The following is a 112,565-nucleotide window of genomic DNA, read 5'->3' on the forward strand; positions in this document are numbered from 1 at the left end:
GAGGACCATATGGGATGCTGGGAATTGAACCCGGGTCGGCCATGTGCAAGGCAGATGCCCTCCCCGCTGTGCCATCACTCCAGCCCCATGTCCCGTACCATTTTTATAGCGCCTGTCTCTTCCCCACGCGCTGTGGCCATTGTGGACTCCTGGGGCTTCCTTGTCTAGCCTGGCCTGAAGCCAAAGGGACCACCTTAGTCCTTTCGAGACGTTTCAGCATGTAGGGCCACAGGGCAGCAGCGCATACTTTGCATTTAGGAGTCCCAGGGTATTTCGGTTTTGTGCCACCACCCCCCCCAGTGATGCTCAGGGGTTACTCCTGGCTCTGTGCTCAGGAATTCTTTGTGGCAGGGCTTGATGGACTATATGGGTGTAGTGCCTGCAAGGCAGGCACCTGAACTGCTGAGGCCTTTGCTCTGGCCTCAGGAGCCCCAGGTTTGATCCCCAGAACTGCATGGACTCCTGAGCACCACCTTGAGTGACCCCCCAGGCATTGCAGGGGTATAAGGCAAGTAAGTATCCTGGCTGCTGATCTTTCCAGCCCTCCTGGCATGACCTGAGCATGGAACCATGAGTAGCCTCAGCACCCCTGCAGGGGCTAAAATCCAAAAACACAAACAAACAAATAAATCCCTATGAGGAGCAGAGAACGGGTGCAAAAGTCAAGGCGGGGGTAGGGCTCAGTCCTGGCTGGCGCAGGGTGCCAGGGAGTGGGGAAGAGCTTGCTTGGCTGTCAGGGGTGGGCATAGATGGAAGCAGCAGAGCCTGTCTCTCAGGGAGGATGGAGCTCATTTCACAGCTTTGGTTGTTCTAGTGCCTTTGAGTCAGGTCCCCCCCAGGGCTACGGCTCCCTGCCGCCCCCCACCCCCACCCCTGCACTGTGGAGGGAGGGACATCTTTCCTACCCTCAGACTCTGGCCGGGGTGCTGTGGGGAGGCATCTGGTGAGGCTGCTGAGTCACCTCGGAGTCACTCCCTTGGGGCCCGGGGGGGTGGGTCTGTGTTTGCCCTGTGGTCACCCAGTCCATGCCATAGCTTTTCCCATCCGCTCACTGATGTGACAAAGAGCTTAAAGACTCGTCAAGCCAGCATGGTGCCCAGACACAGAATGACCTGAGTTCCCGGGTCCCCAAATAGCAGAGGAGGAAGGAGAGGAGGAGGCTGGGGACAGACAGGGAAGAGAGGAGTGAGTGGCCAGACTCCTGGGGAACTGACCTGCCCCTCGGGCCCCTCTCAGAGAACTGTCCATTCTCTGCATGGGTGACCTGGAGACAGAGCAGCTTGCCTGCTGGCCAGAGATAAGGAGGGAGGAGAGGGGGTAGAGGAAACCATCTTTGGGGCGAGAGCGATAGTGCAGTGGGGAGGGCACTTGCCTAGCATGCAAACCCAGGTTTGACCCCCAGGGCCCCATCTGGTCTCCAAGCACTGCCAGGAGTGACCTCTGAGCATCACCAGGTGTGGCCCAAAACAAAAACTTTTTTTTTTTTTTGCTTTTTGGGTCACACCCAGCAATGCACAGGGGTCACTCCTGGCTCATGCACTCAGGAATCACCCCTGGCGGTGCTCAGGGGACCATATGGGATGCTGGGATTTGAACCCGGGTTGGCCGCGTGCAAGGCAAACGCCCTACCCACTGTGCTATCACTCCAGCCCCCCAAAACAAAAACTTTTAAAAGAAGGAAAAAGCATCTTTACTGCTGGTGGACTTGACGTCAAGCCTGAGGCCTCAGGTCAGGACTTGGCCTCCCTCCTGGCTTCCTGTGTGTCTGTCCTCCCTCTTGTTCCTCTTCCTCAAGGCCCCGGGGCTGGTGGAGGTGAAGGGTGATAAGATGTGGATACCGCCACCCACAGCCACACAGGGACTGCTCGCAGAGGACACCCTCTGCCCGGCTCTGCACTGAGAGTTCCCGCAGTGACTCACCCCGGCCCCCCGCAGCTCTGACGCCAGTGCTCCGTTGACTGCTGCTTTGCTGATGAAGACAACAATAATGGGCATTTCTTGTCCAAGGCCACAGGAACTAACCGTGGAACAGAGTCCCCCGCCAGGCGAGGATGGCCTCGTAAGCAAACTGGACCATCGCGGAATTCTCCAGGGTCCTCCACTTCGCTCTCCCAGCAGCTAAGGTGGGGGGTGCAGCAGGGACGCCGAGAGAGTCACAGGGCTCTCGGCGGGGGGGGGGGGGGGGGTCAGTGCCACTCAGAAGGGCTGCGGCTAAAGGGAAACAGAACTTACCTGTTGGGCTGTCGCCAGCCTTCCGCCGTGGGCTGCCCTCTGCTCTGACTCCAGAGCCTGAGAGACTTAAGTGAGGAAGTCCGAGATGTCGAGGAAGGTACTGCGGACCTGCCTACGCAGCTATGGGCTCTTGCCAACCTATGGTGGGGGGAGGGGCAGATGCCAAGTGTCACCGTGGTTTTCTCCCTCCTTCCTCTCCTTCAGTTTCAAGGATTTCAAAAGTCTCATCAAGGTGACTGTGGCTAGATTGGGAGACTGGTGAATGGCACCTACTTGACTAGGCAGCCAGGGAAGGCTTCCTGGAGGAGACGTGACGTGGGCTGGGCTGCAGAAAGTATTTATATGTCTGTGGGGAAATGGTGCATTCTCTGGATGATAGAAGACAGCCCTCAGACTCCAGTCATCTTCCAATCTATAGAGGCTGGCAGACAGACACGACAGTAACGCTAAACTGAGCCCAGAGCCTGGTGCACGGGGAACCTATACTCCTCCCAGAGCCACCTTCCCAGGCCCGAGAAACAGCCCGCCGGTGGGTCTGCACACTCGGAGCTATATGTTCCCATCACGATTCCCAAGGACGCGTGTCTGCTGCCCACCAGACGCTGAGAGGGTGTGCCTTGTCCCCTGGCCGAGGAGGGAAGGCACCGGCTGGTCTGGAGGCTGGCGGAGACTCCGCCACAGGGGGCATGTGTGTGATGGCTGCAGGCCTCTCTGTGGTGTCCTGGGCTCCTGCGAGTGTGGCTCAGGCCCCCGGACCAGGCAGCTGGGGGGGGGGGCGGTGTGGCTGAAGAAACCACGATCCACGCCTGGGCCTGGCCAGCCGGTGCCACTGGGCATGGCACACTTCTTGTCGCTGTGTGTGTGGCTGCAGGACCGGGGTGCCAGCCCATCTACCCCTGCTGCGGGCTCCAGGGGCCTGGCTCTGAGACCGGAGCGGCACTGAGCAGCCTGCAGGGGCCACTCTGCTTGCTCTGCACACAAACATAGGCAGATCTCGCTGAAAACGGGGTAATCAGGGACACAGGCACTCTTGGGTGTGAGATGGGGAGATTCCATCTCTGCTTTTGAGAATTGCCAATCCTAGGCACAAGACTGGCAATCCTAGGCCCTGGGTCCAATCCTAACCAATTAGCTAACAAATTTCCTGAAATGCTCCAAAAAAAAGGGGAAAGGAAACTAGATTCTCTGTCTAGGGATGTTCTGCAGTGTCCACAGCTCCACCAGCTCTGCCGAGTGGCCGGCCTCGACTGTAGTAGGGTCCGCAGCAGGGCAGGCTCTTCATTTCTCCTTCCTTACACACACCAGGGTGGCAGTGTCAGCCATGGGCGGTCAGGAGCTCAGGCCCTGTGCTGGGTGACCAGGACCTGCTCTTCTCCCACAAATCTCCCTGCCGGGCAGAGGGCAGGGACAGGAGGGGTGCCCTGGGGCTGAGGTCCGAGAGGGCATCCTGGGGACAGAGGCAGACACAAAGGCACCAGTGTGGTGAGGGGAGTGGAACCAGCCAGCACATGGCAGTGGAGGCTGGAGGGGTGCCAGGGAAAGCAGGGGTGGGGGTGGGGAGGCAATGGATGTACTGCCCACTGCCTGGGCCTGGGGCTCAGGGAGCCCTTCCCTCGGCCCCTCCTGCAGGAGAAGCGAGCAGCTTCTTCCCAGAGCAAGGCACCCAGCTGAAACCCCTGAGCTCTCTAAGCTCCGCTTCCTTGTTTGATTTGCATAACAATCTGCCCAGACCAGCTTTCCACCCTGTGCACCCGGGGCTGTGCCCCAGTTCTGTCCTCTGGCCCCAAAGCTGCCAACCAACCAGTCAGCTAACCCACCCGTCAACAAACCAGGTAACCAACCAACTAGATAATCAGTCAGCCAGCCAACCTACCACCCCGACTAACCAACCAACCTAACAGCCACTTACCTGCCACCCAGCCAAGTAACCAGCCAACTGTCCATGTCACCAAGCACCCGCCAGCTGGCCAACCTTCCAGCCACCCCAAGGGAGCTCCTGTAAGAAGCCCACTAGTGGCTCTTGCAGGCTGTGGTGTGAGCTTGTCCTGGGGCGGGGCTGCCTTGAATCTGCTCCCACAGAGCGGCACCTGGATGCACAGGCTGCTCTGGGAAGAGGCAGGCATCACCTTCATGCCCTGCGGAGGACTGGGGACTCCGTACCACCAGATGCCGGAAGCCTTTTAAAGTGTGAGGTTCAGGGGCTGGAGCAATAGCACAGCGGGTAGGGCGTTTGCCTTGCACGCGGCCGACCCGGGTTCAAATCCCAGCATTCCATATGGTCCCCTGAGCACTGCCAGGGGTGATTCCTGAGTGCAGAGCCAGGAGTAACCTCTGTGCATCGCCGGGTGTGACCCAAAAAGCAAAATAATAATAATAATAATAATAATAAATAAAAATTCTTTAAAAAAAATAAAGTGTGAGGTTCAGGATGGAGAGGCAGCACAGCAGGGAGGGCGTTGCCTACATGGCTGCCGACTTTGATACTTGGTACCATATATGGTCCCTCAAGTACTGTCAGAAGTAGACAAGCCTCCTCCAACCCCCCCAGGAAAGAGTAGGGTTCCCTGGGGTATGCATGGGTGGGAGGAGCCATGCTGATGTAGCACCCCCCTGCACCCCTGGCAGGCAGGCCTGTGGGGCTTTGGGTTCTACCTGCAAAGTGGGGAGCTGAGAGCCCGTCTGCAGACCCATGTCAGTAACAGCGAATGTGGCTGGTTTTGCCCAGAGGGGCAGTGGGGTGCAGACCAGAGGCAGGGCTGGGGTCAGGCGGTGTCAGGGGAGCTGAAGGCCCCGACAGCAGGTCTGAGGGGAGGAGTGCACACAGCTTTTCCTGACTGGGGAGGTGCATCAAGGCACCATGGCAGCGACAGGCCTGGCTGCACCCCCGTCTGCCCTGGGATTCACCCATCCTGCCGGGGGTGGGCGTGACCCCGATTCACCCAGAGGTTGCCTGAAGCCGCCCTGTCAGGGAGTGCTGAGTGAAGAGTCTGACATGGGGCTTGTGTGGCGCCGGGGGATGGGTGTGGGGGCTGCTTCCCGAGGCTGCATGGGGTCCCCACTGAACCCAGAAGCCCCACCTGGCTGGCGGCATTCTCAGGGTGGAGACCCCACAGCTTCTGAGACCCTCGGCTCACACTGGAGGACCCTTACTTTCTGCACCTTTCTTGTCAACTAATTTGATTTCCATCTCCTCCTTCCCGCTCTCCATCATCCTTCAGGCCAAGCTGAGTCAAGAGGCACCGTACTGTGTCCCCTCCTTCCTCCCGAGGCCCCCGCTGAGGACCGCTTCACTCGGTGTCTGATGCTCAGATGTAGGAATGGGCACTAAAGACATGGGCCCAGCGCCCAGCCTTGCCTAGAGCCTTCCCACCCCAGAAACCAGCCTGGCTAAGCTCGGTCGGGGCTTTCTAAAAGGGCTTGGGAGACACAGGCCGGGGGGCAAGGAGACCCTCCTGCTCTCTGCATCCGAGGCGTGCTGGGAGGAGTATTCGCATCAGGGACCCAGGGCAGAGACAGAAGCTCTGGCACGAGGGCTCGGGAAACCACTGTTCTTTATTCATTTTTTGGCTTTTGGGACACATGGCAATGTTTAGGGCTTACTCCTGCCTCTGTGCTCAGTGATCATTCCTAGAGGGGTTCGGGAAACCATATGGAGTGCAGGGAAAGTGCCTGACCCCTGTACTATCTTTCCAGCCCCTGATACAATGATTCTCCCAGCCAAGCAGGGCCAAGGAACCAAGGGTCTTAGGGCCCAGCTCCCCCTTTAGCTCTTTCCAGGGTTCAGCTTCTGGGCTGGGGCCAGCAGAGCCCCATGGCGCTCCACACTGACTTTTTGAAAGCCTAAAGTGTCAGTGACTCACTCTGCTTAAAATGGCTTGATTCTCCCCTTAGGCTGTCCTAAAGATCATCTGAGAGAGAGGGAGAGAGGGAGAGAGGTTGTGTGTGTGTGTGTGTGTGTGTGTGTGTGTGTGTGTGTGTGTTAGGCTGTCCTAAAGATCATCTGAGAGAGAGGGAGAGAGAGAGAGAGGGGACTAGCACTCACCATTAGCAGGCCAGCGCCCAGGGGCAGGGCTTTCCGCTGCTCAAACCCAGGGCCCAGCACCGGCTACCTTCTGGAGGCACCGCAAATACAGGGTCAACATTGGGCAAATGTCTTACACAGAGAGAGATCTCTGGAGAAAGATGGCACAGGGAAAAAGGTGAATAGGGCCACCGTCTCTGTCACTGTCATCCCATTGTTCATCGATTTATTCGAGCGGGCACCGGTAACGTCTCCATCTGTCCTAGCCCTGAGATTTTAGCAGCCTCTCCTTACTCATTTTTCCCATTGATTGGAGGCTCCTTTCGGGGTCAGGGAATGAGACCTGCTATTGTTACTGTATTTGGCATATCGAATACGCCATGGGGAGCTTTCCAGGCTTTTCCGTGCAGGTGGGATACTCTCGGTAGCTCTCTGGACTCTCTGAGAAGCATTTAATAGAATATGGGATTGGACATACTTGCCATATGTGTGTATATAATAACTATATTATATATAATAACTATTTTTGGTTGTTTTGGGGCCATACCCAGTGATGCTCAGGGGTAACTCCTGGCTCTGCTCCACACTCAGGAATCATTCTTGGTGGATTCGGGGGACAATATGGGATGCTGGGGATCGAACTTGGGTTGGGTATACTGCAAAACAAATATCTAGCCCTACCTGCTATACTATTTCTTGTTCCACCCCACCTCGTGGCACCTCTCTGCTGGCTAGACGGGATACTGCCCAATTCACAAATCTTTGAACACACTCAATTAGATTTCAAACTTTATTTCAATGAATTTTGTGGAGCTTGTTTGCCTTTGTTTTTGACTACATCTGATGATGGATGCTCAGGGGTTTCTTCTGGCTCTGAACTCAGGAATCACTGCTGGTGGTGCTTGGGAGGCCAAATAGGACCAAATGGGGATCAAACCCAGGCCGGCCATGTCTAAGACAAGAGCCCTTCCCGCTGTACTATAGCTCGGTCCACACTTGCTGTATTTTATTTTTAATTTTTTTTCTTTTTGGGTCACACCCAATGATGCACAGGGGTCACTCCTGGCTCTGCACTCAGGAATTACCCCCGGCGGTGCTCAGGGGACCATATGGGATGCTGGGGATCGAACCCTGGTCGGCCACGTGCAAGGCAAACGCCCTACCCGCTGTGCTATCGCTCCAGCCCCATGCTATCGCTCCAGCCCCCACACTTGCTGTATTTTAAACTAATTAAAATTTTATTTATTTATTTATTTTTATTTTTTTGCTTTTTGGGTCACACCCAGTGATGCTCAGGGCTTACTCCTGGCTTTGCACTCAGGAATTACTCCTGGCGATGCTTGGGGGACCATATGGGATGCCGGGGATCGAACCCGGGTCGGCCGCGTGCAAGGCAAACGCCCTACCCGCTGTGCTATCGCTACTGCCCCACTAATTAAAATTTTAAACTAATTAATTTTAGGACTGGGAATGCCTTCCCGGAGGCCCTATAGCTCTGGTCCCTTATATGTTTGTTTTACTTTTTTTTTTTTTTTTTTTTTTGCTTTTTAGGTCAGACCCAGCAATGCACAGGGGTCACTCCTGGCTCATGCACTCAGGAATCACCCCTGGCGGTGCTCAGGGGACCATATGGGATGCTGGGATTTGAACCCGGGTCAGCCGCGTGCAAGGCAAACGCCCTACCCGCTGTGCTATCGCTCCAGCCCATTTGTTTTACTTTTCAGTGCTCAGGGGTTGCTCCTGGGTCTGCACTCAGGAATCACTCCTAGCAGTGTTCAGGGGATCAGATGGGATGCCAGGGATCGAACCTGGGTCTGTCTTGTGCAAGGCAAGTGCCCTCCCCACTGTCCTATTGCTTGGGACTTGCCCCCGCCCCCCTCGACCACCATGAGTTTTTGTTCTTCTGACTCAAACCCTCCTTAACTATCTCTGGGATGCGCGTCAGTGTCTAGGACGTGCCTGAGATCTCGTGCCCTCATGTGATTTCCTTCCCTTTCCTGGAGTCGGGGCAGGAGTGTCAGCAGGGTCCTTTCATCTTGCTCATGAGACATGACGGGCATGATGTCTCTGTTTCTTCTGACACGGCGGTTTGGTTCAGTTTTCTTCTGTGGTGCTGGGGGTTGAACCCAGCGTGCCGGACAGGCCCTCAGCCATGGAGCACACACCCAACCTGTTCCCAGCCCTCTGTGTGTGTGTGTGTGTGTGTGTGTGTGTGTGTGTGTGTGTGTGTGTGTGTGTGTGTGTTTAGGGGGCAGGTGGGCACACCCGGCAGTACGCAGGGCTGACTCCTGGCTCTGTACTCAGGAATCACTCTAGGTGGGCTTGGAGAACCATATGGGGTGTCAGGGGTTAAACCCAGGTCAGCTGCATGCAAGGCAAACATTGCTGTGCTATCTCTGTGGGCTTTTAGGGCAGGGATGGGACCCCCAGCAGCCTTCTTCTGCCCCCGAGGTATGGAGGCAGGAGAAGCACCCAAATCCTCATTTTGCTTGGTCCCTATACTCGGGTGTGGGGAAGACCAGGCCAGGTAAGACACACAGGAAGTCGGGGCTCTCCAACCAGGAGCCACTGAGCCTTTCCATGGGGCTGGAGAGACGGGCAGAGGGTAGGGCCCTTGCTCTGCATGTAGGTGACCTGGGTGTGATTCCTGGCACCCCAAATGGTCCCCTGAGCAGCGTTAGGTATGAGCCCTGAGCTCAGGGCCAGGAGTAACCCCTGAGCATCGCCAGGTACGGCCCCCAAACAAACAGACAAAAACCCAGAGCCACTCATAAGGGCAGGAGAAATGCATGTGAGGACCCAGAGACAGGAAGGGGCCCAGTTCGACCCCTCGCAGCAGCCTCTGAGGGCTGTTGGGAGCAAGCCCCGAGCAGAGCCAGGCCCACTCCCTGGGTGCTGCTGGGTGTCGGGACCTAGACTCTCGTGGCTCACCTAAGAGCTGCCATTTCACTTCTCTCTGGATGAGTCTGATGCTCCCCACTAGGTTCCCCCTTCTTCTTTCCCTGCACCTGGTCCTGTCTGCACAGCAGGGCTGGCAGGGCCCCCCTCTGTGTCCTGGAAGTGTGTGAAGCATGACGCCCGTCACAGCCGGCCATGCCCCCGCTAGACAGTCCAGAGCAGGGGCAGCGGAGCGTCCAGGAGGACGTGCCAAGTGCTGACTGGAGCGCAGGCCCGCCCAACGCTTCTGAACATCCCCCACATTCCTGGGCTTCTTGGCCTTCCCAGCAACCCTGGACCGAAGACAGAAGGAGGAGACAGTGAGGCTGAGCGAAGTTGCAGGGCCTACACTCGGCCACCGGCCAGGCTACACTGGGACCTGAGCCCCCAGAGTCTGGGGGATGGGTTTCTTCCCCTGACCCCGCAGCACTGAGGCAAATCAACGCACACCTTGCCCGGGACTGCATCCTCACCTCTCTCAGCAGGAGCCTGACCCTCCTGGAAGGACACACAGAGCTGAGTGTCTTGGGGGCCCTGGTTTCCTGGGGCCCCAAGAGTTTGGCTGCTGAGCCAGCCTTTAGCACTTGCAGGTGGGCTCTGGGCTCTCTTGCCCTTTGAGCAGTTCGGCCTCTGCAGACAGCAACCTGAAAAAAATAGTTCCCAGATAGTTTAGACTTAAGATTTAAGAGTTTCCCAACTTTGAGATACCACCTCACACCACAGAGACTAGCACACATCCAAAAGAACAAAAGCAACCGCTGTTGGAGAGGATGTGGGGAGAAAGGGACCCTTCTTCACTGCTGGTGGGAATGCCGACTGGTTCAGCCTTTCTGGAAAACAATTTGGACGACTCTCAAAAAATTAGATATTGAATTCCCATTTGACCCAGCAATACCACTGCTGGGAATATATCCCAGAGAGGCAAAAAAGTACAATCGAAACAACATCTGCACATGTATGTTCATCGCAGCACTGTTTACAATAGCCAGAATCTGGAAAAAACCCGAATGCCCCAGAACGGATGACTGGTTGAGGAAACTTTGGTACATCTATACAATGGAATACTATGCAGCTGTTAGAAAAAAGGAGGTCAAGAATTTTGTAGTCAAGTGGATGGGCATGAAAAGTTTCATGCTGAGTGAAATGAGTCAGAAAGAGAGAGACAGACATAGAAAAATTGCACTCATCTATGGTATATAGAATAACAGAGTGGGAGACTAACACCCAAGAACTGTAGAAATAAGTACCAGGAGGTTGACTCCATGGCTTCGAGGCTGGCCTCACGTTCCGGGGAAAGGGCAACTCAGAGAAGCGATCACCAACTACATTGTAGTCGAAGGCCATGTGGGGGAAGGGAGTTGCGGGCTGAATGAGGGCTAGAGACTGAGCACAGCGGCCACTCAACACCTTTATTGCAAACCACAACAGCTAATTAGAGAGAGAAAACAGAAGGGAATGCCTTGCCACAGTGGCAGGGTGGGGTGGGGGGGAGATGGGATTGGGGAGGGTGGGAGGGACACTGGGTTTACGGGTGGTGGAGAATGGGCACTGGTGAAGGGATGGGTTCCCAAACTTTGTATGAGGGAAGTATAAGCACAAAAGTGTATAAATCTGTAACTGTACCCTCACGGTGATTCTCTAATTAAAAATAAATAAATTAAAAAAAAAAAAGATTTAAGAGTTTCCATCCCTGCATCTCCCAGGGGTTCCGAGTCTGCCCTGAGACCTCCTGAAACTCCAGAACCCTGAAATATTGATATTTCTAATGGCTGGACTGCTGGGAATGGCAGAGCCTGAAGGAGGCTTTTTTTGGGGGGGGTTGGAGGAACATCTGGCAGTGCTCAGGCTCGACTCCTATCTCTGTGCTCAGAGATCATTTCTGGCAGGCCTCTGAGGACAACCTGGGATGCCTGGCATTGAACCCAGGTCGGTCATATGCAAGGCAAACACCCTACACGCTGTCCTATCATGGTATCCTTCAGCCCCTGATGGAGGCGCTTTGTTTTGTCTTAGAAAGTGAATGTTGGGGAGCTGGAGCGACAGCACAGCGGGGAGGGCGTTTGCAGGCGGCCAACTCGGGTTCAATTCCCAGCATCCCATATGGTCCCCTGAGCACTGCCAGGGGTAATTCCTGAGTGCAGAGCCAGGAGTAAGCCCTGAGCATCACTGGGTGTGACCAAAAAAGCAAAAAAAAAAAAAAAAAAACCAAAAAAAAAACCACACACACACACACACACACAAAACAAAAAAAAAAAAACCCACAAATAACTGAGTGTTAGAAAGGGTTTGCCTGGAAAAGGCTGAGGCCCTGAGAACTGCACCCCCACAAGCTGGGTCTGTGTGATAAGGATGACAGCCCCATGAGCACTCAATCCCAGGGGGACATGCTCTGTGTCCATGGCCCGAAGACGCTGAATAACTTACAGTCACATGAAAGCTGACCAAAGTGACTAAGTGATCTAAGTGACCTGTCTCCAGAACCTCCTTCCTGGGAATGGAGAAACTCCCAGCCTGCCCCTGAGGCGGCTGTCCTGTCCTCTTCTGGACGGTTCCCAGCATGGCCATTGCTTCCTCTTGGGTCAAGGCAGCGCCAGGCTGGAAGGCAGCAACAGGGAAACGGTGTTTTGCTGGAAAGATTTGGGTTGCCCCAGGCCTCCGTTTGAGGAGTCCCCGGAAGATCAGATGGCGAAGTGGCATGTGGCTGGCCTGGAAGGGGGACGGAATGCTGCTCCCAGGCATATCTGGGTGGAAATGTGACCTGTGTGACCCGCTCGGCTGGCAGGGCCTGGGAAATGTCAGCTCACACTCCTTTCCAGTTGTAAAGGAGGTTTCCTTTGCCTCCCGTGCGCTCTGCCAAATGCTTGCTAGGAGAGTGTTTCTGCTTCTTTCTGCCAAGTCTTGGGATGCCTGTCGCTGCTGGGAAATGCTTTAAGGCCCCTATTCATTTGTTTTTGCGGAGCTGGGGGTCAAACCTCAGGCCTCACACATGCAAGGCAAGTGCTCAGCTACTGAGCTCCGGCCCCGCCGTGGGAGAAGCTTCAGAACTTCTTCCTCTCTCCTGACACCAGGCCCTTCCTGCCACGTTGGGCCTTTCATTTCCACATTCCTCTGCCTCTCTACTGGCTCTGCCTGGCCGACAGGCTTGTTGAACGTGGTGGCAGAATGTAGCCCCATCACTGTGGCCACCGTGGTGTCTAACCCCCTCATTTTCATCTATGGGAGAGCAATGATGACAGAGGGGAGAAGGTCCTGCGCATGCCTGGAGCCAGAATTCCCAGCAGCTTAGATGGAATTTGTTCTTCCCGAGTGCTTGCCCGGGTGCCCTTTTTCCGAGGCACTGCCGAAGGGTTCTCAGTGAGAAGCCTGGACAGGATGGTGGTACCAGCATTATGAGAGAGCTTGAGGGGCACAGACCGTGAACCCCACCCCTTCGCCCTGGGTCAGAGAATGTCTATATCAGCCCTACTGCAATGCCCCTGGGGACGGAACTCAGGGCCTCAAATGTGCAAGTCACGTGCTCTACTCCTGAACTGCATCATCAGCCCCACAAATGGTGGGTCATACCTGGCAGTTGGGGCTACTCCTAGCTCAGTGCTCAGGGACCAAAAGGTGCTTGGGATTGAGGCTGGAGCTTCTATACACAAAGCATGTGCTCTAGCACGTTGAGCTGTGGCCCTGGCCCCTGAAACTGTGTTAATTTAACCAGCCTCGCAGGGAGGGGGAGCCCCTTGGCCTTATGCCTATGCCTTTGCGGTTAGATTTGAAGCTCTGCGAAGTAGGACTGACTCTGGTTTCTATTCCAATCTTGTGTGCCTCTCTGCGCCCCCACCTACATTCCCAGCCTTCTGCACAGGTGAGCGGATCTGAGCAGAAAACAGACATTAGGGATTCTACAAATTTGTGTACACAGTACAAGAAGCCTTTACGAATCAGTAAATGGGATAACCGAGTACTCCCCTGAGCACAAACAGGACACTAATGATCAAACAGTAATATGCACATTCACAGTCCATCTAAATGAATACCAATACCCATCAACCAGAGGGTAACTTTTCACCTGCCTTAGCCAAATCAGAGGTGGCGAGGGAGGGGCACCCTCAGGAACCACCCCCCATAGGTCTCCATAGGTCTGCAAGGACAAGTGGGCTTCAAGATGATCCAGTGATCACCAACACCTCATTTCATCTTATTATGCTCTCCTGGGGAGACCAGTCTAGACAAATGTCAAATATATATTTCATCATCATCATCATCCCATTGTTCATCGATTTGCTTGCGCGGTCTCAGTAACATCTCCATTCGTCCTAGCCCTGAGATTTTAGAAGCCTCTCTGTACTTGTCCTTCCTAACGGTGCTGCATTGGAGGCTCTTTCAGGGTCAGGGGAATGAGACCCATCATTGTTACTGGTTTTGGCATATGAATACGCCACAGGGAGATTGCCAGACTCTCCCATGCAGGCAGGAAACTCTCAGTAGCTTGCCATATATATGTGTGTGTGTGTGTTTTATATATATATATATGTGTGTGTGTGTGTATATAAATATGCGTGTGTTTATATATATGTATATATGTGTGTGTACTGGAGCAATAGCATAGTGGGTAGGGTGTTTACCTTGCATGTTAGCCTTGCACACGATCGACCTGGTTCGATTCCTCTGTCCCTCTCAGAGAGCCTGGCAAGCTACCGAGAGTATCTCACCCGCACGGCAGAGCCTGCCAAACTACCGTGGCATATTTGATATGCCAAAAACAGTAACAACAAGTCTCACAATGGAGACGTTACTGGTGCCTCCTTGAGCAAATCGATGAACAATGGGACGGAAGTGCTACAAAGTGCTCACTATCTATCTATCTATCTATCTATCTATCTATCTATCTATCTATCTATCTATCTATCATCTATCTATCGATCTTTTTGTGGGGAGGGCACACCTAACAGTACTCAGGACTTATTCGTGGCTCTGTAAGGGATTACTCCTGGTAGGGCTTAGGGGACCTAGATCTACTGCACGCAAGGCAACTGCCTGCCCTGTACTCTCTGGTTCCCCTGCTCTGCACTGGACGCCCCCGATCTGCCTAGGCTCTCCCGACTCCTACACATCATGCCTCTCTCCTGCTTCAGTTTTCCCCAGGGAGGCACCTGCATTTTTGACAGGTATGGCTTGTCCTTTACTCCCGAGTGCTCCCTGAGTCCAGGGAGGTCCTCAGAGGCCAGGTTCCATCTCAGTGCCACCTGCTTGCCCACGTCTCCGCATTTCCAATCCTCCTCCCATTCCTTCCTCAAGGCTGCAACTTCTCCTGCCCTGACTAAACCAGGGCTTACCTGAGGCTCCCACTGCATACCGGCTCCTGTTGTCCAGCCTCTCCTCAAGGGTTTAAGTGCTTCCTTTCCCTCCTTCACTGCCAACAGGCTGTGCTACGCCAGAAGGGGTTGTGGAAAATTCCACTAAAAGGGTGTCCACGGCAGTCAGTTTAGTTTATCATGCGGACAAGAAACTGAGGCTCAGCAAAGCCAAGGACCTCACCAAGGCTGTGTCTCCGTGGTAGGGAGGGAGCAGAGTGGTGCCCGCGGTAGACTCTGGCACCAACTGTGAAACCACAGTGGACACTGACAAAAAGCTCCAGTACTCGTCAGAGAGGAAAGCCAGTATACAGCAGGTCCTGGGGGTCCTCCAGACCCTTCCCCCTGCAAGAGTCTTTCCTGGGGGAAGCAGGTACTCTATAGTCAGCTGGACAAAGGGTCAGAGTCTGGCCATTATGGGGGTATCCAGATCCCTGGCAGGCCAGGCTGGCGGCTGCCACTTGTATGACCTCTGGGCAAACTCCTGCATCCTGGGCAGGCCAGGGGGCCATCTCATCACCGAACCCTCTGTGGGATGGTGGCAGCATGGAGCTGAACTTGACAGTTCCCAAACCTCGTCTTTTACAGCCATGGCCCCAGGAACCTCCGTGTCCTGCTCTCTCTCCTCCCCCGCTCACAACAGGGAGCAGGTGCAGCTGGGAAAGGTCATTGTGGGGGGAGAGGGGGACGGTGGTAGTGGTGGTGGGAAGCACAGGAGAGCGTTCAGGAGATGCAGGAGCTTTCTAGTGGCTGAGGCTTCCTGGCCCGGCGGTGCCGACAGGAAAGGGACCTTTCTCCCAGCATGGGCAGCTGGGCCCAGGCAGGGCCCTCTAGGCACATCCTACCAGTGGACTCCATGACTGCTGACCCTGGCTGGGGCATCATCCTGATCTTCACAAGGTGTCCACAGGATGGATCCATGGTGCTGCGTGCCTTCTCAGGGCGCCCAGAGTAGCTTCATCAGCCTCTGAAGAGCAGGGGCTGGGCAGTGTCCACTTCTCCATCTGGAGAGTCCTATACAGTGGGTAATGTGGCCTCATCATCTCAGCTTTTCCCCTGGAGCCACGCTGGGGAGAGCAGGTGGGATTGTGGGGGTCAGTGCAGACCTGGTTTCCTTATCAACTATCATTCAAACTGGAACATTTTGAGAATGAAAGGCAGTCACCTTTTCTGGAAGGGGTGTGGCGGGGACTCACTTGAGGGGGTGGTTGGTGGTGGTGGCCACTCCTGTGGTGCTTGGTGACCACGAGGTGCCAGGGGATCAAAGCCTGCTGAGCTCTGGCCAGGGAGGACTTATTACGCCAGGGCAACAGATGTAAACTGGGCCTCTTTGGGACAAGCCCAGATGTTTGTTACCCTACTTATTACAACACTTTCGAGCCATGTGGACTGGGTCTATTTCGTAACCTCTCTGAATTCTGGTTTCTGCATAAAAGAGATTCATGTCATGGGTTTGGCTCTGAGGGCTGTTGGAGAAGCTCAAGGAGTGAATTAAACAATGTGAAAGTTCCTGGAAAAGTGTGGCACTGTGCAGGCTCTCCATGTTTGCTGTTCCGCAGGTAAGCAAGAAAAATCCAGTGATTCTCACGGGAGTCTACATCCCGACCCCGCCAGACCTTATCTCCGGGAAGAGAAGGGTGGGCCACTGATGGGACAGGGCTGGCACTCCTGGCATTATCTTTTCCTTGAGACTGAAGATAGGTTTGATGCTCTTAGAAAGTCCGGTCTGAATTGGCTTTGCTGTCACCATTTGTCCTTGGTGGCAGAGGTCCTGACTTTGTGAAGTCTGGCCCTTCCGAGATTGTCCCTTGTCAAAAGAGTGGCCTTTGGTGGGAGTTAAGACTGGTGGCTGATCTGGATGCAGCTGCTGGCATTTTCTGTGCCTGCTGGTGGTGCCCAGTCTATCAGGCCGTCTGCTCTGGTCCAGCCTTTGCTTCTCAGAGCTGGACTGTCTTGGTTCTGCCAGCCTGAGAATCTCAGGGGCTCAGATTCTTGGTGGGCAGTCGGTAGATTAAACCTGAGCAGCCTTGGCCACGGGTGACTGTCCTGTTTACTCTCCTCACTTACTTCAAAAGACTCTTCCGGTCACAAGTCCAGCCTTGCTCAGCTCTGCAGCCCAAGGCTGTCTCCTGTCTGGCGAGTCTGTCAGATTTGGAAGGCAGAGAGCCCTAGTGGCAGATAGGCCGACATGGGTGTGCACCACGCCTCAGGGTAGGTGCTAAGCCCCCCTGACAAGGTTACCTGCAGCTGGGGGCCATTTTTAAAAAATGAGGCATGGGAGCTCCAAAAAGGTGTGAAGATTTCATCCCAAGGGCGAGAGCCAACTTAGTGGGCTGACACATGCAGCATCCAGGGTCTAGCAAGAGGAGGCCTCCCTTGACACCAAAGGGTTCTGTCTACTTCCCTTCATTTGGGCCCCCCTGCCCCCCCCCTGCACATGATGATGCTTGGGTACCCAATAGGTGCCAGGGATTAATACCAAGACTCTTGCATGCAAAGCATGTGCGCTAACCCTCCACGGTACCTTCTGAACTCTTCTCTTTTAAACATAAGGGCCGGCTGGGGAACTTACCTTGCACACAGCTGACCTGGATTCAATCCTGAGCACTGCTGGTTGTGCCCCTTCCAATGGCTGGTCCTGGTAAAGCGAAGAGTTATAGTACTTGGGGGCCAGCAAGGCTACACGTCACAGTGCTTGGGTGGGGTGGTGGCATGCAGAGCCGGGAATGAAACTCAGGGTCTGACTCAAGCCGGGCATATGCTGTGCTTAAACCTTCTCCACAGCTTCGGTATCATTTATCATTTACATATTCTCACATTGACCCTAGAATTGATTTTGTTTTTGTTTTTTTTGGGTCACACCCGGCGATGCACAGGGGTTACTCTTGGCTCGTGCACTCAGGAATTACTCCTGGTGGTGCTGGGGAGACCTTATGGGATGCCAGGGATTGAACCCAGGTCGGCTGCGTGCAAGGCAAACGCCCAACCCGCTGTGCTATCGCTCCAGCCCTCGACCCTAGAATTGAGGCATTTTCAAATGTCAAACATTTATTTGATGGTCACAGAATGGCATCGCATTGCTTTTATTTATGTTTCCAACCAGGGAGATAGAACATTTTCACTTATTATGGGCCATTTGTATTTTTAATTTTGAGAAGAGCTGATTCACATTTATTGTTCACTTCTGCTGATTTTTCCCCTTCCTCAATGATTTAAAGGGTCTCCTCTAAATTACGAATGTCAATCCTTTGTCATACATATTTTTCAACTTCTTTGTCACTTGCCTTAATTTTATTTCCACGGTTTTCTACAAAGTATTTTACTTTTTGTGTCCTAGCACACCTTCTTCGGCTTCTGTTTCACATTGTACTGAGAATTTCACCGAGATGATTCAGCTGCTGCCTCAGACATTCTGAGAAAAAAACGGCCACAAGGTTTGCAGTGGCAGCAAATCATGCTTATTCAAAAGAAAACATTTATTTTAAAAATAAGAACTGTCACCCTAAGCATTTATTTAAATATTAATAGATACGGGTAAAAATTACAAATCGCAAAACAAAACGAACAGCTTTATGTTCACAGATGGTCAGATGCTGACAAACAAGAAATAACATCCGTGTACATCAAGATCTGGTTGTTATGAAAATGCATACGAAGGTTTAAGAAATGGTCTATTTATGGGCTTTGGTGGAGCCATAATCCCCAATTTTCTATTGGCTCCCGATGCCGCCTGAAAAGCTGAAGGGGATCCAGAACTGTTGGTGGATCTAGTTCTTGAAGATGTCTTTTTGCATGTGGTAGAACTCCTGAAACGTGACAAAGGAAAAAAAGTGTCAAATGAAATAAAAAATCAGTCATCTTTTTTTCTCATAAACTGAAGAGAGTTACAGTCTGCTGTGTTCTGTGTGGTTTTGTGTACTTCCTACCTAGAATTCTTTTTCAGTCAGCAAAACTTCCTTTATAATTCAAGAAACACAAGATTGCGATCTTTTTCTGGACGAAGGAGGGTGTCATACTTGACAGTGCTCAGAGCTCACAGTCCTGGTGGTACTCAGGGTGACATAATTTGTGCTGGGGATGAAACCCCAGTGGGCGGTGTGGAAGGCCAGTACCTGAGCCCCAGGACTGCTACCTTTCACAAAAATCTGTGCTAAATTTGTCTCCCTAAAATATCAAAGATTGTTTCTTAATTTTGACCTTTGAGATTAGCCAAGTCCTCTAGACCAGTATTTCTCAACTGGGTGCCAAATTGAGGGCCTCCAGGATATTTCAAGGGGGCTGCAGCAAATGCCGAGAGAGCCAACCAGCCACAGTGTGTGTGTGTGTGTGTGTGTGTGTGTATGTGTGGGCAGCATAGGAAGAACACAAGGTTGGAAGGTGGTCATAGGTGCAAAAAAGATTGAAAAACACTGGTCTATACAATGTCTATATTCCTGTCTGTCCTGACCGAATCAAGGAAGTGAGAATGACCCTGTGTTGAGGCCTAAATTCCTACACCAGACGCCAAGAATTATTGTTCTTGCATCAGAGAAAGGCGGCTTCGTGGGTGAGCGGGGCTGGGGCTGAGTGGAGCAGGGCAGAGCAGGGCCTCATCCTGGCTTCTTGCCTCCCTTGAAAACCAGCAGGTGGGGGCGAGCAGGGTGTGAGCTACTGTGGTGGCTCAGTGCTCACCCAGGAACGAAACCCTGGCACCACACGGCCCCCTGAGCACCAACAGGCTCACCAACACTGTACTCTTGGGACCCAGCACTTAACTGCTGGAAATGGACACTAGGTCCCCTGAGCACCGTCTGAGTGGGTTCCTCTCACCCCCCGCCCCATAAAACCAAACCAGGGATAAAGGGTCAGAGATGTGGTTCAATGAGATGATGCATGCTTTGCATGCAGAAGGTCCAGTTTCATTTTCTGGCCTTGCATGTTCCCATGACACTGCTTCCCCAACTGGGTGTGACTCCAAACAAAAACCAAAGCAAAAACAAACAAAACTTCCACAAAGAACCTTCTACTTCACTTTCCTCAACCCCCGTCCCCCACCAACAATAAGAACAAGACAGGTAAAGGAAACCAGGCGGCTCTGGGTGAGGCAGGCAGAGCTCCCCACTCCCTGCACTTGATCAGGCTGGACTCATCTCTGGGTTAGGGTGCAGGGGGCCAGTCCCCGCCACAACATTCTGGGGAGCTACAGCTAAGAGTGGTTCTCCCATATTTTGACACACTTGCTTGAGGGCAATTATACTGCAGAACAGGCAAAGATCTGCCAGAGCAAAGAGAAGCCACCTCTAGTTTCCCTGGTGCTGGGTTTCCTGCGGATAAACTAAGCCGCGAGCAAAACCCTGCAGTTTCTGTTGATTTACAGAAAGAATCTGCCAGCGGCAGCCTCCATTTCACCTGGCCATTCACTTCACTCCCACTCTCGGAGCTGAACACAACCAGTTCATTGTGTGATTGTGCAGATGTAAAATATAGGTAGGTGTGGGGAGTAAGGCCTCTGGCAAAGAACCAAAGGTACTGTCACTGCACAGGCCTCGATCAGGTGAGCAGGCTGGGGACCGTGGGAAGGATTTTTCCGAGTGCTTCTGGGAGAAACTGAATGAAGAGCAGATACAGAAAAGCCGCAACAAGGAAAAAAACACAATCACAACATACTGGTTTTAGTAGCCTATAGGGATTAGAAAAATATCCTATCATAAATACTTGGTTAATTAAGAAGCATCAGGGGACAGAGGGACAGACGGGATAGGGGGAAGCGTTGCCTTGCAAGCAGCTGATCCAGTTTCAATACCTGAACACCTAGCACCGTGGCTGTAGCCCCAACCTCCACCCACCCCCTACCAAAAAAGAAAGCATCCTCCTAACACAGAGGGCTAATGTATGCTTTGCACATGAGAGGCCCAGATTTAATCTCTGGCCTGGTTTCTTGAGCATCATCAGCAATGACCTCTGAGAACAGTCAGGATGCATTACTGGATGACAGGGAGAGGGAGAGGGACAGGGACAGGGAGAGAGGAGGGAGAGAGAGGAAAGTGGGGGCGGGGGGAGAGGGAGAGGGTGAGGGTGAGGGAGAGGGAGAGAGAGAGAGAGAGAGAGAGAGAGAGAGAGAGAGAGAGAGAGAGAGAGAGAGAGAGAGCGAACAAATTAGCATTGGCTTAGTAGTTTAAATGTGAGCTTTACTACTTATTAGATTAGATCAGCAGCGACAGAACAGTCAATCTTATAAATAAAAGTTGTGAAAAGAGTAAAAGAGCCAATGGTAATAGGCACTAAAATATGGTTTACTTTGTTCTAACAAGTATAAATGTGGAGACAATAATTAAGCAATTTCCACAGACATGCGCAGGAATGGAAGAAGTCTTGGATGCTGAGGGTGGCCCAGGGCCCAGCTCCACCTGTGGGCCTGGGCCGGGCCAGGCCACAGTGTATTCATAAGCCAAGGGGGTCGACCAGATGCCTTTTAAGGTCGATCTCTGCTTTGAGCAGCTAAGGAAATGAGTATTTCTCAAAGCAGAGGAATGAGGAGAACATAAGAAAATGTCCCCACAGAAGAACATCTGCTGGTCACTTGCGCACTAAAAACCACAAAATTAAACTAACATTTACTAATGGCTTTAATTCCTGTACCCTGGCAGAAGGACTGATTAGCACATGCAAGATGTTTGTTTATGGACTTAACAAGAAAATGACAATTTAGTAACATTTGCCTTTGCTTTCTCTTCCCCCACTCAATTTTTGTTTTTATTACCCAGGGGAGAAGAGGTAGAAAGCTACAAAAAAACAAAGCCACCTGCAGAAGCTCACTGAGGACCCGTTTCCATTCTATTCTCCATTCTATTCCTGTGACAACCTGTACTATTTGGGGCCATGCTTTTTCAGACAATGGGGTGGTCACGATCCTGACAGTCTGTCCTACTAGGTATAGGCTGCAGCTGTCCACATGGCAGGGGAAAGAGGTGTCCAGGCACAGGGTACGTCTGAGGGAACAAGAAGGCTGCCCAATTCAGCACCAGACCTGGCAGAACCTGGGCTCCCCTTGGTGTGGCAGAGCCCGCACGGGTAAAGGCATGTTTTACAGCGACCTTTCACTTTTTTTTTTTTTTTTTTTTTTTTTTGCTTTTTGGGTCACACCCGGCGATGCACAGGGGTTACTCCTGGTTCTACACTCAGGAATTACTCCTGACGATGCTCAGGGGACCATATGGGATGCTGGGATTCGAACCTGGGTTGGCCGCGTGCAAGGCAAACGCCCTACCCGCTATGCTATCGCTCCAGCCCCCGACCTTTCACTTTTGATCGCTTTGCTGCTGCCTGCACAGCGGAGAAGGCTGGGGTTTGGGCTCTCCCTGGGCAGCAGAGAGGCAGAGAGGATGGAGAGCCCAAAGGTGGAGTTGGCGAATTCTGCAGCTACGAAAGCAGGGTGGTAAGTAGTAAAAGAATCATAAAGGTGATGGACAAACAGAGCCCTCTGTTTATTAAGCTAGTATCTAACTGGCAGAATTTCAATTCTTTTTTAAAAAAATTTTATTAGTGAATCACAGTGAGGTACAGTTACAAACTTATGAACTTTCATGTTTGGATTTGGTTTACATCCCTTCACTGGTGCCCATTCTCCTCCACCAATGTTCCAAGCATCCCTCCCACCACCCCCACCCCACCCTGCCTCTTTGTTTTGTTCCCTTTTGTTCTCTCTCCTGTTGGGTGTTGTAGTTTGCAATAGAGGTTTTGAGTGGCCATCACACTCGGTCTATAGTCTACTTTTGGTACGCAGTTTTCAACCCGAGTGGGTCCTCCCAACATTTTCTACTAGGTGTTCCCTTCTCTATCTCAGCTAACTGGCAGAATTTTTGGAGGCAAAACCTGGTAAGAAGACCTGGTATAAAGATTCCCCCACACACACCAAAAAAAAAAAAAAAAAGTCGGAAACGATTTTGCAAACTAGGAAACTTTAGTGATATCAACTTAGGAGTAGAATTTAAAAGTTAGAAACAGGGCCCAGAGAGCTACTTCAACGGGAGGAGGCCCAGGTTTGATCCCTGACACTAAATGGCTCCCCAAGCACTACCAGGAGCAACCCTGGAGAACGAGTGGGAGTAGCTTCTAAGCACACTGGATGTGGCCCCCAAACAAAATGGACACAGGGGATTAGTTCTGGATCAAACCTTGAATGCCACTCCTTTGATGGGAGAGGCAAAATTTAATTGTGCTTCTTTTTAGTAAGAATGATGGGACTGGAGCGATAGCACAGCGGGTAAGGCGTTTGCCTTGCATGCGGCTGACCTGGGTTCGATTACCTGCATCCCAGATGGTCACCTGAGCACCAGCAGGAGTAATTCCTGAGTGCATCGCCGGGTGTGACCCAAAACCCAAGCCCCCCCAAAAAAAGAGAATGAAAACCAGACAGTGTGCAACTGCTTTGCCCCCGGACCCCAGAATATACTATACCCTTTTGCTCTGGAGCCACTGAAACCACTTCTCCTCCTCTTAGACCTCTGGAAGGCTGGCATCCTTTTCCTTTTTCTTTCATTTTTGCCTCTATTTGCAAAGTAGTGAGAGGATATGGGTGCTTCCTCATCAGACTCTTCAGGGCAATTCTGTCCAGGGCCCCTGCTGTAGGAAGGGTTCGTCTCTGCAGAAGTGTCCTCAGCTACAAAGGACAATGCAGACATAAGGAGGTGAGGCCATGCTGTTAAGTGCAGTGACAAGTCTAGAAAGGACATGTAATACGTACCTGGAGGTCTTCCTACTCCTTATGATATGGACTCAGTGGATGTAAAACACATCTCCATTTCATCAAGCCCCCACAGTGCTCAGTAGCAATTTATTTTCAAAGAAAGGAGGTCAGAATTCATTATGATATGCTAACTTAACTAGAGACGTCAGGGTTAACTCATACTCCGTATGACCTTCGAAGTTCCTGTTATTGTTAGGGTAATTAATTTGAGTTGGAAAGCATAACATGCCGCATGAAACATTTACCAATTTACACACACCAAATATGAGCCCAATATAAAAAACTATAACTATCCTGTTCTGTACTTCCGCTCAGAGCAATTATTGGAATATTCGAGACCAGTGTTTCCAACCAGGGGAGATACTGACCCCGGTAGACCCCCAGGATATTCCAAGAGGAACCTAGGTGAAAACCTCGTGAGTGGCTATCATGTGAGAGCAGGGGGCCAACTAGTCAGACAGGGTGCAGAGGAAGCCAAGTGTTGGAAGATCACAGGCAGAAAGCTGAGAAACACTATTGCAGACCATATGTTTTACCTCTTTTAAGATACAACTCACTGCTCTGCATACTATTTGTGAACATTCCTCATGCTATACAAGAAATGGGTCTGTATAAAAGCAAATGCTTGCAGAGAAGATGGTAATTTTCACAGCTATTTGTATCCCAAGACACCCCCAAAAGCAGGACACCTCTCTATAGGTCGGCAGTGGTCCCAACTCCAATTTCTGAAAAAAATCTTTCCCTGAGGTCTGGTGCTCTTCATGCAATCTGCTGCCTGATAAGCCGAAGGTGCCCTGCTCACTCCTTAACCACCCAGCACTGTACTGTCCGTAGGCAATGGCTTCAGGGCCTGACCCCTTTTGAGGGGAGACTCCAGAGACGTGAAAAGCTCTCACCCATTTTCACCCAGCAGTGGGTGTTGTGAGCCTCAAATTAGACCACACAGGCAAAAGCAGAGTTTGTCCCTCACTGTGCCAAGGCTGTTTCCCTAGTGGCTGGTCCTCAGTGGGCAAAATCCTCTTTTGACAAGTTATATACAAAGTAAGTGTTCAGTTCTTACCAAGAGATTGTCATTGTATTCAAAACAAGGTTTTAGATGGAATCAAGACAAACTGAGGGATTTATTAAAATCCTACTTTTCAGCATTTTGTTAATGGATGGAAAATGACTAGAGAGTGAGCGCCTAAAACGTGTGCTCACTCATTTCTCATCCTGCTCTTTCCATTTGCCTGTACAAGATACCCCCGCCCAGGCTGGCAGGAAACGGCTAGCTCTCGGCACGGCCACGGGATTGCCTGCTGCATGGCAGCGCTGGAGGGCAGGAGACCTTCCCACGTGGCCTGTCTCCTCCAGCAGTCTTTCCTTGTTTGCCGCTTCCTGTAGTCGGAGCTTCGGCCAGCTCAGTGGTGAGGCACCTAATTAGGTGCGAGGTGACAGGCCTAATGCCGCCCCTGGGAACGTCTGCTAATGATGCACTAACTCCGGGCAGATTCTGCCGACAGCCAATAACAATAAGACTATCTAGCATTCCGATTACATGTTCATTTTTCCAAAACATTTCAACTCCACTCTTTAAATTTTATCTTTAGACATGCTTGTTAGATAGCATGTTCACTCCTCAGATAAGGAAACTGAAGCACACAGAAGTCATGTGGCCTGCCAAGGATCACACCAAGAGCTGGTGACTGACGTGGGCCCCACCCGGGGTGCCTGAATCCTTCAATGCTCCACACAGAGCAGCTTCAGGGAACGGCAACCCCTGGGGGTCTGAGAGGGGCCTGCTCTGATCACTTGGACATTGGTGAAACAAGGCTAGAGACGCTGACAAAACTGAAAACCCCGCACACTTCCCAGCAGGGGAGACACATCACTTAACACTGGAACAGGAGCATCTGGGTGTATACTGAACCTGGCAATGCCTGCTCCGAGTATTTCTGTAACACTGCAATCACTTCAGCGCCGTATTTTTCCAGTTTGTCTTCAGTAACACCGTCAATTTGAAGCAAAACCTCAGGATCTGAAGATAAAGATTCTGTGCATGGACATAAAATTAGGAATTTAAATTACCACCCGTAGAAAAACCGCTGAACTCAAGTTCATCCAGTCCTCAGCACATGCTTGTTAACTGCAGGCCACCAGGCACAGGGGCCAATTTTCCACAGGGCAGGCAGTGACCACAGAGGCGAGGAGAGGCCCGGGGCAGAGTCTACCGCCTAATCCCAACAAAGGTGTAGAAGTCAGGGCCAGGTGGGAGAGGGCAAAGAACACCAAGGTGCTGGCAGGGTTTGCGTAAGGTGGCCAGGAGATCGACCAGATCTTGCTTGCTCTCCTGATGCAACTTGTTGAGCTGTGAGACTGCCAGGAAGCACCCCCACCCCTTTCAGCTGACTTCTCCCTCATAATCAGTCCCCTATGCAGTGAATGCCTTAACACCCCAAATCTGTTCGTCACCTCTTTCTGCACATGGGGTGAAGCAAATGTTTTGGTTTTGACTAGGAGCCTGAGTCTACACACAAGTTGTCTCTGTGAAGAGACAACTGACTACAAAACACTTTGAGGTTAGGGCTGGAGTGATAGCACAGCGGGTAGGGCGTTTGCCTTGCACGCGGCCGACCCGGGTTCGATTCCCAGCATCCCATATGGTCTCCTGAGCACCGCCAAGGGTGATTCCTGAGTGTAAAGCCAGGAGTAACCCCTGTGCATCGCCGGGTGTGACCCAAAAAGGAAAAAAAAAAAAAAAAGAAAACACTTTGAGGAAAGTGTGGGGACATAACCTTGGAGACATTGTAAGAGCAAGCAGGGAGGCGGTGAGCTGGAAGAGGTGCTCTTCAGAGAGATTTATCCTGGTTAACTTCGGAGGCTGGGTAATGCACTGGCTGTTAGAAAGTGGCACAGTGATAATGCCTGTGTTTTTTGTTTTTGTTTTTTTTCTTTTTGGGTCATACCCAGCGATGCTCAGGGGTTACTTCTGGCTTTGCACTCAGGAATTACTCCTGGCAGTGCTCGGGGGACCATATGGGATGCTGGGGATCGAACCCGGGTCGGCCTCGGGCAAGGCAAACGCCTTACCCGCTGTGCTATCGCTCCGGCCCAATGCCTGTGTTTTTGATGGGAATCTGGCTCAATGTAAAACAATGTTTTACACTGGAGACCCTCATTTTGATCCCGGGCACCATCTGGCCCACTGGCACTCAGGTGAGGCCCTGATATCCTTCGAGTAATGTAAAGTGTGGTCTCCACAATAAAAAAAAGAGAAAACACCCACATGGTTTCCACATTACTTCTGTATTTAGAGAAAAAGAACTGACCTGTGGGACAGACCGGCAGGTTTATGGAGGGGGTTAGTGGAAGATAAATTGGGAGAGGCGAGCAGAAATGCAGACACAGATAGAATTTCTTCTTTTATCTGGAGTGCTATTGTAGTTTTGAGCAAACTTCTTTTAAAAAAATTTAGAATCTGGAGCCGGGAAATATAGTACAGAGGTTAAAGTATCTGACTATACCTGGCAGTGCTCAGAGACCATATGTGGTGCCAGGAATTCAAAATGGGGTTGGTGAGATACCAAGCAAGTGCCAAAACTCTGCACTATCTTTCTAGTCCCAAATGTAAATTTTATGAGTGCCTATTATCAACTTACATTGACTTTAAACATTTCTCATATATGCACTTATGATATAAATCTGTATCCAAATAAGTAAAAAACAATTTTATCAGTAGAAGCACTGTGTCATAGTTTAACAAGAACTTTTTTCTTTCATAATAGTTCACAAAATGATAATGTTTTGGGATCAGGGCAAGCTCAAGGGGATAGAGCACATTCCTGGCATGCACATGACTCCCTGAGGACCACTGGGCAACAGCACCACCTGAGATATTCCCTGCACAAACAACTAGTTCCTTAGGGGCTGGAGCGATAGTACAGTGAGAGGGCGTTGGCCTTGCATGTGGGCAATCCAGGCATCCCATATGGTTCCCTGAGCAACGCTCTGAGAGATTCCTAAGTGCAGAGCCTGGAAAAAACCCTGAGCATTGTTGGGTGTGGCTCCCCCAAACCAAAATAGTGTCCTAAAATAGACGGCACCTTAGAGCTGATGAGAACTGTAGAGGAGTAGGACTGAAAGAGAAAGTGGTGGCTCTAAGATTTTATGGATATGTGAAAGTGATGCACATTGGTCAATCAATCATGAGAACAACCTTACAACTCCAGACTGAGGTATCTAAGCCATGGAAATAACTTAGGTCAGCAAATGCTAACTAAAGACACAGCAGTACATTAAATCCAGATCCAGGAAAGCATGAAACAATTCCTTTTTGTAAGAACTTTACAAAGGGCATTTTGTACTTTTTGTGTATTTTGTTCTCACTGCAAAGATGTACATAATATAGCCAAACAGTATAAGGCAATAAGTAACGGACACAAAGTGACATCTGATGTTAAGAGATAACAATTAGCCACATTCTAATACCCAGCATTGGAACTATAAAATTAAAACTAGAGACAGATAATAGAGCAGGTAAGGTGCTTGCTTTGCATGTGGCAACTTGTCTTCTATTCTCGGCAACACATATGGTACTTGAGCCCTCTAGAAATGATCCCTGAATGTAGAACCAGGAGTAGGCTCTAAGCACAGCCACTATGCTTAGGTCCCACAACAAGCACGAATGACAGGGCTAGTGAGATAGTTCAATGGTCTGGAAAGCATGTTTGGCACACAGAAGGCTTGGGTTTGAGCCTAGCACTACATATGGCCCTTTGAGCAGCGCCAGAACAGCCCCTGGACACCAGACCAGGAGTAGTACCTAAAAGGTCAGGTCATGGTCCCCTCCAAAATTAAACCAGATGTTCAAATTAAGTATTATATGTACCCAAGAGAAGATATTTTATCAGGCTGGGGAGACGGCACCAAGGTTGGAGAGCATGCTTTCCATGCAGAAGTCTGTGGCTCAATCCTTGGCACTTCACGGGCCCCTGCTCACCACCCCACTCACTACCCTCAAATATTTATCTCAAGTATGTTCAAACTGTTTCCAAAGCTTTCAATTCAGAGGTTAAATAAAAGTAATAGTGACTGAGAATATATTTATATACTTACAAAATTTCTTAAGCAAGAATAATTTTTGGCTTATTAAGTTATGCCACGTTAATGAAAGATCACACACACACACCTTACCTGCAAGCTTCTTCAGAGTGGCAGTATTAAAAATGTTAAAATAGTGGACTCCAAAGACTTTCCCCAGAGATTTGCAGACTTCTGTCAGTTCTCCAAGACATTTCTTAACCATCTCTTCCCTCTGAGACACCTTTGCCACTAAAGCTTTTTGTTTCTTCACACTGCTGGAATTTTCTGTTTCCATAAAGTCTACCTTTGTAAGAGAAAAAGAAATCAGAGGCATGGGTGCATGCACACACGAATCCAGTTATCTAATCGTTAACTACATCTAATTTTTTTTTGTATTTCTATTATATGACAAATAGAGAGAGAATGTTTCTTGGGAACAGGGGACACACAGTTAGTCTCCACTTCTTGACCCTCTGACACAGAATAGCATCTTCTGGGGGGGGGCGGGGGAGTCTGGACCATATCTTCTGGGGGGGGCGGGGGAGTCTGGACCATATCTTCTGGGGGGGGCGGGGGAGTCTGGACCATATCCAGCAGTGCTCAGAAGATCATATCTGGCACTGGGGATGAAAATGGTACTGGCCCCATGCAAGGCAAGCACTTTTAACTTCTGACCTAGTTCTTCAGCCCCAGAGCAGCTTAATAAATACTTATATAATGAATGTATGATAATTTACTGACAGGTATCTTTTAATGTTTTCAGAGTCAAAGAGTATGCCTTGCATACTCTGGTTTTCACACCCAGAACTGCATGGCTTGCTGGGCACTGCCAGGTTGAGGTATTCAGGCGTGTTCAGGTCCCCACAACAATAGGAATGAAAAATAAGAAAAAAAAAAAAAGAAGAAGAAAAAAGAAAAAAAAAAAGAAAAAATCATTTTTACTCACGCACCACAGGTGGGTTCAACTTTATGATTTTTTTCAAACTATAAGGAACAGAGTAGGACAGTACGTATATTGTCCTATATACATATATATGTATATATATCACTGTATATATATATATATATATATCACTGTATCACTGTCATCCCGTTGCTCATCAATTGCTCGAGCAGACGCCAGTAATGTCCCCATTCGTCTCTGTCACGTGCTAGTGTAGCCCAATGCTCATCATAAAATACTCCTTACCCATTTTCCATACCTCTCAGAGAGCCTGGCAAGCTACTGAGGATATCTCACCTGCATGGCAGAGTGTGGCAAGCTATCTGTGACATATTTGATATGCCAAAAACAGTAACAATAACGTGCTCTTCATGTATATGTATGTATGTATGTATATATGTATGTATGTATACTTAAAAACTTTGGAAAATGACATTTTGATTAGAGGTACTACATGTTTATTTATTTACTAGGACAATAATTTAAAAACCCATACCTTTAGGGGCTGGAGAGATAGGACAGTGGGTAGGGCGCTCACCTTGCATACAGATAATCTGGGTCCAATCCCTGGCATTGCACCCCCAAGCTCAGTCCCTGAGCTCTCCCAAGAGGGATCTTGAGTGCACAGCTAGGAATAAGCCCTGAGCACAGAGCTGGGTGTGATCCCCCAAACCAAAAACTAACCAACCCACCCACCCAAACCCCCATACCTTTAGATGCCCATTTAGTACAGCTTCAGCTTTATGTCCAGGCATCACATAGGCAATCGCTTGATCATTAGCATTGATATATAAATCTTCATCCAAAATCTTATCAAGCACTAGTTTTTTAAAAAGTCTTTCAGCATTGTGTCGTGAATAAGTAGATCCCTTTCCAAATATTCCAGACTGGATTTTTGCACTCTTACTTCCTAATAAGAAGAAACAATAAATCAGATTAGTGAATGCAGACACATCAAAACTCTCAAGAGACTAAATTAGGGTGGTCATTTCGCACAAAAAATATGAATATCAAATCATTGTGCTGTATACCTGAAACTAACAATGTTATATGTCATGTTTTATGTACTGTAGCACTGTCGTCTTGTTGTTCATCGATTTGCTCGAGCAAGCACCAGTAACGTCTCCATTGTGAGATTTGTTGTTACTATTTTTGGCATATGAAATACGCCACTGGTAGCCTGTCAGGCTCTGCCATGCGGGAGGGATACTCTCGGTAGCTTGCCGGGCTCTCCGAGAGGGATGGAGGAATCGAACCCAGGTCGGCCGCATGCAAGGCAAATGCCCTACTGCTGTGTCATTGCTCCAGCCCAGTGTTAATACAATATGGAAAAAAGAAAAATACATTGGATTTGACTAGGAAGTTAATCTTCAGTTCTAATGCATGTGATCCATGTCATGTTCCACAATGAGGAACACTGGAAAAAAAAAAAGAGCATGTGTACATGTGTACAGTATATTTCTCTGAGAAAAGACAATTAGTCAGAGGTTGTCAAAAATTTTATTTATTTTTATTGGTTTCTGGGTCACACCCAATGGTGCTTAGGGTAACTGCTGGCTCTGTACTCAGGAATCAGTCCTGGTGGGGCTCTGGGAATCATATAGGATGCTGAGGATTGAACCCAGGTCAGCCGCATGCAAAGCAAGTGCCCTACTATCTCTCCTAGCTTGAGTTATTTTTAAAAGATATCAGGGGTGGAGTGGAGTGACAGTACAGAGGCTGGAGCACTTGCCTTGCATTCGGCTGAATTATGTTCGATCCCTGGCACCCCGAATTCCACCAGGAATCATCCCTGAGCACAAAGCCTGGAGTAAGCCCTGAGTACCACTGGGTATGGCCCCAAAACAAACTAACAAAAAGTCTTTTTTTTTTCTTTTTGGGTCACACCCGGTGATGCACAGGGGTTACTCCTGGCGGTGCTTGGGGGACCATATGGGATGCTAGGAATTGAACCCGGGTTGGCTGCGTACAAGGCAAACGCAAACGCCCTACCTGTTGTGCTATTGCTCCAGCCCCAACAAAAAGTCTTAATACAGGATACTGTGCATGTGTGTTTCAAAAGAGAAGGGAATAGAAGGGTTGAAAAACAGAAAGCAGTATTGGGGATACAGGATGTGTCTCTGGGGTACAGTGTCTCCCTTGCAGCTGTAAAACTGTCTTGAATTCCTGACACATTACCCAGTACGATCCTGGTGCCACAACAAAGTGAGTAATTCACAAGTGAGCAACGCCAGGCAAGCACAGCAACTAAGTACATGAACACCACGGCTGAGGTGACCCAAACACAGTAACAAGGGCAATAAAGGCAAGGGAAAGGGGGAGAAAGTGTGAGCCAGGAGACTTAGCCCCAACCCCCAACAAACTGGTAGATATTAAAATGCTGGGAGTGGAAAAACAGCACAAGGGCTAAGGCAATTGTCTTGCCTGTGGCCGACCCCAGTTTGATCCCTGGCACTGCCGGGTATGGTCCACTTCCTATTCCCCCAAATTAAAATGCTGACTTCGTTTTGTGGTACGTACAGCCAAAGTGGGCCTGCACACTCCATTTGCAGAGCCTTCCACTCAGCTAACTGGAGAGGCATAGGAAAAGTAGTCTGCTGGAGTTCTAGAAGAGGAAGTCTCACTCTCACTGTGCAAGTTATAACTTTCAAACTTAAGTTGCTGCTGTGTCTACTGGGCTGAGAAAAGCAGTCAATGGGGCAGGCTTCAGACAAATCTTTCTAAGACTTGCTCCCTCAGCTGGAACAAATATATATTATCTAGTGGTTGAGTATTAAAGAAATCATAACTATTGAAACATTATGCATTATGTTTTACAAAGTCTGTTAACCTCATGATTCATTCTCTCTCTCCTCCCCCGCCCCTTCTCTGTGCTGCTAAGAGTTTGATCTATCTTTTACTTCCTCTCAATCATCATCACCATTTTCAGTGCAGGAAACACCAACTATATCTGGCAGTACTTCCACTCAAACTCGGTCTTTTTTTTCTGGGGGTGGAGACTGATGTTAGGTGATTGAACTCAGAATCTTCTACATGTTTGACATATCCTTGGCCACTTGAGTTATCTCCTTGGCCCTTCCGAAGTCCTTTTGGGGTTGTGTGAGCTTCTCTGGCAGTACCTGGGGACCTATGGGCAACCCAGGAGACACACAGCGGGCACTCGAACAGATCATTTAAATCTCGGGCTCCCTGGTGCTGGTGGCAGTGGCACGTGTGCACATGTGAAGCACTCTTGTGGTATTCCAGGGAACAAACTTGGGGCCCACCCTTTAAGCGATTTCCCAGCCACCTTTACTTAATTTTATTTAATTTTAATAGGCCTCAAGGAGGGAAAGAGGGTAAGGAATGAAGTGGGGTGAGAAGGAAGGAGGGAGAAAGTGACAGACACACTTAAGTTTTAGGCCCAGACTGCCATTTTGAACCAGAAGTTAGTTAATGGGTAAATTTCCAAGGAAGCCAGAGCCCACTCAGAAAAAATCATATCCACTTCAATTTTTTGTTTGTTTTGGCAGTGCTCAGAAGTTTGCTCCTGGCTCCGTGCCTTCTGGCAGACTTGGGGGACCATGAGATGCTGGGGATCAACCCAGGTGGGCTGTGTGCAAAGCAGGTGCATTCCCCACTATACTATCACTCTGGTCCTGCTTCATTCTTTTTTAAATGTGGAAATTCATCTTAGTGATTTAAAGAAGATTTCTTTCAAAAACTGCTAGCACTTTTTAAAAACGCTTTTTGCAGGGAAAGTGCTAGATTGAACCTAGTCTCATACAAGTGAAAAAGGCACCTTTATTATTGAGATATTCCTGAATTCTCTAATAAAAAAGTCCAAAGAAAAATTTTTTCCCAATGTAATGATATATTTTTTGGTTTTGAGGCCATAACTTGTAGTGGGTGGAGGCTACTCCTAGCTTTTGTTCTCAGGGGTCCAAATGGTTCAAGGGACTGAAGGCAGGGTTCCCGCATGTAAACCATCAACTATAGCCCTTGTGTCATTTCTTCCACTTTCTATGTACATCTTATGAGTTTTTTAAATAGTCAATTTTTAACTTATATAATTAAAACAAATAACTTACCCAAGAAAATGTCAACCAGCATATTCATGGTAAATCTCCCAGAAGGACCCATATATTTTGTATTTCTCCCTTCTTGTGATGAACTATGTTCTTGCACAAATCTTACAATATTTTTCACGTCATCAGTCACATCTCTTGTCTTAAAGTCCTATGAATAAAGAGATTATAGGTTGCTATAATTAAGATCACGAGGACTAGAGCCAGGAGTAAGCCCTGAACACTGCTGGGTGTGGCCACCCTCCCCCACCCAAAGAAAAGGATAACAATACCTAGATCACTCAGAAAAAATCATTTCTAGACTAAAACTAAAAGCCAGCAATCCTCATGTTCAGATGTTCTCTTAATTCGGCCAATCCCACAGGCCATCATAAAGTACCTTAGACACCCCTTTAGATCACGATGTCACACTACTTGACAAAGCATATTCAAGCCTGTTTCCGCCTTCCACACTCAGCCCGTGTAGCTGAATTTGGCTGGAGAAACATGCACATTATACTGGTGGTTTTCAATTCAGTCCATGGCCAGAAGCTGCCAAGGAATCATCATATCCTCTATCTTCTTTCCCCATTCTCCTAGCACTCAGCAAAACTGCGCTGTACACCTGCTTAAATTTCACTATGAATTTTACTTACAGTTTACTGGAACAAAGTCATGGAAAAATCTATGTATTTACTGTTTATGTTTGCCTTTGGGCTAAAATAGCACAGTTGAGTGGCTGTGACTGAGACAGCAGTTCTGTATTTTACTCTACTTTTTTATGGTACAGGGAACTGAACCCAGACCTGATGCATGCAAGGCATGTACTTTACTGCTGAGCCACATCCTTGGCAAGGGAGCAATTCTATAGGCTCACAAAGTCTAAAATATTTACTTTATGGACCTTTAAGATAATGATCCATTGGGGAGACAGCTCGGTGGGCTTGAATACATTTTTTTGCATGAACAAGGCCCTAAGTTCTGTGGTATCCATTATGACTCACCCAGCACTGCTAGGAGTGGCCCCTGAGCAATGCAGAGGGTAGCCCTGAGCACCACTGGGTATAGCCCTTACCTCCTCCACAAAAATGTAATAATAATGACTCCTTCCTAGGATCACCATTCATATTTGCTTCCTTGCCTTGCCATCTATCACTTCTCATATCTATCAGTCGATGAGGCTACTTTTTGTTTGTTTGGTTTTTTTTTTGCTTTTTGGGTCACACCCAGCGATGCACAGGGGTTTCTCCTGGTTTTCACTCAGGAATTACTCCTGGCGGTGCTTGGTGGACCATATAGGATGCCGGGGATCGAACCCGGGTCGGCCGCGGGCAAGGCAAACGCTCTACCTGCTGTGCTATCACTCCGGCCCCGATGAGGATACTTTTGACGTCACTGAAAAAAACTGAGCAATCAGAAGAGCTTCATGACCTTCCTTCACTGTATTTATTTTCCACTGTGTCTCACTCACACCACATCCTTTTTTGCTCGTTTGTTTTTGGGCTACACCTGGGGGTGCTGAGGGCTTACTCCTGGCTTTAAACTCATGGATGACTCTTGGAGGCACAGGGCACTATATGGGATACCAGGTATCAAATCCAGATCAGCCTCATACAAGGCAAGCACCCTCCCCACTGTATTATCGCGCCAGCCCCTTACACTACATATCTTATTTCCCCTCTTGACACTACAGTAGCTGCCCCAAAGCTCTTAAAGTAAACCTCCCTAATTAAGAACTAGACCCCAACAGCTCTTGCCTACTTGGGGAAACAGCTTTGACCTTTTCCGCCTTCCTCCACACACATCAATTTTCCTTTAGAGGTACATTTCTTTAACACACTGACAATGGCACTTACCACTGATGGCTTACACTTGGATGTGGTTTTTTTCCCTTTTCCCCCCCTTTTCCACCTTTTGGTTTTGGGGCCACATGTGGCAGTATTCTGGGCTTATCTCTAGAAGTCCCCAGGATTGAACCTTGGTTGGCCGTGTACTAAAGAAGTGCCTCACCTGCTGTACTATCTCTCCAGCCTGAATGTGTTTTAACACAAATTGCAGTGCTAGCGTCAACATGTTAAGAAATGAATGTGGGACTGAGAAAGTACAGCAGGTAGGGAGCTTGCCTTGCATGCAGCAGATCTGGGTTCGATCTCCAGCATCCCATATGGTACCCCGAGTACCACCAGTAGTGATCCCTGAGTGCAGAGCCAGGAATAACCCCTGATAACTGCTGGGTAGGACCCCCCCAAGAGGGCTATTTGCTTGACTCCATTTCCCCTAGCAGCTACTGTTTCTTTCCTGAAGAAAAACACAGTGCTGTATTCAACGCCTCCAATTTCACCCTATTTACTGAAATTAATTGACGCTAGTCACCATGATTTCCATGGTGCTGAATCCACTCAGTCCTGAGAGCAGGTGGGCCTCTGCCCTGGTGGTACTCCCTCTCCTCCTTTCAACACTTCCAGCACTTTGTTTCCTCTGGTCTTATTAATTTTTTCTTTTTCCCTTTCTCTAGTTCTTCTTTAACAGTTTCCTCCCTTTCATCTAAACTTACAAGCCTGAAGTCTTTATATGTTCTCCAGGCTTTATTTTTATTATTATTTTTTTTTGCTTTTTGGGTCACACATGGCGATGCACAGGGATTACTCCTGGTTCTACACTCAGGAATTACTCCTGGCGGTGCTCAGGGGACCATATGGGATGCTGGGATTCGAACCTGGGTCGGCCGCATGCAAGGCAAACGCCCTACCCGTTGTGCTATCGCTCCAGCCCCCTCCAGGCTTTATTTTTAAATATTTATTTATTGGGCTGGGGTGTTAGTACAGCAGGTAGGGTGTTTGCCTTGCACTGGGCCGACCTGAGTTCGATTCCCAGCATCCCATAGGGTCCCCCAATTACCGCCAGGAGAACATTGCTGGGTATGACCCAAAAATAAATTATTTATTTTGCTTTTTGGGTCACACCCGGCAATGTTCAGGGTTACTCCTGGCTCTATACTCAGAAATTACTCCTGGTAGTGCTTAGGGGACCTATGGGGTGCCAGGGATGGAACCCAGGTTGGCCACGTGCAGGGCAAATGCCCTACTATCACTCCAGCCCCTGTTCTTCAGGCTTTAAATACCAGCATATGCCAAATACTCCAAATTTATATATGCTACCAGCTTCTTTTCAGAGTTTCTGAATCTTACAGATCATCTAACTTGGTACACGTCAAACCAAACTCTTTTTTTTTTTGGGGGGGGGGTCACACCCGGCGATGCACAGGGGTTACTCCTGGCTCTTCACTCAGGAATTACTCCTGGCGGTGCTCAGGGGACCATATGGGATGCTGGGATTAGAACCCGGGTCGGCCGCATGCAAGGCAAACGCCCTACCCGCTGTGCTATCGCTCCAGCCCCCAAACCAAACTCTTGATCTTCCCCACCAAACAGCATTTCCCAAACATCTTAGCGAAGGATCATTTCTTTCTCCAGTTATTTAGCCTTCAGATCTTTGCCCCTCATGGACATTCAGCGTCTGCTTAGCTATATAAACTTCCCGGTTACTTCTCAATTACACCAGGCCTGCCCCTGCCCCACTGAGACCTTCATCCTTTGCTTTGGCCATGAACGCTCAGACCCAGAGGGTTGCTCCCATCTCACTCCAACCTGTGCTCAGTCACCTGATAGATATGCACCTTGAAACCCACCCTTACCTCCGACTCCATTAATGCAACTGGGCCTTGTCTTCCCTATTTTCTCTGCTAACTGTTTGTACCCAGGCCTCCCTCTGCTGGAATGTATGCCTTACAAGGACAGGGATCTTTCTCTGTCTTGTTCCAGGTCACTTCCATGACCCAGCAGACACAACAAACACTCATTGGATGAGAGAATTGATTGGCAATGTGTACAGGGTGGGGCATGGTCAGTGGAGAGGGCCCAGGGCCTGCAGCTCCCACACCAAAAATGTCTATGACCCTTCGCTCTGGCTAATGCCCCAGTTCTCTGCAACTGCTCTGTTACAAGCATGGAGCTGCAATGCTGAGAATAAATGCTGAGGGCTGGCACAAGCCCAGCATATCCAAGACTGTGAGTTCAATTCCCGGTACCATGTCCCTCTGCCCACCTGCTCCTACCGCTACCCTCCCCAGTACTGCCTGGCTCTTGTGGCCTCTGAGCATCCCTGCCCATGCTAGGTGGAGTTCTACTGCTAGGAGTGACTTTGGGTCCCCAAGCTGAGTCAGTGTTGGCTTCTAATTAAAAAAAAAAATTAAAAAAATCTTTTTTTTTCCATTTTGGGTCACACCTTGCGATGCTCAGGGGTTACTCCTGGCTCTGCACTCAGGAATAACCTCTGGTGGTACTCAGGGGACCATATGGGATGCTGGGAATCGAACCCGGGTTGGCCGCGTGCAAGGCAAATGCCCTACCCACTGTGCTATTGCTCCAGCCCCTAAAATTTTTTTTTTTTAAAAGAGCCAGAGATATAGCACAGCGGTTAAAGCACATGCCTCACACCTGTCACATAGGTTCAAATCCCCAGCTCTACTAGAACTGATCCCTGGCAGTTCTGAGGACATCCGTGAGCACTCCTGGGTGCAGCCCCAAAAAGAATAAGACAAAGACAAAGAAGAACATATGTCTGTCTCCCCTCCACACCAAGTCCACTTGTGAATCTTCAGGATAGGCATTTTTAACTTTGACTGTGAAAACACTCTACAGAGTACAATAAACTTTACAACATAGAATTAAAATGATAGGTACTACACGGATCTAATTAATAGTTTCCCAAGGTTACTTTTATTTATTTATTTTTTTCCTTTTTGGGTCACACCAGCGATGCACAGGGGTTACTTCTGGCTCTGCACTCAGGAATTACCCCTGGCCGTGCTCAGGGGACCATATGGGATGCTGGGATTTGAACCTGGGTCGGCCGCGTGCAAGGCAAACGCCCTACCTGCTGTGCTATCACTCCAGCCCCTCTCAAGGTTACTTTCAGAACAGATGATGAAAAACTCACCCAGAAGTTATTCCCATTATTCTTTATAGTTAAAAAAAAATTTATTAGGTAATCTAATTGATCTGATTACACAGTATACAAGTTATTCTTATTATAATGAAGATGAGATCTCCAGAGATGAATTTAAAATATCCTACCTCTCTTTACTGGATCATTTTGAATATTTACAGGTTAATGGTTTTTTAAAAATATTATATTCAGGCTTTTTTTCCCCTTTGGAGAAACCTGCTTTCTTTTACTTTTTTTTTTAAGCAAGGTAGTTTTTATTAAACTAAACTACTTAGAAAGAAAGGCTGGGGCTGGAGCAATAGTATAGCAGGAGTATATTTGCCTTGCCATGGCCTACTCAGGTTCAATCCCCAGTGTCCCATATGGTCCTCAGAGCACTGCCAGGAGTGATTCCTGAGTATAGAGTCAGGAGTTATCCCAGAGCATTGCTGGGTGTGGCCCCAAAACAAACCAAAAAAGAAATATGTGAGAGGAGAGAAAAAAGGGAAATGTGTTCAAGAGAGAACACAGGCTTCTCCAGAGTGGGAAAAACAATCAAAGGAACGAAGAGACAAGTAAGCAAGATACGTGTTCGAAGGAGTTCTGGGTTGAAGAGCCAGCTGCATGTTCTCTCTTGAATCTCTCTCTCTCTTTCCTTTCACATCTCTCCTAAGTTTCTTTCGATAAAAACTTTTAGTTCATTAAAAAATAAAATAAATATACTTTTTCAGAGTACAATTACATTTTTTCAAACCTAAGTTACCTAGATGTCATTTTCTCCGTTTTGGCCCCTTGAAGTTAACACTGTAATCTACCTTCACCTACCTTTTCTAAATTGAGAAGAAAAATAACATCATTTCGTATAATCTTATCAAGTCTTTTTGGCATTTGCTACTGAAGGGGCAAAATTTAAGCTTTTTTCTTTTCTGTTTCCTTTTCCTAGGGATCAGACTAGGATGCTGGGTCCATGTAGTAGCAGGGATAACTTAGGGTGCCATTTTCAAGATCAGCCTGCTGAATTATATCTTCTCAGGCCCCTTCATCATTGTCATCACATCTGTTATGGACCATATGGGATAATATATAAAATTTTTTTTTTTTGCTTTTTGGGTCACACCTGGCAATGCACAGGGGTTACTCCTGGCTCATGCACTCTGGAATTACTCCTGGCAGTGCTAGGGGACCATATGGGATGCTGGGAATCGAACCCGGATCAGCCGTGTGCAAGGCAAATGCCCTACCCGCTGTGCTATCGCTCCAGCCCCCAACATATGGAAATTTTATATTAGGATTTTATGTTTATATAAATACAGAGTGTGGCCTGTATAATTATAATTTAATCAAATAAAAATAAAGCATTCTTAGAAAAAAAAACTTGTTAACTTCTTCAAAGAATTAAAAGCTTTCTTACTTACCTTTGTTTTACAGCAATTATCACAAGAAACATCTGGGTACTTCTTACAAAAATCAGGATTAAATCCAATTTCACCAAAATAAGCCAAAAGTTGTATTCTCCTGCATTCTGTTATATTTTCACAGTAATGTACCATACTATATAAATTATTGAAGTGCGTTTCTTTTGTATGGCGGTTTCCATCTTTTTCCACTAAAAGAGATGAAGGATGTAGTGAAATCATACTAGCAAAGTAGGAAAAAAAATGCAGAAATTTCAAACAACATATAGAAGCCAGCTCGAGTGGGCACCAGTAACGTCTCCATTGTGAGACTTGTTGCTAGTATTTTTGGCATATCGAATGTACCATGGTAGCTTGCCAGGCTCTGCCGTGTGGACGGGATACTCTCGGTAGCTTGCCAGGATCTCCAAGAGAGATGGAGGAATCGAAGCTGGGTTGGCCCCTATGCAAGGCAAACGCCCAACCCGAGTCTCACAATGGAGACATTACTGGTGCCCGCTCAGGCAAATCGATGAGCAACGGGATGACAGTGACAGTGATACAGTGATATAGGGGCCAGAAAGTATGGGGGTAAGGTGCTTGCCTTGCATGCGGCAGCCATGGCTTACAGGCACCATGATGATTCTCCAGAGCACTGCCAGGGGTGGCCCAACAGAACCCTTCATACCCCACCCCAACAAACAACATATAATCCCATTTACACTCACTATAAAACAAAGGCATCTGGGAAAGGTAAATACTACAAGATATTGCTACTTCTAACAAGAGAGTAGAGGGACAAGACTGGAAGACTGGAGTTTTATTATTTCTTAATCTGGGTGGTAGTATATGAAAAGTCATTCTTTTCTCCTCTGCCTTCCTGAGTGAGGTCAGGAAAAATACAAAGGAAACCAATAACTGGAGTTCGTTTGTTCGTTCGTTCCTCCCTCCCTTCCTCCTTCCCTCTTTCCCTCCCTCCCTCCCTTCCATTTTTTTGGGTCACACCTGGTGATGCACAGGGGTTACTCCTGGCTCTGCACTCAGGAATTACTCCTGGCGGCGCTTGGGGGACCATATGGGATGCTGGGAATCAAACCTGGGTCGGCCGCACGCAAGGCAAATGCACCTGCTGTGCTATCACTCCAGCCCCTAACTGGAGTTATTTCTTGCAGAAAAGTATACAAGACATGATTTGAAAATTTTCTGCTTCATATATATTTATATAACAATTGAGTTTTATGTAAGATGAATTCTATGATAAAAATTAAGGAGAACAAAACTTTCATTTTGTTCCTTTTGTGTGTGTGTATGGGGGAGAGGGCACACCTGGTGGTGCTCAGAACTGGCTCTGGGCTCTGTGGGATGCCAGGGATTCAAACCTGGTCAGTCATGTAGAAGGCAAGCAAGCACCCTATCTACTGGATTGCTCCAGCCCTAGTGAAATTTTCATTTCTATACCCTTTATTTTCTTTTGAGTATGGAAAAGTGGATTGAAATCAAAGTACCACAAGCAGGAGTAGACCGTTATCACAAGACTAGAAGTGTCTCTTACTCAATATGAGTCTCTTCAGTCTGGTCACATCGTGATAGGTGTAGAAAAGCAGGCAGTCAGATATTTCCCCGTCTCTCCCAGCTCTCCCAGATTCTTGGTAGTACCCCTCCACAGATTTAGGGAGCGACGCATGGATCACAAACCTCACATCAGGCTTGTCAATTCCCATTCCAAATGCAACTGTTGCACAGATAACCTGATGGGAAAGTAAATAAATTTCTGTTAGACTTGTAATCCGCTTAAAGAACATTTTAATAATGGATGCTTCTAAAACTTTATCCCCTATCTTATTTAAAATATATTCTAGCTGGACAAGAACTGAGTGTTAAAAGTAAAGGGATATTCTTGATAACCTTTCAGTGTCAATATTGCAAACCACATGCCCAAAAGGGGAGAGAGGGGGAAAAAGGGGAAGAGAGGGTGAGGGAGGGAAGAGAGGGAGGGAGAGAGAGTAGGAGAGGGAGAGGGAGAGGGAGAGAAGAAAAGCACCTGCCAGAGGCAGGCTGGGGAGTGCGGGGTGATGGGATGGAACCTGGGGACACTGGTGCTGGGAAATGTACACTGGTGGAGGGATGGGTGTTGGAACACTGTGTGACTGAAACCTAATCATGAACAGCTTTGGAAGGGTCTATCTCAGAGTGATTCAATGAAAAAATTATATATATTCTAGGGACTGGAGAGATAGCTCAACAGGTTGGAGTACATGCAGGAGGCTTGGGTTTGATTTCTGGTACCACATACCAACCTCCCAATACCACCAGAAATGACTTACAAATACCAGTTGTGCCTCCTAAGAAGTGTTCTATATAATAGACTACTATTTAAATTTGACCCACATTTTTTCTGGGCCCTACCTGGCTATGCTCAGTGCTTATTCCCAGTTTTATACTCAGGGATCACTCAAGCAGGGGTTCAGTGGAGTCTGTGAGGTGATAGGGATGAACCCAGGCTGGCTGCATACAAGGCAAGCGCCTTACCTGTTGTATTATCTCTCCAGCCCTGATCCACAAATTAACATGCCCAGTGAGAGGTTTTCATAGACAGGACTTGAGATTTAATTAGCTCCAAGAAGGCAAAAGGTAAGAGAAGTTTGGTGTGGCAGGCACTTGTTTAAACGGCTGGTGTTATCAGTCAAAATAATGAAATGAACTGCAATTGCCCCTTGATGTGCTGCCACCCCCATGTTCTTTTTTTGGTCACACCCAGCACTTCTGGGACTTAACCTGGGGTTCCCAAATGCCAAACAAGTGCTCCGGTCCTTTAAGGTAACTCATTTTTTAAAAATCAATTTTGAAAGGCCAAACCTGGTGTTGCTCTGGGGACCCTATGTGCTGGAGATCAAACAGGGGTTGACTGCTGCAAGGCGAGCGCTGTATACTCCCTATGCGATCTCTCGGGCTCACACAGTTGCGATCTCCGGGTTGTGGTCAAAACCGCATTGCTCTGAACCGTGGGGAATTTACAAGGTTTAGCTTCTCTGATGAGCTTCTCTGCAGCTTTCTGCCCTGCTCCACTTATCAGTGTCCGGATTGGCAGAAGTATGCCTATCCATTTTTGAATTGATTGTCAATGAATTTCAAAGGAAAAACCCTGAATCTGTCGTGGTGACTGAAGACGGTATACACATGGCTGCTGCACTCTCCTGTACAACTGAAACCTAATCATCAACAGCTTTGTAAGGGTGTACCTCATAGTGATTCAATTAAAAAAAAATAAGTTAAAAAAACAAAAAACTTCCCTCCAGGGCCCAAAGGAACTGCACAGGGGCTTATGAATACTAGCCTTGCAAGCTCAAGGTCACAATTTCAAATCCCTGGTGTACCACGTGTGCTAAGTCTGATTTGGGTAGCTCTGAGGCCTGAGATTACTGGCACGGCAACTGTAACTCAGAAGATGTGACCTCTGGTGAGCACCACAACCAAGACTTGTGTGAGCATGTACAGGCCTGACATGGAACAAGTGCAAATCTCGGGGAGCATCACAGCCCTGTGTGAGTACAACAACCTCATTAATACCCCAGTGAGCACCACAGTTACAAATGTGAGAGGAAGGGGCTGGAGCGATAGGACAGAGGGGAGAGCGATAGGACAGAGGGGAGGGCCTTGCATGTGGCCAACCAGGGTTCAATTCCCGGTACCTCAAATGGTCCCCCAGCCCTGCCAGGAGTGATCCTTGAGTACAGAGCCAGGGGTAAGCTCTGAGCAATACTCAAAACAAAAAAAGTGTGGCTCAGAAACAAAAAGAGAACTAACAGAAAAATGAATTGTTACAGTAACCATATTTTAAGAGCAACTGAACTATCTGGCAACCAGACTGGACTAATGACAGGATTTCAGATTTCGGTGAGTGCAAGCAGCGGGGCAGGGGACAGCAGTGCCTACACTTATCAACCATGGGAAGGGCAGTGCTGCTCTGGAGATGAGTCATCCGTCTGACACCGGCACTCTGACCCAAGGCACAGCATCCTCGAAGGGGAAGCCACGAGTGAGCCATGTCAGCCACAGGCCTGAAGAGCGCAGTGGGCAGGGGTCCCAGAAGCTCAGATGTGTCTTGCAAGGCTGGGAGAGCCCATAAGGGGAGGCAGTCTGTCAGCACTGATGTGAGCCCTCCTGGGGGAAAAAAAAATCCTTTGTTTCCTGAAACTGGGAAAACCTGCTTTGTTATTTCCTTTTGTGCCGGCTGTAAAACTTTAGGTTACAATAATTTCTTTGTGAAGAAAAACAACCATGTTTTATTCCACCTCACAAATCTAAGCTGATCAAAGCTGTCTGGCTGGTTATATTATATGTTGACTGTAAGGATTAGCTAGTCTTAGGGAAAAAACAATTAGGTTAAAAAAAAAAATCAGTTTCTTTGAACCATACTTGTGTTCCAAGTCTTTCAATGGTTATGTAAATACGTTCATATGTATACTCGTTATAGAATATTTTTATTATAAAGATTTTGAAGAACTATAAAAAATTGGCTTTATTATTTTCTTAGTGGCAATTCCTAATTGCACACGGCCTAGTGTGGGTGAGTGCTGTCACCAGCAATGCTGGGCTGGGGGCTGCTGTCCTTTTTCGGGTCTATTTTTCTATTTCATTCTCTTTTCCATGGTAGAAATTATACACGTTTGAATTGTCTTAATCTACCCCTCTCCCTCACTAGCATACGAATACTATAACATTACGGCAGGTAGGGTGCTTGCCTTGCACACAGCAGACCTGGGTTCGATCCCTGGTACTGTATATGGTCCCCCGAGCACAGTCAGGAGTGATTCCTGAGTGCAGAGCCAGGGATTAGCCCCAAGCACATTTGGGCATGGCCCCCAAACAGAAAAATAAAATAAAAAAAGCCTTTTCAAGAAATCATTCTATTTTTACAGGATGGGGAGGGGTAGAGGTTGGGTCACACCTGTGCTCAGGGATCATTCCTGGCAGGCTCAGGGACCATTTCAGCGTCAAGGATCAAACCAGTTGTACACAAGGCAAGTGCCCTACCCACTGTACTTTCTCTCCAGCCCTGTATTTCCCTACCCCCTTGTTTTTTGGGTCATACCCAGTGGTGCTCCTGGCTCTGTGCTCAAGGATCACTCTGGGTGGTGCTCAGGGTGCCAGGGATCGAAGTCAGGTTGGCCAAGTGCAGGGGAAATGCCCTCCCACTGTACTATTGTTCTGGCCCCACTGGGCTATATATATATATATATATATATATATATATATATATATATATATATATATATATTGCTTTTTGGGTCACACCCGGCGATGCACAGGGGTTACTCCTGGCTCTTCACTCAGGAATTACTACTGGCAGTGCTTAGGGGACCATATGGGATGCTGGGATTCGAACCCAGGTCCACCTCGTGCAAAGCAAACGCCCTACCCGCTGTGCTATTGCTCCAGCCGCAGCCACTGGGCTATTTTTTTTTTTTTTGGCTTTTTGGGTCACACCTGGCGATGCAAAGGGGTTACTCCTGGCTCTGCACTCAGGAATTACCCCTGGCTGTGCTCAGGGGACCATATGGGATGCTGGGATTTGAACCCGGGTCGGCCGCGTGCAAGGCAAACGCCCTACCCGCTGTGCTATCTCTCCAGCCCCAACCACTGGGCTATTTTTAAGCTGAGATTCTTCTCCATTCACAGTTCATAATTTAAAAGTACCAAACTTTTATGTACCTATTATTTATTTTATTGAGGATAAAAAAAGGACTCTACTAAGTAACCAATACCACTCATTAGATCTTCCTTGTTAGTTTCTACTTTTTAAATTTCATTAAAATATTTTTGTTGTTTTTAGGCCACACATTATAAAGTTCAGAGATTACTACTGGCTCAACTCTTGGAAGATCAACCAGAGTCTGGGATAAAACCCAGGCCTCGCACATACAAGTTCTCCAGTCCACTGAGCTCTCTCTTATGGTCCCCACCCCCTATTCATCTTTAAAACCTTCTTTATGACACATTTTTTTTACATGTTTTCTGTTCTATTTCTAGATTTGATGCATTGATCTGTTTATAACATATTGCAAAGCCAGTGTTTGCCATTATTTTCTTGTCAAATTCTTTTTGTTATTTTCACTGGAGTATTTCTCCAGGGAAACTTTAGAAAAAGTTCATCAAAGAAAAAGAATGTTGGAACTTTTTGAAGGTTGATAGACATCTGTTAATTATTTCAGTGAATAAATCAGTGATATATTTTCTAAGTGTCCACAAAACTGAAAGTCACTTTACTGCTATTCTCAACATAAACGACAACAAGCTGGGTGTGCAAGTCTTCAGACCCGGTGCTCTTGCTTCTGATTCTAACTTTCACGAATGTCATTTAACTTCATAAATCAAAGTGCTAAACTATGTTCTATATATATATATATGTATATATATATATATGTATATATATATATATATATATATATAGGCTGGAGCGATAGCGGTTGGGTGTTCGCCTTTCACTCGGCGGACCCGAGTTCGATTCCTCCGCCCCTCTCGGAGAGCCTGGCAAGCTACCGAGAGTATTGAGCCTGTGCACCAGAGCCTGGATGTGCCAAAAACAGTAACAATAAGTCTCTCAATGAGAGACATTACTGGTGCCTGCTGAAACAAATCGATGAGCAACGGGATGACAGTGATAGTGATATATATATATATGTACATATATATATATATATATATATATATCCAGTGATTCGGGGACAATTTTTTTTTTTTTGCTTTTTTGGGTCACACCCAGCGATGCTCAGGGGTTACTCCTGGCTTTGCACTCAGGAATTACTCCTGGCGGTGCTTGGGGGACCATATGGGATGCCGGGGATCGAACCCGGGTCGGCCGCGTGCAAGGCAAACGCCCTACCCGCTGTGCTATCGCTCCGGCCCCCTCGGGGACAATTTTTTTCTTTTTTCTTTTGCTTTTTGGGTCACACCCGGCGATGCACAGGGATTACTCCTGGCTGGGCACTCAGGAACCACCCCTGGCGGTGCTCAGGGGACCATATGGGATGTTGGGATTCGAACCCGGGTCAGCCGAATGCAAGGCAAACGCCCTACTCGCTGTGCTATCACTCCAGCCCTCGGGGACAATTTTTACACACACACACACACACACACACACACACACACACACACACACACGTATATAAATATTTTTTTCTTTCTTTTTTTTAAAAAGCCATACATGGGACCGGAGTGATAGTACAGTGGATAGGACATGTGACTTGCACATGGTCCACCCAGGTTCAATCTCCAGCATCCCATATGGTCCCAGGCAGTGCCAGGAATAATTCCTGAGTGCAGAGCCAGGAGTAACTCCTGAGCATGGCCAGGTGTGACCCAAAAATGCCCTCCCCCTCCTGCCCAAGCCATGCCTCTCTGTGCTCAGGGGTCACTCTCACTCCTTGAGGGCTCACAGGACAATATGGGGTGCCGGGGATTGCGTCTAGGTTGTCCACATGCAAGACAAGTCCCTACCTGCTGTACCTGCTGTACAATCTCTTTGGCTTCCAAGATGCGTATTTGTTAAATACTTATAATAAATCTAACTAACCTGACTTCCTCCTTGGCATTACTATAATTTATAGGTTGAACCCCATATATATGCCCTATCACCAACACATGATTGACTTCATTCGCTTTAATTTTCATCTTCTTTCTATTGTATTCTCCGGTCACTTGTTGTATCACTGATTCAAAAGTTGGGCCTTGAGAGGATCATTAGTCTAGATATGCGATTTTATTTGTTTCATTTTTTGCATTTTCTTGTTTGGATGAACTGCCTTTTCATTTCTTTTTCATTTCATCCTGTACTTTTCATATGGCAAATGGTTTCCAGATCACATAAGTTTCCTTACACCTTTCTGGGCTGTATCTCTTATTTTAAGACCTTCTGTTTTCCATTCAAAAAATAATTTTGAGAAATATTTTTGTGCTCATCTTTAGGGCGATGATTTCTTCTTTTGTTAGTGAGCATTCACAGGCTAATAATATTTTCCTCAAACCCATCCTTTATTTAGGGGGATCTATTCAAGGATGGTACCATCAAAGTGTGGGCTGACTAGTGTTCTCAGCTTCTGTTTGATCGACTTGTGTGACAAATTTTCCAGTTTAGAAACAGATGTTCAACATCATTAATTATTAGAAAAAAATAAGTCAAAATCTTAGTGAGATTCCATTTTCTTGTGAATGCCACATTTATGAGGATGAACATAAGGGAAAAATAAAATAGTAACAGATATTACAGCTGATCTTAGCCAAAAGGCCGAGAAGTGATAGGGAAAATATAAATGCTGTCAAAGAGGCCTCAGAGAAACCAAACAGCTGGTAGGGCACTAGCCTTGCTCATGCCAAACCTGGTTCAATCCCTGGCACCCCATACGGTCTCCAGAGTCCTGTGAGGAATGATCCCCGAGGGCAGAGCCAAGGGTATGCTTTGGGTACGGCTGGGTGTGGTAGAAAAACAAAAAAAACCAAGAAACAAAAATGCTATCAAGACACGAAGACACCAGAATTTCAAGGCATCATTGATGGGGAAGTAGAACTTTACAGATGTTTTCAAAGACAGTTTGGCAGTTTTTAAAAAGCTAAACAACAGGCTTGGGAGATAACCCAGTGGTTTGGGTTCAACCCACGTTCCAGATTCAGTCTCTCCACCCCCAAAACATTGCTGGTGGTCCCCGACACCACTGGGCCATGTAACGCCACATTCTTGGGTGCTAGCACCGAGCCATCATGGCTGAAGATTGCTGCAAATGATCTCCAGTTCCCAGAGCACTTGAGAGAGACCCTCCCTGAAAAGCAGTTAGAGTTATCATATTACTCAGTAGTTAAGGTCCTAGGTGTATACCCAAGAAATTGAAAACATATGTGCATAGAAAAACTTGTACACAACCATTCACAGAAAAATTATTCACAAAAGAAAAAAAGTAGATACAGGGGTAGGAGAGATAGTACAGTAGGCCCTGTATGTACAACACTTGCCCTATGTGGCCGATCGGGTTTGGTCCCTGGCACCTCATATAATCCCTGGAACCCTGCCAACAGTGATCCCTGAGTGCAGAGCCAGGAGGAAGCCCTGAGCACAGCCAGGTGTGGCCCCAAAACAAAAAAGCAAACAAACAAAAAAAACGTGAATAGCTCCGACTGTGAATTAGCTCCAACTGTACCAAATGATGATGAGATGAATGAGTAGTGATACACCTATATACGAAAGTATTATTTAGTCATAATAATAAATTTCCCAAAAGTCATATATATACTATAGCTTACTTCTTAAAAGCATTCTGCAAAGTTACTTGAAATGTCTAAAATGAAAAATCAACAAAAGCATTAGGAGTGGTTAACAAGATTAACAAGTGGTTAACAAGACAGAAAGACTAGGGAAACGAAGTCACAAGAAGTGAGTGCTCATGCGTACTGTATTTGGGGTACTGTATACGTATTTGTGGTACTGGGTACTGAATTTTGGGAAGACAAAATGTTCTGGAGTTAACAGTAATAGCTGCACAATCTTGTAAAATATACTAAAAACCACTGACCTGTAAACTTTGAAAATATAAAATTTATTGAACGTGATTTATATTTAAGGAAATTTATATTTTTATTTTGTGAAAAAACAAATTTAGAAGTGTCAAGAAAATATGCTTTTAGTGCAGGAGTGATAGGACAGCAGGTAGGGCACTTGCCTTGTAAGGAGCAAGTCCAGATTCATCCCTGTCACCACATATGGTCCCCTGAGCACTGCCAGAATCCTGTAGGGCTGGGGACCAAACTGAGGATTGGGCACAAGCAAGGCATGTGCCCAAACCCTTATTCTTTTTTTTTTCTCTCCATTTTGGGTCACACCTGGTGATACTCAAGGTTACTCCTGGCTCTGCACTCAGGAATTACTCCTAGTTGGTGCTTGGTGGACCATATGGGATGCTGGGAATAGAACCCAGGTCGGCCACATGCAAACGCCCTATTCGCTGTGCTATCGCTCCAGTCCCTAAAACCCTATTCTATCTCCCTAGTCCCTGCATACTGCCTTTATTTGTTGGTTTTAAGGCCATACTGGCAGTGCTGGGAGTTGGTCCCAAATCACTGCTTGAGTGTCACTATTGGCAGAACTAAAGGAACTATGAGTTACTGAGGTCTGAACCAGGGCCTCTAGCATACGAAACATGTGCTCCAACCCTTTGAGCTATCTCTCCCACCCTGTTTTACCTTTAAGGTAAAAACAGCCTGCATACATTTGCTTTATATTTTTTAATTTTTTTTGGCTTTTTGGGTCACACCCGGCAATGCTCAGGGGTTACTCTTGGCTCTGCACTCAGGAATTACTGCTTGGGGTGTTTGGGGGACCGTATGGGATGCCAGAGATAGAACCCTGGTCAGCCATGTGCAAGGCCAACATCCTACCCCTGGACTATCTCTCCAACTCCTACTCTATATTATTTTTTAAAATTTACCTGGCAACCATCCTGATTAACCCACTTGTGCTGTACTTCATCTCGGGCAGAATCGCTGAGGCCAGCGTGGTAAGCAAGAGCAGCAAGACCATCTCTCTGTAGGGTGTCAGCCACTGTGTCACATTCTCTCCTGGAGAGGCAGTAAATTATCCCTGAGTTATCTGCCAAGAGATCAAAACAGTGCTGAAGAATAAGGACTGTTAACATGACAAAGAACACAATTTACAGTGCTCCTAGAAATACATGAACCATGAATAGTTTCAGTGCTCTTACAGTACAAAGATCACACAGGCAGAATAATCCAAGGGCTCTCTGTGCACTGAAAATAAGCAAACGTCCCTTTGAGTGACTCCTTCGGCAGATCTGGGTGGGCACTACGGCTCTTCTTTCTCACGGATTATGAACTCGGAAGTCACTCTAACAAGGGACTTAGGCAAAAGTTTTTTGTTCATAATTTTAAAACTTAGAAAAATTGGAGCCAAAGCACAAGTACAGTGGGTGTTTGCTTTGTACATGGCTGACCCAGGTTTGATCTCCAGCATCCCACAGGGTCCCGAGCCCACCAAGAGTCACGCGAGTGCAGAGTCAGGAGTAAGAGATGAGCACTGCTGGGTATGGTGCTGAAACTAAATATGAAGTTTAAAATAATTTTTCAACATTATAGAAATATCTAGACAACAAATTAAATACAAAACATTCTTAAACACTGTTTTTGGGGGGCCTAAATCCAGCAGGACCCAGGGCTTACTCCCGGATCTGAGCTTAGGGATCACTCATGGTGGAGCTCAGTGTCTACTGTATGCAAAGTAAGTGCCTTAACTGTACTCACTCTTTCTCTGGCCTCAACATTATTATTATTATTACTTTGCTTTTTTGGGTCACACCCGGCAATGCACAGGAGTTATTACTGGCTCATACACTCAGGAATTACTCCTGGCCATGCTCAGGGGACCATATGGGATGCTGGGAATCGAACTCAGGTCGGCCGCGTGCAAGGTAAATGCCCTACCCGCTGTGCTATCACTCCAGCCCCCTTAACACTATTTTTATTTTTATTTTTTATTTTTTTTGCTTTTTGGGTCACACCCGGCGATGCACAGGGGTTACTCCTGGCTCATGCACTCAGGAATCACCCCTGGCGGTGTTCAGGGAACCATATGGGATGCTGGGATTTGAACCCGGGTCGGCTGCATGCAAGGCAAACGCCCTACCCGCTGTGCTATCACTCCAGCCCCCCTTAACACTATTTTTAAAACCAGAAAGTAAAAGATTTAAAATCTAGATGTTTAACAACAACAACAAAAAATTCTCCACGAAAAAGTAGAAAACAAGTTCTACATGAAGAACTGGCAGGAAAAAAAAAAACTGGCAGGAATTTTAGAAACTAAGTTCAGTTATTATGCCTAGAGCAGACAGACCCAGAGAAGACACTAGGACAAAGGGCTGATAATTAATGTATTCATAGAAGCCAGAGAAAGATAGTGAAACCAAGAATTACAATACAGGTATGTAGGAGGGACTATTTAACAATAATTTTTTATGAGGGTTTATTATTATCAAACCAAATTAGACTTTATAATTTTCAGAACTGAGAGAATTGCAATATCTACTCTATAAATAGCAAATTAGTGTTATAATGAAAAGAAGTATTTAATATGCAATTTTACATATTCTAATCTAAGATGGTATTAGAAAGACATTTATACTTTCTGGGCATAATTTATCACACGGCTATACTCACATGGATGATGTTTTCTGATCCAGTCTAAGCAATCAAATGCTATCTTTTTAGGCTTTTTTGGCAGTACGTAGTATTTCAGATTATGTCTATTAAAGCTCATACTAAACCTAAAATAAATTACAAACAAAATTTTGTGATGAGAAACTAGTTTTAGTCATCTTCAGAAGTTACTAATGTGTGAGGCTATACCTCAGGATTGATTCCTGCTCCTCCTACCAAATTAAATACTTATGTTCCACAATGCAACCTAATTACTGAGTTATCTTAAACTGATTATCATCACAGGCAGTTTACATAATACAAACTTGGTACCCCACTGCCTCCCTCCCACTTTCTTTGGGAGTGCTTCTTTTCTACTAGACATCTAGCCCTTCTTGTATCTCAGTATCCTCTATGAATTTCCTGCTTCTTTCTCAGTATGTTTGAGGGTCACCAGTCTTAGAAATAACAAGTTTTCCTTGTAGCGAGCATCTTACTTCTCTTTCCCTCCAATGCTAATTTTCTCAGAAGATACTTAAGTCCCCAATCAACCATAACTTCAATTCTCATCACTTTTGGCTTTGGTTATCACCATTCCACCACAACTGTTTTTTTTTTTTTGGTTTTGTTTTTTGGGGTTATTTTTTTTTGCCATGCCCAGAGATGCTCTGGGAGACCATAAGGGATGAAACCCAGGTTAACCGTATGCAAGACAAGTCCCCTTACCCTCTGTGCTATCTCTCTGCATCTCTAGCACAACTATTTTTTCAGAGCGTATGAAACTAAAGACTGGGGCCTGGGAGATAGAACAGTGGGTAGTGTTTACCTTGCATAAGGTCAACCTGAGTTTGCTCCCCAGCATTCCATACGGTTCCCCGAGTACTGCCAGGAGTGACCGAGTACTGCCAGGAGTGATCGCTGAATACAGAGCTAGGAATAACCCCTGAGGATTGCCAGGTGTGGCCCCCAAACAAACAAACAAACGAAATCAAAACGAGAGGAGGAAGGTGGTAGAATATCTGCCTTGCTAGCGTAAGGTTATGAGTTCAATCCCTGTTTACTGAGTGAAGTCCCAAGAAATTTGCTTTGTGCCTGGTAATAGTGTTGTCTGCAGGCATTTCTGACAACACTGTAGCCAGACACGTGCAAGCACTGCAACTACAATGGGCTGTGACTCCTGGAGAGCACAACTATATAAGACATGCAGATGCCATGACCAGGAAGCTTGGACCTCCAGCAAGCAATGTCATCAGAATAGAGCCATACTGTATTCTACCAGGAGTGCAAGCGTGGGTGACAGCATAACTCCATTCCTGGGACTCAACAGAGGAAAGAGGAGAATTAAAAAAGAAAGGTGTGAGCGGCTGGAGTGATAGCACAGCGGGTAGGACGTTTGCCTTGCACACGGCCGACCCAGGTTCGATTCCCAGCATCCCATATGGTCCCCTGAGCACGGCCAGGAGTAATTCCTGAGTGCATAAGCCAGGAATAACCCCTGTACATCACCAGGTATGACCCCAAAACAAAACAAACAAACAAAAAAAGAAAGGTGTGGGGGGCTGGAGTGATAGCACAGCGGGTAGGGCGTTTGCCTTGCACGCGGCCGACCCGGGTTCAAATCCCAGCATCCCATATGGTCCCCTGAGAACGGCCAGGGGTAATTCCTGAGTGCAGAGCCAGGAGTAACCCCTGTGCATCGCCAGGTGTGACCCAAAAAGCAAAAAAAAAAAAAAAAAAACAAAAAAAACAAATCCCAGCATCCCATATGGTCCCCTGAGCACCGCCAGGGGTGATTCCTGAGTGCATGAGCCAGGAGTGACCCCTGTGCATTGCTGGGTGTGACCCAAAAAGCAAAAAAAAAAAAAAAAAAAAAGAAAGGTGTGGGGGCCAGAGTAATAGTACAGTGGTTAGGGCGTCTGCCTTGCATGTGATCGACCCAGGTTTAATCCCTGGCATCCCATATTGTCCCCCAAGCACCTTAAGCACAGAGCCAGGAGTAACCCCCAGCATTGCTGGGTGTGACCTAAAAAAGGAAAAAAGAAAAAAGAAAGAAAGGTGCGGGCCAGAGTGGTAGTACAATGGGTAGGGCGTTTCCTCGAAAGCTGTCAACCTAGGTTCATCAATCTGGCATCCCATACAGCCCCCCAAACACCACCAGGAGGAATTCCTGAGTGCAGAGCCAGGAGTAACCCCTGGCCATCTCTGGGTATGACCCAAAATGCAAGATAAATAAATAAACATTAAAAAAAAAAAAAGAAAGAAAGGTGCAGATCTGGAGAGGCAGCACCAAGGGCTGGAGAACATGCTGTGCAGAGAGGCCAAGGCCCATTTGTGGTACTTGCAAAGTCCCACAAGCACCTCTACGAGTGCACGGAGCCAGGAGTAGCTCCGAACACAATCATGTTCCCAAAACCAAACCAAACCCCACAAACAACAAAGGTAGGTTAGGCAATTCTTAGAGTTCTTGGCCCATAAGGGTCCTCCAGGTCCCTATGAAGAAGCAACCCATTGCAAATGTCTCAGGGCCATGTTGATGGGAAGACTCACAGAGGTCATAAATGCAGCAAACATTTATATCTCCCTAAAGTAGGGAAGTTGCCAGTATTCGGCGCAGGACAGGGAGAATGAAGCTACTTTTTGTCCTTGTATCTAAATCCAAGCTAGATGGGTCCATTTTTTTTTTTTTGGCTTTTTGGGTCAAACCCGGCGATGTCAAGATTTATTCCTGGCTCTGCACTCAGGAGTTACTCCAGGTGGTGCTCAGGGGACCATATGGGAGGCCAGGGATCAAATCTGGGTCGACTGTGTGCAAGGCAACCACCTTACCCGCTGTACTACTGCTCCGGGTTCTAGAGGGGTCCATTATTTGCTGCGACATGCAGGACAGCCTGGTTCAGCTTGAGGACTTGAGAATGCCTGTGAAAATGCATGTGATGTGGAGGGCAGTCATGTCTCACTGCAGATAAGATCTTGCGACAGGCAGTAAGTCAATCTCTCAGGTGTAATGCGCTGGGGCCTTTTTCCTGGCCTCTTTTTTCAGATCTCATTCTCTCTAGCCACCAGCACCACTCCACATACTGGCTGGCCTTACTGAAATCCTCTCTGAGCGCCTAAATTGCAATCCAAGGGTCCCCCTTTCACCGCTCTGATTACTTTGTCTCCTTTGCTTACTCCAGAAATGAGAACACTCATTTCCCTTCCCAAATGAATGGCTCTTCTATTCTCATCCTACATTCTCTTCTCCAGGGACTCATTGTTACTGCTTTTAACAGCACCCAAAACATGCTTCCCCTGAGTCTTAACTTTGGCTCCCAGTTTAGATCTCTTCACAAGCTTCTAACCCACGGTCCATCTCTATTTTAGATCAGTGCACTAAAACTGGAATAGACACATCCCTAAAGGGTTACAACGTGCTTGTGTAAGCAAACATGTATTGAAAGGAATCCAATTCCAAATCCTTCATCTTTTTGTTTTGTCTTGCAGTCACACTCAGTGGTGCTCGAGGTACCATATGGGGTGCTAGGGATCAAACCCAGGTTGTACTATCGTGGCTGTACTATCACTCAGGCCCCCCAGACCCTCCATCTTCATGTACTTTTCCTTAAGACTGATCTAAGAATGTACTTTGCATTCAGATTTCCAGTTACTGTTTCCAGGTTTCATTTCATATGCCCTCTCACTTTCTAAACACAAGCAAACAAACCCTATTTCTCTCTTACTCTGAATCATTTTATTAGTGTGTATTGTTCTAGGACACCAAATAAAACAAATAGAAACTTTCTTTTGGGGGGTGGGGGCGGGGGGGTTGTGCAGAGGGGTGCACCTGACTGTGCTCAGGGATCCAATCTTGCTGACTAGGTGCAAGGCAAACCCTGCAGCTGCTGGGAATCACTTTTGGGCCACATCTGCAGTGTTCAGGCTTACTCCTGGCAGTGCTGGGAGCATAAGTGGTATCAGAATTGAACCAGTTGTATGCAGGCAAGTACTATCTCTCTGGCCCAAGACTTTCTTTTCAAAAAAGGCTTTGGGGGGCTGGAGCAATAGTACGGTGAGTAGGGCATTTGCCTTGCACGCAGCCAACTCGGGTTCGATTCCTAGCATCCCATATGTCCCCCGAGCACTGCCAGGAGTAAGTCCTGAGTACATGAGCCAGGAATAACCCCTGTGCATCGCCAAGTGTGTCCCAAAAAGAAAAAAAAAAGGCTTTGGACTCCATTGTATCTTTACTAAGGGAGCAGTGATGCTGCTATTAAATGGTAAATATAATATTAGGTCCAGGGCATCAAATTCGTGTCACTTTTAATGATGTTTCAACAGTGGAATGAATTTGTGTTCTGCTTTTGTTGTTTTTGGAATTAAGACAGTTGTCAGGGGAATGTGTACAAGATAGTTTATACAAAATAAAAAATGAAGTCAGAATTTTTTTTTATAAAAAATAAATAATTTGACCAGATGCATTGGCAATGAAAACTACTTTGCCAATTAGGTTATTTGGTATTCATTTCCTATAATTGAAAGAGTGAATCTGTAGCCACAAAGTTTTGACAAAACTACTATTTAGAAGCATAGCCACAGTAAAAATACATGACAAAATAAATTGTGAAAGGTGAACTAAAACACTATTTTGATTTTCCCAACTCATCCAAATATGTTGGATACAAGGTTAATGAAAGAATAACCTGCGACTTTACTGTATAGGTCAATTGTTTCTAAGAGTTTCTTACTAGAGCTTTTAGGTTTCTCTAGGTATAGTATCATATCGTCTTCGAATAGTGAGAGCTTGATTTCTTCCTTTCCGATCTGAATCCCCTTAATATCTTTTTCTTGCCTGATGGCTATTGCTAATACTTCCAGTACTATATTAAAGAGAAGTGGTGAGAGTGGGCATCCTTGTCTTGTCCCCGATCTTAGAGGAAAAGCCCTTAGTTTTTCTCCATTGATGATAATGCCTGCCATAGGTTTGTGGTAGATGGCTTTGACTATCTTGAGAAAAGTTCCAGGAGGTGGTCTCCATGGCTTGGAGGCTGGTCTCTCATTCTGGGCAACTCAGAGAAGGGAACACCAAGTAAAATATGGTTGGAGGTCATGTGGGGGAAGGATGATGCGGGCCGAATATAGACTAGAGACTGAACACAATGGCCACTCAACACCTTTATTGCAAACCACAACACCTAATCAGAGAGAGGGAGAACAAAAGGGAATACCCTGCCATAGTGGCAGTGTGGGGTGGGGGGAGACGGGACTGGGGAGGGTGGGAGGGATGTTGGGTTTACGGGTGGTGGAGAATGGGCACTGGTGAAGGGATGGGTTCTCGAACTTTGTATGGGGGAAACATGAGCACAAAAATGTATAAATCTGTAACTGTACCCCACGTTGACTCACTAATTAAAAATAAACTATTAATAAAAAAATAAAAAAATAAAAATAAAAAAAAGAAAGAATAACAAGGATATTTAATAGCCATTAGACTTAGAAGTATTGGTAAAACTTTATATAAGACATGTTTCCCAGAAAAAGCGAAGTAGATAATGAATGATCTGACCTATTTTGCCAATCAGATAGTTTCTCTTTGCTCTCTACAAAATTTGAGTTGTCAGCTGACAGATCATTAAAAATAATTTTTGATGACAGATCATGATGTAATTTTGGCATATATGTCAGAAGGAATTCAAATAATTGAGTGTTACTGCTACAATAAATGCTTCCCATTCCTATCTACAAGTTTATGTGACAACATTTCTCAGTGTCACTTCTATAAAAAATGTGAACTGACTCAATTCATCCACAGATCTATAAATTAGGGGAAAAGTCTTTGCCAGGGTTGTAGCATACACCTCTTACATTCATCTGTGAAGGAGGCCACGGGTCAGACCTCAGAATTGCAAAACAAAACAATTATTTTGTTTTTTTAATTTAGTTTTAGTTTTTGAGGGCCACACCCGATGGTGCTCACTCCTGACTCTCTGGGCTGACTCCTGGCTCTGCACTCAGGGATCACTTCTGGTGGAAGTGATCAGACCAGAGGGGTTGCTGGGACTTGAACTCAGTTTGGTGATGTGCAAGGCAAGTACCCTGCCTGCTTACTATCGCTCCAGGCCACAAAACAATGATCTTAAAATCTATGCATTTATAATCTTGATTCCTCCACTCTGTTTTACTGAGAATTATTCTTTCTTCTATGCGTTAATGACATCAACCAGGAAGATGAATTTCATTTGGTACTAAAGTTTTTCTCTACAAACATAAAAACTAAAATGTACGCATCTAAATAATTTAGAATATTAGAAATTCATACTTCTAATTATAATATTTCAAAATTATAAAACAAAATCCAGAGAACTTTAGTATAAGAAATTAAAAAACAAGTCAAGGGCCAGAGATATAATACAGGGGTTAAGGTACTTGCCTTGCACACAGCTGACCCTGAATTAATCCCCATAACACATATGGCTCCACAAGGACCACTTGGAATGATATTTGAGCACAGACCCAGAAGTAAGCCTTAAGCAGTACTGGATGTGGCCCAGAGACAATACTACCACCCTTCATATACATTTTTATATAAAAAAATACAGTATTTTAGGGCCGAAACGATGGTACAGTGAGTAGGGCAATTGACTTGCATGCGGCCAACCTGGATTCAATCCCTGTAATTCCCATATGGTCCCCCAAGCACTGCAAGGAGGGTTTCCTGAGTGCAGAGCCAGGAGTAATCCCTGAGCATTAATGGGTGTGACTAAAAATAAACGCAAAAAAATATAATACTTTAAGATAAAATTTGTGGGGAAAATTAAAGAAATTATGCATTCAAATAGAAAAAAAATGTAAAATATCTGAGTTAAAATTAAGATGGGGGATGGGGCTCACACCCAGTGGTGCTCAAGGATCACTCTTCTCTATGCTCAAGGTACCATGCAGTGCTAGAGACGGCTTCTGTTTTATTTGGAGGTGGGGCACACCCAATGTCTAGGGACCTCATATGGCAGTGCTCAGGGGACCATATGTAGTGTTGGGATTTGAACTATTCTTGTGGCCACTTGACCTTTGTACTATTTCTCTAGCCCCAGTGCTGGGGATTGAACACAGATCTCCTTATATGCAAAACCTGTGCTTAATTTGTTTTTGGGCTACACCTGGCAGTGCGCAAGAGTGGACTCCTGGCTCTGTGCTCAGAGATCACTCCTGGTAGGCTCAGGAGATATCAGATGCCGGGGATTGAACCTGCAATCAAGGCAAGTGCCTTACCTGCTGTCCTATCACTCTGGCATCTGTGATTAAATTTTTAATGTGTCTTATTAAGTGGATGACAATAGGGACAGAATTGCTATTACATTTATGGTAACAATTTTGTTTCAAAATGTTAATGTTGGGGGCTGGAGCCATAGCACAGCAGGTAGGGCGTTTGCCTTGCACGCGGCTGACCTGGGTTCGATTCCCAGCATCCCATAGGGTCCCCTGAGCACCGCCAGGAATAATTCCTGAGTGCAGAGCCAGGAGTAACCCCTGTGCATCGCCAGGTGTGACCCAAAAAGCAAAAAAAAAAAAAAAAAAAGTTAATGTTTACCACCAGCTACCTATTTTTTTTATTTCAATTCATACAGAAAACTTTTAGGTGTCAAGCTATACAAGAAAAGGGTTGGTAGAAGGCTGAAAGTGATAAACCACAGACCTTGCAGATGTGAGGCCCTGAGTCCCAACCTTGGTGTTTAGATGCCATGCTAAGAACCGCCAGGTGAAACCCCAAATCACTGGCTGTGGTCCTGGTAGAACATTTCTCATACTCAGCCCTCAAATAAAAAAACAAATATAGGGGCTGGAGCGATAGCACAGCGGGGAGGGCGTTTGCCTTGCACACGGCCAACCCGGGTTGATTCCCAGCATCCCATATGGTCCCCTGAGCACTGCCAGGGGTAATTCCTGAGTGCAGAGCCCTGAGCATTGCTGGGTGTGACCCAAAAAAGCAAAACAAACAAAAAGTTAATAAAATTGTGAATGAGATGGCTCAGGAAGAGCCTATTTAAAAAAAATATATATATATATATATAGTACAAGTGGTAGTTTTCCAAGTTCCTTTTGCGAAGGACATGTGATCAAAGAAAGTATGAAGGTTACTGTCATGGCCACCTCCACTCATCCCTTAACCATCCCACAGACCTAAGTCACTCCCATTACTCATGCACACACCCCTCTCACCCCACATTTCCAGTCAGGGTCGGTAATACTGGTTACCCGAATCAGAAACACTCCAACAAAACAAACAAACTTGCACTGCATCCACTGGTCTGAACCCACTGGCTGGAGAACTGCTGTTTCAACACTTCTCTCTAGACTCAGGGCCCTCTTCTACGGCTGCCACACTCATGCTCAGCCTCAGGCGGGCACGGGCTTACGTGTATGACTCTCATCTTAGGTCCCCCTCCCTCTTCCACTCCACTGCCAGGATTATCACCACACGCTCCAGATCAAGCCATTTCGCAGGTCAAAATGTCTACAGAGTGAAGTTCAACCTCTTTCTTATTCAGATACACAAGATTCTCCAGGATCTGACCCCCCCCTTCTCCTATTTGTCACCTTAACCTCGATTACTCACCATTCCTTAGGCCTGACCTGTACTTACTTTTTTGGGGGTGAAATGGGGTAGTTTGGGCCACACCTTATGGTGCTTGGGTTTACACCTGGCTCTGTGCTCAGTGGTCTCTCATACAGGGCTCAGGGAATCATACGTGGTGCCGAGGATTGAACCCATATTGGCTGCTGTACTATCACTCTGGCCTATGACCTGTACTTTTATGCCAGAAAACCCAGTCCTGAACTCTCACATTTTGCCTGCTGAAATGCCATTTTTCTAGCACTTTCTACTTAAAAAAAGACCTATGGAATGGCTTGGTGATTTGGTGATGTGGCTCAGTGGTGGAGTGCCTGCCTTAGAGGCAAAACTCCAGCTCACCTCCAGATATCCCTTCATTGCTGAGTGTAATCCCAGTAGCACTGCGTTGGTGATCCCTGGTAGCACAAGGTTATGTGACCCCTGGCAAGCACTGCAATGGAAATGTACAGCTCCTGGAGATCACAACAAAAAATCAGGGCGGAGAAAAAAGAAGTAAATGAAATAAAACAAAGTAACCCTAAAACTGCAACCCTGATGCAGTGTGGAAGATAAAGTGAAATGGTGCAGCAGCTTGGAAAACAATCTGGTAGTTCTTTAAAAGGTTAAACATAGTTATTATATGACCCCAAAATTCCACTCCTTAAGTATATAGCCAAGAGAAGTGAAAACATATGTTCACAAGACAATCTGAACACAAAATGCTCATGGCACATTATTCCTAAGAGCCCAAAAATGGAACCAACTCAAATATCTACCATATGGATGAAAATATAGAGGTTCCAATGGAATATTATTTGGCAATAAAAAAAAGAATGAAGTATTCTCATATGTGACATCATGAAGAACCTCAATGGATGACCTTACATATGTGAACTGTAGAGAAGAAGCTAAATTCTATAGAGACAAAATAAATTAATGGTTACCCAAAGAAGACTGGAGAAGAGAGGGGACTGCTAATGAGCACTGGGCTTGTTCGGAGACAAAAATGTGAGATAATGGTGACTGCAAAACCCGTGAATAAACAAACACAACTCCCATAAAATGGGATGCCCTAAAAAGGTGAATTTTATAGCATACAAATTATATCTCAATGCCTCTATTTAAAGTGTTTAAAAGCTCACTCATCCTCCAAAACCTGCTTCCTTTATAAAAACCTGTCTGACCCCTCCTCATTAAGGCAGTTGTCACTTTAAGCCACAGTTCCTGAGTCCTGCAAATCATGTCACATCTTTAATCACCACTCACCTCATCCTGCAATTGGTGTAGTATTTATAGATTTAAAAGCAGATTGTTTGGGCTCAAGATCTCATTTCAATATTTCCTATAAGATCTTGTCAAAGTTATTGAATTTCTCTGTGCCTCAGCTTCTTCATCCATAAATGGAGGAAAATAAGAGCACCTATATCTTGGTTTTGGTTTTTGGACCACATATAGCAATACTCAGGGGGTTATTCTTGGCTTTGAGCTCAGGGATCACTACTGGTAGACTCAGAGGACCATATAGGATGCCAGGGATCAAACCTGGGTTGGCCAAGTACAAGGCAAATGCCCTACCCACTGTATTATTGCTCTGGTCCCCTATGTGGATACATCTTAAGACCTGTGTGGAGAAATGAGTTTATATAAAAAGCAAAAATTAATGCCTGGCACACCGTTACTACTGTACAATAAACTACATGTCTGAATCTTTTCTCTTTCTCTGTATTTTAAGGCTATTAAGTGATCCCACTGCCATTTTCCACCCGAAGAATGTTCTCACAGCAGGCAGAAGAGGACCATGCAGGGCAGGGCTGTAGCCCTCATGAGGCTGTCTTTACCAGGACTGTGGCATAACTGGAAGTTGAGCAAATCCAATCCAAACATGGGGACAACTGTTAGAAAAGACCAGGAAATAATGTTCCGGAAGAGTTTACTAAAATCTTTTATTATTATTATTATTATTATTATTATTATTATTATTATTTGCTTTTTGGGTCACACCCAGCAATGCACAGGGATTACTCCTGGCTCATGCACTCAGGAATTATGCCTGGCGGTGCTCAGGGGACCATATGGGATGCTGGGAATCGAACCCAGGTCAGCCATGTGCAAGGCAAACACCCTACTTGGGGTCAGACAGCGGCTCACCAGGCAGAACGGCATGTGTTGCATAGAGGAGGTCCAGGTTTGTGAGCATCAGCACCACATGGCTCTCAAGAGAGCTGGGAGCATCCCCTAGGGCCAATGGTGTGCTCCAAGCACAACACAGAAATCTTTTCCTTTGACTAGGGCATTCACACCCTTCCAAATAAAGAAGTGCAAAATATTTTAAGAATTCTGTCCAGGGGACCAAGAGACAGTACAGTGAAGAGGGCACTTGCCTATATGTAGGGTTTGATTCACGGCACCCCATAAAGTCCCCAAAGCACTGCCAGGAGTGATCCCTGAGCTCAGAGCCAGAAATAAGACTTGAACACAGCTGGGTGTGGCTCCAAAACAAAAAACAAAGCAAACAACAAGAAAGTATTTTGCTCAAGTCTTTATACTTTACCTGCATTTATTAAATTCCTCAACATCTAATTTCTTAGTGCCAATTATAAACAAGTTACATGTATTAAATTCAGAAAATGCATAATCTATTGCTCTTCTGGGATGATCTCCACAAACTAGCAAAGGGGTAAAAGGCATCTGTATCTACAAATAATTATTTCCAACGCTTATGCAAATAAAAGCTAAAATTAGTTTTATTTTGGGGTTGGGGTACTCATCTAGTAGTGCTTGGGGAGTGTTCCCAGAGTGCTTTGGGGGCCCACATAGTACCAAGGACTAAATCAGAGGCTCCCACATGCAAAACACATGATCTGGACCTTTGGATTATCTCACTGACCCACCAGCTGAATAATTTCTCAGGAGATGGAAAGTGCGTGTCTGAGGCCACAAGCTCAATCTTGGCACTGCCTGACTGCCTGCATGGCCAGTTGTGCTTCCGTGAAAAGAATCTTATTAAAAGAAAGTGAATCAATTGGTGTTTGAATATTAAATATAATGAAATACTGTCAACTACTTTATAAAATAAAATTATATCTATGTTAAAAAAAAGATGAAATGCAACAACAACAAAAAGAAAGTGAATCAGGGCCAGAGTGATAGTACAGTGGCTGGGGCATTTGTTTTGCATTCGGCTGACCAGGGTTAGATCCCTGGTGTCCCATATGGTCCCCTGAGCACTGTCAGGAGTGATTCCTGAACACAGAGCCAGGAGTAACCCCCAAGCATTGGCAGGTGTGGTCCCAAAACCAAAAGTAAAGAAATTAAATCTATAAAATTTATATTTAAAAATGCAATGGCTATCAATAATGAAAGCAAAGTATTTTTACTCTCAAATTTTACACAAAAACCTTTTTGCTCTGAGATTAAAATATTCTTAGCGACCAGAGCAAAGTAGAGCGAGGAGGCGCTTGTCTTGGGTGTGGCCAACCCAGGTTTGATTCCTGGCATCTGATATTGTTCCTTCAGCCCACCAGGCGTGATCCCTGAGTGCTGAGCCAGGAATAACCCCTGAGCACAAAAACAAAACCAAATTAAAGATAAAAAAATTAAAATGCCTGGCCCCAAAACAAACTCAAATTAAAAAAATTTTAAGTAAAATATTTCTGGGCTTGGATGTAGCTCAAAAGGCTAATCAGTACGTATCTCAAGGCAGAAGCCCAGTACTGATGCCCAGTACTGCATGATCCCTTAAGTAAGAGCAAAACCACCAAGAGCAAACCTCTAAGGACCAAGTTGGGAGCAGCTGCTGCACACTGCTGGGTGTGACACCTGCTCCCCCAGCCCCGCCCAAACCAAAGACAAAATATCAACAACAAGAAGCAGAACAAAATCGTCCATACTGATCATACACACGACATATTGACAACGCTGAGTGCCAGCTCTCTTCAGTCACAGCCCCTCACGCTGCACTGCACTGCAACATGCAGCTGTCACAGTCCCTGACATGCTCTCTCACTGCTCTGCATATTCCAAAGCACGCTGCTGATTTCACTCTAGGCAAACTGTTGCTTAAAATGTCCTAACTGCTCCAGATACTCTTCAAACTCAACACATGGACTAATAGACTAGAAGAAAAATAACATCTACATCTATATATATTTTGGCCTGAGAGCCATACCTGGCTATTCTCAGAGCTCACTTCTGGCTCTGTGCTCAGGGATTTCTATCAGGACTTGGGGGAACAGATGGGGCGCCAGGGATAGAACCCAAGTTGGCAGCGGGCAAGGCAAGTGTCTTACCTGCTATACTCTCTCCAGTCTGAAAAATATTCTGGAAAATGTATTTTAACCCTGCTACCCAGTGATGTTAAACAAATACTTGCTGAGTGTAAGTAATGAATCCATCAAAGACTGCACTTGTCTCTACAAACCTAGAGGAGATACAGTCAACCAATGCCACAGAAAATGGGGGCATTTCATGTGTGGGAAGCAAAGCAATTTTATTAAAAAAGAAAACTCACTCAAGAGAAAGCATGCTTCACCAGAAAGAGGGGAAGTAAAAGAAACTCTACGGTCCATCTTGGGATGCAGACAAGGAATGCCACTGGGGATTTCTGCAACGGTGTTTTGCTAGTGAACAATTTTGAATCTGGCAGCAACAAGAAGCATTTTGTTGCTGAGATGATCACCAAGTAAAAAAGCCGCAATACATCATTTCTGAACTGCTTTCAACACTGTGAAAATAATTGGTACTTCAGGGGAAAAAATGATAGAGCAAGGTCACCTGTTCATTTCATGAAGTATACTCTATGATAAGGAAGCCAGACAGAGGTGAATCAAAGCTAATTTATTACTAGGACAATATTAGGATCAACAGGCTCATCATGAAACCTACTCCTTCTAAAACAGATGTTGGCATCGCAGGAAGCAAAAAAGTGCTGTGGGCACAAAGTTTGCTTGCCCACTGAAATTACTTGAAGTTCTTTACATACACTGGCTTCTGGCCCCCCAGATCCCACTCAAATTGGTCTAGGTACAACACGCTCGAAATGGGACTTTTAAATCACTATAGGATTACAATATGCAGGAGGAACTCTGGGAATCACTGCTTTAGGGTTTTAAAACTCATGGCTTGTAGAGGTGGATAAGGGTACTCAATGGACTGAATCGCACACTTTGTGTGCCAGAAACTTGCCTGGGTTCAATCTCTGGCACTGCATGGTATCCCAAGCACCGTGGGTGAGGCCCAAGAACAACGACAACAAAACATCCCAAAACCAAAATGATGTCTTGATAACTTACACCTGAGGGGTGAGAATCTTTAGCTGTGTGAGGATGTCCTTCTGTACTCTGGGATTAGCTGTGGCAGTAAGAGCCATAACTGGAACTGAGGGAAACTTCTGGCGAAGCATATTCATTCTCTTATAATCCTGGCGAAAATCATGCCCCCACTAGTTTGGAAAAAAAAAAAGACAGCTTTTCAGGACCCAGAGAAAGCAGGCATGAGGAAGTAAGTCTGATTCAGGCATGCCCCACACGCTGACTGCAATCTGGCAACACTGTGGTTTGTAATCTCAGGTGCCACAACAGAAGTGTTTATCAGTTCGTGTGTGACTCTCATTGAATACCACAACCAATTGTGTGAGACCCCAATCATCACAACAAAAATAACAAAAAGAGGCAAAAGTAGAGGAAAAAAAGAATGCCATGCAGACTTTACGGGGCTCCCAGTTTTTTTTTGTTTTGTTTCTGGGCCACACACAGTGATGCTCAGGGGTTCCTCCTGGCTCTGTGGTGCTCCAAGGACCATATGGGATGCTGGGGATGGAATTCAGGTCAGCCACGTGCAGGGCAAACACCCTACCCACTGAACTATCTCTCCAGCTCCATGGAGTTTCCCTATATTAGGAAGTAATCCTTACATTAAAAGCAAACTGTCCAACAGTTGAGAACCACCTACTCTACAATGAGAGAGTAGAATATCATGCTATTTTCTCTTCATTTCTGAAAGAGAAATGAGGTATTTACTGATAGGCCAAAAATATTTGGTAAATTCCACTTTGTAATCACCCACATCCCAACATGAGAGTGTGTGTAATTTCTTTTATTTCATGGGCTTTCCTTTTCTCTCTCAAGTTTTCTAATACAACTATTTTGTTTCATTAGAGCAACAAAACACAAAATATTTACCTGACTGACACAATGTGCTTCATCAATTACAAAACGTGCCAATAGCTTCCTCTCATATAGATTCTCCAGAGTAGAAATCAGTCGATTACTTGCACACACCTAGGCCAGAAATATATTAACTTTTTTTCACTCCAGGAATTAAACACAAGGATTCAAACATTGGAACACTGGAAGCATGCACCCCGCTGCTGTGCAACACCCCTGGCCCTAACACTAAAACATTTAAACATCACATCACTTAAAGAGTTTTCACTTTATGCATTAAAAATATATCTTAGTGGCCATTAATGTCATATTTTAAAATAATAAATATACAAACCTTCTCAGGAGTAACATATAGAAGTTTTATAATTGGGTCTTTTTTTGATAATTGGAGATAAATACTTGTAGCTTCTGAGTCAGTCTTGTCACCTGTCAGATATGTAGCTGGAATCTAAGTATAAAGCAGTAAATAATGTAAATTTTATATTATAAATATGACTTGAGTTTATGTTTATCCTGTTTTTAAGTTATGTATTAAACCTGCCCTCCCCATAATCTCAACAAAAATATCAGCACATTTTTAAAAAACCATTATGCCAGTGATAGCAAATACTCAGTACAGTTTAGTTTGAAATAAATACATAACCATTAAAAAGTAAGCAAAAACAGGGTCAAAGGCATAGTACAAAGAGTATGATGCTTGCCTTGTACACAGTCAACCCAGGTTTGATCCCCATGTTCCCTGAGCACCACCGGAAGTGATCCCTGATCACAGAGTAAGGAGTAGACCATGAGCACTGCTGCTGAATGTGGGCCAAAACAAAACAAACAACCCCCGAAATATTCTCCCCTTATGCATAACGCATATATTCTTACCACTATTTACTTCTCTTTTATTATTTATAAGTAAAGAAATCAGCATCCAAGAGATTCCAATCCAAGTGTATGGCTACATTCATTTTTAGATAACTCTATCTTCAGGATTTTGACACAGAGTGACAGTGGAAGGGGTTGTATGACTCTGAATGAACAAAGGCCACTAATATTGGACTCAGTTAGTTTTTGGAAGAAAACTAAAATGAGTGGTCCTGTTGAGAGGTGGTGACTAGCACAATCCATAAGACTAGCAGAATGCATCATATACTTCCTTAACATCAGCCAGGAAAAACAGGACATGTGCAGGTACATTTTAAGAGATAAAAGAGTTTTAACTATGTTTATCTGTTAGCAGTAAATAAGTAAATAAATAAATTCATCTAACGTGAAAACAATAAACTTCAATCATCAAAGTATGGGTTAAATGTTCTTATGAGGGGCCAGAGTGACAGTACAGTGGGTAGGGTGTTTGCCTTGCAAGTGGCAGACCTGGGTTTGATCCCCGGATCCCATATGGTCCCAAGTACTGCCAGGAGTAATTCCTGAGTGCAGAACATCACCAAGTGTGACCCAAAAAGGAAAAAAAGAAAACCCCAAAAATGTTCTTATGAAAACAGTTTTTTCTAAAATAAAATCAGACTTAATTAAGAAAGATAATAATCAGAATTTTCAGACTTTTGCTCAAATATAAAACTTAATGTAGGGCCAGAGAGTACAGGAGATAAGGGTAAGGTGCTCACTATGTGCGTGACCAACCTCGGTTCAATTCCCAGCGCTGCATATGATTCTTGCCCAGAACTACCAGGAGGGCCCCTGAACAAGGAGTCAATAAGATTAAGTCTGAGCACAGCTGGTATGACCCCTACACTGCCCCCCCCCAAACAGGACAACCTAATGGAACTGTGCTTATTCACAATACTGAAGTATACTGTTTGTAAATCACGATTTTATTTTTTAATGTATTTTCACTTACATCCATGGAAGTCAGCTTTTGGACTTGATCTATTATAAGTGACCTCAAGGGAGAAATGACAATAGTGACCCCAGGAGAAACACAGGCAGGAAGTTGGTAACACAGACTTTTGCCACCTCCTAAAGGAGAAATAAGGAGGGAAAAATGTCAGGTTCTATCTTGAGAACAGCAAGGCAAAAATTACAAAGAAACCCACATATATTACTACACCACGTAATATTCCCCAGGATGCTAAAAATTTGCTATATTTCAATGAGCAAAAATATTTAAATAACTTAAATGTGTGAAAATAACCTTTCAGGACATCTTTTATATAGTCAATGATGATATAACAAAAGCTAGTAAATTTTAAGCAGAATACTCAGATGCAATAATGACTATTTAAACACTTTCTCAGAAAACCCAAATAAGCTTAATTTCTAGCAGTACAAAGGATTACTAATTATTATGACGTCAGCATTAAAATAACTATTTTATTACTGTTACTTTTCTGGTTTTGAGCTACACCTGACAGTGCTCAGAGATTACTCCTGGCTCTACGCTCAGGAATTACTCCTGGCAGGGGACAATATTTGGTGCTGGGGATCAAACTCAGGTCGGCCAAGTACAAGGCAAATGCCTTCCCTGCTGCACTAATTCTCTGGATATGAATGATGTGATATGATGATAGTATACTATCTCTTGAAAGACTGTAAAATCATTGACCAGCTCTCATAAACTTTAATAGTAAAATGAAAAGTCCTGGATCTCTTCAAAACTAGGACCAAGAAAGAATACTTTTCATTTAATTCTCACTCTAAGAGCCTCACCGCACATGTACATAAGCAAGGGGCTCAGGAAGGGGCAGCCTTGCATGAGGTCAAACTGCTGCTAAGAGGTAGGGCTCGTGATTTAATGTGTCATGTGCCACTCTACTGTAAACTGACAAGAACAGGTTTGATCCCAGTGACTTTCTGTTCTAGTGTTGATTATGAGGAAGAAAAAGCAAAATTCCTAAAGAAAAACTCTAGATCAATTAAATGCAATGTGTTTTGTGCTGAAATTCTAAAGGGCTATGAATGTTATCATGTCAACAGCCCCAATGAAGGAATGTATTTTCTTACCAAGGATTGGGAGGTTACGGTCCCTAAATGACAGAAATACTGTATAGGTGTTCTTTTTATTTCTATTAAAGAGCTTTCATTTAATATCTGCCAATGGACTCCTGCCAATTCTTATCTAAAAATACATACCAGTGGGCATTAAGATAAAACAGTCTTCACCAAGTAATGCAGCATTGATCGCCTCTAGCTGATTAGTCCTAAAATTATGCAGTCCAAATTTTTTGTGAAATATCTTCATCATTTCTTTTGTGTGAGGAAGACTAAGGCTTTGGAAATGCTCATGCTTCGAATTTCTGGGTGTCAAATTTTGTGCCAACTTGTCTAAGAAAACAATGTTAGAAAAAAAAACAATGTTAAGAAAAATCAGTGCATTAATGCAAATTTATTTTGACATTTGCCCGTGTTCAGCAAAATCACTGGGTAGGTACAGAATCATTCCATACAACACATCTTTCTTTAATCACTTAACGGGGTTAGTTTAACCCCATCATCTAGAGATTTCCAAAGGAAAAAGCTCAAGTCCTTTCCTTAATTTTTCTTCAATACCCACCACTACCATTTATTCCCTCCTTTACTTCCTCCAGATCTTCAAGACAACCATGGGCTTTCATCTCTTGAAATTCCCTTTCCTGGCTCCACAATTCTCTACCTGTCCCTTAAACATGGGAGTCTTTAGACATCTGGGAGTGAGTACTTCAGACATTCCCAAATTTTATTTTGGGGCTGTATCTGGTAGTGCTCAAGGACTACTCCGGGCTTAGTACGAATGGGCCATGTAGTACTAGGGATTGAACTGGAGCATCCAGCATATAAGCATGTGTTCAGCCCACTGAACTACTACCTCTCTGACTCCAGAAGTTTCTTTTTTATTGGTTTTTTTTTTTTTGGGCCACACCTGGCTGTGCTCAGGGGACCACATAGGGTACCGGGGATACGGGGAACCAGGGCAGTCATGTGCAAAGTAAATTGCCTTATGCACTGTATCACTCTGATCCCTCTAGACATTTCTTTTTGTAATTTTTCTAGTCTTACAATTTTTTGGGGGGTCACACCCGGCGATGCACAGGGGTTACTCCTGGCTCATGCACTCAGGAATTATTCCTGGCGGTGCTCGAGGGTCCATATGGGATGCTGGGAATCGAACCCAGGTTGGTCGCGTGCAAGGCAAATGCTCTACCCACTGTGCTATCAGTTCAGCTCTAGTTTTACAATTTTTAACATCGCCAATGTACACAGGTTTATAGATCTCTCCATTATGGAGGCAGGACTTAGGGTAAACCCATACCTGGTGGTGCTGAGGGCTACTCCTGGCTGTGAGCTGGCATCATCTAGGCAGTGCTCAGGGGACCATGCGGTGCTGGGGACCAAACCTAGATTCCACATCCAAAGCATATGCTCAGACCTATCTCTCCTAGATCTCTTTAAGAACAGACCCACACCTTCCTATTCCAATCCTGCATTTCTATTTGTCAGCAAGACTTTATTTTTTCTTCTAGGTGATGCCCAGCTAACTCTTGGTGGTCCCAGTGGACCATGTGGTATTGGGAATCCAGCCCAGAGCACCTACATGGAATCATTTGCTTCAATCTTTTAGGCTATCTTCCTGGCCCTGAAAGCCATTTCTACCTAAATGACTTACCAATATTTGAAGCTCAACTAATCTTAATATAGCCTTCCTAAGCTTTCCTCCAAGTCAGTCTCTTGTCTCCTAACTCCCCAGGTTCTGTTCTAGGTATCGGCTTTCCCAGCCACCAGGTCTGAAACCTCTTTCCCAGCCACCAGGTCTGAAACCTCAGAGCCTTCTTTGCTTCCTGACTGTCCTTCCATCATTTCTCGAAATGCCACAACAGCAGAGAACATGGCAGCTCCTTGGACCCTGACAGTTAACTGTCTCAAAGATAATTGAAACATTCTTTCTTGTTTTGTGTTTGGGTCACACTGGGTGATGCACTCAGGAATCACTACTGGCGGTGCTCAGGGGACCATATGGGATGCTGGGAATCAAACCTGGGTCGGGCCGCATGCAAGGCAAACATCCTACCTGCTGTACTATTGCTCCAGCCCAATAATTGCAACATTCTAACATGATACAAAAATCCATAAATGATTATTTTATAAATGATTATTTTAAAGGTCAATGGTACAACTGTAAGAACCTCTTTGTATTAGGTCATCAATGACAAAAATAGGGAGGGCTGTATATATTTTTTTCTTTTTTGGGTCACACCTGGCGATGTCCAGAGGTTACTCCTGGCTCTGCACTCATGAATTACTCCTGCTAGTGCTTGGGGGACCATATGGGGTGCTGGGAATTAAACCCGGAGCAGCCGCGTGCAAGGCAAATGCCCTACCCGCTATGCTATTATTCCAGCCTGGGAGGGCTATATTTTGTAAAATCTTAAATATAAAAAGTTGTTTCCCATAAAAACACAGTATATTCAAGATTTCATAAACAATTTTCATACTCTTTCCTCTAAGGAAACATTTTTGGAGCATTTTCAGTGGTTTTTCATAACAAACAATACAAAATAAATTATTTCTGTTTTGCTTTGGGGCAGGAGTTGGGGTTCAGGATGGAAACATCTGAAATATGGTGGTGGGAAGGTGTAATGATGGAGGGATTGGTGTTCCAATAGTAAATGTAATCAAATATTGTAAACTAGTTTATAAAATAAAAAATAAAAATAGACAAAGAAAGAAAAATAAGTAAAATTACTGGCATTGCTTAATAAAATTTTCTCTCTTAAAAATGAGTATATCCATATATACAAAATATAGTACATTTACTAATAATTCACCTCTCTACAGATATTATCAGTATCTTTTAAGTTTGTGAGAAGTGAACTGTAACTTCATTTGTTAGCACTGAAAAGTCACGTACAAAGTGGTACAGAATTTCAGATAAATACTTTACAACACTAATATATCAAGAGTATCACATCACGTTTGATGGGGTTTAAAGTAGAAGGCAACCAATCTAAGGGGAAAATACCTTTTTTGGATCATTTTTAACAACTATAGATAATAAACTGCTCTCCAATTTATTTTCTCCAAGTCTGCTCGGATTGGGACTGGGCCTTCTCCACCCAGACCTCCCATTTTCCAGTAGCTTGGCAGCCACACCCACAAACTGCCCCTGGCGCTGTGTAATCCCACCAACGGCCAACATCCAGAGACTATATGACCGAGTTCCTGGAAGAGACATGGAGTCTCTTGCCCCCTGTGCCTCGCTGTCTTCACTGGGGCTCCTCAGAGGGGATGGGTTGCCTTTTCCTCCCCACCCCAAGCAGAGCCTTGACAGTTGAAGACCTCCAGAACCCAGCCACAGCCATGCTCAAAGGCCACTTTCCACACGTTCAGACGAGCCTCACACATGAAGGGACCTGGGGCTGAGATCTCCAAGCCTGCTCGGATTGGGACTGGGCCTTCTCCACCCAGACCCTCCATTTTCCAGTGGCTTGGCAGCCACACCCACAAACTGTCCCCAGCGCCATGTAATCCGACCAATGGCCAACATCCAGAGACTATAAGACCAAGCTCCTGGAAGCGCGCAGGATAAGTATCTTTTGAATAAAATGAAAACATCATTATTCTCCCTCTTGGAGAACCTGACAAGCTACCAAGAGTCTACTGCCCCCATGGGATAGCCTTGCAAGCTCCCCATGGCATATTCATATCCCAAATAGACGTATACATACCTCTCGAAGAGCCCGGCAAGCTACCGAGAATATCCCACCCGCGCAGCAGAGCCTGGCAAGCTACCCACGGCGTATTTGATATGCCAAAAACAGTAACGATAGGTCTCATTCACCTGATCCTGAACGAATCGCTGGGAAAGACGAGTAAGAGAGGCTGCTAAAATTTCAGGGCTGAGTGTAATAGAGACGTTACTGGTGCCCACTTGAGTAAATCGATGAACTACGGATGACAGTGATACAGCGATTGATAATAAATTATTTCGGTTCTGTTTTGGGGGCAGGGTTTGGGGGTTTAGGATGCAAACATCCAGAATATGGTGGTGGGAAGGTGTAAAGGTAGTGGGATTGATGTCCAAATATTAAATGTAATCAAATATTGTAAACAACTTTATAAAAATCAAATTAAAAATAATTAGGGAAAAGAAAAAAACACATTTTGATTACTTTATAGGGCGATATAAGGTTTTAAAATTGATTTTGACCTTTTTTCTGCAGTCTTTATGGTGGTGATTTCACACCTCCAAAGACTTTCCTCACTTAAGTCATGAACTCCCAGACGGTAGGAGCCAGTTCATTCCTATTACTAGGAATCAGTATAGACTATGGCAGTGAGGGGATTCAATACGTATCTTTTGAATAAAATGAAAATATCCTACGCCAAATAGTCTTAAGAAATTTGATTTCATAATCTCATATTAAGATATGTAGTATGTTCCTCTACTTTTTTTTTTTTTTGGTCACACCCAGCGATGCACAGGGGTGACTCCTGGCTCATGCACTCAGGAATTACTCCTGGTGCTGCTCAGGGACCATATGGGATGCTGGGAATCAAACCCGGGTCGGCTGGGTGCAAAACAAATGCCCTACTCCCTGTGCTATTGCTCTAGCCCCTATTCCTCTACTTTAAAAACAAGTTCTCACTAATCCAGAATTTAGAAAATGCACATAATTACATTTTAACATGTAAATTCAATGTTGCTTTTGCCCATCCCCAGAGCCATTGTTTGAGGAACTAAAGCGTGTTAAAGGCAAAGGCACATTTACAATGACTTTAGAGCTTTACTACAATAGGTCATAATTACACATTTTATAAATCTACAGCTGCTACTGAGACAAAAGAGCAACAGCTTTTGAAATTGTGATTTGTAATTCATATTATCAGTAGGAATTTGCATAGAAACAATGTACTTTCCTGGCAATGATGGTTTTTCTTACACAACTCCCATTTTGGATAGTTTTGTTTTCATATAATATATAAGCATCCCATTTATTTGAAACTTACCAGTGTAACTCTGAATTGACCCTGAAAAGTTTTTATTTTGAGCAGTAGATGCCATTCGAAGACAATTTGTTTTGGCTGGAGAAATTCTTTCTGATGATTTAATTGGCTGCCCTTCCTTAATGGGCTGATAGGCAGCTGTAGAAGTTTTACTGGATGTTAAATTATGCATTATATCTTCCCAGTCATCATCATCATCAAAGTCATCTATTTCAAAATTGTCCATATCAGAGAGAGCCTTTGCTTCTCTCCCTGAGTCTGTTACAGAAGTGGCATGTTTATTCTGATCTTTCACAGCAGTGCTTGTGAGAACCTTCCCGGGGAAATAAGAACTTTCGTTTCTTTTTTCTGGCCTTGGTGATTCAAGGCAGTTGCTGCTCACAGAGGACTTCTGTATACGGGAATTGAGTGACTGTCCTTTAGTGTGATTCTTCACAGTAGCTGGGAGTATGTTTTCTGCTGAGGTTGTTGTCTGTAAACATTCCCCGGGAGAAACAGAATTTGAGGGAAGTTGTGGAAAACTCCATTCCTTAACATACTTCTCTGTAGGATGGGCAGAAGGTGAGGAAACAGGTGCTGCACCCTCCACAGGGCTGCCGAGGGACCCAGGCCTGCACTGCCACCCTGAGCAAACAGTGGCATCGCTGGGACTGAAATCTGCTTCAGCTAGGAGTCTCCTTCTGAAGCGAGAACACAGAATAGGGCACCAAGGATGAGTTGTGACTAAAGGCTACATTAGTATATCTTTTGTTTTCCTCCCAAATAGAAATAGTGGCAAAATACATCCTCAACCTCAAAATTTGAGTACAACCACTAAAGGGACACTCTGAAAAATTAATATATTTAAAACATAATGATAGTTAATTTCCTTGTTGGAATGCCTGAAAACCTGTGCCCTATCCAGTTCTAACTCAGAGAGGTGGAGATACAATCATCAAGACTCCAGAGAAGAAAAATCAAGGTACCTGAGATTTCGTTGCTGAAGCAGTTCATTGCCACAATTCAAAGTTTTAAGTTCATCAGCAGAAATTGTGTCGACTAATTTACAGATGTGGTCCATCACACACATAAGCTGCTGCTGTAAACTTCTCTGTTTCACTATAAAGTAATTATACTGCATTATTTTTCCTTGAAAAGAAGAAAGACTTTACTCTTGGCTTTTTCCATCTGGTGACTCCTGTGTTCCTTTTTGAACACAGGCTCATATCTCTCTCTTCCCTCATAGTTTCCCTAAATTTCTTTAAATACAACTATTTTACTTCACTAATTAAAAAAGATAAGATTTTGAGTCATGTAATTGAAGCAAGATTAAACAAGATTCATAGTTTAGAACAACGACATATTGTTCTATCAACTGCCTGTGCAATAGTATGAACTAGACTGTATTTTATATGTAAGCACTTAGAATTATAATATCATTTGACTTCATGTTCTCAACATTTCTTAGTGTAACCATCAAAAGATATAAAATGACATCAATTTGCTGTTTATACAAACATCAGGTGTAAATCTCACCATTATCTTCACCAACTGTATCATTAAAAGGGCTGGACACAAAAAATTAAAATAAAATACACAGGGCCAGAGAGATGGTACAGTGGGGAGGGTGCTTATCTTGCCTGTGGACAAGCCAGGTTCAATCCCTGGCACCCCATATGGTTCCCTGAGCACCACCAGAGTGACACCTGATGGGTGTGGCTCCCACTCCCCAATAAATCAATGAAACAAGAATGATTCAATAGGCAAGGACTTCCCTAACAGTTCTGAAAGGTCCAGCATCCAGGCTTTCTCTTAGTCAAAAAAACCCAGGGCCATGAAAGTCTTTTGGAGTCTGCCTCCACACTTCTCAGTGAACATCTGATGGAGGCAACTCCATGACAATGACATCAGAAGATTTTTCCGGGCAAGAAAACGTCTCCTCTCAACCTTAGATGGCTGCCTCTCTGCCACCACACAGGAAAACAGCTTGAAAATAAGATCAAAACAAGGAAAAGTAGCAGAGACAGAAATAAATGGAGAGCTGCGATGGAACAGATGAGAGAAGGTGGGTGTTGAGGGATTTTCATGCTGACAGTATTTGAACATCTGGACTCAGCGAGCTCACTCCACAATTTTGTTTGCTTAAGTGGAATAGTAAAGAAGTACAATGTTAGGGTCGAGGAGACAATGCAGTGGGTAGGGTTCTTGCCTTGCATGCTGTCAACCTGGGTTGGATCCTTAATACCCTACATGGCCCGCAAGCCCTGTCAGGAGTGATCCCTGAGTGCAGAACCAGCAATCGGTCAAAACAAAAAACAAACAAAAAAAGAAGTATAGGGGCTGGAGTGACAGCACAGCGAATAGGGTGTTTGCCTTATATGTGGCCGACCCGGGTTCGATCCCCAGCATCCCATATGGTCCCCTGAGCACTGCCAAAAGTAATTCCTGAGTGCCTGAGTGCAGAGCCAGAATTAATCCCTGTGCATTGCTGGGTGTGACCCAAAAAGCAAAAAAAAAAAAAAAAAAAAAAAAAAAAGAAGTATAATGTATAATGTCAATTTCCTTCATATGAAAGAAAGAAAAATACTGGAGAGGGTAGCAATGGAAAACAAGGAAGATACCCACTCTACATTTAGGGCCTAAAGTATATGAGGAGAAATCAGATTAGGTGGCTGTAGCACAAAGTATCCCCAGGACACAATCAGAGAAATAAAAGAAGATGATCAGGGAAAAGAAGGAGGCTACCAAGAAAGGGCTGGAGAGGGCAGGAGTTGAAGGGTCTAGAGAGAAATGCCAGGGCAGACATAGGTATAAGCATCTGTAAAAGAATAACCTAGGAGACATGACCTTTAGTGAATGATGGAAATAAGAATGTAAGGTATGAAATGGGAAAAGCAGAATTGCTAGATTCTATGCTTTCTCTTTTTCTTCAAGGAGAATGGGTATTAGATTGGAAAGGGAAATAAACAATGGTTAGAAGGAAATGAAAAGCAACACAGGCTCAGGAAGAGATACAGCTACCAGAGAGGAGCTCTGTCTCCTTTTGGCTAGACAGATTACACCTCAGAATACAAAGAAAACCTGCAAACAAGATCTCACTGATAGGTAAACCGGAAAGTTGACAGATGAGTGAAGACAGGCAAACTTTGTTCTCATTTAAAAAAAAAAATCTAGAGACTGCCAAAGGATACAGACTAGAGATCTTAATGTTAATTCAAGGCAAAATCTAGAACATGCTATCAAAGGGTTGCTTTGTGACTCTAAGGAGAGGAAATAATTATAGCTAGCCAAGAGTTCATACAAATAAGCCAGCCATCCTAGTGTAGTTCCTTCTGTGAAGGATCTCTGGACTGGAGGTACTGTTCTCTGAGAGCCTGCAGTGCAGTCAGGAGCTTGTATTCCCAGTGCCCATGTGTGCTGAGCAAGTACTGGCAGCTTTGCTGTTCACTTTGATTTGTGGGCCACACCTGGCAGAGCTCGGGGACCGAATGTGATGTTGGGGATTCAAACAGAGGGCAGCAAGATACAAGGCAAGTACCTTAACCCCTATACTAGCCCTCAAGTTCTAGGTCTGCTGTTTTGAGCTTGGGGGCTCTACTCTCTGCAATCCCAAGCACTGCAAACAATTTCTGGCTGCACACAGTCATGTGTGTGCAAACACCACAAAAAAGCAATGCGGGGGCCAGAGCGATAGGACAGTAGGTAGGGTGTTTGCCTTGTATGCCGCTGACCTGGATTTGATCCCTAGCACCCCATATGGTCCCGAAGCCCACCAAGAGCCAGCCCTGAGCACCACTGAGTGTGGTCCCAAAACAAAACAAAAATCATTGCAACTCCCAGAGCACATAATTTAAAAAAGACGAGCATCATGGCCAGGAAATGCAACTTCTGGTGAGTAGCACAACAAACCTTGGCAAGCACAGGCATTAACTTGTGTGCCTCAACTAAGAGTGTAACCCTGTGAACTTGTGTGCAAGCACTGCAGCTAAAAATGTGTGAGGTACCTCTGATCCTTTCAACAGTAGTGAAGGAGATGGAGCAAAGGGAAATGAAAAAGAAGGAAGGAAGAAGAATAAGGAGGAGGAGGAGGACTGAGAGCTATATTATAGTGGGTAGGCACTTGCCTTGCACACAGCTGACCCAGGCTTAATTCCTGGCACCCCATATGGTCCCCTGAGCTGTGTTAGGAGTGAACATAGCATGGAGACAGGAATATGCCCTGGGTAGAGTCAGGTTTGACTCCAAACCAAAAATTTTAAAAAGTAGTCTAAATACATGTGTCTAAAATGCTTGGGTGCTATCACAATCTGTGCTGTTACCTTGGTTAGATTGCTGCGTAGTCCTTTTCTCGAGTTTGGACAAACCCTCTGACATGTTAAGATGACCTGCCTTTCCCTCAGACGTGTCAAGGTCCTTTAATATACTATAAATTAAAAATACAAATTCAATCATGTAAAGACTGGACACTTTATCATTTATCTCTAATATTTTCCCACAAATTGTCAGGTAGTATATAGTTCAATACTTGAGCATGCTTTTTTTTTTTTTTTTTTTTGCTTTTTGGGTCACACCCAGTGATGCTCAGGGGTTACTCCTGGCTTTGCACTCAGGAATTACTCCTGGCGGTGCTTGGGGGACCATATGGGATCAGACCCGGGTCGGCCGAGTGCAAGGCAAATGCCCTACCCACTGTGCTATCCACTGTGCTATCGCTCCAGCTCCATTGAGCATGCGTTTTGCATATGAAATCCCAGGTCTAATTCCTAGCACTAGAATGGTTCCCTAAGCACAAAGCAATGAGTAGTACCTAATCAGGTATAACCCCAAAATTTAAAATAAAAATGTTTACACTTTCATTTGACTATAAATTACATTGGGTAGAAGCATGACATATACACAAAAATGATACCACATAAGGTTACTTTAGATATCCCAGAAACAAACAACAATGCTCATAAATAAATAGGCCCCTTTACCTAGAGCACTTTAAAGAGGAAGAAGAGGTAGAGAGCATTCCTTCTGGAGAAGGTGGAACAAAATCTACACCACAATCATCTTCATTCAGCTCAAGACATGGAGAATTCTCATTTGAATGCAATTCCCTTTCTTCTAAGTTTTTCTTTTCCTTATTACCTAAAATATAAGTGATAAATACAGAATACTTTAATAACAAAATGAAGAACAGGGCATGAGAACTTAGGAGTGAATGCTTCCAGTGAGTCACACGTGGCAACCCCACCTCTGATGCCTCTCCTCTCAGGCATCACCATTGTCTTCTTTCCCCACAAGTGGTTAAGAGTCGACTAGATCAAGTCAGCTTAATGCAGGACTGAGGCAAATTTGCAAAGTATTTTCCTAACTCTCTCACTTAAATTATAAAACAGATCTTAGCGCACTGACACCTCTGGTCCAGAGACACAGCGGTAAGTCCCAGAAGACACCACATTGCCAGAAATCTCTCTGGCCCTGTACCGAGCCAATTTCACCGGGGCACCTCAGCTCGACCAAGTGCGCTCTTCCTGCATGCTCCAGATGAAGCCCTGGCGACCATAAGCTTCCACAAGCAAGGCCCAGGTATTTGGGATCTAGGACTAAAACTCCAGGCCATATGGCGGGTGCCCCCCGATCCTGGCTGTCATGCCCACAATCTGCCTTCAGGTGCCATCTCAGCACACCAACCGCCCTGTTCCAGGGATTCCCAATTGAATCCCAAAATGGATTAGTTACGCCCCTACAGAGATGTCTCTGGACCCCAACCATTTACAATCTTAGAATTCCAGAAGCGTGGGGCCGCTTTTGCAGACCTCTCCTATTCAAAGTGAGCAACTGTCACTGTCACTGTCATCCCTTCGCTCTTCGACTTGCTCGACTGGGCACCAGTAACGTCTCCATGTGAGACTTGTTACTGTTTTTTGGCATATTGGATACACCACAGGTAGCTTGCCAGGCTCTGCCATGCAGGTGAGATACTCTCGTTAGCTTGCTAGGCTCTTTGAGAGGGGTGGAGGAATCGAACCCAGGTCAGCCGCGTGCAAAGCAAACACCCTACCTGCTATGCAACAGAAAATAAATTATCTAGTGTCTGCCCCTGACAGGCAGGCTTAAATGGTGGTGGGAAAATTTGAGCAAACTATAATGCCCAAAAGTAGAGAGTGTATTGGGGAAATTGTCTGCCATTGAGGCAGGGACTAGTGGGAGGAACACTGGGGACACTGGTGGTGGAAAATGTGCCCTGGTGGAGGGATGGGTGTTCAATCATTGTATGGCTGAAGCTCAAACAGGAAAGCTTAGTAACTATCTCATGGTGATTCAATTAAAAAATTGTAAAACACGTATTAGTTTTAGCATTTTTTAAATATTAATCACTCACTTAAGGATATAGTACGATGAACAAGTTTGATTACTGTGCAAACACTGGCTTGCTACTATGGAGACTTGGTTATTCAGGTGTACTCATTCAATGTCTCTTTTTTTTTGTTTGTGTTTTGGGTCACACCTGGCAATGCTCAGGGGTTTCTCCTGGCTTATGCACTCAGGGATTACTCCTGGCGGTGCTCAGGGAACCATATGGGATGCTGGGAATCAAATCCAGGTCGGCTGCATGCAAGGCAAACACCCTACTTGCTGTGCTATCACTCCAGCCCCCACATTCAGTGTCTCTTAACTGAGGGAAAATACAATGCCAACCTGTACTTCTCTAGTTTACTTTGGTTTTTGGGTCAACCTGGTTGTACTCAGGGCTTACTCATGCCTCTGTGCTCCGGGATCACTCCTGACCAGCTTGGAGGACCAAATGGGAAGTCGGGGATTGAACCCAGGTCACCTGCAAGGTAAGCACCTTACCCATCGTACTATCTCTCTGGATCTACTAGTTTACTTTTCATCAATTTTTTTTTACCACATAAACCTATTTAACTATAGTTTTTCTTATAATCATTTTTCAGTCTGTTTACCCTGGGATTCGATATTTAAACATTTTAGTCTCACATTTACAATTGCTTCATTAAAGTGGGCAGTAAACTTGCATATATTATGATCTAGACATGTAAGAACTATGAACTAGAAACACAATAATTTGGATGTAACCTGCAATACTTTAATAGATCATATTATACATTAATATAAGATAGAAAAGTCATACAGAAATCACAACAGAGAGGTTATTTTCCCAATTCTAGTACTAACTAATAGGCCATTCAGAGGCCATCTTAACTTTTTTTTTTTTAATTCTTTTATTAATTCACCATGTGGAAGGCCATCTTAACTTCTATGAACCTTATTTTATGTGTAAAATCAGAGATTTCATTCGTGTTAATTTAAAAATTATTTTAGTGAGGCCATAGGCATAGCAAGGGTGCTTGCTTTGTATGCAACCAATGCATGACCGATCCCCAGCACTGCACAGTCTTGAGATCACTACCAGCAGTAAGTATAGAACTGGGAACAGCCCTGAGCACTGCTGACTGTAGTCCAAAAAAGATGTAAATAACATTTTTTATAATCTGGAGATATAACTAGTGGTTGAACTCATACTTTGCATGCATGTGGCCCTGGGTTAATCCCCAGCACTGAAAATATCACACTGCCCCCCGCCCCCCCCAAAAAAAACCTCTAAAACTGAAAGTATTTCAACAGAGTAAAATCATGGTCAGAGAGATAGTACAGCAGGTAGGGTGCTTGCCTTGCGTAGAGTCAATGTTGGTTTGATCCCCAGCACCCCATAGGGTCCTCTGAGTCCACTAGGAAACATCCCTGAGCACTGCTGAGAATGGTCCCCAAACAAAAACAAACAAAAGTCAACAGAATAAAATCATTCATCAACATATCTTGAGCAATTTAAATTGCTCAAGAATGGGCCAACAGATTGTTCAATACACACCGCTATAGATTCTAAGGATAAGTCATAACATTTCGGCTCAGTTCTTAATACCTAACTCGTGCTGAAGAAAACAATTATTAAAAATAAAACTACTTTTACCTTTTTCTTCTCTGAAAGGAGTTTTTAAGCACTGACTCTCCTGAGCATCTTCGTCTGTAAGCTCTTTAGAGTGGAGGTCATCAATGCAAATTACATCGCTACTTAACCATCCTGACTCATCTCTCTGCTGCATGCTTTCAGGGGAGGAAGGAGAGAAATAAGCCTTTAATGTACTTGTTTTACGAAGTGGTGCTTTAGAAAGGTTTCTCTTAGACACTTTTGATTTCTGAGCAGTGCTAACTTTTATGAAGTGATTTCTGGATGGGGTAATAAATGCTTTTGAATCTCCGGAAATATCAAAATCATCCATATCATCCCAACCAGTGGTAGTAAGAAAAGAATCTGAAGAAGAGCTAAATTCTAATTTCTTGAAAGTAGCATCACGGGATCCTTTTGTCAGCGGCGTGTTCTGTGTTGGATATGATTCCTCCGGTGGAGCAGACCACATTTCCTGCAATGACGGCTCGGAACCAACTGTCTTGCTTCGATGGCTCTCCGGAGCATTCAAGTCACTGACCCTCGCTGGCTGACTGGAGGTGGGGAGAGTGGGCTCACTGGGAAATGCCAAACGAATGCTGACATCTTTATCATTTATTTTGGGTGTTTCCGCTGCTGAGACACTGGTCACAGAGACATCACCGGCTGAAGATACTTTCTTTTTAAAAGTAAAACCTCTGAAAAAATAATTGAAAATCCATATTAGATAATTTCACTTTAATATACCAACCAAGCACACAAAGCAAAACTATACTCTATTTTCTTTTTACTACATTACCTAGCAAAGATGAGCAAAGACATAGTATCCCTCACTCTCTGATTTTACAAGTTTTAAGATAAAGGCCAAGGATGTGGTTCAGTGATATGCCTTCAGGCATGAGGACACAAGTTTGATCCCTGGCACCATCCATATGCCAAGTTTTGAGTCTAATGGCACAGTTATTGGGATCGCAGGCACCACCAGTTTGCAATCTCCACTGCTCCACAGCTAAATGTGCTACCCTCAGACATAATGTCAACAAAGGGAAGGGGTAAAACTTACGGAGCAATTTAAATTATCACCACAGGCTCTAATCCTCCCATTTCAGAGATTAATTATCCAGTTTGAGAGTATCCAAGCCATTCTCACTATTTTCTCAAGCTAATAGTCCTTTCCATCTCCAGAGGGCCGGAAAGTTCAATACTTAGCACTAGCTGGAGCAATGACACAGCCGGTAGGGCATTTGCCCTACATGTGACTGACTCTGGTTTGAACGCTAAGTACAGCCAGGAGTAATTCTTGAGCATAGAGCCATAAGTAACCCCTGAGCACTGCCAAGAGTGGCCCCTCCCAAAACAAACCAAAACAAAACAAAAACAAAAAAACCCAGCATCAAGCACACTTTTCGAAAGTCAGAGGCCTGGGTCTGAGGTCCAATACTACAAGTACTACAGGTCTTCCAGCACCAAGCCTGGGGTAGCTGAAACAACAGAGCAACAACCAGCACCAATCATCTCCAGAAGGGAGAGAAAGGCAGCTCAAATTATAAAGAGATGTATCACCTAAAAAAGCACAGGAACTAATGATTACACAAAGGGGCCTTAATGGCAAGAAAACAATTTAAGTGTTGAATAAACACTAGCTGCTAAGTAAGCCTCAAGAAGTTGGGGTCCGATTTTATGCCGAGTAGTGTTAAAATGATGTAACAATCTATATTTAGTCATTTTTCATGGGAAAAGCACGCATATTTATGAGGGCAAAAGGTGAGCACGTGAAATAAGAGGAACATCATCATACTTCACACATAGATCACAGTAAATAACATGCAGGGATATACTCTTTAGTATGGCTACGAGGACAAAGATGACTGGTAGAGGAGGCTCCACCAACCAGCACCGTCCAGTCAATATGAAGCTATTTCTTTCTAAGGCTATAAAATATAAAACATTAAGGGTGGGTATCATGCTACCCCCTCCAGACTACGAGCAGAAGGCCAGTCTTCTTGTGGGGCCTGAGATTAAACTCACCCAGTCCCACTCACGTGAGGCAAACACTCTCACTGATCTGCATCCTAGCCCTCTTGTGAGCTTCCTTCGCATTTTTAGTCTCCTTTAATAGCAAAGGTGAGTGCTGGTGTGAGGTGCTGGAGCCCGGGGCCAGGAGCAGCAGCGTTTAGTCATGTGACACTCTGGGAATTGGTGCGTGCTCCTCACTGGTGATGCTTAGGAGCGTCTAAATTTTGATGCTTCTAAATTTGGAGGGATAATAAGGAGATTACAGAAAAGATTCAAATGTGGCTACTTCTTGCTACTAATAAAAAAAAAAAGGTTTATGGGGAAACTGTTAAAAACTGTTAGCTAGAGGCTGGGGAGATATAGCTCAAAGGACTGAAGCGTTGCATGCAGGAAGCCTTATTTTGACCCTTGGTACCACATGGTCCCCCTAAGCATTGCCGTAGTGATCACCAAACACTACATCAGGAATTGCCTCTGAACAATGTTGGGTGAGGCCCCAAAATTCAAACCAATTCAACAAACTGCTACCTATGTTGAAATTCAAATAACAGATAAGAGTCTTGAACACCTGTTGAATTTAGTGACATGAAAGGCAATGGTGGGCTGGAGCGTTAGCACAATGGATAGGGCGTTTGCCTTGCAAGCGGCTGACCTGGGTTTGATTCCCAGCATCCCATATGGTCCCCCAAGCACCGCCAAATGTAATTCCTGAGTGCATGAGCCAGGAGTGACCCCTGTGCATCACTGGTTTCAAGCCATAAAAGCAAAGAAACAAAACAGTAACAACAACAAAACGAAAGTCAATGGTGTCTTTAAAAGAACCCAGATTAGTGATCAGAACCTACTAAGGGCATGATCAATAATATAAATTATTAGAAATCACTATAAGTTGAAATATAACTTGGAGTAGAAAAGAGAATAAGGACTGGAGGGATGGCATAGTAAGTAGGGTGTTTCCCTTGCATGCAGCTGACCTGGGTTTGACGCCCAGCATCCCGTTTGGTCTCCCGAGCCACCAGGAGTAATTCCTGAGAGTAGAGCCAAGAGTAATCCCTGAGCACCATCAAGTGTGGACCAAAAACCAAAACAAAAAACAAAGAAAAAAAGAAAATGAAAGGAAAGAAAACTAGATAGATATAGCTTAAATGTTACCTCTTTTTGAAGGGGCTGTAGGTTATATTAAAATATTAAAAATATTGGTCCTGGGGCTGGAGCAATAGCACAGCGGGTAGGGAGTTTGCCTTGCATGCGGCCGACCCAGGTTCGTATTACCAGCATCCCATATGGTCTCCCAGCACTGCCAGGAGTGATTCCTGAGTACAGAGCCAGGAGTAACCCCTGTGCACTGCTGTGTGTGACCCAAAAAGCAAAAAAAAAAAAAAAAAAAAAAAATTGGTCCTAATTTACAAGATGTATCATTCATTATTCAAAAGATATCTCCTGAACAAGCATTACGTATGAAGCAACACGCAAAAGTATCAAACAGGCTCTGGGAGAGCACGCTCTGCACATGGAAGCCCAAGGTGCGATCCCTGGCACTGCATGCTCCCCTAGCAATGTACCCGGAGTAGCCTCTAGTCATTGCTGGCGATGGTCTAAGAGCAAGAACAACAAAAAAAAAGGGCCAAATAATTTACATGTGCTGCTAAAACATGCCTTAGCTTTTGCTAAATACAATAAAAGGATTTATTTTTTTTAATTTATTGTTTGCCTCTTATTTTATTTCATTTTTTCTGCTTTTTGGGTCATACCCAGCAATGCACAGAGGTTGCTTCTGGCTTATGCACTCAGGAATCACTCCTGGCGCTGCTCAGGGGACCATATGGGATGCTGGGAATCGAACCCGGGTTGGCTGTGTCCAAGGCAAACGCGCTACCTGCTGTGCTATCACTCCAGCCCCTAATTTTTTAAAGAAAATTAAACCATTTAATACTGTCACTGCCATTGTCATCCCGTTGTTCATCGATTTGCTCGAGCGGGCACTAGTAACTTCTCCATTGTGAGACTTGTTGTTACTGTTTTTGGCATATCAAATACGCCACAGGTAGCTTGCCAGGCTCTGCTGTGCAGGCGAGATACTCTTGGTAGCTTGCCTGGCTCTCTGAGAGTGGTGGAGTAATCGAATGGGGGTCAGCCGTGTGCGAGGCGAACGCCCTACCCACTGCGCTATCGATCTAGCCCCTCTAATTTTATTTTTTAAAGAAAATTAAACCATTTAATACAATATAAAAAAATGCCTATTTTCATTTACATATACTTCTTCAACTCTAGAATCTAAAGTATGTTACATTAATTTTATTTTATACTTGGATCTTGTTATGGTAATAATCATGTTTCACACTTTTAAGGGAATTGTGTTAATATATTCTGGAATTTATAATGGAAGAGGTAAGGCCTACACATGCAAATTTTCCCCTTACACTTTACATAAACACTGTGGTTTACAAAATTGTTCACGATGATTTGCTACAGGCATTCAATATTCCAACACACCAGTTCCACCACCATTATATTTTCCCTCCACCATTGTCTCCAATTACAATAAAAGAGTTTAAAAGAAAGATATCTTGGGGCTGGAGCAATAGTATAGTGGGTAGGGAGTTTGCCTTGCACGCGGCTGACCCAGGTTCAATTCCCAGCATCCCATATGGTCCCCTGAGCACCGCCAGGAGTAATTCCTGAGTGCAGAGCCAGGAGTAACCCCTGTGCATTGCCAGGTGTGACCCAAAAAGAAAAAAAAATAAATAAAAGAAAGATATCTCATTTGTATGATATAGTGAGTTAGTAACTATAAGACAGCAAACTGTTATACTTACGAAGATTTTGGTTTGAAAACACTTAATTTATTATTAAGTTTTCTGGCAGAATGACGCTCTAGCTGCTCTTGTAGATTATTCTGAGGAACAGTAGCCATGGTCCTAAAAAACTAAGGAAAATAAAAAACAAAATAAAGAAGTTATATATTTAATGATAACTCTTACCAAAGGCTAAGACACTGTCCCAACTGTGCCCAGAGAAACGATTTTTGCCACTAAACTGTATTAAAATCTAGAACTGGTAACATTTGAATTTTGTAATGTTATTCTTTGAACATCTGAGGCCCTGGGTTCAGCCCAGCACAACCATTTTGTATTAAAAATGGGGGAGTCGGCGCATATGCTGCCTGAGCCCATGTGCTGCTTGTGCCTGCGTGGTCAAGCACATGTGTCGCCCGCATCTGCCCTCTTGAGATGTGTACTTTCATGCTTTCACACTTTTGTGTCTAAAGCTCGGTTATGTGTAGAGGCTTCCTCCACCCTCGGAGAAGCCCGCATTCTCTCTTGAGCGTATTATTTTCACTATTCTCTCTCCCACTTATTCCTTCCTCCTTCCCTCAGAAATCTCTAAATAAAATCTATTTACTTCAAAAAAAAAAAAATGGGGGAGTCATGCAAGATCCCGGTGCACCCTGGAGTGGGATGGGTGAGCCCAGCACCTGCCCAAACAGAGCCTCAGCAGCCGAGAAACCTGCACACTCCACAATCCCCACCATGCTCCAGGTCAGACTCCACTGCTCAGGACAAGCCTCGTCCAGAAATCAATCTGTTGAAAACCTCAGCTATGCGGGTTTTGTGACAGAAATCTCCAGGCTTTCAGAGTAGGGAATGGGCTACCTCCCTACCATCTCCTGTACTTCTGGAAGCCCTGGCAGTTATGCACAAGCCCCAAATCTGCCACCTAGTTAAAAATTTAACTCCAGCTGAATCATCCATTAAAAATTTTGAACTTCTTGGCCTAGATAAGATCCGGAGCTGCCGAACGCGAAACGGACCCTCTGCTCCTAAAGACTATGATCCCAGAGGTCTTCTAACCCATTTTGGCACCCAGAGCGGCTTCTTACAGAAATGCGTCTAGACTGTGAACTGAGCTAAAATATCAGAAATCCAAAAAAGTTCATAGAGTCTTCATTCTCAGCAATGAAAAGAAATTATTAAATGATGCCTTTTCAAGCAGGCCTAATTGTTGGGGGAAAATTCCAAACAATAATAGTGAGTTCTCTATTGAAATATTGAATGCATTCAAAGTATAGAGAGAATAAAGTGAAGATCATTAGCTACTTAGGTGGGGGCTGGGTTGGAGGGGGGTATTTTGGGGTTCCTGGTGGTGGAACATGTGCACTGGTGAAGGGATGGGGGTTCAATCATTATATGACTGAGACTTAAACCTGAAAGCTTTGTATTTTTTTCACAGTGATTCAATAAAATAAAAACTTAAAAAAAATTTTTTTTGAACATCCTGAAGTGCATGGCCACACAACAGCTCTACAACACCGATAAACTAGGAGTAAAACACCAGACTGTGATATAATGTAGAAGACATTCAATTTCAATTAACAAAATATCAACACAGAAGGCTTAATCTTAACATCATAGTAATCACTTATACAAGGGCTTAATTGCTCCATGGTGAGATACAATAATCTTCACTAACTTTTTTCTGATGAAACTTTTTTTTATCATTCTTTTAGAAAATTATAACAAGCAATATAAAATAAATTGCAGAGGGCCTGTTATGGGTCAAGTTTAATGGGTGGATGGGAAAACTGGAGATAATGGTGGTGGGAAGGTACAATGGTGGTGGGTTTGGTGTATAATTGAATGTCTATAATAAATCATCATGAACAAATTTGTAAAACTATAAAAGTGTTAAGGGAAAATAAAATTATAATTAAATAATAAAAATGAGGGAGAGGATGTATTTGAGCCATACCAGGACTTGAACCAAGGTTGGCCATGTGGAAGGCCTTACCTCCTATACTATCTCTACAGTGCTAGAAAAATACACTCTGAATAGCAGGCTCACTTAAATAACAAAAGGAGGGCAGAAGCAATCATACAGCAGGTAAAGGGTGTTTGCCTTGCATGTAGCAGATCTGGGTTTGATCCCCAGCATCCCATATGGTCTCCTGAGCCCTGCCAGGAAGATCCTTGAGTGCAGAGCCAGGAGTAAAGCCTGAGCAATGCGGGTGACCCCAAAACAAACAAAACTAGCAAAATTGTAGGATAACATGGGTTTTGTCCTTGCCACAGGGAACTTAGTTTACCTTAGAGCAATGTCTTTTCTTCTTTTTTTTTTTAATTTTTATTTTATCACCATGTGGAAAGTTACAAAGTTTTCAGGTTTATGTCTCAGTTATACAATATCCAAACACCATCCCTTCACCAGTGCCCATATTCCACCACAAAATCCCCAGTATACCCCCCGCCCCGCCCCCCACCCCCAACTGTATAACTAATGAATTTCACTTCATTTTCTCTTTACCTTGATTACGTTCCATATTGCAAAACAAAACTCACTATTGTTGTTGGAGTTTCCCCCCAAGAAAGACAGCCCTACTAAGGAAGCATTTGACAATTGGTTTTCCATTAAAATATTGTATGTTTTAAGATTTTAGAAAAGGTCGTGCGGCCGAGAGGCTCAGATGTGTCTCAGTCCCACAAGCCGGAGCCGTGTTAGTTGCTACTCAGTGTCGCCAGGGCTCCATCTGGAGAAGGTGTGCAGGCTGCACCTCCTCCATCCGGCTCCCCGGTGCTGCTGGCCCGGTTTCGGGTCCGGAACATTTCTCCGGCCGCGTTTAGAGCAATGTCTTTTCTATATGAACACAGGAAGACAGTTAATAATATGCTTTGTAACCTGGGAGCTGATTGACTCCACTATTTACTCCCAGGCATCTGCTTTCTCCACTCAGTTGCCCTTAGTTACTAGCACCCCAAAAGCAGGGTCCCGACGAGGGACGGAATGGACCCAGGGCAAGCTGTGAGCTACCCTGGCATCGAAATGGGCCAGGCCAAAGCGCCACAATACTCAAGTATAAGTTGAGAGCATGGTCATAGACAAACGCTGTCATGATCCAACAGTAACAACGAGACTAGGACCCTGCTGGGGTTGGGAAGACTAACCTGGCCTGAGGACTGTGGTCTGGAATATATAGTGAATGTCCTCAGGAAGAACCAAACTTTAAGTTTACATCTCTTACTGTGCTCAGACAGAATGACATTGCTAGAAATATTAGAAGTAAATTTACTATAACTATTTAAGTGGATTACTAGCTGAGGAAGGAAGAGACACACCCTGACACACCCTTGAGCAGATCTCCTAGTAATCTCATCAAAATCCTTAGATGAGATTTTGTTAATCTCCTCCAGAAATGATCTTACCCTTCCTTGCTGATTTGTTAATGTTAAATGTTAAACCCACCTTTGTGTCACCACCCTATGTAATTTGCTATATAAACTGAGACGGGGGGTGGGGGGGGTGGGGGGGGCCGAGGCACTGGGGGAGACAGAAGAAGACAGAAGAAGACAGAAGAGACGAGAGAGAGAAGGAGACACACAAGAGGACACAGGAGAAGAACAGAGAAGACATAGAAACAGAAACAGAGACAGAGAGAGGTCGGAAGAGACCAGAGGAGAGACTACAGAGACAGAGAGAGACAGACAGAAGAGAGCACAGCAGCACACACAGAAGCAGAGCACAAGGAGGAGCCGTCCCGATCCGTCCTTACACAGTCCCGATCCGTTCTTACACAGCAGCTCGGAACACCGAACGCGAGTGGGAACACTGAACGCGAGCAGTGCGTGCGAGAGAAAGCTGCCTAGTGCCTGCAGACAACAGAACTACACGACACACATCATATCATATCACACATCATATCATATTGTCTCCCCCTCCTGCGCACACGCCGCCCTTGTGATTTTTTTACACAAAATGAACTGATTTCCCCCAGTGCTAAAATAAGTACAAAGGGCATCTGGGAAGGGATTTTTAGAATGGGGCTTTCGAAAAAGGTTAACGGCTGTAGGTTTGAGGAATAAATGGGAGCTGGACAGGAAGTGAGGTGGGGAAAGCAATCAACACAACTGAAAACCAAAGAAATGAACAAATAAGTAAATTCTCTGCCCAAGAGAAACATACTATTTTAACCATTAAAGAAAAATCAATAAGATCAATAGATTTTAAAACGTTCCTACTGTAATAAAGCACGTAGGCAGGAAAGAGCACTGATTTTAAGTAGAAGCTCAATGTAGTTTTAATTATTATATAACTGTAAAAACAATGTTCATTTCAAGGTGTAGGGGCTCAGAGGAATGACTTGGTGGCTTGGAATACCTGCCTTTGCAAGTACCTAGTCTTTTTTTTTGGGGGGGGCATGACTTGGGGTCACACCTAACAATGTTCAGGGGTTACTCCCAGTTCCGTGCTCAGAAATCACTCCTGACGGTGCTTGGGGGTCATCTGGAGAACCATATGGGATGCTGGGGATTGAACCTGGGTCAGCAACATGCAAGATAAGCCCCCTACCTTCTGTCCTACCACTCCAGCTCAAGTACATGGTCTTGAGTTTGATCTCCAGTGTGATCACATGCATCAAGTACACTCCTGGTAATTCTACTGCTGAAGTATGTCAGCACTGCCACAATTTCTTGATGTACAGAAAGACTTGTGAGCACCATGACCAAGGATACCAGTCAATATGCACAAAAGCACCAGGTGATCCACAGTGAGCACTAGAGAATGTGTGTGAATCTCAAATTAAAAAGTTCCTCCATCCCCTTGCCCCATAAGCATGCCTGCAGGCACAACTAAAGGAGTGCAACCCATGGCAAGCACTCAAGTTGAGTGTGAGCATTGCAACCACAACTAAAAAACATGCAAGCACTAACTCCCAGCATATTATGACTCTACCCCTCATCATCACCACAAAATAAAGAAATAAAGGACTTTTTAAAAAAAATTAAAATTGGGCTGGAGCACTAGTAGAGCGGGTTAGGGTGCTTGCTTTGCATGGGTTCCATCCCAGGCATCACGTATGGTCCCCTGAGCCCACCAGAAATATTCCTTAGTGCAGAGCCAGAAGTAACTTCTCAGCACCACTGAGTGTGCCACCCCCACAAAAAAATTAGTGTATGTGGGCTGGAGTGATAGCACAGCGGTAGGGCATTTGCCTTTCACGCAGCCAACCCGTGTTAGATTCCTCCGCCCCTCTCGGAGAGCCCGGCAAGCTATACCAACAGTATCTTGCCCCCACGGCAGACCTGACAAGCTATCCGTGGCGTATTCGATATGCCAAAAACAGTAACAAATAAGTCTCACAATGATTCGTTACTGGTGCCCGATTGAACAAATCGATGAGCAACGGGATGACAGTGACAGTGACAGGGTTCTTACAGCTCAACTACCAATGCAGATACAGAGGCTTCATTCACCAAGAAATTCTGAGATATCAGCAGGTTGTCCAGGAATTCAACTTAATTCTGATAGTATTATGTACTTAGAGTGATCCCTAAACATTGCCAGGTGTGACCCAAAAGCCAAAAAGAAAATAAAGAAGACAGCAATCCCCACAAATAATTTTTCAGGACAAAGTATGGTGAACACTGTCAAAAAATCCAAGGGGGGGGCCGGAGCGATAGCACAGCGGGTAGGGCGTTTGCCTTGCACTCAGCCGACCCGGGTTCGATCCCCGGCATCCCATATGGTCCCCCAAGCACTGCCAGGAGTAATTCCTGAGTACAAAGCCAGGAATAACCCCTGAGCATCGCTGGGTGTGATCCAAAAAGAAAAAAAAAAAACAAAACCAAGGGGCTGGAGAGTTAGCACTGCAGATATTGTGTTTGCCTTGTATGTGGCAGACTTGAATTTGATCCCCTACATTACATAGTTTCTTTTTAAAAAAAATTTATTTATTTAGGGGCTGGAGCAATAGCACAGCGGGTAGGGCGTTTGCCTTGCACGCGGCCGACCCAGGTTCGATTCCCAGCACCCCATATGGTCCCCTGAGCACCGCCAGGGGTAATTCCTGAGTGCAGAGCCAGGAGTAACCCCTGTGCATCGCCAGGTGTGACCCAAAAAAAAGCAATATATATATATATACTTATTTATTTATTAGTTAATCACCATGAGGGTACAGTAACAAATTTACACATTTTCATACTTGTGTTTCCCTCATACAATGTTCGAGCACCCCTTCCTCTACCAGTGTCCATTCTCCACCACCAGTGAACCCAGTATACATACAGTTTCTTGAGCACAGTCAGTGTGGACCCAAAACAAACAACCAAAAAAAAAAAAAAAACAAGCCTACAGTCAAACAGCATTATAGAATATAAAGCAATTAAACTGATCAGGCTCAGAACAATAAAAGACAAGCGTTGGAGCTTATATGCAATCAATAGAAAACTATATCAATGGCTTTGTTAAAAGAACTTCAGTAACAAAAAATGGAGGGAAAATCAGAAGAAATCCGTGCTCACATGTTTTTGACATGCTGATACAGCCCAACCCTTCTAAGCAAAGGTCATGTTACACCTCTAGGCAGAGATAGCATACTACCTCAGCAGAGATTTAGAGATTACCTGCCCAGAGACCACAGAGTAGAAAAGCAAAAATGCTCCCTTTCCTCTCCTTGGAGACAACTCCTTGTATTTCTGGCACTTGCCCCCTCTCATCCAAAGGAGGTCTGCCTACACGAGGATAATGAGTAGTCTCTCTAGAGGTGCTGGCAATCTTTAAATGCTCAGTCTCTGAATGTTGAGGTTCCCTGTGGCATGTATTCTCAACCATATGTGTAGTCCCAAGTGAGGAGTGCTCCCCACCCCAGGCACTGAGCTGGGAGTAGCCCTTGAGCACCGTGGGGTTTGGCCCAAAAAAGAAAAAGCGTTAGGGCACCCAGGGATGCAACTCAGCAGCTGACTGCTTTGCTTTTCATGTACAAGCTCCAGCACTAAAAAGAAAACAAACAACTTTTACGGCTTCCCAGATGATGGACCAACTCAGGAAAATCAGAACAACCAAAGAACACTAAACTGAACCATGATGGAACTTTCCACATATGGCAAAGATTATCAAAGGTAATCGATGCATTATTTATGGAAAAGCTGAGGTAGGTTGGCCCAGGAGACAGCTCAAAGGTGGCATGTAGCAAGGTACAAATAATAGAGACCAAAGGGGTTTTGTTTTCATCATGAAGTTCCTGAGAGCAATTACTTTCGATTTTACTAAAAAGAAATACACACATACGTATAATATACATTTTTAGGGGCCGAAGAGATGGTTCAATGATCTAGAGCATGTGCTTTGCACATGGAGCCCCAAGTTCGATTTCTAGCATATGATCCTTAGTCAGTCCTAAGTGGCTGTAGCCCCATGCACTGCTCTGCAACCATCACTAAATGTGGTCCCCAAACAAATAAGAATATATTAAGTGCCTAATCAATATTATATCGGATGGCTCAATATATCCAACATATTTTTTTTAATGAAAAATTATGTTTAGGGGCTGGAGCAATAGCACAGCAGGTAGGGTGTTTGCCTTGCACGCGGCCGACCCGGGTTCGAATCCCAGCATCCCAAATGGTCCCCTGAGCACCGCCAGGAGTAATTCCTGAGTGCAGAGCCAGGAGTAACCCCTGAGCATCGCCGGGTGTGACCCAAAAAGCAAAAAATAATAATAATAATTAAAAAATTATGTTTAGGAGTGGGGCCAGAGTGATAATACAGCAGGGAGGGCGCTTGCATTGCACAAGGCAAACCAGGATTCGATTCCCGGCACCCCTATAGTCCCCTGAGCACAGCCAGGAATGATCCCTGAGCACAGAGCCAGGAGTACTGATGGGTGTGGCTCAAAAACCAAACATCATCAACATCATCATCATCATCATCCTACTGATTGTCAAATTTCTCGAACGGCCTTAGTAATGTCTCCATTCATCCTAGCCCTGAGATTTTAGAAGTCTCTCTTTACTCATCCTTTCCAATGGTGCCGTATTGGAGGCTCTTTCGGGGTCAGGGGAACGAGACCATCATTGTTACTGGTTTTGGCATATGAATACGCCATGGAGAGTTTTCGAGGCTCTCCTATGGGGGCAGGAAACTCTTGGTAGCTTGCCAGGTTCTCCCAGAGGGAGGCCATAAGGTATCCAAGCTTCCAGAAGCTTGGTTTTATAGTCTCTGGATGTTGGCTATTGGTGGGATTACATGGCACCAGGGGCAGTCCCTGGGTGTGACCACCTAGCACTGGAAAATGGGAAATCTGGATGGAAGAGGCCCAGTCCTGATCCAAGCAGGCTTGGAGCACATTCGGACGAGCCTCATGCATGAAGGAACCAGCACAGGAACCCAGGTGTGTGGGGCCCAGGGCTGAGACCTCCTGTGACCTCCAAAACCAAACCAAACCAAACCCTTTTTTTTTTCTTCCCTCATGTTTTGTTTATTAACATTTTCTTTTCTTTGGGTTATTTAATGTAACAGTACAGTATGCAAAAAGCATTAATGTTTATATTGTCAGTAAGCTGTGTCAATAGAAGTCTATTAGTAAAGTTTCTTGGATTTTTTTTTTTAATAATTTATTTATTTTTAATTAGAGAATCACCGTGAGGGTACAGTTACAGATTTATACACTTTTGTGCTTATACTTCCCTCATACAAAGTTTGGGAACCCATCCCTTCACCAGTGCCCATTCTCCACCACCCGTAAACCCAGCGTCCCTCCCACCCTCCCCAATCCCATCTCCCCCCCAACCCACCCTGCCACTGTGGCAGGGCATTCCCTTCTGTTCTCTCTCTCTAATTAGCTGTTGTGGTTTGCAATAAAGGTGTTGAGTGGCCGCTGTGCTCAGTCTCTAGCCCTCATTCAGCCCGCAACTCCCTTCCCCCACATGGCCTTCGACTACAATGTAGTTGGTGATCGCTTCTCTGAGTTGCCCTTTCCCCGGAACGTGAGGCCAGCCTCGAAGCCATGGGGTCAACCTCCTGGTACTTATTTCTACAGTTCTTGGGTATTAGTCTCCCACTCTGATATTCTATATACCATAGATGAGTGCAGTCTTTCTATGTCTGTCTCTCTCTTTCTGACTCATTTCACTCAGCATGAAACTTTTCATGCCCATCCACTTAACTACAAAATTCTTGACCTCCTTTTTTCTAACAGCTGCATAGTATTCCATTGTATAGATGTACCAAAGTTTCCTCAACCAGTCATCCGTTTTGGGGCATTCGGGTATTTTCCAGATTCTGGCTATTGTAAACAGTGCTGCGATGAACATACATGTGCAGATGTTGTTTCGATTGTACTTTTTTGCCTCTCTGGGATATATTCCCAGCAGTGGTATTGCTGGGTCAAATGGGAATTCAATATCTAATTTTTTGAGAATCGTCCAAATTGTTTTCCAGAAGGGCTGAACCAGTCGGCATTCCCACCAGCAGTGAAGAAGGGTCCCTTTCTCCCCACATCCTCTCCAACAGCGGTTGCTTTTGTTCTTTTGGATGTGTTCTAATCTCTGTGGTGTGAGGTGGTATCTCATGGTTGTTTTGATCTGCATCTCTCTGATGATTAGTGATGCAGAGCACTTTTTCATGTGCCTTTTGGCCATTCGTATTTCTTCCTTGGTAAAGTTTCTGTTCATTTCTTCGCCCCATTTTTTGATGGGCCAAACCCTTTTTTTTAAAGCTTTTTCGGGTCACACTTGGCAATGCACAAGGGTTACTCCTGGCTCTTCACTCAGGAATTACTCCTGGTGCAGGCCTTATGGGATGCCGGGAAACTAACCTGGGTCTGCCACGTGCAAGGCAAACGCCCTACCCACTGTGCTATCGCTCCAGCCTCCAAAAAACTATTTTTAGGAACAGTCGGAGTTTAAGACACAGAATCTATCCCAAAACTCTAACTACAAGAGTTGCATTGGCAGGAACACCCGCCAAGAAACCCAGGACGCAGGAGGAGACACAAGGCCCAGGGAAGACCCCAGGAAGGAGGGTGAGGAACGCTTCACTTTGGGGAGAGCAAGTGGCTTGCGGCAGTTTCTAAGTGGTTCAAACACAGAGACAGAAGAGAACTCAGCCCCACTCACTCCCTTTTTCTTCCCCTCGCTCCTCGCGGGGAATTTCCCCCCGGAGTGGAACCTGCCTCTGCGCCCTGGGGTCAGAGGTCGCATGGATCTCTGCCTGAACTTCGGGTTCGAGGCTTCTCCCTCCGCTGCAAAAGAGGGCACATGCTCTGCCAGCGGCAGTGGGGGCTGGATCTGCTGGGGTCGGGGGCTCCCAGGACGGGCACGGAAATAGGGGCTGGACAGATAGTACTGCGGGAAGGGTGCTTGCCTGGCGTGTCGTCCACCGGGTTCTACCCCCAGCACCACACTGTCCCCATGACCCTCACCAGTAGGGATCCCTGGGCGGAGAGCCAGGAGTACGCCCTGAGCAATGACGGGGTTTACTGTCGTTGACAGGTGTGCCGACCCGGCAAAATAACCCAAAAAGCAAAGTCTGAACCCTTAAGTAAAAAAAGGAAAGACCCTCAAATACCCTTTCCTCCTGGCGGACTAGGTTGGGTAGGTGTTGGGGGCCACGGTGCATGTGGTGCTGGGGTGGACCCCTGGCGCCGCCCCCCGCGTTGCTACCGGGCTGCGGGCCGGCTCCAGGCCACAAAGGTCGCGGGGACCCCGGGAGTCCGGGCGCTGCAGCAGAACCAGGCCGGGCGGCGGCCGCCGCGCCCCGACCCCGATCCGGCGCCCCCACGGGCCCCTCGACAGCCGCCGCTGCGCCCCGACCCGACCCTGACCCCGATCCGGCGCCCCCACGGGCCCCTCGACAGCCGCCGCTGCGCCCCGACCCGACCCCGACCCCGACCCCGCGCCCCTCACGGGGCCCTTGAGAGCCGCAGCTGCGCCCAGACCCGACCCTGATCCAGGCCCCGCGCCCATTACGGGCCCCTCAGCCGCCAGCGTCCCGACCCCGCGCCCCTCACAGGCCCCTCGGCCGCCACCGCCGCGCTCCGACCCCGCGCCCCTCATGGGCACTCGGCAGAAGCCGCAGCAGACCCGGCCGCAGCAGAGGGTCTCCCTACCCCCAGGATCCCGCGCTCCGTACTCACCTCTCTCACGGGGACCAGGCGCGGGATCCAAACTCCCCGCGCCGCCTCCACTGCGCCGGCGTGCGCGCCACATCACTTGGCGCCCGAGGTCTGCAGCTCCCCATTGGCTGCGTCCCGTGACGGCCGACCAATGCCGTCACCTCGCGGCCTCGGGGACGGACGCCGGGCGGGACACGGGCACGCACAGTCCAATCGGTGTGCGCAGAGTCGGTCAGGTGACTGCGGCTAGCTCCGCCCCCGCGCTTCCGGCCCGCGTCCGGATCTTTGTTTTGGGTTACTCCGTGGTGTTGCTGCGGCCTTGGTGTGCGGCTCAGGCTGGGACTGTGAGGAGTCCGGGACTTGGGAATGGGAGAAGACCCGAGCCAAGCTCAACCCAGGCTCTACGAGCCGCCCTTTGGCCCGGATCGTGCTCTGTGAGCCGTAAGCGGTCTCCTCTCCAGCCCCGGTGACAGTGGCCTCTTCCCAGCCTTCCGCTATTCAGCACCTCTCGTTGCTGACCCCGGAGTCCCGGGCACTCAGCGCCACATGGGACGCGCATCTGTGAGGCCGAGCGAACTGCTTTCCTTGCGACAGTGGGGTCCTGCGGTGCCAGATCTTGTTTGAGTTTGGGGGGCGGGGTTCCCATCCAGGGGCGGACTGGGACCATGGCAGTGACTAGCTTGAACCTTAGGCGCCTACTTTCAAAACTTGTGCTCCAGTCCTTTATCATCAGTTCCACCCAAATTGGGTCAGAACTTAATTGTATGGATATGTGTGGTTCCGGACATGGAACCCAAGGGCCTCACATATGCAGGGCAAGTGCGCTAGGCCACTCAACGCTGACCCACATCCCTGGTCGCTAGATCTTACTCTTGCTTTCCTTCCTTTTCTCTTTTATGGGTAAAATATGCTGAATTTTAAATGTTACAGAACCGGGGCAGGTAGGTTTGAGTCTCTGGACTGCATATGGTGTTTCACATGCCCCACCCACCCAATACCACTGGGAACTCAACAAAAAACTGCAGCCCACCAAAATACAGTTAAGTTAGTCTTTAGAAAAAGCAGAGGCTAAATCAAGCAGTTTCTTTGATATCGCTTTTGCCAAAGAGGAAGCAGGATGAAAACCAAATACCAGGTATGCTAGATCTAATAAAACTCAAAAGGGTCAGTAAGCTTCTCTTGGGAACCCAGCTGAAATTGTTGGTGCCTTACACGGTCTGAATTCTCCTTTCCCTTTGCCCTTCATTGTCCTTCAGCTTTGTGCCCTTCACCAGTGCCAGCCTTTGTGCCAGACACTGGAGAGTTTCCTCCTGGAGCTCAGGAGCATTCAGTTTGCTTTGGAGGACGCAGACCCTTGGACACTCATAATGTCAACAAAAGCCACAGACTGTTGGCTGTCATGAGAGCTCACACAAGGGACACAGACCTGACTGTTAAGGTATTGTTAAGGGTTTGAGAAGATCCCCTCACCAGAGAGATGGATAAGAGGTGGTGGAGTGGAAGTCAGCAAGCTGAAACATAGAAAGGAAGAGTCTGATCATTGCATCCATAACTGCTGCAGGCCCAGTGCGCCAGAAGGACAGTCGCTGACCTCTCTGCTGACAGGATGGGTGGTCCAAGAATCCACCAATGAGCTGCAAAGAAGGCTTTCTGGGTGCAACTGTTCTGAGCCATGGTGGATCTTGTAATCTGACCCACAAAGGCTCAAACACTCCCCAGGGGACTAATTCTTCAAATGGAGGAAGGTGGCTTTGTGGTCCTTAAGACTCACCAGAGGCATGAGGTGCATTTGATTTTATTTTTAGATATTCTTTAATTATCACTTAAGATGATAATTAAAGGTGATCTTCTCTACCTCTGCTGTATCACACACAACTTCAAAATTCCTTTTTAATGGACTTACTAAGAGATTCAAGGAATATAGAAACAGTTCCCTCAGAAGAGAACTTCAGCATTGCCTATGGCTGCTTGATCAGGTTTTGTTTTGTTTTAGAGCACGCTCGGTGTTGCTCAGGGCTTACTCCTGACTCTGAGCTCAGGGATCACTCTTGGCAGTGTTTGGGAGACCACATGGGATGCTGGGGATCAAACCCAGGTTGGCTGCATGCAAAACTACTGTAGTATTGGTCCAGCCCCTGGCTGATCAGTTTTTTAATAGAAAATGTTATGGTAACAAATATAGTACAGTTAAAAGCCCACTCTTTTTTGCTTTTGTTTTATTTTTTGGACCACACCCAGCAATTCTCAGAGGTTACTCCTGACTCTGCACTCAGGAATAACTCCTGGCAGTGTTCATGGGGACCATATGGGATGCCCGAGAATGAGCCTGGGTTAACTGGACCGCATGCAAGGCAAGCATCCTACACACTACTACAATCTCTCCAGCCCCTAAAGCCCAAGTCTTATCCTTATTTTGTTCATAATATTTATTCCTGGGGGAGCAGCGGGTGATTCACGAGGTTTTTATTTGATAGAATGTGCATTTTAAATTTGAACTAATGAACAGGGTAAATATCACTTAACCTTTGGGCTTGTGGGATTTCAGTGGCCTTTGGACATCGTGTTTAATCTCGGCCCAATCTGTGTTCTCCTGGCTGTTCAAAGTAGTGAATCAATCAAGTGGTGAAGGACAGAATCAAAGTGGTGAAGGACAGAAGTTGTATCTAGGTTCCTATCAGACTATGTCTTAACTGGGAGTTTTTTGTGGAATGTTAATGAGAGGGAGAGTTTACTACTAGTTTGAATGTATTTAATGTACAATGTTTCAATAAACATTTTTTTTTTTTTGCTTTTTGAGTCACACCTGGCAATGCACAGGGGTTACTCCTGGCTCTGCACTCAGGAATGACCCCTGGCAGTGCTCAGGGGACCATATGGGATGCTGGGAATCGAACCCGGGTTGGCCGCGTGCAAGGCAAACGCCCTACCCGCTGTGCTATCACTCCAGCCCCTCAATAAACATTCTATCCTGTTAAAAAGTAGTGTATTCATGGTACGGTCAATACTTCCATTACACTTTTACTAGTATAGATTGAAGTATGAATTTTGTTAGAAGCATTATTTTTTGTGTACTCTAATACTCCATCTCATTTTATTTTTTTATTTTTTTTTGCTTTTTGGGTCATACCCGGCGATGCACAGGGGTCACTCCTGGCTCATGCACTCAGGATTCACCCCTGGCAGTGCTCAGGGGATCATATGGGATGCTGGGATTCGAACCCGGGTTGGCTGAGTGCAAGGCAAACGCCCTACCTGCTGTGCTATCACTCCAGCCCCTCCATCTCATTTTAAATTGAGCATTAAAGAAATACAGTTTTTTAATTGTAATTATACCAATTTCTTTATCTAGAGGCTCGTTACCATTTTTGTCTTTTAAGAAATGTTTGTTGCCAAGAAATGTGGGATTAATTTTTTTTTCTTCCGGATTGAGTTGGTTTAGTATATTCTTGTTTATCAAAATGCTCGTATAGCTTTGGGACTTTGAAATGGCAAATATTCATGGTGTGTAAAGAAGCATGATAGGATCTTAATAACATAAAGGATATTAGGTTGTGTAGGTATTTAAACAGGACCTGGCAGGACACATCACACATAACTGCTTCTAATTGTAGGACTTTGTCCTTTGCTGCTTGTGTTTTTAAAATTTCTATTTTGCACATGTTAACTTAAAAAAATGTTAAAAAAAAAAGCAACCTGTAAAAATCGTAAATAAAGTGGGCTGAGTGATAGTATGATAGGTAGGGCACTTGCCTTACATAGGACTGACCCGGTTTTGATTCCTGGCACCACATATGGTCCCCTGAGCCCTGCCAAGGAGTGATCCCTGAGTGCCAAGCCAGGAATAAGCCCTGAGCACTGCCAGGTGTGGCGCCTCCCCACAAAATTTTTTTTTTTTAATAAAAGATTTTTTTAAGAGGTGTGATCTGGAGACAAAGGCCAGGAAACCAGAGAGGTCATGTGAAGTGCTTTTGTGGAAACATCAGAAAGATAGAGGACTGAGGGAGGTGACAGGACAGAGAAGAGGGATCAGACCTGTTTGAACCTCAATGGCAATTGTTGGGATTTGGGGAAATCGAATAGGAAGAGACTTGTGGCTCATCTCAAGGAAAATCAGTGACGTGACATAAACGTGTACATGGGTGTGTGTGACATAAACATGTACAGGGTGTGTGTTCACCTGCTCGGTGAAGCCCTAGAACACTCCAGCATCCCAGAAGAACCCTGTGGGGTCTATTTCTGCCTCAGAAGGCGGCCTGCCGCTGTACTGCCTCTGTGCTGTCTCTCCACTCAGCAGGCTTGCCGACTTCATCTGTATCATATCATATTTTATTCTCTTTATGGTATCTTTCTGGACTACTCATTAAGGAATTAAACAGAATCTTTGACTCATGTTTACTTAATCACAATGAGTCATGATTATACTTAAATTTAAAGTGGCCTATATACTAAACTAGCCAGTCACGAAGGGAAAATATTTTCTGGTTCCACTTATATAAGATGCCTAGAACTCAGAGACAGAGAGGGAATAGTAGTTTCAAGACTGGGGGTGGGGGTGCAATGCGCACTCAGTTATTATTATTATTATTATTTTGAAAGGGGTTTTGAGTCACACCTGGAGGATTCAGGTCTTACTCTTTGCTCAGGGATCACTCATAGTGGTGCTCAGGGGACCATCAAGGTGCAGGGGATCAAATCCCCATGGGCCACATGCAAGGCCCTACCCATTGTGCTATCCCCCAGGACCCAGGAATCATTGTATATTAGGTAGGCAGAGTCACCTGTTGGCAGGTAGATGTGGAGGGACACAGGCTCTGGGTCTACGAAAGCCTCAGTTTCCATAAAAGCCCATCATGTAGCCAGTTCTGCTTTCTGAAGGTGTAAGCATGAGGCTGAGAGAGGGCATTTCCTTGCTTCACAAGCTCTGGGGAAACTGGCCATTCGATCATTCTAGAGTCTCCCAGGAGGCATAAGCCAAGGGAGTGAAAGACTCCACAGTGGGCTTCTGAGGAAACTGGTGGGAGTTGCCTTCTTATTTCTCAATTGGAAATAAAGCTGGTCAGGAATATGCTTCCACCCGATCCAGAAAGGAATGAAGGATTTTGAACTCAGATATCTGTACTGAGCACTTCAAATACATCTCCTTGGAAGAGGAGAATGTCACTATTGTGTCGTACTTGTGTTCCTGAGGTAAAGTGGAGGCAGCGAAGACCCTGTCCACAAAGTTCACATGTGGCAGCATAGAAAAGCTGTCAGGTACCCCTTGCCACGCGAAGGTCATCTTGAGTTCCTCTCTGGAGGGGAGGGCAAGTTGCCACTGAGAGGCTCCTGAAATTGACATTCAGCAGAACAGATTAGCCCAATTTGGTGGTTTGCTTTTGGCCACACCAAGCAGTGCTCAGGGGTAACTCCTGGCTCTGCTCTCAGGAATTACTCCTGGCAGTTCTCAGTGGACTGTATGGGATGTTGGGGATCAACCCAGGTCAGCTGTTTGCCAGATAAATGCCCTCCCTGCTGTATTCTTGTCTCTATCTGTAGCCCATGTTTTTCACAGGATGTTGATTGGCTTGAGTTTGTCATTTTCATAATAAAGGATATTGGGTGTGGAGGTTCTCATAGAGGGAACCAGAGCACTAATGTCCTAATCTACCATGCGGCACCCATTAGGGACTAAGTGTTTGTGTCTTCCCCAAATTTACATGGTGAAGCCACAATCCCCAGTAGGGCTACATCTGGAGACAGAGGCCTTTGAGAAGGCATGGGAGGGCCAGGGCTAGGGGAGTGTGGCCCTGGCACTGTATAATCCCCTAGCAATGATAAAACCAGACCCTGAGCACTGTGTTGGGAGTGGCCCTTGAGCACTGTAGAATGTGTCCCAATAAAGGTGGCTCCCTGATTCATTCATTCTGACAGCTTTGTAGGACAGAAGGAGCTCCGTGCCATTGAAGGGAAGGCCACGTGAGAATCCAGGCTGCCACGGAAAACCATCAGGAGAAAGAATTTCCAGGACAGGGTCTCCCAGCACTGGGATCTTGCACTTCCAGCCTTCCAACTATGAGAAAGCACATTCCTGAGTATTAGAACACCCAGTCTTTGTGTGTTCTTTTTAATTACAGCCTGAGCTATCTATTAAAATACGTTTTGTTTTCCCCAGATTTGAGAATAGGTGAAACTGGGCTCCCAAATGGAAACAGTGGCAGCCCAAAAATTAGTTAGGTTTTGCATAATTAGCTTTAATCCTAGAAGTTTCTTTAATTTCAATGGGTTATAGTATCAGAAGTTCATGGAGTTCCATGGTAACAACCCACATTGTAAGTGCTAGAGCTTTTATTTTACTTTGTTATTCATCATATTAAAGTGTATGTCAAACATGAAACATTTCTATGAATAAAGGAAACTTAAGGGGCTGGAGCAATAGCACAGCGGGTAGGGTGTTTGCCTTGCACGCGGCCGACCCGGGTTCTAATCCCAGCATCCCATATGGTCGCCTGAGCTCCGCCAGAGGTAATTCCTGAGTGAAGAGCCAGGAGTAACCCCTGTGCATCGCCGGGTGTGACCCAAAAAAACCAAAAAAAAAAAAAAAAAGGAAACTTAAGCAAGGCTACAGTTAATGTGGCATTTTTTTTTTTGATGGGGCATTCTTATTTTTCCTCTGCTTCTTAGTTTTCTTAGTTCCCCCAAGATCTTTGGAAGGCACAATATTAAGTTTAGCAGGATCTTCACAAATAAGTATAATTTTGGACCCCAGAGTAAGCCCCAGAATAAGCTCATAAAGTTTTGTTAATGGTTGCAGTTTATTTCATTAAAACCTGGGGTAGGGGTCCTGGGTGATAGTACAGCAGGTAGGGCATTTGCCTTGCATGCAGCCAACCCAGGTTCGATCCCCAGCATCCCATATTCTCTTCCAAGCACCGCCAGGGGTAATTCCTGAGTATAGAGCCAGGAGTAACCCCTGTGCACTGCCAGGTGTAACCCCCAGAGCCTAATAATAATAATAAGAAGAAGAAGAAATAAAAAGTAAGTACTTAATAATGTACTTATTGAGAAAAAAAAACTGGGGTAGATGCACCACAGGCAATCAGCAGTCTTTTGATATTGGTAATACAAATTTGTGTGTACATTTTTTGTCAAGCAATTTTGGATTTCCTTGGGTCAAATTAAGGACATTTGCTTTTATTTTATTAGATCAGATGTCTAATGTATGGATGATGTATGTTCATGTTAAATATATAACTTGGGCCAGAGAGTTTGCACAGAGGATAAGGTGCTTGCCTTGCATATAGCCCACTGGGCTCAATCCAGGGAACAGAGCATGAAGCAAGTCCAGAGCATTGGATGTGGCCTCCCAAATATATATACTTATATAACTATATATATTTTAGATTATATACAACCATATATAATTTAGTTATCTTTCATATCTATTATTACATAATACATACTATATAATATCTATTGCATATAATTTAGTTCTCTCCCCTCTATGTCTAGGGTTCTTTTTAGTTTCTTTTTCTCTCCCACCCTTTTTTTCCTGCTGCAGGCATGCAGACAGCTAACCCAAGTCATGTTTCTGTCTCTGGCAGATAAGTGGAGAGAGGGCTCAGAGCTTCCAGGCAGTCTCTCTGTCCCCAGTCTAATCAGCCCCTCCCAGCACCCCTTCTTCCTCTTAACATAACGCTGAGCAGCTGATTCTCTAGGTGGGGAAAGCTTTACCTGTTTTTCAGCGCTCATTTTCTCCAAGCGATCTAGACCATTTCCCCCCCCCCCCATTTCCATTCCTCCCCTCAAAAAGCTTCTGGTCTGAATAGTTCCAGCAGGCTGTGGGGTCCGCAGGAGAAACCTGCCACAAGGTTCATCTGGGACTCTGACAAAGACGGGCTTCGGGCAAGAGCTTGGATTGGTTGGGAAGCCTACAGCTTCCTCTGCTTAAGAAAGCAGGGCTATCATGGCAGAGGCAAACACTTTGGGATGTAGTTTGGCTCCACGGACAACATGCCAGTGGAGAGAGAAGCTAAGAAACCAGAGAGATTTCTCTTTCCACTCCGGGGTTCCTTTCCAAAGGCCAGAGCTAGGGGTCACTCTACTTAAAATGAAAGATTACCTTTTGCTATGGTTGCTAACAAAATGCAAGCATCTTCCTTTCTCCCTTTCTCTTTTCTTTTTCCTTTCATAGGGGAATCTAATCCAAGGTACATGCAAGTGGATCTATGCAGGGCTTACTCTTGCTTCTACGCTCAGGGATCATTCCTGGCAGTGCTTAGGGAACCTTGGGGGTGCTGGGGATCAAACCCAGGTCAGCCATATGCAAAGCAAGCACCTTATCCATTGTACTATCTCTCCAACCTCATCCACATCAGCATAGTTCTGCCCAGTATTCTAGCCTTTTTACAATTTTGTGGTCTAGAGCCCAGCAAGCTACCGAGAATATCCCGCCCACACAGCAGAGCTGGCAAGCTACCCATGGCGTATTTGATATGCCAAAAACAGTAACAACAAGTCTCACAATGGAGACATTACTGGTGCCCACTCGAGCAAATCGATGAGCAACAGGATGACTGTGACAGTGACAGTGACAGACTGAATTGATTTTCATTTTCACCCCTTATTAGGCAAAGTCTATCTTCCTCTTCTGCCCTCTAGCTTCCCCAAAACATTCCTCTTCTCTCTTTTTTGTGGTTTTCCTGGCTTGGTTTGGGTGATGCCATGCTGGTGCTGAGGGAACCCAGCCCTGTGGCATGTGCTCTGTCACTAAGCTGCACCCCACCAACTCCCAGCCCCATTGTAGTTTTCAAAATATGGTTTTAGGAGGGGCTTTAAAGAGAATAATTCAGGGCTGGAGAAATAGTACAGGGAGTAGAGAGTTTGCCTTGCACGCAGCTGACCCAGATTCCATCCCTGGTATCCCATATGATCCCTCAAACACCTTTAAGGAGTGGTTACTGGGTGAAGAGCCAGGAGTAGCCCCTGAGTATCACGGGCATGGCCCAAAAACAAACCAAAAAATAGAGAGAATGAATCTTGGGACCAGAGTGATAGTACAACTGTCATGCACTTGCCTTGCATGTGGCTAACCTGGGTTTGTTCCCCAGAATTCCATATGGTCCCCCAAGCCCTGAAAAGAGTGATCCCTGAGCAAAGAGCTAGGAGTAAACCTTGAGCACTGTGGCCCCAAAACAAAAAAAAAACACCCCCAAAAGAGGAAGAATTCCTGTACTGATTCTGCAAAATGATTCAAATAGCATAACATTTCCTGGAAACTGTGTTCTCACGCAATATGTTACCCGCCTTCTGTTGGCCTCCTCCTCAGTAGAAGGCTGCAAGTAAGATTCTGAATCTCTCCCTCCTGTGCCCTGCAGGGCCACAGAGCTTCTGCAATAACAGGAGAGGCAGACAGTGGTGCTTCTCCTGAGCGCATTACTGGATGTGAGGCATCGGTCTGAGAGACACTCTTTCTTTCAGGGAAGTCACCTACTTGTGGCTGGTCGCATCAGAAGTGGGTCGGCCCTTGCTCTGTGGCCCTGACATACAGCCCCTCCATCAGTCAGCGTGCTGGGAATTACACAGATTTCCCACGTACAGGGTGGGGGTTCGACTACCCCATGCTTGGCAGTTCTCAGGGCATACTCCTGACTGTGCTCAGGAATCACTCCTGGCGGTGATTGGGAGGACCATCTGGGGTGTTAGGAATTGAACCCGGGTCTGCTGCATGCAGGGCAAGCACCCCTGTATTACTGTATTATCACTCTGTCCCCCACCTCTCGCACCCCTGCCTACATTCTTTACCAAAGTTCCACTAGCTTCTCTCTCCCTTTGCCTTTCACAAAGGACAAAAGCCCTTCTAGGGGTAAGTTCCCTCCCCTCCAGAGTCCCTAAACTCTGTCCCTACTCTTTAAAGTAATTCCTTAAGAAACCTTCTGGGAGCTGGAGCGATAGCACAGCGGGTAGGGCATTTGCCTTGCACGTGGCCGACCCAGGTTCAATTTCCAGCATCCCATATGGTCCCCTGAGCACCGCCAGGAGTCATCCTGAGTGCATGAGCCAGGAGTAACCCCTGTGCATCGCTGGGTGTGATCCAAAAAGCAAAAAAAAAAAAAGGGGGGGGCTGGAGTGATAGCATAGTGGGTAGGGAGTTTGCCTTGCACTCGGCAGACCCAGGTTTGAATCCCAGCATCCCATATGGTCCCCCGAGCACCACCAGGAGTAATTTTTGAGTGCATGAACCAGGAGTAACCCCTGTGCATTGCCAGGTGTGACCCAAAAACCAAAAAAAACACAAACAAACAAACAAAAAGAAACCTTCTGAAATGTAACCCCCCACCCCCCACCCCCGCCTTCCCTCCTCCCCCCCACCACTTGGTCTCTGCCACCTCTTTTCCTCTAACACTCTGCCAAAGTAAGGTTTTCAACTGCAGCACAGTGACAGACCACCTGTTCGAGCCTCGAGGCTGGGGGTGAGGGGTCCTTAAAGATCCTGGCTTAGGGCTGTAGTCCAGGTTTTCAGGCAGGCGTAAGTGTCCCTTTGATGTCTGACATCTGTGCGGGCTCGAGACGGACTGCTTTTGTCCAAACACGTACCCTTCAAATAAATCTGCCCATACTTTTATTGATTCCAGCTATGCCTTTGGGGCTGCTCATATTTATGGACCACTGGGGAGACAGGGAAGAGAAATAAGTTTCCAGCTGCCTTAGTTTCATGACTTACGATCATCTCCAGCAGAAGCCACATGAGATGCTTCAGCTGGAAGTGCTCTGGCCACAACTGTATCCTCTCCTCTCAGGCCACGGGCTTTGTTCTCCTCACACACCAAGAAGCATCGCTGACACGTTCTTAAATCTTGCTCTGCTCAAAACCAGGGCTCAGAGGCTGGGAGGCCAGAGGCAAGGGGGTGGGGGTGGAGGGGGCGTGTCACCGCAGGGGACAGGATGTGTCCAGGGTGATGGTATTCTCCAGATGGCCACTCAGTGACACCCTAAAAATCTTCCCCCCCTCCCTTCTCATGTGATGGGTGTGTGTGGGGTGGTCCATGTGGGCACAGGAGAGAAAATAAGCATGCTCCATTATTCCAGTGTGTCCACTGCGGGCCACAGACTGCTACGTCTGCTGGTTGTTGAAAGCACAGAACTTCTGAGCACAGCGGGACAATATTTAATTTCATCCAGACAGAGAAATTCTGATCACACAAATAGAAGTGTGTGTCCATGGGGCTGGATACGGCGGGTAGGGCATTTGTCTTGCATGAGGCCAACCCGGGTTCGATTCCCAGCATCCCATATGGTCCCCTGAGCACCACCAGGGGTAATTCCTGAGTGCAGAGTCAGGAGAAACGCCTGAGCATCGCCGGGTGTGACCCAAAAAGAAAAAAAAAAAAAAGAAGTGTTTGTCCACAGGACATAAGAAATAGTGCCATATGCAAAATAGAAATAGAATAGCTTTCGTATTCACATTTAGAGCAGCCTCATCCTTCAGTACAATGGGGCACAGAGAGTCTGGGAAAGAGCAAGAAGGAAGTCTGTGGGGCCTCAGAAACAGCAAGAAGTTGTCATTCAGGCTCAGTCTGGGGGTGCAAAATGACCTGGCTGGATTCTGAAAACTAAACATCAATGGGCTGAGGTCCTGCCTTCAGCCCATGAGAGTCTGTCAGAGGCGAGTCTGGGCCTGGAAGAGTGGCACTGCTTTAAAAACCCTTCCTTGCAGGTCAGAAGTTCGAATCTGGAGTTCCACACGAGCCAAGCGAGGCTCCAGCAGCTCTGCTGCCTGCACTCTGCTGCCCGGAGTCACCCCTGTGCATCGCTGGGTGTGGTCCAAAAAGAAAAAAAAATGAGCAGCATAGCCAGACATGGACCCCTCCAGGCATTGTGAGGTCAGCAACGAAAAGAATGAAGGGAAGGGAAGTGGGGAAGGGGGGGAAGACAGAGAGAGAGAGAAAGAGAGCGAGAGCGAGAGAGAGAGAGAGAGAGAGAGAGAGAGAGAGAATCTGAAAAAAGAGACAAGGTTTTCTCGTCTCAAAATATTCATGGTTTGGTCCATGCAACTTCCCACTGTATTCCCAGGGACACCCACTTGAAAGAAGTTATTAAATGACATTCTACTCAATTTGTGCCAAGCATTTCAATATATGCCAAGGCCTTTCAGCCAGTGTCTGCCTTAGCAAGTGCTGTCAGGACATCCCTGGGCACCAGCCCCGCCCCCTCCCTCACTCCAGTCACCTGCCAGCGCCACCATGTGGCCCACTCGCTCATTCCTGACCCATAGGTTGGGGCTCAGTCCCAGAGTGCCACCCCACTCCTGCCCTCATATGCCAATCATATGTTCAGTTGTCACCAGCTCTAGATTGAAGATTCTAACAACCTCCTCCGTGGGTTGGATGGATTCCCGAGAATTGTTCACAGAGCTGGGGGAGGGGTAGGGGGGACATTTTCATGTCTGGATCCGGTGGTTATCACCAAGACAAACACAGGCAGGGCCGCAACAGGTTGGCCAGGCGTGCCGTTTCCACGCCCTCTCCTGGCGAGCCATTCCCCCTCAAACTTCCAGATCTGCACAAGCAAGCAGCTCCCTGGACCCTGTCCTGGGCCCCCTACCAGGGCTTCGTCACACAGGCATGACTGCTAGGACCTGAACTCAGTCTTCCTCCCCTACTCACTCCCCAGCACTGTGTGTTACTTGAATTTTTCACACTAATCTCATGGTGGTTTCCCCTGGCAACCAGCCCACTCTTCGGTGACCAAGGGGCTTCTCAAGTTAACTCATTAATGCCTTTATGCTTCCTAAAGGGATTTTAGGAGTGCTGGAGTGATAGGGGGTACGGTGTTCGCCTTGGACGCGGCCGACCCAGGTTTGATTCCTCCCCCACTCTCGGAGAGCCCTCGAGAGCCCCTCTTGGAGAGCCCAGAGGACACACTGGAATAATGGAGCAACCTTATTTTCTCTCCTGTGCCCACATGGACCACCCCACAGATCCATCACAACCCAAACTACTGAGAGTATTTTGCCCACATGGCAGAGCCTGGCAAGCTACCCATGGCGTATTCGATATGTCAAACACAGTAACAACAAGTCTCACAATGGAGACATTACTGGTGCCCGCTCGAGCAAATCTATGAGCAACGGGATGACAGTGACAGTGACAGTGCCAGGAACAGGGACAAGGATGCACACAAATGTATATTAAATGTACATATGTATGTAGAGGGAGGGTGCCAGGGATGAAATCCAAGGCCTCATGGGCAAGCATACTACCCTGAGCCATACCCTCAGCCTCAGCCCCTATTTTTCAGCACAAATTAGCTTCACGATTCCTTTCACCCTCTCTGTCCTGGCCTCCTCCAGCTTCTGTGCCCTTGTTTCAGATGTCTTATACCTCTGCCTTTGTTAGGGTACGTGTCAAGATGCATACTTGTGGGGCTGGAGCGATAGCACAGCGGGTAGGGCATTTGCCTTGCACGAGGCCAACCTGGGTTTGAATCCCAGCATCGCATATGGTCCCTGAGCACCGCCAGGAGTGATTCCTGAGTGCAGAGCCAGGAGTAACCCCTGAGCACCCCTGGGTGTGACCCCAAAAGAAAAAAAAAAGCTGTTTTGAGAAAGATGTACACCTTTAAATGTTTATATTACTGGGGGAAAGATTCTCTGAATCAATTATGCAATTTTCTTTTGGTTTTGGACCACACCCGTGGTGCTGGGGTTCCCTCTCAATGGTGCTTGCGGCTATCCTAGGATATCCCCTGCAAGCAAAGCATACGCTCTGGTTTGATTTCTCCAGACCCCCCAAGCTGGTTTATTTAAAAAGATTAATGAGGGGCAGCAGCAATAGGGCAGCAGATAGGGTTTTTGCTTTGCACATGGTCCACCCAGGTTTGATCCTCTGTATCCCATATGGTTCCTGGAATCCACCAGAAGTGATCCCTGAGCACAGAGCCAGGAGTAACCCCTGAGCATACTTGGGTATGACTAGGGAAAAAAAAAGTTAATGAAAGTAATCAAACCAGGGGCTGGAGTGAAAGCACAGCGGGTAGGGCGTTTGCCTTGCACGCGGCCGACCCGGGTTCTATTCCCAGAATCCCATATGGTCCCCTGAGCACTGCCAGGAGTAATTCCTGAGTGCAGAGCCAGGAGTAACCCCTGTGCATTGCCGGGTGTGACCCAAAAAGCAAAAAAAAGAGAAAGTAATCAAACCA

General features: G+C 45.9%; 1 protein-coding gene across 1 annotated transcript; it reads right to left on the reverse strand.

Annotated features, from left to right (window-relative positions):
• Positions 1–17,672: 17,672 nt before the first annotated feature.
• BLM (BLM RecQ like helicase) lies at positions 17,673–87,424 on the reverse strand. Its single transcript, XM_055142714.1, has 21 exons — positions 87,322–87,424; positions 82,514–83,187; positions 79,512–79,668; positions 78,855–78,958; positions 75,522–75,654; positions 74,560–75,236; positions 69,709–69,900; positions 68,477–68,595; positions 66,965–67,078; positions 66,646–66,744; positions 65,758–65,906; positions 51,901–52,007; positions 50,160–50,320; positions 41,240–41,435; positions 39,709–39,899; positions 33,332–33,479; positions 29,972–30,171; positions 28,430–28,622; positions 25,167–25,289; positions 22,969–23,170; positions 17,673–18,338 (listed from the first exon to the last, which is right to left on the reverse strand). The coding sequence occupies exons 1-21, from the start codon at positions 87,417–87,419 to the stop codon at positions 18,170–18,172; spliced, it is 4,206 nt and encodes a 1,401-aa protein (XP_054998689.1). The 5' UTR covers positions 87,420–87,424; the 3' UTR covers positions 17,673–18,169.
• Positions 87,425–112,565: the final 25,141 nt, after the last annotated feature.

Source organism: Sorex araneus, chromosome 6 (assembly GCF_027595985.1).
Source record: "Sorex araneus isolate mSorAra2 chromosome 6, mSorAra2.pri, whole genome shotgun sequence".
In the NCBI taxonomy this organism is placed as follows: domain Eukaryota; kingdom Metazoa; phylum Chordata; class Mammalia; order Eulipotyphla; family Soricidae; genus Sorex; species Sorex araneus.

Excerpts from the sequence above, each read along its gene's own strand:
- BLM (XM_055142714.1), bottom strand. The coding sequence starts at position 87,419 with ATGGCTACTGTTCCTCAGAATAATCTACAAGAGCAGCTAGAGCGTCAT. Across the intron at positions 78,959-79,511 it reads TCCTCTTTAAAGTGCTCTAG|TATATTAAAGGACCTTGACA; the intron begins GTAAAGGGGCCT and ends TTTAATTTATAG. Across the intron at positions 18,339-22,968 it reads AGTGGCTCCAGAGCAAAAGG|GAGTTCTACCACATGCAAAA; the intron begins GTATAGTATATT and ends GTCACGTTTCAG.